Source organism: Camelus dromedarius, chromosome 11, assembly GCF_036321535.1.
Source record: "Camelus dromedarius isolate mCamDro1 chromosome 11, mCamDro1.pat, whole genome shotgun sequence".
Lineage (NCBI taxonomy): Eukaryota > Metazoa > Chordata > Mammalia > Artiodactyla > Camelidae > Camelus > Camelus dromedarius.
The window spans coordinates 72,773,665-72,917,843 of record NC_087446.1 but is presented as its reverse complement, the minus strand read 5'-3'; the positions used below and the strand labels follow the sequence as shown (position 1 = coordinate 72,917,843).

The window sequence follows — 144,179 nt, the reverse complement described above, 5'->3', positions numbered from 1 at the left end:
TCTGAGGCTGGGGCTGCAGGGTTGCAGGAGGAGGGGCTGTCCCTCAGACTCCCCTAGAGGCAGGTCTCATGTGCCAGTCCCTCTGGGGACTGGGGACAGGGAGAAGACCAGATCTAGCCTCTGCCCTAAGGAGCTCAGCCCTGGGTCCTGCTCAGTGCAGGCCCCAGCTGGGTGTGAGGACGATGCTGGCTCCCCACTGAGGAGGACAATGTGATGGGAGGCACATGCCCTTGGGGCATTTGCAATCTCCTGGGCCATCTGGACACAACAGAAAAATGAACACAGTGTATGCAGCCAAAGTGGGACTGATGCTCAATACAGCCTCCAGGTGGTTTCCATTGTAAAAGGAGAGCTACATGCCCTTAGGAAGAAATGGTGCCTAGAAACACGACTGTTATATAAGAAAAAAAGAAGTCTCTTAGCTTTTCTCAGCAGCATATGTTATTAACAGCCTGATCAAGAACAATATGCTTAGATTAGGTAAACCAAAGAACAGATTTTGAGATAACCTACTTTCTTTTCAATTTGGGGCCAACAATGGGGACAGGCTTCAGATTTGACTCATAGTCTTTTGAAATAACTCTGCTCTCCAAAACCATAAACTGCTGACTTCCAGGTATCATCATGAATGAATAACCCCTGATGAAATAATTCAAGACTTAAAGAAACATATCTTAAGGGATAATTACTCAAATGTAAAACCAAGTAAATAATTAATACAAACAACATTTCACCTCTATTTGAGCAAGGCACAATCCTTTATTTAACAAGCCTGAGGTGAATGTCCATGACCAGCGAGGCAGCAGTAACACTCATTATTTTGATCACAGTCACTATCTACACCCCATTTACATATCACATAATTACAACATACGCCCTTTTTTCTTTCCTCATACCATTATTTCTGCTTCTTTTAACAAGACAGTGAGTTTCCCTTCATCATTTTCATTCAACTAATTGACCATGCACCTTTAAAATTAGCCTCTCTAGTCCCTTTCCCAATGTTGATTCTTCAAAATTTCAAGCTATGTTCATAAGCACAATTACACCTGCAGAAATAACACACTGTCCATCAAGTCCTTCCGTGTGTATCTGGTGCCCCACCTGCCCCCAACGCCCCTCATTCTAGACCCAAGTTATATGAATGTGTTCCACAGCAGGCTTTTTAAAACTTTTTTTTTTTAATTTTAAGGCTTACTAATATGATTTATATTTTAATTTCTTTCTCCACTTCAATTTCTTTCTGGTACTGTATCCAGCATCGAATCCTTGTTGGATCTTACCCAGACCCTCATTCATCCATTTATTTTTCATCTCTTTGATGAGATTCTTAGCTCTTGGTGCCTTCCATTTCTTCCAATACTATTACACCTTCCACAACCCATACCTCCAACTCTAATTAGAAATGACTGGCAGAGGGGAGGGTTTAGCTCAGTGGTAGTGAGAGTGCTAACCATGCATGAGGTCCTGGGTTCAATCCCCAGTACCTCCATTAATTTAAAAAAAAATAGGAAAAAAAAAAGATATGATTGGCAGAAAGGACAGCACAGGGGAGGTTGTAATCTCAGAAAGTACTGCCTTACTACTGTCCCTTCTTTACCTAACTCCCAGGTGGGCCTTTTAATTCTCTATTATATAAATATTTTAAACTTCATTTATAATTTGGATTGTGCATGACTGTGTTATGTCCTGCCTTATATACCATCTACCTTGTTTGAATGAACTGTCATTTAGAAAGATCCAAAACCAACTTCATCACAAGGCGTTGAAAGAGGAGTACCAGTAAGGCAGGTGTGAAGACACCACTGATTGCTTTAAGCAGAATAAAAGAAACAATAAAACCATCAAAAGAATCAGGATTTCATTTTACAGCTTTGGTGACACTGAAATGTAGGGAGACACCAACCTGATTTCCATTTTGGTGCAGATTAATTTCTTCTGTTTTGTTAAAACTAAAACAGAGCTAAAAGTCTTAAGAGTTTGTGAAACAATCCTTAATCTGTGCCTAGCTAATGTGACCTATTTGCAAAGACTTCCAAAAATCAGGAGAAATGTTTTTGAAAACCTAAGGATATCTTCTTATAAATATAAGCCATCAAAAAGGCAAAAATTACATTTCATTTAAAAACAGTTTTTACTTGATTTCATTGAAAAATAGAAAGAGAGGTATTTAAAATACAAATGTGTGATTTAATGAAATTATAAAGCAAACTTCTATGTAAGCCCAGAAGGCCTTTGTGGTAATCAAGAAAAATCCTTGCTTTTCTTTGGAGTTTTACTATCTAAGTAAGTATTCATTCCTAAACAGCACAGTGAGTTTTGCTTGTTTCAGAATTTTACAGAAATGAAAGCATACAGGGTATATTCTTTGAGTTTGGCTTCTTTTGCTCAAAAGTGTGCTGTTGGGATTCATCATGTGTTAGAAGTACCTCCTACTGTGCAGCTGAACTTCCCATTTTCTTAGTGGCATTTTTTGATAAACAGACACTCTCAATTTTAAATTTATACAAATGTATCACTGTTTCTTTGTATTTAATGCATCTGTGTCTTTTTAAAGCAGTCATTCCCTGTACAGCCTATTGACTACAGTTAATACTATACTGCATATTAGAAATTTGCTAAGAGAGAAGATTTTTAAAGTTCTCATCACAAGAAAAACAATCATAACCAAGTGTGGTGATGAGTGCTAACTAGCAGTGATCATTTTGTAATATATACAAATATGGAATCACTATGTTGTACACCTGAATAGTTTACTGTTATCTGTCAAGGATACCTCAATAGAAATAAACTAATAAAATAAAATTTACTTCTGGAAAATGGAAGCCATTCCCCATTCCTGACCTTGAGGACATGAAATATGTCATCTTCTCAAAGCTTACTGTTTTTCCTTATGACTCTAGGTCTATAATCCACCTAAAGTTGACTTTTGTACATAGTGCAAAGTATGAGTCCAATTTTATTTTTTCTCCATATGGATGTCCATCATCTCCTGGAAAGCCCCTTTACCATAAGTCAAGTACTCACACATGCATGAACTACTCTGAGCCCTTCATCCCGTTCCCCTGGGCTAGCAGTGAGCCCCTGCCAACACAGTAAGTTAATAAGAAGTCTTGATATTTGAGAGCATCTTTCTACCTTATTCTCCTTTAAGAACATCTTGGCTATTCTGGGCCCTCTGCATCTCCATATACATTTTAGAATTAGCTTGTCAATTTGCACACCAGAATAAAACAAACAAGCAAACAAATCTGCTTGAGATTTTGACTGGAATTATATGGGATTATAAATCAATTTAAGGAAAACTGACATTTTAACAAAATCAAGTCTTCCAATCCATGAATAATGGTGAATTTTTCCATTTATTCGTCTTCTTTAAGGTCTCTGTATAACATTTTATAGTTTTCTTCATAGAAATCTTATATATTTTATATCACTTATTTTTAAGTACTTGATTTTTTAAAATTGAAGTAGTCAGTTATAATGTGTCAATTTTTGGTGTACAGCATGTTTCAGTCATACATATACATATATATATTTGTTTTCATATTCTTTTCCATTATAGGTTATTATAAGACACTTATTATAGTTCCTGTGCTATACAAAATAAATTTGTTTTTACCTATTTCATATATAGTAGTTAATATTTGCAAATCTTGAGTTTATCCCTTACCCCTGGTTACCATAAGATTGTTTACTTAAGTACTTAATTTTTAAAAATGCCTATAGTCTCTCTTTTTAAGAAACTCATTTTCTAATGATGCCTGGTATACAGAAATGCAACTGATTTTTGTATTATTGGTGTAACCAGCAACAGTAAAGACTAGAGCAGAAATAAACAAAAGAGAGAACAGGAAAACAACAGAGAAAGCAATACCAAAAATTGGTTCTCTGAAGAAATCAACCAAATTTCAAAACCTTTAGCTAGACAGAGAGACAAAAAGAGAAACAGAGAGAGAGAGAGAGAGAGAGAACTCAAACCACTAAAACCCAGAGTGAAAGAAGGGGCACTACCAACCTTACAGACATAGAAAGGGGCGTGAGGCAATACTATAAACAACTGTATGCCAACCAGTTAGATGACCTAGGTGAAATGGAAAAATTCCTAGAAAGACACCATTATGGATTAACCTGCATGCCCCCTCAAACTCGTATATTGAAGACCCAACCCCCAGTACCCCAGAACATGACATTATTTGGAAACAGGGTTGCTGTAGATGTCAGCTGAAGCCATAATGGAGTAGGTGGGCCCCTAATCCAAAATCACTGGTGTCCTTACAGAAAGGGGAAATTTGCACGCACACACACACCTTAGGAAGATGAGAGAGGTCAGAGTGATGCGTCTGCAGACTAAGGAACGCCAAAGACCACCGGCAAACCACCAGAAGCCAGGAAGAACACATGGACAGATGCTCCCTCACAGGCCTGGGAAGAAACCAACCTGCCAACACCTTGACTTTGGACTTCCAGCCTCCAGAACTGCGAGAACAGTAAACATCTGTTGTTTCAGCAACCCAGGTTGTGGTACACTATTACGGCAGTCCTAGAGAGCTAATGCAGACACAAACTACCAAAACTGACTTAAGAAGTAGCAGAAAACCCCAGGAACCTGTGAGAAGTGAAGAGGTTGAATTCTTGTTATCTTCTCACTGACTTCTAGTAGAACTGCATTATAGTTTAAAACACTCTAGAAAAGGGGCGGGCAAACTTTTTCTGTGAAAGGTCAAACTAAGATTTTCAGGCTGTGCGGGCCACGTGTGGTCTCTGCCGCACACCCCTGTCCAAGTGTAAACCACCATTTCCCTGCAGCCACGTAAGTGCAGGCCGCGGGCTGAGCCCCGCTCTCCAGCTACACCGTGCAGCATGGAAGCCATCACACAGCACGTGCGGAACACCTTTGTCACCATGGGGACCGCTACTGCACAGCACCGTTCCTGACTACACGATTTCAAACTATGAATTTTTGAGTCTTGTTTCATGGTCTAACAGATAGTCTATGGTTCAATTTTTCATGTAAAATTAAAAAGCTTAAGGGGAAAAGGAGGATAAGAAGGGGCAGGAGAACAACCCAGTGCCAAGGGATGCAGATTCAAGGGCGTTATTTCTGTCCTGTCCTTGTGAGATTAAGGTTCTGCACTTTGCTTTATGGGGAATTAGAGGGAGCTGTGCTGATGTGGATGCTTCAAGCATCTGGTTCTGGGGTAAGCCCCAACTTTGAGCCCTTATAATAATAATAATGACACTTGCTGAGTGATTATTAAGTGCCAGCCACTGTCCTGATTTGTATTCACTGACTAATTGAATCCTCAATAACTATGCAGTGGGCACGGCCACCATCTCCTGTCATAGAGCGCCTCCTGCTGCTCTTTCCAGGAAGCACCTTTCCAGCTCTCCCTGTTTTATCTCCGTCTCCTCGGGGTGGGCATCTGCCTTTTGTCAGTCCTGCACTAATCCCCTATAACCCCTGCCCCATCTTCTGTTTACAAAACTCTTTTCTATTTGGAATTTGTTCCCTATGATCCCCCTTCCAGAGGCCCACGACTCAGGCCAGGGCAGTCTGATTACTCTGTTACCCCAGGTCACATTGACGGGCTTGAGAAGGACCAGAGGACCCAGTGCTTGACTCATCTCCTCATCATTTGATATACAGACCTGGCAGCTGTTCCTAGGAAATCGTGAACCTTAGGGGCAGTGTATACCTGGGGCTACCAGCACCTTCCCTGTCACTGCGAGAGCCCACATGCCCAGAGGAACACAGAAGAAATGAAGAGACAGGAAGGGAAAAGGGACCAAAAAAAAAAAAAAAAAAAAAAAAAAGACTTCCGATAAGACCACTTACACATCTAGATCCAGCCACACTGTACTTGCAGACATCTGGTTATGTGAATCAACACACTCCTTTTTGTTTTGTTGGTTTCAACCAGGTGAGTTTCTCTTTGTTGTTGTTTGCTTGCTTTTTGAGGGGGAGGTATTAATGGGTATTTAGTCACTTTTTTACAGGAAGTGCTGGGACGGAACCAAGGCTCCCATGCGTTCTAAATGCGCTCTGCTGCTCGAGCTGCACACCCCCTCCCGGGGAGCTGAGCTGCTAACATGCGCCGCCCGGGGTCCACGCACGTCTCTCAGACTTACTTTGAAGCCGCTGTTGAGGCTGCTGCCTCTCCCCTTACAGACGCTGGTCACTGTTCAAGGTCACTTAACAAGGCCTCTGTGAGACACTCCCGGTGACTCAGGCCCACCAGCGTCTCCCTTTATTCTGATGCTCCGGGGATACTCTCTGTAACCATGCATTTTAGCACAGTTTACAGAGTTCTCTGTGTTCATTAATCTGAACCCACAACCCAGACAAGCGGAACCATAATTAAACATGCTCCACACCATCCCAATTTCCTCTTTATTAAACTGTTTCCTCTCCCTAACCCACAGCTCCTCAGCACCAACCTTTAAAATTCCATCTATACCCCAGCATCTACCAAACACCCTTCACCTCTAGCCTCCCCCTGGGATGTTCTCTCCCTTCTCAGAATCCCACAGTGGTTCACCTGCCGCTCTAATCACAAGCCTGCTAACTTCCTGCTGAGCCAAATCATTAACCCTCTAAGGGCAGGGTTTGCATCTTACTCATGTGCCACACTCTCTTACACGACTACACAATATTTGAAATACTGAATGTATTTAAAGACAGCAAATACTTATGAAGCCTCAACTATAGGCATGAATTGGGTCAGAGAGTACCGGCCATAAAAGTGCTATCATAAAGCATGGTCCTTTCCCAGAAGTGCAACTGTCTTATGTTCTCTAATAGACCGTATATTCAATAAGGTTTCATTTACATCATACATTTCTTGTGTGGTCACAGTAGCATCTAACTCCAAGTTAGGCATGTAATAAAAATGCACTGATTTGCACAAAGGTGACAATGCTCTTGGCTGACCACATTCATCACAAAACAAAGGGCGATCTTTATTGTAGGATGATGGTAATTCATTCAGATAGAATGAATTGTGCAACTCCTGTAAACAAAGTCTATTTTATGTTTTCTTCTGGGGGAAATTGCACCAGGGGCCTCTACTGGCTGGTACACATCTACCTCCTGGCATCTGTCACAAGTTTTTCTGGGAGCAGGGGGCCCCTCCCTCTCCATATACCCCTCTACCTGGCCACGGGAGGGACTGAGGGCTCAGGGGTCAGAACTGAGACTGACTGAGACTAGGAGCCCTGGAGGTCCAGTCAGATCAGGTTGCTTGACCTCAGGGAAGTGATCATGGGAAACAAGGAGAGGGGAAGTACAGGCATGCCCCAAGGCCTGGCTGGGGAGAAGGGGGCGCTGACACTGCCCTCCCTCCTCACCCCTACCTGTGCTGGAGTGATTTCTGACTCGCTCAGTTGCTTGGGGCCTGGAGGGCAAGGCAGTGGATAAGAGGACAGAAGCTCCACACCTGCCATCTCCACCCCGCAGGCCTGCATCACCCCTTTGCAGAAGGAAACTGAGACCTAGGCCCTGAGCCAGGGCTCACATCTCCCTTGGGCCATGCCTCCCTCTCGGGCCCCAGTCCCCACTCAGCCCCATGGGAGGCAGACATGCACAGGGTGCCAGAACCAAGACCTGCCCACCACAAAGGCCTAGGTGGCAGAAGGGTCCCTGAGAATATTAACAAATATGGATAGTAGGACCCTGGAGGCAGCTGGCCAAGCCCAGGCTGGGCAGGGAAGCCAGGTCCAGCCAACCCCGAGGGCCACCACCACTCAGTCACTCTTGTTTTGGATCCTAGGAGCCACGATCCAGTAGTTGGCTGTGTGTCCTCCCCTCTTGCCCTGCAGGAGGCTGGGGGTGCCTGTGCCAGCAGGGCCTGGCCCCGACACCTCTGGCTTGTAGAGCCCAATCACTGCTCCCAAGATTAAAACCCTCTCAGCTAAAATCCTCAAAGCCTCACATAGCTGGTTCAACGCCTCTCCCCAGTGGCTCTTCTCACCAGGGTCTCCTTTGGGGCCGGGTTCTCTCCGCTGCCCCATGGAGCCTTGAGGAGCCAGCTCCCCACGCAGTCCTCTCTTACCTTTCTCTCCTGGGTGGCTGAAGATTCCTTTGAGTCCAGAGGGGCCTGGGGGTCCCATGTGTGTAAAACTCCCAGGGATGCCCATGAGGCCAGGAGGTCCAGGAGGACCCATGAGCCAGTGGCTGCTGGTCTCATTGAAGGTGTTGGACAGAAATGGGTCCTCATGCTGGGAGATCCAGGCGGATCGTGGTCCAACAGGGGTTGGGGGTCCAGGGGCCTAAGTGGCCCTGGAGGTCCCCTCTAGGGGCACCCACAGCTCTGGCCTGGCCAGGGCTCCTTTGGGGGCCTTGCAGACCTGGCAGGCCCCTCATCCCCATTGGCCCCAGCTGCCAGGTTCTCCCTTTGGGCCAGTGGGCCCAGGAAGTCCCTAGGCACCAACTCAATCATCTCCAGGAACAGTGAGGCTTTCACATTTTCTCTGGAAGCGTCCATCTCCAGGGCTGCCCTGGGCAGCTGGGGAGCCCCAGATCAGGGTGGGGTCCTTGGGAGCAACTGGGGTCAGAGGCATCGCCTGCTTGGTGGCAGTCAGCACTGCCACCTTGGCCTCCAACAGCTTCAGCCGCTCCATCCACTCATCTCTTTGCTGCAGTTGAGACAACCTGAGAAGGCTATGGGCCAAATTGCCATTTGCCGCACAGTGCTGCCCAGCCACCTGGGCTCCACTGGGCCAGAGGAGCTTGCAACTTCCCTGCAGCTCACCCCCAAGTGCCCGGGGCAGCACCTCCACTCGCAGGCCATCACTGTCTTTTATGTCACCTTGTGTGTGGGTCTCATCACAGTTCTGTAGCTATGCCCAGGGCAGCTCAGAGGCCAGGGGCAATTCTGCAGCACTCGCTGAAGATAGGTGCCATTCTGCACATGGCACGAGACAGCGAAGATCACCATGAATGAGCGCCAGTTCCTGCGTTCAGAGAATGGGGTCCCCAACACTCCACATGACGCTGCCCCCAGCGAGCAGGAGCCTGAAGCAGAGCAGCATCCAGCGCCCCCAGCCTGGCATCTCCACCCTCTTCCCCAGGATGCACAGACCCTGGTTCCAGGCCCCCAGTGCAGTGGCAGGAAAGAGGGCAGGAGGCAGGCACAGGGCCCAACAAAATCTGTTTTAAATCAAAATAATTCTCAGCCATCTTTTTAAAATTAGGCACAGTGACTTTCATACACTAAAAATTAAAACTATATATAAAATTTAATCTAAATCGTATTTAACAGGTGTGTATCATTTCCAAAACATTTTGAATATTAACATAGGAAACATGGGACAAACCAAAACTAACCTCAGGTCCTGAATGTAAGGTCAGGAAACTTTCCTTAACAGTCAATGTACCTAAAAGAGGAAGAGAATGGTAAAAGTAAAATCAAATAAAAATCTACTGACCCAGGACAAATAATAATAATCTATTCCTATTTATTTAAGGAACATTTTTATTAAGCCTACAGCTGATATAATCAGAAAAATATGCACTTATAACAGTATTAATAGATTATTGTTAACAGACTTAAGGAACTAAAACCAGGTAAATTGTCAAAAAGAGAGTAGTTTAGCATAAACTGACAGTTGGTACTGACAAAAACTTTTCTAGTATTCAGACTGACAGTGCTGAAAGTCTCTTCCAGTAAGGCAACACTTCAGCTCACTCATTCTGGAAGGCCGTAGGTTCTCAAAACCACATCCATGGGAATTATTCTACTTTCCAATATGAGAGTTTTCAAGAAGACTTACTAGTAGTGACTTACAATGAACGTACAGAAAACCTACCAAAATGGGCCTCTGTGATGACTTATAAAATGCTACAGGAAGGCTGTTTTAATTATAAATAAAAATATAATGAGTAAAAAATAAAAATATAAAACCAAGACCAGAAAAAAGGGGAGAAATCAATTAACCATGGGGACTAATACATAGAGATAGTGGTTTAAGTATTTAATTAATAATTTTTGAGCTTATCAAGAGCAGTAAGACAAAAGAAAAACGTAACGGACTAGCTAATTCTCAAAATCTGGTGAAATGAAATATATCAATTTCTTAAGAGACATTGTTACTAGTTTTTTTAATTCCAAGAGTAAATTAAAGTGTGGGGCCTTAGGAAATTCACACTGAGCCAGGTAATGAATGACCACATCATCAACAATGATGTGACAGTAGAAGAGAAGCAAAGCCACATAAATGCTGCTAGTCTGACCACTGAGGGAAACTAAGCCTAGATCATTAAAATCAACTCCCTAGAGATGATTCTGAGGGTTAAGAGAACATGGCCTGGGAATATGGCTCTGTGAGCTAAGGCGCTCCTCAGAAAGAACATGCACCACCTAAAGCAGTGACAGTAAAGATGGGAACCACCTGCAGCAGACATCAGCTGGGGACGCCGGGCCACCTGGGGGGGGAGCCCTGGGCTCCAAGCTCACACGGCCAGCCATCCCCAGGATGTGCTTCTCATGATCGGTGCCACAAGACCGCAGTCTTCACTGACACTAGGGAGTCAAGCATCGTGTTCCAGCCGAAGTGCAGTGTCCAGGGCATCCTCAAGCAGCCACTGGATGACCAGCTATTGGACAACAGCAAGACATTGGGTGAAGTGTGGCTTCACCAGCCAGACAGCACGGCTGCAGTCCCCAGTGGCCGTGGGGCCAGTCTTCCGGGCAGCTGATGCCCTTGAGGTCCTGAGCACTGAGCCCTTCTCCAGCCCGCCCCAGCTGCCAGGTGTGATGAAGCCACAGGACTCAGGAAGCAGCGCCAATGGACAAGCTGTGCAGTGAGTGGGCTGCCTCGGTGCCCCCTTTCCCCCAGTAAAAGAGATTTGGATGTCTGCCCTGTTGCTGCCTCTTTCTGCGCACCCTCACTGGGATGGGGCCCACTTCAGCCCACTCCTCAGGCCTACCAGGCTGGCCTGCTGGACAAGCCCTCTGGATCAAGCTATCCCTCAGGCCAGCCTTCAGAGTGGTCCCCTCCCAGCAGGCTGGTTCCCAGCTAGAGCCAGTGTGCCAGTTTGGGAGGGTTCTGTGGGGGATCCACAGCCTAGAGCCACCCCAAGTGCCTCCCCCAAGTGGCTCCTCCCCCACAAAACAGTCTGCAGGGCCCCCCTCCAAAATCAGCTGGGGTAGTTAAAATGCTGACTCCTAAGTTTCAGTATCTGGAAACAGTTTTAAATCCGCCATTTTGCTTCTCAGAGGGAAAACAAATCTTAAAGTAATATTTCTCCCTTAAAAAGAAAATGACTTATTCAAAATAAAAACTATCAAATATTTAAGAATAACCTCTATAAGAAATACGTAGGACCATCATGAAAAAAAGCTAAACTTTTTAGTAATTGGAGATTTTTAAAAAATGGAAATATACCAGATCCATGGGTTGGAAGACTAAGTAAATATTTTAAAGATGTTCAATTCGTGCCCTTCTCTTTACTGTGCATAATTCATCATTAAGTATGATGTTGGCTACTACTTTCTGACATTGATTGTGTTAGGGAAGTATTCTATTACTCAATTTCTAAAAATTAACTTAGTAAATGGCATGAATTTTCAAATCATTTACTGAAATGTGTATATAGCTTTTTGCCTTTGATATTCTGATGTGATTATGTAACTTCACAATAAACCTCTGCCTTGATATATTATCCTTTTAAAATGCCACTGGAATTTATTAAGATTCTATTTAGCACTTTCTACTTACTATTAATTTCGCAAGCAAGACTGATTTGTAGCTTTCTTCCTCGTGCGTTTGTGTTTGTGTGTGTCTGCGCGCGCGTACGTACCGTGTTATCTTTGCTGGTCTTTTCAATATAAATTGGAACAGTTTCCACCTTTTTAAGCTCTAGTATGGTTTATACAGAACTGGACTTACTTGCTTCAAGTCATTTTCTAGATGGACACTTTTTATATATGCACATTACTAATACCCATTATTTTTACTGTAATAGTAATTCTTCCATTCTTTTTGTTTTGATTTTTTCCATTTTTAAATTGTTTCCATTTTATAAATGAGGAAAAAAGATGTCAAAAACTTTGTTCAATACTTTCTAGCTTTGTTGGTTAAAAAAACTAAAACTTCTAATTATAGTATCTATACAAAGTATACTTTGTGTAAGATGTATTAATTCCTAAACAAAGCAAGTTAGAATTCATAATGCCTGCTGAATTTTTTTCCAGAAATTTTACAGCTGTAACCACAACCAAATTGAAACAATGGATAATTTCCTTAATTGGAACACTTATAAGACTAACCATCTCAAAAAATAATAGTGTCAATAGTAATTCTAATAAGTATAGCTATATTAAAAATAGAGCATGTGTTTAACACTCCCCTTTTATAGTTATGTTTCTTTTCCCAAGCAGATTTTAGTTCATCACGGTTACAAACGTGAAGTCTTTCTATTTCAAATTCCGTGACTGCTTATTAATCAATAACTACCATTCATTCTATTTTTGGTATCTATTACCCCCAGATCTGCTGGAATGCAGTCAGAGCCACTGCTTCCAATGATATAAACCTCCTTTTCTGCAGCTTTCTCATGATACTATCAATATGTTAGTTCCAGAAACTGAACATTCAAGAAAAAAAATCTGAAGCAGAGCTTTACAGAAACATCTAGACCAATATTAAAATATTTAAGAACAAAGCAATTAAACTTTTAAAATGCTAACCAAAATGGCTCTGCAGCAAAAAAAAAATAAGGGCTTTCAAAGTAGCAAGACTGAAGTTCACACCTTAAATCCATCACCTACTAAACTATAGAATTTATTTACAAATCATTTACATGGACTACTATATTAATATACATTTAAACATACATAAAATGGCAACAAAGTTGAGATTAAAATGAATACAACTCAAAATTCTATCTTCTTTCTGTACCCAATAGATCCCTTTGAGTAGCCTTTACACAGAACCATTTGAAACTCATTTAGAGGTTTCCTTGGCCTTTCTCTTGGTCATTTTACCTCCAAAGATCCCAAATTGGCCAGCAGTCCGCCTGTGCTAGAATCATCTGTGCCACTCATTAAACACCCTGGTTACTTAGTCCCTCCCCAAATTCCCCAGGAACAGGTTTTCTGGGGAAGACACCAGTAACCTGCTTGTTCAGTGAGCCCCACAGATGCCTCTTTGTCCGTTAGAGGAGACTCGCCCCCCTAGACTTGCTCCGTGGAAAATCTCACCTGCTGTCCTGACTCCAGCTGCATCATGCCGATGGCTTCTGGCTTCTCTCTCCAGAGCTGCACAGGGATGCAGGTGCCAAAGCTGTGGCCTCTGTTATAAAAGTCAGGACCCACAGAGCACAGGACACGGGGCAAAACCAATTTCATTTTGGCTTCATTTTCCCTCCAGTATTTTCTCTTCACCCAGATTTCCTTACTTAAAAAAAAATTCCACTATTTTGTATATATTTCCTGTCTTAACTCAAAAATATCCTGCCTTAACTCAGTTTCAGCATGTCCAAAATCAGATTCATCATCTTTCTCTCAAAACCAGTTTTTTCCTCCTCCAGTTTCTGGCATAGGAGACAATAAACAATAATGTTTAAAAGCAATCATTCAGTCATTTCTGTATTTTATGATAGAATGCTTGTTTACATATGCCTGACCAAGTTTACAGATATCATTTGATTCTCACTAAACTGTCACAGATTAGAGAAATGAGTTAAAAAACAAAACCTGCAAAAAAACAAATTATGACCCCCACATGGCAAAGTTAGCCCATCTACCCAGGGAGTATAATTCATATCACAAAGTGAAAACAGCCATGCAATTAGCACTTAGGGGTGAGCAGGTTTTGGGGGCAAAAGCTAGAGATGCCCATGAATCATCCACACAGAACCAGCCAGAAGAAGGTAGCTAGATCCACCAGTCTGGAGTTTAAGGGGCAGGTTCTCACTGGGAATATCTTAATGTGGTATCATTGACATATATTACTTACAGCTAAGGCTTTCAGACCTTTGTGACATAACCCACCCTAAGAAATGCATTTCACATAGCAGCTCGAGGCACGAATATACCTAGCTGAAACAAAGTGTTCATGAACCAGTCACTTACCAGTATTATGTGTAATTCACCTTACTTTCTATTTCAGTTTATCTAATACTTCCTTTTTAATGCCTGGTCTCAACCCACTGAATTGATTTCACAGTTTAAAAAATACTCGCTCGGGGGGGGAGGGTACAGCTCAGTGATACAGCATGTGCTTAGCATGCATGAGGTCCTGGGTTCAATCCCCAGTGCCTCCATTCAGGAAAGAAACATTTAAAACATTTTAAAAAAATACTGGCCCAGTTACAGTTTCTTTGTGTGATGATGAAAAAGTTCTGGAAATAAAGTGGTGACAGTTAACACGGCATTGTGAATGTACTTAATGTCACTGAAGTGTATACTCAAAAATGGTTTAAAAGGTAATTTTATTTTATGTATATTTTACTACAATAATAATAATAATATAAAAAAAAAGTGGTCAGGAAGTATAAACAGAAGAGTTTCTAAGGCTTAAGCTCTGAAGTCTCTGGCATTTGGAGGAGGATAAAAAGATCCAAAAGAGGAGACTGAGGCAAAGCTGGTGGATCAAAAATAGCTAGGAGAGGGCAAGAATTCAGGGCCATGTGAGGCAAGGAGAGAGTGATGGACTGGGCGCAATGCAGGGAGACAGGACTCAGATGAGGACTGAGAACTGATGGTGGGATGTGACAGGGGGACCTGGGCAGAGCAGTTTCATTTGAGGAGGAAGGATAAAGCCCCACAAGACTCCTCTGAGATGGAGGAGGAGGTGGGGAAGGAGAGACAGTAAGTAAAGGGAGCTATTTCCAGGCGTTTGCTAGATGGCAGCAGTGGGAGGAGTGCGGAGAACTAAGGGAGGCTTTACTTATGATGGGAGAGATAACACCATATTTGTATGTTGAGGGAAATAACCCAATTGAGAGGGAGAACATGATGATAACTGTGAACCTGTAAACATGAAGGCTTTGAGTCCCACGCCCAGTAGAAGCAGGGGCAGGGCCCTTCAATGAGAGGTGAGAGGAGTCAGGGTGCAATGCAAGCGCGCGGGTAGGAAGACCTGTGGTGGGAAGAAAAGGTCCCTTCTGACAGCTTCTACTGTCACAGTGAAAAAAAGAAAGAAAATCACCAGATAAGAGTGTGGAAAAAGAAATGGGAAGCTAAAAGTGTGGGGAAAAGAAGTTATAAAACTGCTGCTTCAGAGAGTAGGGGAGAATCACATAGAGAAACAGAGCAGGTCTGCTGGAGGTGCTGAGGCCCTGGGGGAGGCTTGTCCCCACGTATTTAAAGTGGGACCAGTCAGCAAGGAGGTATGCAGGTACGGAGTCAGCAGGGAGCTGGAATAACCAGGGCTGGGGCTTTTCCAGGGTACTGGGAAGGGAAGGACTAGGGAGCTGGCTAAGAAGGTACATAAGACAGTGATTCAAGCAACAAACTACAGAACCACATCCTAAGCTAGTTAAGAATGAGATAAATCTAAGTTAACAACAATTTAAATACATTTTTACTTGCTAAAAATCATAAAGGCCTTTCTGCTTGCATTTTTCAAATTATCAATAACTTTCAGATGCTTAGTTTTCAAATGTTTTGCCACTTGTGGTAGCCTCCTCAGAAAAGTAAACATCACCAACATTCACCCTGTTCCACGGACCAAAAGTGTCCCCCTCACATCTGGTCCAATAGCAGAAGCTATGATTCTCCTCTCAAAACACCTGAACTCAGCCACTTCTCAGCACCTCTAACACTCCTGCCCTGTGCTTGGCTTGCTTTGACCACCCACTCTTGGTCCTCTACCATCTATTTTCTTTCTCAAAAGCCAAAGAATCTCAAAACTGTAGATCAAATCATGCCCTTGCTTTCAACCATTCAATGAGTCTGTCACATTTAGGAGACAGTTCAAACCTCAATCTTGACCTTTCAGACCTAGTGACCTAGCTCCAGATACCTCTCCTTCTAACTTCCCACCCCTCTGCCCAGCTCACCCAACCACACTGGCCTCTGGCACATTCCTTGGCCTTGCCAAGCAAATGCTCACCTCAGGACCTTTGCATCTGCTCTTTCCTGGAAGACCCTTCTCTTCAAACACTCAGGTGGTTTTCTCCCTCACTTTATTCTGGTCCACATGCAAATTTCAATTCCTCACAGAGACCTTCCCTGATCATCCATCTAACAGAGACTGATGCGCCAATCTCTTTACCTCCTTTCCCTGTTTTATTTCTCTCCAAAGCACTTGTCACTACCTACATCTTCAACCTTATTTCTCTGTCTCTCTCACTGACTGAAGGCTCTGTGAGGGATTTTTGGTTTTAGGCACATTATGTTCCTAGACTACTACAGTGTACATATAATAAACATTCAAGAAATATTTTTTGCATAAATGAACAAGTCCTTTTTTAACCTCTGTACATATTTTAACATATATACTGGTACAGTAATACAGAATGTAATTAAAAATAAACAAATTTAGATTAGGGGTACATGCTCAAACTTTTTAATGGGTATACAGTTTTTAAAAATTCTGACATTTATAGCTGTAGCCACTAAATAAACCAGCATGTGTTCCTTGAGTCTGGTGTCATTCTCTGTCTCAGGAGACCTTGGTCATATCCATTTGCTTGTCACAAGAAGTGAGAATTCCCCATATAGGGTTAAGTCCCTGAATCAACTCTTCCATCCCCTGCTCTTACATTTCTCTGGAATATAAAATACCAGATTCTGCTAGAAATGAAGAGGTTGTTCTGATACAAAGAGAGGCTGATTACTTACGGGTCCTACAGAATTGAGGACAACTGTTGCCAGTGTAGCCATTTCATCAAGTGAGGCTGGATTAGTGATACCAGAAATTATTATTCCAATTTCAGATGACAGTGTTGGTCTTCCTAAAATAAGAAATAAATTGTCTTAAGCAAATCCTAATACAGTATTAGATCTCCCAGATCTTCTTTTCATAGTAACCAGTGATGACAAATTTACTAACTATATTGAAATCTAACTCTCCCTCTCAAACAAAAGACAAAAGGGTTTTATATCAGGTAATAGAAAAGGAAAGGACTATGAGGAAAATGGAGTTAAAAGGATTGCTAAAAAACATTACTAACCTTTAAAAGAAAATCTAACATAAGGAACGTGTAAATGGCGGGCCCTCTAATTTAGAGGTCTTGCTGTTATGGAAATGACAGGCCAGCCAAGAAACAAGCACCACTCGGAGGGTTGGAGTACTCAGATGTATTACACTGGCAGGCTCAGAGGGGCTTCTGCTCCTAAGCTCTGAGCACCTCCAAGACGTGCGCATGAGGTTTTATAGGGTTAAGTACAAGCTTGGGGTATTCGGCCAATAGGCATGGAACAGCTTTAGCAACATCATTATCACTAAAGTAGAGGCAATGAGGCAGCAAACCAACATTTCAAGGCCAGATATGTCTCTTTGAAAATCCAGCTGGCTAGCAAAAACATGAACAGGGAATCAGCAAACTGACACTTATTAACTTAGATTTACGAGTTAGCCCAGCAGAACTCAGATCAGTAATCCGACACTTGTTACATTTAGATTTGTGACTTAGCTTGTTAGCCCAGCTGGGCTTTTCCCTTCATGTCGCTATCGGCTAAACAGTGGGACTGCTGGAGAATTCTTACAAGCAAAAAATAAAGCTTCAGGAATGTTATCAGTAAAACTCGGAAGCATTTTCTCCCAGCTCCAAAACACAAGGCAAAGTACAAACAATTCCAAAGAAACCAGCGCTCCACTTTCGCTTCCATCAAATACCAAGAGAACTCCAGCCCCACCAGCTACTAAATGGGATGGAGCTGGGAAAGGAAAACCTAAAGTTCTATTTCCCCAGCGGGGCTCCCCAAGTAAAGGAAAAACCCAAGCTGGGAGATTTCATCTGTTTTACTGTTTGATGTAGGGAGCAAAACAAAGCTGACACTTCTGAAGATCCGCTCCCCTTCTCCCTGCCTCGAGCAGGGCTGGGGAGCTGGAGGGGCGCTGCGGGAGGAGGGACGCCCATTTCCGGTGCCCGGAACCCCTCAGCCCCGAGAAGGGGGCTTCTGGGTGCGAGCGGCGGCAGTGGCGGCGGGGCCGAATCCGGGTCCCCGGAGCCCGCGCCCCTCACCCGGCTTCACAGCAGCCTCTCCGGCACTCTCCGCAGCTTCTCCGGGGAGCGGCCCGAGCGGCCCACGGCAGGTGGGAGGTCCGCTCTGGGACACCTGCTCTGTCATGAACTGGCCGGTGAGGCCAGAGGCGCCGAGCACCGCCAGGCGGAAAGGCCTCTGCTGGGTCGTCAGAGGAAGCCCACAGCGATGCGAGGCCCCGGCGGGCTGCGTCCACGCGCCTGCGCCTCAGGCAGCGACCCGGGGACCCGGCGCAGCAGCCCCTCCGCCTGCGCGCCGCCGCGCCAGAGCCCCTCCCACGGACGACCCCACCCCGCCTGGCGCCGGGTCTGTTCCCCGCGCCTCCTCTCGGGGGCTTCCCGCACTGGTGTCGGCGGTCTTGGCTCCGCGGCTGGTGCGCGTCCGGGGCAGGCAGGACCTGACAGCGGCCCATCCTCGCCCGGTCGTGGTCCAGGCGCAGTTCTGCCGGCCCCAGGCATTGCATCTTCCCACCCGCCTGAAGGCTGGAGCGGGCGGTGGCTGTAGCCAGTTAATGTGGTTGCAAGAGGGGGTTGTGCAACCAAAGAATTCATGAAAACCTTCTGATGGCCGAAGAGCCTACACCCGGAACCCCACCCCTTTTAAAATTTTTATTTGAGCTTTAGAATTACGTTGTCCAAGGAGTGTCTAAGGAGCCTGATGGAGGTGGTGAGTGGACTTGGGTTCTGGGGTTTCCACGGATCGCCTCCGCCCTCTCTCCAGGCCCCTGCCTCCACAGCCTTGGAGGCCCTCTTCATGGCCTGTGACAGTTATTGGTGAAGCTCCGTGGGGAGGTAACTCCCAGAGCTAATTTTGTTTTGCAAATTATATAAAAGAACATTTCATGTTCATACGCTTTATTCTGTTTACAGTGCCTTGTAATAAAGTACAATGAGAAGAAAGATCAGTTTTTAAAGTTGATGACTGAACAAGTACTAAATAGGGGAATATTCAGTCTAACAACAATTTGGTGGAAAAAATTAAGGCCTTCACTTAACAGCATTTTAAATCTGAGTTGATTTTGTGGTGTGGTTGCAAACAAAACTAACATAATCTAGGCTACCTTGGTAAGAATTTACTGGCCGGGTCAAGGAGGTAATGGTTATACAGATTCTGCACAAAGCAGGTCACCTAAGATATTCAACTTACTTGTGAATTTCTGTTTTCATCCGGGTTAAGATACATTACCAAGTGATCAGCTAACCAAGATAAACCAACTAGTAAGAGATAGTCATGACTGGAATTCATATGTTTCTAGCTCTTTCTCATTAATCATTTTTTCATTTAATTATGTTTATTAGTTCTTGTAAGGCATTTAGCTTTGGAATAGAGACGCTTGAACAACTTAGCCAGAAGAAAGCATAAGAAAGACATCAACAAAGACATGAATTTCTACATATGCAAATTAAGAAAACCTAAAATGTATATCAATACAGAGAACTCGAAATCAAAACCTTGGTTTCATAAAGATTACAAGCTCTGGCAAGATTAATAGAGAAAAAAGTGGGTACATTTACACATAATTTTAGAAGTACAAATTTGAATATAAATAAAATTACTCCAGAAAATTAAAAAATAAGAAAAATTATGAAAACTTTACACACAATAAATATATAAATAAGTAAATTTCTAGAATAATGAAAATTAATCAAATTGACTCCAAGGAGAAAAAAATCTAAAAGTCACATGAACTTTAAGAGCAATTGAATCAGTAGTCCAAAAAAAACTTCTCATAGAGATAACATTAGGTCTATTTTGTTTACAGTTGAGTTCAATTGACATTTAAACCTTAAAAAAGTTCCACAATCTTACACCAGAGAACAGAATCATGAGGACTACTCAAGCAATTTTATGTGGCTTGATACGCTTGAAATCAGGGAGCTATGAAAAAAGAAATCTCCATCCAAACTAACTTGTGAAGATAGATGCAAACTTGCCAACCAAAGCACGAACAATCAGAATCCATAATGTAGAAAAATGGTAAAGACTAAACTGGCCACTTTGCTTTTATCACAAAAGTTCAATGTTGGTTTAATATTTAAAGATCAGTTTAAGTAATTGACAATAGTGACTGATTGAAGGAGAGGGGGGGAAAAATATCACAATAAGAGTCAGGGAAAGAGAAAATTAAGTAATGGTTCATGATGCTTTAAAGAATATTAAATTAAGATTGGAAAGGCTCCACTTTATCTATTAAGAGAATCTACACAGAAATGAATAGTGTATATATCTTATTTAGTATAAAATATTGAAAGAATCCTTTAAGATCACAATTTTCACTGTGACCACTTTTATTTAAGATCATACTAGAAGATTTGGACAGATACAGAGATTGAAAAGAAAGGAACAAATCTGTCATTTATAGATGATATGATTATCTGCTTTGTGAACTGAGATGATAAATTATTAATAGGTGAATCTAGAAAGGAACCGTATACAAAATTAATATTAAAAAGCAGTTTGGTTTTTTTTTACATCAGCAAAAATCAGTTAAAACAAAACTTTAAAAATAAGTCCTTTAGTAATAAATAATAAAAGTACCATAGATAGACTCTATATGGAAAAACAAAGGAACCAAATAACCAAAGGAAATCCTAAAAGAAAGATGGAGATGGAGTTTTAATCAAACTTATCTGATGCAAAGACTTTGGACTCATTTTAAAAAAGAAATGATGACTAAGACAAAATGCTATTGGTATGAAAATGGATTTTAAAAGATCAATGGAACTGAAAAAAATAGCCTAGAAATATCCCATGCATGTATGGAAACTTGACTTTGAACAAAATAAATATTGCAGATCAAAGACAATAGGATTGACCATACAATAAGTGCTACTGGTACCACTGATAATCTAAAGAGAAAAAAGCATCCATGTCTGTACCCCGACTTCCTATTATACATCAAAATAAATTCTAGTTGAGACAAAGGCTACAATTTTAAAAATCATACTAAAAAATCTTGAAAGGCATTATCTTGGAATTTTTGCTTCTGACTGTGATTGAATAAACCTTTCTGAAACAACAAGAAAACTTGAGAAAGCAAGCATGAAACAGTAGTCTCACTGAACAACAGATAGTGTCTGACTGTGATCCCTGAGAAAAGAGAAACCAATGAGGTGAGGCTGACAGTAGCCCGGAGTGTTGCCGACAGTAGCCCGGAGTGTTGCCTGAGTGAAGTTTCCGAAGTGATGTGCACTGAGGGAAAACCCAGACAGCACTGTCTGAAAGAGGAGGATTGGAGCAAAGGGAGGCCCAAGAAGCTAGAAACTGTGGACCAGAATATTAGAGAAGAGGAAGCTGGAGAGAGACAGAGACAGAGAGAGAATCAATGCAGATATCTGTGAAGGTGTAAAAGGGAACGTCCAGACTAGCTGAGTACTGAGTTGGATGGAGAACACTACCTTCCTAAGGCTGGTGGAAAACCACCAAAAAGCACGAAAAGAAGCAGTTCCTGGAGCTAACACTGAGCTGGGAACAGCGTGTTTTCCCACCACCTAATGGGGAACAGCTCTGTAACAGAGAGGACTGCGGTGAAGCAACTGGAGGGCCCTGCCCTAGTGGAGGGGCTAGGTTAGCCCCAGACTCCAGCCTGCTATAGATTCAGCTTAGCAGATCTTAAAAGCAAGCCTTAAAAGAAACCAATTTATTCCAAAACTGCAAGTCAAAACAAAACATGATACCCCATAATTAATTACAACAAAACTGGGCACCCAACAGTGTAAAACCCATCACATCTGTCATCGAATAAAAAATGACCCGCCATGTAAGCAAGCAGGGCTGTATGAAGCATAACCAGGAGGAAAATCCTGGTTGATGAGAAAAACAGACCAAGGTACAACAAAATCGAATTATTAAAAACAAAACAAAACAAAACAAAACAAAACAAAACAAACAAACAAACAAAAAAAAAACCAACAGTGGTAGAGGTAAAGAGAAAATCTTAAAAGCAGCCAGAGATAAAAAGACACAACATGTAGAGCAGAACAAAGATATGAAAGATAGAAGATTTTTGTCGGGCATCACACAAGCCCGAATGCAGCACAGAGATATTTTAAAGTACTGGGGGAAAGAAAAGACAACAATAACAAACAAACAAAAAGCATTAGTCTAGACCATTTCCCAGACCAAAACACCTTTTAAAAAATGAAGGCAAAACAGTTTCTCAGAGAAATAAAAGCTGAGATACTTTTTCACCAACACATGTAGACTAGTAGAAATACAGAGTTCTGATAAAAGGAATATGACAGCAGATGGAAAGTTGTCCCTACAAAAAGAGGTTAAGAGTAACAAAAAAGGTAAATAATAATGATTTCTCCATGAACTGACACCTACAACAGGACCTCAGGCTTGCCCCCTCTTCAGCCCTAGGGCTTAACACAATGATTATTGAGTGACCAACAAAACAAAGTTAGAACAGAAATTTGGATACTCTGTATGAACATTTATTTGGAATTGTAGAACAGAAGACTATGCAACCCCCATTCCTGACCTCAGAACTAAAGAAAGCAAAATTGACATCACTTTGAAAGAGTTTCAATCAAATCTTAATGTAAAATTTTGCGTTTTCAGTATATCCTTTTCAGCAACACTTTACCCTCGTGTTCCACGCACAGCTCAGTGGAGAACTACAGGGAAGCAATGGAACTCCGGAACTGAAAAAACAGCATAGTTACTAGCCCGAGTCCTCGTGGGACAAACCCCCAGTGTGCTGGCCTCTGCCACTTGGAGGGGACCAGACCCACCAGCTCTTGTCGCTTAGTTTACTGGGGTAGTACTATGCCATTTCTGAACCTGTTGTGGCCAGAGTGTTCTTTCTGTAGCGGGTTTTTATATCTCACCCAGTGTATATGTTGTGCCATTGTTGTTGGCAGTGGGAAGAGGGCAGGATGGTGGGGAAGGATGGGACACAGACATGGAGAGAAGGAAGGTGGCCGCTGGGAAGCCCAGGAGAAAGGCCTGGGACCTATCCCTCTCTCACCCTCAGAAGAGATTGATCCTGTGGCTTCAATAGCAAACAAACACATTATTTCCTCTTCTCATTTTCACGAGAAGAGTCTGAAAGCTGCTGTTTATGCAAGGGGCGGCCCTGGCCAGTTGTTTTCAGTGTTTTGGTCCTTATGCCTTTCACAGATCTGATTGAAATGCTGGATCTCTTCCTTATTAGTTTTGTAATCTTGGACACGTATGGTAATTTAGTTGAGACTTGTTTTCATTATCTGCAAATTGAGAGTTCCAACACCTCCTTAGAATTGTGCAAAACCCTCAAAACTACCCTTAGCACACAGCACTATTCAGTAAATGTCAGTTGCTTTGTGAATTTCTGTGCTTGTATGCTGCCGTAATTTATATCAGAGGTAATCTTTGTATCAGTGAAAGACATTTGTTAAAGAACACTTTGTCCCCTGCTTGTCATTTCTATCTCATAGAGCATCTAGAGATTATAAAGACTAGGTAGCATTCAAAATAAAAATGGACAATCACAGAAGGTAATTTTAGCAAGTGGATCATGTGACTTAAACAGCAGCTTTGCAGCGATGTGAACATTTTAAATGTTACCGAGCTTCCTGGGAAACCTGCAGAGTGTTTTGCACTTTATCTTGAAGTCATCAAAATAAAGCTAACAAGTATCACTGCAAGTCTTTCCAAGCACAGGACACAAATATCTAACTATTCCTGCTTCACTAAAGACCCAGTATTGACAGGGATTTAAGGTTTCTGCCTGGGGAGAGGGGGAGGGTATAGCTCAGTGGTAGAGTGCGTGCTTAGCATGCACGAGGTTCTGGGTTCTATCCCCAGTACCCCCATTAAAATAAACAAACCAACACAACTAATTACCCTTTCCAAAAAAGAAAAAAACAAACAAAAAATAGTAAATTAAAAAAAATTTCTTCCCATCAATACCTGATGAGAGAAGTACACTTTTTAGGCTTAATAAACAGCATCAATACCCTGCAGCTGTAATGGAACAAGTTAAAACTGAGGTTGTTAAGGTGGACCCCAACGTGATATCAGTGGTATCTTTATAAAAAGGGGGAATTTGGGGACAGACACCTCTACAGGGAGAGCACCCTGGGAGCATGAAGACAGCCATTTACAAGCCAAGAAGAGAGGCCTAGAACAGATCATTTTCTCCCAGGTTTCACAAGGAACCAACCCTGCCAACACTTGACTTTGGACTTGCAGCTTCTAGAACTGTGAGCCAATGAATTTCTGTTTTTTAAGACATTCAGTTTATAGTATTTTGTTATGGCAGCCCTAGCAAACTAATAAAAACCTTATTTTTAAAATACCATAATTTTCATTTTGTTTTAATTTATCGCAAACAAAAGGCTAATCTAATATCTAAAGAAGTTATAGAAACTGATAAAAGACTAACAGTTCAACCAAAAATGAGAAACAGATGTGAAGAGTTCATACAAAAGGAAATACAAATGGTTCCTAAGAGAATGAGACAGTATGAAATCTGACTCACAGGACAACTACACTGAGAAATCACTTTTCATTCAGCTTAGGAAAATAATAAAATAGCAAAATGGGTAGCACACTATTATTGAGGATTTATTATTTATTTATTTATTTATTTATTTATTTATTTATTTATTTATTTACATTTTTTATTGATTTATAATCATTTTACAATGTTGTGTCAAATTCCAGTGTTCACCACAATTTTTCAGTTATTCATGGACATATACACACTCATTGTCACATTTTTTTCTCTGTGAGCTACCACAAGATCTTGTGTATATTTCCCTGTGCTATACAGTATAATCCTCTTTATCTATTCTACAGTTTTGAAATCCTAGTCAACCCCTTTCCACCCCCCACCCCCTTGGCAAACACAAGTTTGTATTCTATGTCTGTCAGTCTGTTTCTGTTTTGTATTTATGCTTTGTTTGTTTGTTTGTTTGTTATTAGATTCCACATATGAGCGATCTCATATGGTATTTTTCTTTCTCTTTCTGGCTTACTTCACTTAGAATGACATTCTCCAGGAGCATCCATGTTGCTGCAAATGGCGTTATGTTGTCGGTTTTTATGGCTGAGTAGTATTCCATTGTAGAAACATACCACCTCTTCTTTATCCAGTCATCCATTGATGGACATTTAGGCTGTCTCCATGTCTTGGCTATTGTAAATAGTGCTGTTATGAACATTGGGGTGCAGGTGTCATCCTGAAGTAGGGTTCCTTCTGGATATATGTCCAGGAGTGGGATTCCTGGGTCATATGGTAAGTCTATTTCTAGTCATTTGAGGAATCTCCATACTGTTTTCCACAGTGGCTGCACCAAACTGCATTCCCACCAGCAGTGTAGGAGGGTTCCCCTTTCTCCACAGCCTCTGCAGCATTTGTCATTTGTGGATTTTTGAATGATGGCCATTCTGACTGGTGTGAGATGATACTTCATCGTAGTTTTGATTTGCATTTCTCTGATAATTAGTGATACTGAGCATTTTCTCACGTGCCTAGAGATCATTTGTATGTCTTCCTTGGAGAATTGCTTGTTTAGGTCTTCTGCCCGTTTTTGGATTGGGTTGTTTGGTTGTTTCTTATTAAGTAGTATGAGCTACTTATATATTCTAGAGAGCAAGCCTTTGTCGGTTTCATTGGCAAAATTTTTTTCCCATTCCGTAGGTTGCCTTTTTGTTTTACTTATGGTTTCCTTTGATGTGCAGAAGCTTGTAAGTTTCATTAGGTCCCATTTGTTTATTCTTGCTTTTATTTCTATTGCTTGAGTAGACTGTTCTAGGGGAACATTTTTGAGATGTATATCAGATAATGTTTTGCCTATATTTTCTTCTAAGAGGTTTATTGTATCTTGTCTTATGTTTAAGTGTTTGATCCATTTTGAGTTTATTTTTGTGTATGGTGTAATGGAGTGTTCTAGCTTCATTGCTTTACATGCTGCTGTCCAGTTTTCCCAACACCATTTGCTGAAGAGACTGTCTTTTTTCCATTGTATATTCTTGCCTCCTTTGTTGAAGATTAGTTGACCAAAATTTTATGGGTTCATTTCTGGGCTCTATTCTGTTCCATTGGTCCATATGTCTGTTTTTGTACCAATACCATGCAGTCTTGATGATTGTAGCTCTATAGTATTGTCAGAAGACTGGGAGAGTTATTCCTCCAGCCTCTCTCTTTCTCTTCAGTAATGCTTTGACAATTCTAGGTCTTTGATGGTTCCATATTAATTTTATTATGATTTGTTCTAGTTCTGTGAAATATGTCCTGGGTAATTTGATAGGGATTGCATTCAATCTGTAGATTGCCTTGGGCAGTGTGACCATTTTAACAATATTGATTTTTCCAATCCAAGAGCATGGGATATTTTTTCACTTTTTAAAGTCTTCTTTAATTTCTTTATTCAATGATTTATAATTTTCTGTGTATAATTTTTTCACCTCCTTGATTAGATTTATTCCTAGGTATTTTATTACTTTGGGTGCTATTTTAAAGGGGAATGTTTCTTTACTTTCTTTTCTTGTTGATTCATCATTAGTGTAAAGAAATGCAACTGATTTTTGAATTTAATCTTGTAACCTGTTACCTTGCTCAATTCTTCAATCAGCTCTAGTAGTTTTTGTGTGGAACTTTTAGGTTTTTCTATATGTAGTATCATGTCATCTGCACATAGTGACACTTTTACCTCTTCTTTTCCAATTTGGATCCCTTTTATTTCTCTCTCTTGCCTGATTGCTGTGGCCAGGACTTCCAAGACTATGTTGAATAGGAGTGGTGATAGTGGGCATCCTTGTCTTGTCCCAGATTTTAGTGGGAAGCCTTTGAGTTTTTCACCATTGAGTACTATGCTGGCTTTATGTCATATATAGCTTTTATTATGTTGAGATATGTTCCCTCTATACCCACTTTGGTGAGAATTTTTATCATAAATGGGTGTTGAATTTTATCAAATGCTTTTTCTGCATCAATTGAGATGATCATGTGGTTTTTGTCCTTTCTCTTGTTGATGTGATGTATTACATTGATTGGTTTGTGTATGTTGAACCACCCTTGTGTCCCTGGGATGAACCCCACTTGGTCATGATGTATAATCTTTTTTATGTGCTGTTGGATTCTATTTGCTGATGTTTTGGTGAGGGTTTTGGCATCTATGTTCATCAGTGATATTGGCCTATAATTCTGTTTTTTGGTAGTGACTTTGCCTGGTTTTGGTATCAGAGTGAATTTGGCTTCATAGAATGAATTTGGGGGTATTCCCTCCTTTTCAATCCTCTGGAAGAGTTTGAGAAGGACTGGTATGAGTTCTTCTTTGTACGTTTGGTAGAATTCTCCAGTGAAGCTGTCTGGTCCTGGACTTTTATTTGTAGGGAGGATTTTTATTGCTAATTTGATTTCATTTTTAGTGATCAGTTTGTTGAAGTGGTCAGTTTTTTCTTGATTCATTCTTGCTGGGCTGTATGTTTACAGAAACTTGTCCATCTCCTCTAGGTTATCCATTTTCATTCCATATAGTTTTTCATAATATTCTGGTATGCTATTCTGTATTTCTTTTTTACTTGTAATTTCTCCATTTTCCTTTCTTATTTTGTTAATTTGTGCTCTTTTTTCTTCTTTGTGAATTTGGCCAGAAGTTTGTTGATTTTATTTACTTTTTCAAAAAACCAGATTTTGGTTTGATTAATTTTTCTATGGTTTTTAAAATCTCTATTTATTTCCTCCCTGATCTTTATAATTTCCTTCCTTCTGCTGCCTTTTGGGGTGTTTTGTTCTTCTTTTTCTAATTCTTTTAGTTGGTGGATTAAGTTGTTTATTTTGAGATTGTTCTTTTTGGGGGAAGGCCTGCATCACTATAAACTTCCCTCTTAGCACTGCCTTTGTTGTGTCTCATAAATTTTGTGTGATTGTGCTTTCATTTTCATTTGCCTCAAGGTAATTTTTAATTTCAACTTTGATTTCCTCATTGACCCATTGGTTTTTTAATAGCATATTGTTTAATTTCCATGCTTTCCTTTTTTCTCCTTTGTGTCTCTGTTGTTGATTTCACTTTCATGGCATTGTGGTCAGTAAAGATGCTTGAGATAATTTCTATCTTCTTAAAATTGTTGAGTTTTGTGCCCAAGTACATGATCAATCCTAGAAAATGTTCCATGTGCACTTGAAAAGAATGTATATCCTATTTTTGGGGGTGTAATGCTCTGAGAATATCCACCAAATCTAAGTTTTCTATTGTATTATTTAGTTTCTCTGTTGCCTTATTTATTTTCTGTCTAGAAGATCTATCTAGTGATGTTAATGTGGTTTTAAAATCTCCAACTATGATTGTATTCCCATCAATATCCCCCTTTATCTCTGTTAGTAATTGTTTTATTTATTTACGTGCTCCTATATTGGGTGCATATATATTAATGTGTGGAATATCCTCATCTTGTATCACTCCTTAATCATTATAAAATGTCCTTCTTTATCTTTCTTTATGGCCTTTGTTTTAAAGTCTATTTTGTCTGAAATCAGTACTGAAACACCTGCTTTTCTGGCTTTTCCATTTGCATGAGATATCCTTTTCCATCCTTTCACTCTCAATCTATATGTGTCCTTCTCCTTAAAGTGGGTCTCTTGTATGCAGCATATTGAAGGTTCTTGCTTTATTATCCAGTCTGCCACTCTGTGTCTTTTGACAGGAGCATTTAGTCCATTCACATTTACAGCAATTAATGATAGATGTGTGTTTATTGCCATTTTGAACTTATCTTTGAGTTGATTTGGTATTTCCTCTTTGTTCCTTTCTTCTTCCTTCTGTGGTTTGGTAATTTTCCTTTGTATTATCATGGATTTTTTTAGTTTTTGTGACTCCCTTGTAAGTTTTTGGCTTGTGGTTACCCTTTTCTGTAAGTCCTTAGCCCATTAGTATATTCGAACTCATCCTACTGAAAACAAAAATTTTTAAAAGAAAGAAAAAAATACTCTATATTTTCTTGCTTCCATCTCCCACTCTTAATGATTTAGATGTCTTCTTTTAAAATTTCGTGTTTATTTTATTTGTAATTCATGAGTTATCACCTTTCCAGTTAGGAGATTCTCATTTCTGTAGCATCCTGATGCTTTTCTATTTAGAGTATACCTTTCAATATTTCTTTTAGCATGGGTTTAGTGTTGCTAAACTCTTTTACTTTTTGCTTGTCTGTGAAATTCTTTTTCTCTCCTTCTATCCTAAAGGATAGCCTTGCTGGATAAAGTATCCTAGGCTGCATCTTTTTTTCATTCAGGACTTTGAATATACCTTGCCACTCCCTTCTGGCCTGTAGTGTTTGTGTAGAGAAATTAGCTGAGAGCGTTATGGGGTTTCCCTTGTAATTCATTCTTTGTTTTTCTCTTGCTGCCTTTAGGATCATTTCTTTATCCTTGACTCTGGCCATCTTGATTATGATGTCTTGGTGTGGGTCTGTTTGGGTTTTTCCTGTTTGGGACTCTCTGAGCTTCCTGTACTTGGATATCTGATTCCTTCTTTAAGTTTGGGAAGATTTCATTCATGATTTCTACCAATACCTTTTCAATCCCCTTTGAACTTTCTTCCCCTTCTGGGACCCGTATTATATGAAGATTAGCACACTTTATATTATCCCATAGGTCCCTTATGTTGTTTTCATTTGTTTTTATTTGTTTATCTCATAGCTGTTCTGAGTGGGTGCTTTCTGTTGTCCTGTCCTCTAGCTCACTTATTCTTTCCTCTACATTTTCTACTCTGCTTTGCACAGCATTTAGATCAGTTCTCACCTCAGCCAATGAGTTTACCAGTTCTACTTGGCTCTTCTTTATAGCTTCCATTTCATTTTTGACATATTTTATATATCTAAACATTATCTCTTTTAGTTCCTTCAGTACTTTGAACACTCCTTTTTTGAAATCTTGATCTAGTAGGGTATTGATGTCTATTTCATTGATCATTCTTTCAGGGGATTTCTCTTGTTCTTTTAATTGGGAATGGTTTCTCTGCTTCTTCATCTTGCTCATACCTCTCTGGCACTGTGGCTTATGGAGTATCAGTTATCTATTGTGGTCCTTAAGGAGTTTATTTATTTATCTATCTAATGCCTATGTAGGTATAAAACATATTTTTGGCCCCTCTGTCTTTTGAAGAGGACGATGTTCTGTCGGAGTTCCGCAGGTGCTCTGGTTGGCTGAGTGGGTCTGTGGATGTGAGTCTTGGTGTATTTGTGGGAGAGGGTGAGCTACGAGCATCCTTCCACTCTGCCATCTTGGCCTCCTCCATGAAAATGACTATTGGCAGCAAGCTTTAGTGCTCTCCATGTGAGCTCTTCATAGGGCTATTTGACATGGGTAGATCCTTTTTAAAATTGTGCTTTAAAAGGGCAGAAAGTAGATCAGAGGTTTCCAGGACTTGGAAAAATATTGCAAGTTTATCCTCTGGAGGTCAGCAGCGTGGAAACGCACCGTTCCCTGGGCAACACCATTTTCCAGAATTGTCGTCTTTTTATTTTTTTGAATAATGGAGGATTTCTTTTGTCATAGAAATCTAGAACTACTCATCAAGAGAGATGCCTGAATGTTTCATCTTAAGGCCACAGTCTAGACATAGAAGCCAATTCTTCTTGTAAAGTAAAATCAAAGTCAACAATACCAGCCCCCTAGTCTGACTGCAGTCTCAGGGCACCTGCCTAAAAGCACCCACACTTATCAGTCTGCTTTGGCTGGTCCTGCAGCACCCACTCACTGAGTGAAGAGCCCCATGTGCCGTCCTGACCCAGAGTCGTAACTTCTTCAGAAAGAGGAGACATACTTGTCTGTCACAGCCAGGACCTCTCTGCCTGAAAGTTGTCTGCTCTCCACCTCCTTGTTCCAGCACAGCTCAAATGATGTGGTCATGACGGCTGACAGACTTCAACAGAACAGGGTCTATCCTCAGCCCCACCTGCAGCAGCTTTGAGATCTGCCCCAATTTCTTTGGGACCCTTAATATTTCATTGCTCATCCCAACCTTCTGCCCCCGAGACCACTGGGTGTGTTTTCAAAGGCCAGCCCTGTGTCTTTTCTCTCTTCTTTGGAGAATTGCCTGTAGGCTCCTGGAGTCACTATGCTCAAGTGCACAGAGAGCCAGAAGATTCCTGGGAATCTACAGTTTACATCCTCACCATTCTCCTGGTGGAGCTCTCCTGTCTTGGGTCAGGACCACCCTGGGATGCAACTTCTGCCCCTATGGAATCAGGGCAATGCTACCCTTGGTGGGGCCTTTGTGATCACACCCTTGAGTGGCTTCCTGCCCTTCTCTGACCTGCTTCTCTCTGTCCTTTACTGATTTCTCCTGGGTGCACTTTGCTAATAAGTCACATGCACCCAAATCCTTGTCCTGAGGTCTGCCTGTTTGGAACCTGACCTAAGACATGGGCATTGATGGGAGATTGGGGCTGCCTCTGTGAAGAGTTCGTGTTACCTAAGACACAGATGTCCAGCCATGGGGTGGGGAGGGGGGAAGTAAAAGACTCAGCTTCTAATCATGGAAACAGTCAGACGATAGAACTTGATGGCTATGGTCACAGGATTTATCAGGCAAACCCATGTTGCTGTCCTGGCTCTGTCACTTACCCTCTACCTGTAGCTTTGGGCAATTTGCTTACCCTCTTTAGATCTGAGTTTTCTCCTCTGAAAAATAGAGATAATGGTCACACATGCTCTGTGGGATGGTTGTGAGCGTGAAGGAAGCACGTGCGTGTGTAGTGCTGGGCACGTGCTGGCACATGGCAAGTACCCAGTGCGTACTGGCCCAGCTTATGGTTTGGTTCAAGCTGTCATTGTTCTTTGGCTTGTGCTCTGTCCCCAACTTGTAACTGTGTGTGCCAATGTCATTGTCTCCCCTGGTGGCCAGTTGTCATTTCTACGTGGGGAGGGTAGAGTCAGGAGGGAGAATTCCTCTTCTTTCTCAGGAACAGAAAAAATATTTAAGCAGTCTTGACTGTAATTTGGCTTTTGATCGATTATCTGTAACATGATTGATGATGCCTGTGTGGCATCGGTTGTTAACCATTTTTAACATTGCCCTTGTCTGGGGAACTCCTGATGAGTCAAACTGAGAAGATAGTTTGCCTTTGATTTGACACAGTCTTTGAGAAAGTAAGAAGAAAAGACTGTAGGGGTTGAAAGTAGGAACTGATAGGCCTCTGGAACCTTCTGTGGACCAGTCATTATCTCATTGAATCCTCCAAGTCATACAAGGTTGGGAATATGACCCTTATTTCCCAGCTGAGGAAGCCAAGAGCTGTAAAATAATTTGTGTAGAATCAAATAACCAAGTAACTGGGAGTGACAGGTGTTACTCAGGTTAGCAAGTGGTGGAGCAGAATTACAGCATAAGGCTTGTTTTTCTAAATTTCCTGCCTTTTTTTTTTTTTCAGCACAAAGGGTTAAATGAAGACACTGAAATTATTCAGTAAAATTCAATGGGAGTGGGGTGAAACTTGGGCATTGAGAATATAATAAAAATCACAGAAGCTCTTTAAGTAATAGTTGGAATGGAAGATCTCACAGTCCCTCGAAGCTCAAAGAATTTGTGCCTATGGAAGACACCTTCTAGGTGCAAATGCAGAACTCTCAGAAGCTTCTTAGGACCTTTCCTCCTGCTGTCACAGCCTCTGGAACCACCAGAATTGGATTCTCCTTACTAAATACAGGAACAGTCACAGCCCTGGGGCACTGACGGGGTGTCTGTTCACAGAGGCAGCAGGTGTCCATTTTGTGGCTGGGTGTTTGGCGATGAGGCAGCATGCTGTGGGGATACTCACTGGGGCTTTGACATAAAACAGACCCAGGCTCAAATTCTGGCCCAGCCAATCAGCAGAGATGGCCCCTTGGGCACTGTCTGTCTCACTCTGTTTTCTCATCAGAGGGACGTATCTGAAGGTATTACATCTAGCACATGCTTCACAGTGCTTTGCTCCTGTCATGGTTCATGATTCCCCACTTTGCTGTTTGGGGAACAAACGTTCTTTGTGGATTTTGTTCAAGGATCACCTTTTGTGGTCCTCCCACAAGCCAAGCTAGCTGATTTTCTCTCTCTCTCTCTCTCTTTATTCTGTCTCAGTAGAAAACTGTGAATATGTTGATTAAGGCACTTGTCACATTGTGTCATAATAATCTGTTTAAAAATCTGTGTCTGTAAGAAATCCTTTGGCTGCAAGTAACAATCAAATTCCAACTGGCTTTTTGGATGAGGAAATTGCTTATGTCAAGGGATGAAAAGCTAGAAGGAACTAGACTCCATCTTGGAGTTTAAGAGGTGCAATCAAGGGATAGAGGGGACAGAGTGGTTTTAAAATATGAATAGAAACTCTTTGGCACGCCGCTCTTCAAAAGGTAGAGTATAAATCCCTGTCCTTGAGTGCAAGTTCCTCTAGATCCTCATGGTCCTCATCTGTCTAATGGGGTAATGCTCACACTCACCTCCTGGGGTTATTATCAGTAGAGTGAGGTCAGGCTGGTAGCATGCCTCGGGGGAGACAGTGTTTCCAGGAATTTTGATGGTCATTCTGCACCCACAGGGACTCAGCTGTTGGTCAAGTAAGTTTGGGAATCTCTGAGTTAAGCTGGTTGGCTGTAGGATTACTCAGAGCCTTGAATAAGCTAATCTTCCTTGCACCCATCTAAGAAAGGCATATTATCAAGTGGCATTTCTTTGGTACATTTGACCCTAGAGTCCTACTTTTGAGGGCATTTTATGGGCCTGTGTCCACTGCCTTAGCTCTGTGTTAGGGAAGCCACCTGTGGCCACCCGTGTCCTGTGGTGGGTCCGTGGCTGGCACCTCTCCTGTTTGAGGTGGAGGGCAGGCCCTGTGCAGTGAGTGGAGCCCCACCTTTCCTCCTGCCCTGTGTGAATTCTGGGCTGAGTAGACTTAGCAGTGGCCTCACCTGTACCTCCCTTGTCTCCCATAGTGCACAGGGGCTCATAGTCTCAAGACTGCCCTGGGCATCTGGTGTCACGCTGTGGAAATGCACCTGGCAGGTGGCCCTGAGGGGCCCGGGTACACATCATACTCTTCTTACCACCTGTGTCTTGCAGCTCCATTTGTTACCAAAACAAAAGCCCCTGGAAATTCAGCTCAAGGATGACATGATCACCTTTAAGTAAAAGGCACCTTTAAAATCCATATGCCAGATGAGGTGCTTCCTGAGTGGACACTGTCATGGAGAACCCATCTTTAGCTTCCTTAGCTCCCAGGGTAGCTGATGGGCATCAGGGCGGAAGAGGGCACTGACACAGATAGGATAGCACACAGCCACTCCCCGCCATTCCTCCCAAGTTTCTGTTTTCCTCCCCCAGAGAAAACAACCATTTCTCCTGGCTTTGAGATTGTGATGCAGCACCCTTTCTGTGGTGGGTTCTGGCCTCCTTTGTCCCTGGCTGTCCCAGTGAGGCTGCATCTGTTTTTAAAAAATTTAATTTAATTTTGAAATATAGTCAGTTTTTTAATGTTGCATTAATTTCTGGTTTACAGCCTAGTGACTCAGTTATACATATACATATATATATATATATATATATATATATTCCTTTTCATATTCTTTTTCATTATGGGTTACTACAAGATATTGAATATAATTTCCTGGGCTAACAACAAGGTTAGCTAATTTATTTTATTTGTGTGTGTTCTTTTTTGCTTTTTTTTTTAGTTTGGGGAGGCAATCAGGTTTATTTATATATATATATACATACATATACACACACACACACACACACACATTTATATACATATATATATATTTAATTGTAGCACTGGAGATGGAACCCAGGACTTCGTGCATGCTAGGCACATTACCACTGAGCTATATCCTCCCCCATATTTTACTTTTTTTAAATTGAAGTATAGTCAGTTTACAATGTTGTGTCAGTTTGTGGTGTAATGTTTCAGTCATTCATATATGTAACATATATTCATTTTCATATTATTTTTCATTATAGGTTACTACAAGATATTGAATGTAGTTCCCTGTGCTCTACAGTAGAAACTTGTTTATCTATTTATATATAGTATCTGCGAATCTCAGACTCCCAGCTTACCCCTTCCTGCCCCCTTTCCCCCTCTAGTAAGCATAGTTTGTTTTCTATGTCCATGAGCCTGTTTCTGTTTTGGGAAGCTCCTTCTTAAGGCAGAAAATGCTATGGGTGAAGGAAGGGAAGCCTGTTGGGCCGAGGATTCAGACTCAGGGTTTATCTGCCCCGGCCCCACAGCTTTGGTACCCATAGTGTGGAGTTAGTTTGGGATTCCCAGGGCTGTTGGGCGATCTTGGGATGAGCAGAGCCTCTGAGTGGCAGTTCTTGATCTATTTTGGGGAGCAGGTGGAATCTTTGATTCCTCTCCCCAGAGAAACACAAGCCAGACTGACACACATATAGTAGGCCTGGCATTTAGGGTAAAATCCCTTAGATTAGGGCACTATGAGTCTGCTCTCTTCTCATTTCCATTTTGGAGTCCCTGTTTGGTGTTGCCTTCCTTCCTTTTAGGGCTGCATTCGTGCCTGTGCCCAAGACAGTGGGGATGAGACACAGGAATGACCAACCAGCTCCTCCATCTGTGATCCCCCATCCTGGTGATGACAGCACAGGTGACAGGGACCAGAGCATGAGCTTCCCTTGCCCAGAGCCTGGGATGGGGCAAGTCAGGCAGGGCTGGAGGGTGGGGGGTGGGGAGGAGAGGAAAGGGATGGGGACGGAAGAGGAGAGAATTTGGGGAGGAGGAAGAGGGAAGAAGGAGAGTATGGAGGGGGTGAGGAAAGAGACCCGAGAGAAAGGGGGAGGGGAGGGGCAGGTGGGAGGCGAGGGGCAGAGGGAGCAAGGGTCCCTGACTAGGGGGCATTCAGCACAGGGTGATATGTGAGTGACGCCCAGTGACTTAAGAGGGAAGACATTGGCCTGAAAGAGAGGGAGACAGAAAGCCGGGCTTTTCAATATGAGCATTCATGTCGCTGTGACAGTGGTCACTTACCACACCCTGAACGGGAGCTCAGGGCCCAGTGCTGCCGCCAAAGGCCTCCGGGTAAAGTTTTACCTGAGTGTGAAAGGGGCGGGGGCCTGGCCGAGCAGCAGCTCCTGGAGCTTCCGGGGCTGCGGGGGTGGCCCCCCCAGGGCTGGATGTTTGGAGCAGAAAGACTTTGGCACCAGAAGAGGGGACACAGGACAGGTTGTTTCCAGATGGGGGACCCCTCCAGGCATCCCTGGCCATTGGAGGAAGGGATTGCTTCATACAGGGGCCTGGAAAGACCTTCTCCAGCCACCCTTTCCCCATTCAGTGTTGTGAGCCTGCCAGGGGGTGAGAGAGAGGGCAAGTTGGGGAGCCTATCTGGGCAAGTGATGTCACTGGTACCAGTTCAAGTTCTTAGAAAAAGATATTGTTTCATACTTACCACGTGTAGGTCATGTATAGATTTTTAATGAGGGTGACCCTCCCTGTTTGCTGTCCGGGAACTCAGAGGTTTCCTGGGATGCCGGACGTCCCACGTTAAATCTGGGACAGTCCTGGGCAAAGCAGGGCAGCTGATCGCCCTAATATTAATTTGTTTGATTTCACAGTAGCTCCTGGAAAGAGGCACTGCATTTACATCCACTTACAAATAAGGAAACAGGCAGGGAGAATGAAGTTCCGGAGGCCGCAAAGCCAGGGAGAGGGAGAGCCTGGGTCAGAAGGCAACTAGTCTGGTGTCTAAGTGTGCGCTCCCAACCCCTCCCCTTTGCCACCTGGAACCTAGAGGCGACACCAGTGTGATTAACATGTTTTCTGAACAGTGAACCAGGATGATGGGGGCCAAGGGGGTCACTGATCTGTAGGTCCCAGTGCTTGAGACAGGCCTGCCCCTCCCTAAAAATCAGATAAGAAGGGAAAGAAATATTCCTATCTAATAAAACTGAAATTAAAACGTTTCCATCACAGAATGTATGCCCAGCACTAATGAAACAATTTAACAGCATTTTAGTCCTGAGCACAGAGTACAGCGCAGCTGCACAACTTTGGTCACGACAAGTAAACAGCAATACTTAACACAAACTGTGTAACAGTCTTTGTGAGTAGATTAAGGTCAACTCCATTTTGTGAAAAATCATCAATATACTGTCACCTCTCTTTTCCATTACATTAAAAGAGCTTTCAAATTTGGGAACCCTCTGTAGACTGATATAAATACCAGACAAAGAGACCACATTTTGACTAACATTCTTGACATGTTTAAATAGGTAAATCGGCTGAACAGTAAACAGCGGGTTGCATTGTATTCCAGATGTATTTTCTGTCACAAAAGCAGATATCTTTACATTCAGCAGTTGGACTCAGATATATTTCCCAGTTAATCCCATTCACAATTTTGCCTAATAAATGCAAGATGACATTTTCCATACAGAACACAGAGTGTTATCTCAGTGTTCAGTTTATGACTATCTTCATCCATGTTTAATTACTGGCAATATCTTCCCCCAGATCTCCTGCATCAGACATTTGACCATCTTGTAAATTTTGAGCCTTCCAAATTCTCACAGTTCGATGACTACAAAATAATAAATTAAAAATGAACATGTGAAAAGATGTGGAAATATAAAGAAATAAGTTCTTAGAATTACTTATCATGGAAACATTTTCTGAAAAGACCTTTAATAGGTGTAAGTAAAAATATACATTATACTATAATTATATCAAAGTTACCCATAATAATGAACTTTAAAATAGCTCCTATTATCAAAGGCTTACAATGTGCCAGCATTGTCACTATGTGTGCCTTACAAAGATGAATGAATTTAATTCTCCTTGCCTACCAAAAGATACAGATAATGCTATTATCCCCTATTTACTGATGAGGAAACTGAGGTCTAGAGAAGTGAAGAAATTTGCCCAAGATCATAAAGTAAGTGATAAAGGCATGATCTGAATCTAGGCAGTCTGGCTCCAGGTTCCTGTCTCCTAAACATCACACTGATATGACAAGGTCAGAGGTCCTTAGGCAAAAGAGCCCAGAGTAAGGTCAGAGTTTAGGGGCCGGGCAGGGACTCCAGGGAGCTAGTGACTCTGTCAACAGTCAGGAAGAATCATGTTCCAGTGAAATCAGCAGAAGCCCACAGGAAAAACGAGGGTATTAAGAAGTGGAATACCACTCTACCTATCATAGAACACAGAGGATGCAAAATTTTTCTGAGAAAACTATTTTTGTTGACCCAACATGTGGGCACTGGGGACCAGTCACTAGGCAGTCACATTTTTCTACCATGTCTCTCATGGCTCTAAAAGGGGAGTGTTGCTTTTCTCTAATTTCCTAATAAATCCAAAGCCAAAAAGAAAGATTTGCCATGGAATTTTATAGTTAAAAAGCTTTTCAAATGTTATGCAGTCCATTTCAAGGATGAAGGACATTTACTGACTTGTCCAGTGTAACACAGTGGAGCACAGAGCAGAGCCTAGAATCCAGGGTTTCCAGTTCTTAATCAATAGTCTTCCCTCCTGTGAGAGTTCTCATCACAGGAATAAAAGGCACACTTTTTCTTTTTTCTTTTTTTTTTTTTTTGTATCTACATCAGATGATGGATGTTAATTCCTAAATTTATTACGGTAATCATTTCATTATACATGTCAGTCAAATCATTATGCTGCACACCTTAAACTTGTGCAATGCTGTATGTCAATTATATCTCAATAAAACTTGGGGACAAATAATAATCTCATCCACCCACACAGCACATGTACATTGAAAATAGTAAGGGGCTGTGCTCATCCATCCACCCATTTATCCATCTCATTTATCCCATTCAACCATCCACTCAGCACATTTTCATTGAGAGCTTGCTGTGCTCTAGGCACTATTTTAGGTGCCTGGGATGAACATAAAATAAACAAATAAATAAATAATAGAATTTTCTGCCTTTATAGATCATACATTCTAGCAAAAGGAGACAGACAACAAACCACAATAAATAATTAGATTATAAAGTTTATTAGAAAGTAATAAATGTTATAGAAAAATAAAAGAGCATGGCAAAGGGGAGCAGGAATAGCAGGTCAGAGGAGAGATCACAATTTTAAATAAAATGGCAAGGTGATTCTTCTTGAGGAAGAAAGAACTTAGAAAAATGTCTGAAGGCAAAGTATTCCAGACAAAGAGATCAGCCAGGGCAAATGCCCTAAGGCTGGAGTGAGCCTGCTCTGTTCAAAGACCAGCAGAGAGGTGATCAGTGTTGTCAGAGAAGGAGCCCAGCAGAGGGTGCTAGAAGGTGACATGAGAGAGAACAGATGCTCAGGGGGCTAGGCCCAGTATTGGCTCGTTGCTACATAAGATGGACAATGACCATGAGCTTTTCAGCCAAGCAGAAACATGATCTGACTTGTGTTTTAAAAAAATTACTCTGGCTTCTGTACTGAGAATATATCACACAAGGGCAAAGACCCTTGTTTAGAAGGCTGTTGTAGTCATCCAGGAGCTGATGGTGACTAGGGTCAGTGAGGCAGCAAAAGACATGGCGAGAAGTGGTTGGATTCTAGATGTAATTTACAGGTACAACACCAACAGAATTTGCTGTTATGGAGTGTGAAAGAAAGGGAGGAATGAAAGTTTCAAGTCTGAGGAACAGAGGAGACAGAGAAGCCATTGACTGAGATGGAGAAGTTTACAGAGCAAGCCTCAGAAAGGCTGGGAGTTCAATTTTCAGCATATGAAATGTAAGATGATCACCACTACTAGTCATGAGAGAAAAACTTGTGCCAGGTTCTCTCTCCTGTTGTAAACAAAGTGAAAACTTGAGAAAATGTAAGGAACATCTGTTTTCAGACACTGGGCAATGGGTAGTTCAGGCTTGTGATCCCTGAGAAAAGGGGAACAGAGAAGGTAAGCTCTGTGACGGACTTGGTTCTGGTCCTGGAATCACCTTCCAGACTACAGCAGGGGGCGGGGGAACCAAGCAGAAAAATCACAGAATGGGAGGTGAAGAGATAGTAAGAAACACCTGGGAAGTATGAAGTCATTGGAATTTGTAAGACCAAGTGGAGAAGAGGAGAGAGCATGCAAAAACAACTGTGGAGCTACAGGGAAAAAATTCCATAAATACACATAGAGGCGAAGCTGCACATGAGTAAAGCCAGGCCCAAAACCAATCACTAGTTAAGTGTAAGTCAGATGACTCCCAGGGCGCACTGAGGGCTGTGAGATGCTCAGGTTCTGACCAGTAGAGCAGAGAGTGTCATCACACGCCTAAGACAGTCAGTAGGGATCCAAGAAGAGCTCAAAACAAGTCTCAGAAAGATGAAGCTGAGCCACAAGCAACTTAACTGCCTGACAGACAAAGCCCAACACTCTTTAAAGGAATATAATATAATCCAGATACTCAAACACAACACTGTCATGTTCAACAGTCAATAAAATATTACTTGACATAAAAAAGGAGGGAAAATGAGACCCATAATCATAAGAAAAATCAATGACAACAGATCCAGGAATCAGATATGACAGAATCACTTCTACAGGGACTGGGAATTACACAGTGCCTCAGTTTTCCCTCCTGTAAGCCAGGGATGATGACAATGCTCCCCTCCTAGTGTTCTCATGAGGACAAAATTTTAGTGCCTGAAAACTCTTAAAACAATGCCTGGCAGATACTAAGCCCTGTACACGTTTGTTAAACAGCAAATATGTAGAACTAATTTGAAAATAGCCCCTCTGATTTTATTGTCTGTTTTCCTGATTTGAAGTTATGTGGTAAATGCATCTGCATCTGATGCACCAGGAGTAAACTGAGGGAAATTTCAGTTCTTTAAAAATAAAACTGGGTCATGGAAGGTACTACAGTACCCTCACACCTCACTGGACAGGCCTCAGGGACGCACAATTCTTTTATAGTCTTATCTGAGTGTCCTATGACTTTGAGGGCTATTAAGTTATTTACAGTAAACTGTCAAGGACACAACAAGTTTCCCAGGGGATAAACAAAAGCGGTGACTCTTAGGAAAGTAATGCATCTTGGAAATTGCATCAGTGAAGCATCAAAAGTAAGCACCCTAGAAAAACACAAAAAAATTGGCTTTGATGTTCTTTAAAGATGAGAGAAAGCAAATCTAAATGAAAAGAGGGATTTGAGGAAAATATCACAGATAATAAGAGACACCACAGAAATAGGACAGAGGCTTCAAAATAAAATCAGGGTTATCATGCACTTAGGATAAAAGAATCTGGAAGGTGCTCAAGTTAAATTAAGTAACATAATTGGTGCACAAATGACATGGGGAGGTTTTCAAGATAGATATTCAGGAGAAATCACATTTTATTTGAAGGAGACAAACACCTCACACTATAGTACATATGCTTTCCTTCCCAAAGTGCTTATACACATATGATGTAGTTTTTATGGTCGCATCTCTACACCTCCTTCAAGCACCTTCTTAAGTGTCACTGTCTCAGGGAGGGCCTCACTGACCACTCTCACTGTGCAATGCCCCCACCCCCACCCTGTACTCTCCTCCTTGCTTTGTTTTTCTCCATCGCGCCCATCACCATCTGACATATTTTACTTATTTATTTTCTTTTCATCTCCTTAGAATAAAACTGGGGTTTGTTCATGTTTTGCTCACTTTGCTGTTCCCAACAGCCTAGGACAGTGCCTGGCACACAGGAGAGTCATCATGAATGAGCAAATAAATTAATCAATCCAGTCATCAGAATAGGGAGGAAGCAAATATTCATACCATGTATTTTAAAAGAGTTGGGAGAGGTAAAAAGAGGTTTTTTCTTTTTTTTTTTAAATAATTTGTTCTAAATATGAAGAATGGCAAGTTTGTTGCCTTTCTGGGAAAAAAAAAAACTTTAGAAATTAGTCACCTATCAATGATTAAAAAAAATTAAAATCACCAGGAGAAGATCTGGCAGGAGACTTCCCAGTGTAAGCAGAGAGCTGATACAGGAGTAACACTATAATCTTGTACCTGGGGAGCCCGAACTCAGTGCCCACAGTGGGCCTCAGAAAACAGAAATAAGACAGCATGAACAGCCATTAGAGTGGCTGCAATAAAAGAAGGATTTCGCATGTTCTGCATTCCCAGATGCTGACAACAGAGCATTCATTAAATCTGAACACGAGCAACCAGTGTAGAGAAATATCACACGGGAAAGCTGACTCAGTAGCAGTAAAAGTGTGGGTGGAATTACCTCCTATGGCTTTGCTGGGGCCATCATAACCTGCTGTCTCTCTGACGGGCACAAAGTTATCCACGTTCCAGAGTTTCAGAATACCCCCTCTGCAGCCACTGAGCAAAACTGGGTGGCACCATTCCCAGGGCACAGATCCAGTCCTTGTGTGTGTTTGGAACTTGCTGAGAGAAAAAAGAAAAATTATCAGCATAAGAGGAGGCTTCCAAAGAAAATTTTCATATGAAAACAAGTTACAAAAGTTTTTACTGACAAAATTCAATATTTGGAACACTGAATTGGCCTGGAAACTATTTTTAAAAAAATTTTGGTATGCAATCACTCTTAGTGATTTAAAGAAATAAGTCTATAATTTGCTCTGCAATTTGCCTCACTAGTTATCATCAGTGTTATCAGCATTAAAGGGCTAGAATATTAAAAATCTATAGAATCTAAAAGACCTGGAAAGTATACAGGATTTTTCAAACATCACTTCCTCTTCAAAGGAGTAATTATCTCACCTTTCTCTAACATGTATTTCATGCAAGTTTGGAAACTTTAACCTGATATGTAGTCTCTAAGGATTATCTCATAAAGTCACTGCCTTAAATTTTGAACAAGAACAAGAGCCTAAAGCTTTCTGTTGAAGGCTGGAGCTAAACTATACATTTCAAAATGAGTAGACAATAATTATAAGCTCAGACATTATGACCATATTTTATGCATAAAAATATTCCTATGCATAATATAGAAGTTACATCCAAGAATGTACATCTATAAAAGAAAAGCTTTTGAACGCAATGTCTGCATCTGTTGCCAGGTTTTTTCTATCAACATACAGTCTACTTGTTTATTTGCTTTTCATCTGGTTGTCAGCAGGAAAGTGACAGCAACAGCAGGACAAACGCGCCCACACGGAGAGAAGGGAAAGCTGGAACCTGAGAACAAGTTCATATGCTAATTCATTTCTTCCTCTGGGAATTAGGGAAAGCCACCAACATTTGATTGTACTGACAAAACACTTCAACCCAACCATCATTCCACAGGAAATGAGAGAACCACCACTCATGGAGGTATGAACATGCTCCTGCAGAGGAGGCACCATTTACACTGCTCTGACTTTAGCTACACTTAGATTTCTTTGGACTGTGCATACCTAAATCAAAAACAAAATAAAATGAGAAACTGTAACTGCTTTACTCTGAGACCGATTTTATTTAGTAAGCAAATGCACAGGGCAGTCCCAGACTTTCCAGTTCTTATCAGGGCCTACTCTCCTCTTATCTAAGAGGTTATCATTCAATGCTAAGTGTTGCCCTTTTCATAATTAATAACCCTGATGGGTGACAATGAAACACTCTTGAAGAGGAAGCCCTGACTGATATCATCCTTAAATGATGAAATTCTACTTAGAGGCTCTTCAAGTTCTTATAGAGGATACTGGTGACTTTGAAGCACCCAGTCTGTCCCATGCATTACCTGTAGAAGGTCTTTTTGAGCCAGACCCCGTTTCTTGATTCCATTGTCTCTGGACCCACTAACTAGGTTATCCCCTTGTATGATTATCACTTCAGTGCCATCATAATGAGGGGGCTCGAAACTGCAGGTGGGACTCACAGTTCCAAGAGCCCCTTCAGTTACATCAAACATCTAAATAAAAGCAGAAAGAAAGCAGTCATCCTATTTAACTTACATATAAGTACCTATATGTGTCCATTCATAGAAATACATGAGATGTATATTAACAAGACATGATTTGTTTTGTTGTGATATTTTACTAAGTTAACCAAAAAGAAACTGGCTATGAATGACTCAGAATGAACCTGAGCCCTATTTTCAGATTAATTTTGCTGACATATTAGGCTTTTAAAGGCAACAATTTTTTTCACATATGAGTGCACAAATGGTATGTTCAATAATAAAAATGCTGGTTATCAATCCAGTTGCTATTCAAATAAGTGACATGATGGTTATTTCAACACTGCTAGTTGGCTCAGCGGTCCTGCTGGTCATCGCAAATACCCCAGAGCTGCTATTCTGAACTTTTCCCTCCCCTCAGTTGCCCTCATCTCTCTCAGCTGTTGACCTTGTGATGTCCTGCAAAGGCTAGTGTGATCAAAAATTAACTTTCTGGACCCTCCTCCCAGTTACAAAAGTTTGCTTTTATCCTCAGACATTCTCTTTCCCATCCCTTCTTTTCAGCTGCTAAAGTGTACTTACTTCTTTCCAAAGTTCACATCTTTGGTCGGACTCTTTTTTGGTCTGATTCATCAACTGCCACCCCTTTTCTGCTCACACTTTCCCTCTCCACTGAGCCCATCTCCCAAGCATTTAAACATGCTCAAGTCTATAGAATACAAATCCCATCCCCTTAACCATTCTCTTTTCAAGTCACTAACTCATTTCTCATCTTTTAATAAAAGTTCCTTTAAAAGGAGCACTTATATGCTTCCTAGATCTCTTTATCACTGTATCCTCTTTTATTCCTGTTGGTTCTTATAGGATTCCCAAGGCTGAGTCATGTCAACTTCTTGCTCCTTTGGCCATATCAACTACTCTAACTTCTTGAACATCTGCTTCTGTTTGACTGGCTCTGAAACACACATGTCTACTTATAACTTATCTTGAGCCTTGGACTTGCCTTTCAAATGGCCTACTGGTCTACACAAGGAAATCCTCAAACTTAACATCTCCAAAATCAAATTATGCATCTCTCTTCATCTGCTACTTGCATAAAACCTGAAGACCATAATATGTTCAGTATAAAAGATGGTGATGATGGGACTTAAGCAGTAGTTGGATGACTGAGCCAAGAAATCTTTAAAATCCCTCCCAACCTATCTTCTGTGACAAGTGATCATATACGTATAAATAATAAGAACAAAATCAGGAACTATGAGTGAGGAAGATCAGGAAGAAAAAGCAAAGGCTAGAAATGAGAAAAAAGAAATATGATTAAGAGAACAGGGTCCTAGGTATATCTGAATACTTTAAATCTATCAATAGGAGAATATAATTCAACAACTGTATTATACACACTTTGATGTAATGATCCTTGCAGCTGGTGATGATTAGATCTTGTCCATTGGAAATCTGATCTACAGTTAAGACATATAACAGGGCCTAGTTGTCCTGTTAACTTTCCTGTGGACTGAAACCTTAGAGAAAAAAAAAGAAAGAAAGAAAAAAATTTTGTTTGGAAATATTTCTTAGCATGCTGAGGCTAAGTCTCAACAAAAATAATCTATATTCTTTGATAAAATTATTCATTCATTTTCTTCTGACTTAACTCCACCTCTATACAAGTCTGTTCAAATTAACAGTCAAAAAATGGCCAAACTACGATGGAAGTGTCAGAAGTCCTAAACAAGTTATTCCAAAGTGACTAATGTCATTCAAGTAGTAAACAAAAGGGCATCAAGAGTCCAAAAACTTGCTACAGGTTAATTTTAACTCCACCCTAAGTCCAGGTAAACTTTAACCTGTTAAATGTCTGCATATGTTATAGACATATGACTGATGTTATCAGGCCCGATGTGAAATTGGATTAAAACAACTATGTCACTGATATAACTAGAAAATAGCAATATGGAGAAAGTAAGATTATTTTTTACACACACATATTTTCACACATACACATGCACGTATATGTACACCTATCTTATATACACATGTATACACACATGTGTGGGCACTACGTGCGTACACATGTGCACCAGGACATAGGTAGTCCATTTCATCAGTTATTTTAAAGATATGAAAATGACCAGGAATGTATCTGACTGGTAGAAAAGCATATGATGTCAAATGTCAGGGGTGACAATGAACTTTTTTTCGTAGTCCTGCTTCAAATCAAGCTACTGGGATACAGAGATATATTTGGCTTCCAGAATATTACCATTTCTTGAACACTCTTTTCTTAGTTACTTTGTTAAGATGAATCTGTATTTAATCATGTTGCTGAAATCAGGCAGGTTTCAAAGGATCTAACTTTTCAGCAGAAAAGAAAGTGTGAAGATTTTCAAAACCTGATCTTTTCTGCCTCTTGTGGTGACTAAGTTTCTTCCTCCATGGTGCTCTGGCTACAAGTTTAACATCTTCAAGAATAAACCAAGTCTTCCTCTCTTTCCTAATTTTCTTAAACAAACACTCATTTTATTTTTCTTCTTTTTATTTTTAAAACAGTACTCAGGGCTGTGTTTCTTCTTTCTCTTTCTCTCTCATTTATTTATATATAAATTAGGTTTATTATACTTTCTCAAACATGCATTAAAATATTACAAGTTATAACTAGCTATTCCTCAAAATTTCTAAAATAAATTTCCCTTTATTTACCACTAACAAATTCCTTCTAGATTGGATTATTATCTGAATTTCCTGAATTGCAGACTGAAGTCAGTATCCTGTAATTGCCTGTTCAGTGGCCTTTATCCTCCATTATGAGATGAGTTCTAAGAAGGTGGACCCCACGTTTGTCTGGCTAAGCCTTTATCCCCAGTACCTACCATGGTGCTGGTACAGTGTCTGTCATAATTGATCTTGAATATATATTTGTTAATGAATAAATAAATATTCTCTTGCTGCCAAAATTGAAAGAACTAAAATAAATACTCTAGTGGATAAAATCTCATACTTCAATATATCATTTTTCTTTTTTTACTCACTCCATCTTCTTACGACTTCATCTTTTATATATATTATTTCATATTCACCAAAATCCTGTGAGGATTTATGTGCAAAGTTGTAAAGTTTATAAACTGAAAAATTTGAGATATAAGATGCATGACTGATGTTACAAAAAATAATTCTTTCAAAGGTACTAATGCAGTTAGGATGAGAGTCTTGGTCTCTTCTTAGTAAACAGTACAACTGGAGACATATATTAAGGAAGGCTGTTTTCCTTCATATATATTTTCCCCAGCAATGGAGATAAAAGAAGGAAAATTGGGAGTTTGCTAATGAGGACAGAAGAGATATTTAGGAGTGTTGTATTCAGCAGAAAAGCCCAAGATTTTATATTAACTTCTGGGGTTATAAAAATTAGACTTCATATGCACTAATGATAAGTGAAAAAATATATTTGCCATATAAAAGAAATATATTTTCCTTTAAAATTCTGCCTTTTAAGATCCCACATTCTGACCGCATTTCCAGAAGCTGCACAGAGGAAGGTGCCAGTTGGGTTTAGTGCAATTTGACTGATCTGGTTTTCCCCAGAAGGAATAGCAACTGTCCGGCTGGTACTTGCAGAACAGGCATCTCCAAGAGGAACTTGACCTGAAGACCTTAACAGAGGTGAAACAGCAAGGTAAGTCACATTTCTGGGTAACAGTTAGGCTTAGAATGCCTTAAATTCCTAGGAAACTGGCTGCAGGCAACCAGATCTGGTCACTGTAAGCAGCTTACCCAGCACAGCACTTCACACACACGTGACTGGCACTTATAAATAAACATTTTGACAGATAAATGAATGAATGAAGAAAACAAGATGACATGGCTTTAAACTCAATTTGCAAGTCTCTTAAACACTGAGAATTATGGGTCCTGAATTAAGGATGACCTCAATATGATTCAGAAAATATTAGATGACAATGATTTAAAAACTCAGCAAGTGATGCAGTGCCACAGAGGTAATTCATTTTCCTGCAGTTTCCAGAAGCCCCCTGAGGGGCAAGCCTACCGATATTCTTTCATATGTAAGATTTGCCCTTTTCAGTTAAACACACTGAGGAATTTTAAAATTATTTTTAGTTTTTGTTTACTTTAACCCAATCATATATGGATTAGTTACTATTGCTTAACCATAACTTACTTCTATTTCCTCTGCTAAATTCTAAATGGCAAGTGTATTTTTAAATTTGGGAACATTTTCTCAGTTAACTTCTAAAATATCAAGTTATAATCAGTCTTTTCAAATTAGATTTTAGTCAGTCAACTGGATGGGTAAATTTCTAACATAAGATAACAGTGTTCTTTTTCTACAAAACTTCCCTCAAGAGACTTGTATTCAATACAGTAAATAATTAGTAGTTCTCAACATGCAAAATAGAATTTAATGTTAGTAAACCCCACTGTACAAATTAGTAAAAACTAACCACTCCTATGCTCCCTACTCTTATTTAAACCAACAGAGTTCACCCTAATTTTAATTATGTAAAACAGTTCATCAACCTTATGGCAAAAAGAATCATCTGCTCTACATTTTAAAGACATACATGATAAGAAACACAGGAAACAAACTCATCGTCCAATTATCCAACACAACCTAAAGTTATAAAATATGGTCTAACCTCAAGGCAGTGATAAGTCCTAAAAAAAACAAAACAAAACAACAAAAAAAGCCCTCTCAGTTATTCAATACATGCTAATTAAATGTTGCAGGTACTTCTTCACCATCTACAATGGTGATTCCAGCCATTTTCCAGGGAGTGGTATTCATTTGAAGCATGTAAATCATTTAACTATACAAGTAATAAATACTATGAAAATTTAATTCCTTAGTTATTTGGTTAGGGAGGAAATATGAAATGTGTACTTAGTCACAGATCAAATATGACTTCTCCCTTCCTGTTTAATATTGAGCTCTTATATATTATTTTCTCAATAGTTTTTTTCACCTTACTTTATCGGCATTCTTACTGTAAACACTTTAACATTCCTTGCAAGTAGACAGGTATAAATAAACAAAAATGCACTCACAGACCTATCTTTTCTCATATTTATAAACAAGGACTATTTGCCCCTTATGCTATTTGCCTTTAAGTTACTTACATTAGCATTTGAATGCACTTTGCTGAGTCTCTGATATCCCACACCTTAATATAAGATGTTGACACTGTGAAGACCAAACTTGTATAATATAGTATTTTACAGATATGACATTGTTGGGATGACCCCCCAGTGACATTATCCCATACTTTACAAGTACGATCTAAAACAAGCAAAAAAGAGGAAATACTGTCAATATGAACTAAATTAGACTCACTTAACAATAACAATTTCTCTTCTATGAGGAAAAAAATGAGATAAGAAAACAGTAATTATTCCATTCACCTGAAACAGGCATCCTAACTCCATCCCTGACACTTTGCAGCAGGTTCAAGGGCAAAGGAGGTGTGAAGGATTGGATGAAAGCTAGGGATGCATCATGAGGTATTAAAAAAATAATTACACAAAATTTTGAAATAGACATACGAAAAGAGTCTTACGCCAAATTGCCCCTGAATCTTAAACAGCCATCCTAAATCAGCTGTTTCAAAATCTGCTCTTAGCTCCTGAACACTCCATACTCATAAATACACACACGTTTCTTTTCCAGGAGTCATTGATGGATTTTATCTTTGACTCAAAAAACATAATCATAAAACTATTCTATTTTGTTTTTCTGACATGCTGAATGTGTAATTATACTGGAGAAATCAATTTAACTTGAATCATTAGAAAATTATATTTTTACAGAGTAAATTTTTTTTAATGGGGGAATTGCTTGCCATTATTCACAACGCATACACTAGACTCTTGTATTTCCCTCATAGACAATGAACAAAAATGTTCACTGATTAAACTAAGTCTTGGAATATCCCTAAATGCTAAAAAACAAAAACAAAAACAAAAAAAACCTAGCTCCCCAAATTCCTATACATGCTTCCTTCTCATCGTCCTAGTCTCATTGCCCATTGTCATGTATATTCTACCTTTCAACTCAATTGGATTTAGTTTCCAAACCACTTCTTTTCTTTTCTTTTCTTTTTTTTAAGGATTAGATTTATTCATTTATTTCTGCTTGGAAGAGGTACCGGGGATTGAACCCAGGACCTCGTGTATGTTGAGCATGTGCTCTACCACTTGAGCTATACAGCCCCCTCCCCCCAAATCCACTTCTGCCTCCACATCTCTGCTTCTGCTCTTCTGTGATCTTGGTTGCCAGTCCTTACCTGTCAATAGCAACAATCCTGTAAGGTTCATCCTAAATACCTCCTTATCAAAGCTTTCCGTATTTTTACAACTTGGCATAATCTCTCCCTTTCCTGAAACCCCAAAACTCTTAGTCTCTAATTTTTCAACTCATTTATAGTTGATTATTTTAGCTGCCTGCCATTTTACCAAAGGGGTTAAGAGCACAGGCTTGGAGACAAATAGACCTAGGTTTCCAATCCTGGCTCTTCCACTTTCTAGCTAAGTTTATCTGGGGAAATTATTTAACTTCTTGAATCTTCAGTCTCTTCATCTGTAAAAATGAGGATGCAATATGTATGTCATTGGGGTTGTTGTGAAAATTAAGTGAGATGTAATTTGCATACTGTCCAGTGCAGCCTCTGACATACAGGAACTTTTCAAGAAACGGGGGCTGCTACCCACCTTACTCTCTCTGCCACACTGTACATTGCAATGGCCTTTTGTAGATTTCTACGCAGCCTGCGTTACTAAGCTCAGGGCGTTGCATACATAAGACGCTCAACTACCGAAGAGATGTATCCCCTCGCCATTCTACTCGCATCACATCAACAGAGGTTTTCCTTTCTTACCTCTCATGCAGTGATCTTATGTTTTATATAATTCAGGGGTTGAACCATATTATCCCTCAGATTTTTATGAGTCTTAAACAGTTTGACATTTTTTTCAAAACCTGTTCAACGTAATCATTTTTAAAAGATCTATTATGTATCTAATGACACAACAACTAGCACCTTTGATCCAGTGAGGAGAAATCATAGCCCCCACACAGAGCCCAGCTGTTGTGCGCCCTTCAGATGTGTGTGTGTGCACACACTGAAGTGGGGGCGTTCTGATTCATTTTGAAGCTGGAAGTGGGTTGATTATGCCCCTGAGCTGGGAGAAAAATAAACAGAGCTTTACTTCAGTAGCTGTATCATGAAACTACTTTTAATTTTTTTCTCTGACTTTAAGAAGTCTTTCCAAGCAATTAGTAATAAAATCCATACTGGTCCCTTGTCTCATTTTTTAGGCAAAGGGACACAGTGTGAAACAGTAAAAGCAGTGATGGCATGCATCAACAAATCAGGTGTCAGCTAGCAAGTGCCTTCTGCAAGGAGCAAAGCCAGTGCTGCATCTGGATTTTCTTATTAGTAATTTAATCTCTTTCAAATTTAATGAAGTAATATTGGGAGCTATTCAAGTATAGTGAATTCTGACAGGTAAGAAAGTATAAATGATGGTTAACTGGAAGATGTGACTCTGTCAGGCTGGAGTATAATTCTACATCAAAAAAGACATTCTGAAGAAAGTATAACACATATCACCTAAAGTACTAAGAAAGCAAATTTGAAACCAATTTGAAGAAATATAAGAATATCTGTATAGACAGAAATTCTAAAGGGAGAATGGCTCAAAAATAGCAAAAACTTTAAAACTCTTAACAGTGTCAAAGAAAAAAAATTAAGAGTAAAATTTTAAGAGAACAGTGAGGCTCTTTAGGGAGCTTTATGATAAATTTAATATTTCTAAGTTTCTGCTTTATGCCATTGGACTATGAACTGTGGAAATAGAAAGTTTATCAAAACACTGTCCTTATCCTACAAGAATTTAAGACAGGATCTGAATTGAAATAACTGTATGAGGAAGACTAAAAATGAGTGTGAATTAAGACATAATAAATATGTAGGTTGACTGTAACTGTGCTTCAGAGCAGGAAGAAAAATTATGCTAAAATATGCCCATCATCTAAGACAGATGGCATACTATGAGGGCAGATGCGGGCATGAAACCAAGCTTTCTGTTTCCATCTTCTTGATGAATGAGAACAGCCTTCATGATGCAAGGTGCGGGGATAATTAAGGAGAAATGTAAGCCCAAGATAAGTTAGAACTGATAATTAAGACTTATTCAATGAGTTCAAGTACTTCTGTTTCTGAAACACTATGTCACAGGGTTTTGAAAATATATACTATTGTGGAGGCAAAACCATTGTTGGTACACTGGATCAATAAAAGGGATAAAACACATAGACCCAATTTTCTAGGAAGGAGAAAAATAGTGGATTTCAGAGATTACAGATGAGTAACTCTTGTTGAGTCTCACAGAGGAAAACATTAAATAAATATAAACACTTAAATGCTCATATAAATGTTCATATAAGATAACATGGGGAAGTTCACTAATCTCATGGGGAAGTTCTTTGTAGAATCAATAGACAGCATGTTAGGAGAATGTCATATTCACAATATATGTTGACTCCAGAAAGGTCCATACAAAAAGCTTTTCAAATGACATCCTTGTAGATGTGGTGAGTAAGAAAAACACTATTGTAGTAAGTAAGGTAGTTTTCCATCAGTGCTGAAGAACCACACCTAAAGGGTCCATGTTCCTGTCAGTCTGGAAAGAGGTCTTCAATATCTAGTCAGTCTTTCCTCAGAAACAAAGACAGACATGGCATGTTTATTAAATTGATATATTAAAGAGATGCACTGCCTAGAAAAAAATCACAAACAAAATTCATTTAGGTACATACCTACCACTAAAATATTCAATGGAAAAAAAATAAGCATAAAATTTAAGTTGAAGATAGAAGAGAATGCTCCAAGTAGGAAAGGGGTTTAACTCAATTTTACAAGCTAAATAAATTTGTTTATTTATATGAGATCAATGGCTTAACAATTTTTGATTCCTCTACCAGCATTTTCAATGACTTGTGCAATACAAGTAAATATCTCAGAAGAAAGCAAGAGAGTTACTATATTCTGCTGAGGCCACATCTGAAATGAGATTGAGCTCTGGATGCCACATTCTAAGAAGAACTCTGAAAAATGGGAGATTTTTCCAAAACCACGGAAGCAGAAAGAAGGATCCTAGACTATATCATATTAGGAGCAGATGAATCTAAAACTATTGAGATGATAAGAGAACTTCCACTAGAGAGAGCATACAAAAGCACAGTTAAATGGCTGAATATTTAAAAGATCTGTCAGATACCCACAAAAAGATGTACTGGATTAATTCTACTAGAGCTCAAGAGGGCTGATGAACGGCCAATGGATAGAAATTTAAAGGAGGTAAATTTAGGCTCAGGATTTTTTAAAATCCTTTATTTTTAGGGTTTAGTTATATTGATTTCAAAAAATGAAGGGAGTTCCTCGTTACTAGAAATAATACCAGGAACTGTTACCACATGGATGTGTAATGACAAAATCCAAAGTATTATTTGCATACATGCATCAGTTTGAGATTTTTGAAACTAATGCTCAGTAACTTGTTGGTAATCTAAGAATTTAACCAGAACTGTAATGGGAGCAAAACCTCCTCAAAAGTCTGAATCTGCCATTTCAAAAGCTTAACTGATGTGGGGTTTAAAAGCTATGAACTGAAGCCATCAAATTATAACTATTGCTTCATATGTTGAAAAGTTATGATCTAATACACAGTCAACTGCTACTGTTACTTCGAAAACAGAATATGTATGTATATATGTATGTATGTACATATGTATGTGTATTTTAAGAAGCTGACTATAAAGAAAAAAAATCCATGATAACAGCCTAAGAGTTGCATGATCTGCATTTAATGACACAAATCACCCTAAGGAAAAAAAAAAGAAAAAACTAAACAGTACCCTCAGTTATATAATACTATGTCTCCAAAAATTTCCTTCATTCAGATCATTCTCTTTATCCTGAGAATCTATTAAATGTTCCCTTCATGACATAACATCCAACACAATTCTGTCATGTCAAAGGTTGTAATATTACAAAAGTAAATACTTGCTTCCAGTGACTTAATATATGGCCCAGCCTAGAGACCAGGATGCCTTTTTTTCATTCTTATTTGTTTTTATTTTTTCAGACCTTTGAAGAAAAAGAATTTCAACACTAAATAAAGAATTTTATTCATTAGATACTGAAAAATACTCTCATATTCTCAGAATATTAGGGTCAATATTTTATAGAGATTACCTTATATCAAAGATAATAGAAAAAATACAGAAATTGGAAACATACATCCTTGGTATTTCTTTTCTATTAAAATTAATCTATTCACATTCTGGAATATATAAATCAACTTTAAAATTGTTTAAGTTAAGGTTAAACACTGCAAACTTACACAACAGATCTGATCTGAAGGAAAATAATGCTTACTTTTGTTCCATTCAAAACCAGCAAAGTCTTGCAATGCTGTGAATGAGATTAATTTCCTCCCCCCTCCCCCACTTGCCTTCTGGAGGATCTACTGATGATCAGGAAAATGGCCATAAGACATGGTGGGGGGGAAGTGCAAAGGGAAAGGAGACAAAATGATTAGTGGAAAGAGGAAATGATAGAAAGAAAAAGAAATTAAGGGTCCAAAAAATCTGTAACATGAAAAAATGCAACATTGTTATTTCTAAAATAGCATTTACTAGTTAAAAATAATAATTATTTTTTAAAACCTCTTTTTCTTTCTATTTCTTTCTATACTTTAGGTACCATAGTATCCTTTTTCCCCTAGCATACCTTTTTTCATCACAAACCCTGCCATAAACTTCTTATTTAAAATCGATAAACCAACATGAAAAACTACCTATACACCTCCCACAATTTGAGGGGGCAATATTCACTGAGGAAATTAATTTTCATAGATCTAAATTTCTTTTAAAGAAAAATTTTAGATTATAGACAGAAAACAAATAGCACAATTTTTTATGTTATTATACAAAAAAGTCTGCCACTACTTTGTCTGAGAGTTATGATCACAAAAATATATTATATATATATATATATTAAAATTTATGGTTAAAAATGTTAGTGCATTGACATTTACCAGTTATGAATGCAACAAAAATGGGACTTGCTTAAAGTTTCTAGGAAGGCATTTTAGAACATCACTGAAAGGTCAGAAGGTAGGAAAGACAGAAAGAACCTGTGTATCTCTGACACAGAAGAGTCACTTTTATCAGATCTACAGGGAAAGAGTCAGAATTATGAGGAGAAAGACTGCAGATGGTAACAGGCGGACACTGAGGCTGAGCTGATGCAATGGTATGAATAATAGAAACACAGCAAACATTTCCTTTAATGGGCCCTGCTTTCCTATTTGCACTGGATATCAGCAAATTCAATATACACCTAAATTAGCTACAATATTTTGTTCTTATGTTTTCTACCAAGATTTGGGGAGGGGGAACTTTCTATTACTGATCCATGGAACCGATCTGTCCTCGCTTTCTAAAATGTAGCCCCTGAAGAGGAACGCCATCAAGTAAATGAAATCCATCACTTCAAGGTGCTATTTAATCTGACTAGTACTAGAAAACTTTTCCCATTTCAATAACCATTAATGAATTTTATTCCTCTTGATAATTACTTTAGAGTCTCATATGAAAATTACACAAATACATGTCTGTGTAGGGAGTGAGTCAGTCAAAATTTAATAACCTTTGATTTAACTCATCTCAAAAACGTGGAGGTCTTCTGCCTAGTCAGTCCCTCAGCAACAGCAGGGAGGTTTTGGTGGGATTTTAAAAATAAGTGAGCCATTCCTGTCAGCCTGACCCTGAATCCTCCAGTACTGACAGTAAGTCTGGTTATTATATTAAATATTTAGCATGTAGAATCATACAATAGGCTTGGGAAGAATGAGGACAGAGTGAGTGCTGGCATGTCATGTCATCAGAAACAATGTGTTTGACCTAACTTCTAGCAGGTGAAATATGCTAGTCTCAAAAAGGAGCCCAAAAGAAAGTGATTCAGAAGGTAGGTGAGGGTTTGGGTTAAGTCAGTTATTCTAAGTTTTAATTTATAGAGATGACAATGCAGTTAAATGATTGGTAGCTGATAAACCATTTCAGTAAAAAACATGGAACTATGATTAGACTGTCAAGATTATCAAAAGACTGACAAACTTTTATGACCGTAAATACAAGGTGGACAAAATTTACTAATTATTCATATCACTAGTGAAAATGGACTTCCTACAGACATTCCTAATGCTGTGCTCTTTTCTCAGTTAAATGAGAGGTATGATTTAACAACATTCAAGAGTCTTTTAATACTTGTTTTTAAATTTAAAAAATCACCTAACTAGATCACCTTAAAGAACATATCATATACTGATTAAACTATATTAAAATTTAATCAAGAATTTTATCCATAAATTAAGTAGATTAAAGATTACTTCAAAATAATCATGTATCTAAGTCTACAGAGCCATTTAGCATGATCAAACATGCCAGACAGATCTTAAACAGTATCCTGTAATTTCAGAAATCGTTGATATATGTAGGAAGATCATAGCATAGAAAACAAGTTGGCATGGGAGGCTGGATATCAAGTACATACGTCCACAACATTATAATTCAAAATCAAAGCAGACAAGTCAGAGTTAATAAATACTTTATGGCAACACCTTTAGTATGAAATTTTTACAAGAGAGATTCTGGCTCAATGTGGGGATACTTTTTCACTTCAACTTTGATGAAAATAGTATTTTCCCTACCCCTCCAACTTTTCTTTCCCCAACAGCCCACCCTGAGTTCTACCCTCTCCACCTCTCCACCTATAAAGGTACTCTTATTTTTCAAGAACACAATGACTCAAGTTTTGTGGTGGATTTGTAGAACAAGCAAATGGTAACATGTTACACATATGTGACACGGTCTTTGTCAGCTGTTATATCCACCAAAGATAAAATAATTTGCCACTTTTCAAGGCAGGATATTGGATTAGAGGCTTCTATGGGCTCAATGAACATGAAGAGTCCCAAGAAATTTCAACTTCAAGTGATCACAAAGATATTTCAATTCTAATTGACTTGCAAAAGGAAAAGGCAAGGCAAGTGCTGAAGTGAAGCAATGCAAATCTACAGCAGGGAATAATGTTCAACAGGAAAATAAATTCATCTAATTTTGTGTATATGGTTCATTTCCCATTGGAAAAACACATAAAATACAGCATGAGTTCACAAGTCAGACTCCACCTCCCACACAGAGAGAGCTAAGTGTTCTCTCTGGATTGTATTGAAATGCTCAGGAATATTATAACCTATAGTTGGGACTCTTTAACATAATGACTTACTTATCCTGCTGAACTGATGTGTTTCCCTGAGAAACAGTGAGACGATTAAAAACATTCAGTTCATTACGGGGCCAGCTTGGTGGGGAAGAAGGAGGTGAAGGCTAGCCTCTGAAGTTCCAGAATCTGAGCTACAAGGAAAAAAAGTTAAATAGGTGGCTATTTATTTGTTAGAAATGTTATAAGAAACATGCTTTAAAAAAAAAAAAAAGCTTCTCAATAGAGAACTCCTTCCTTCCTTCCTTTCTTCCTCTCTTCCTTTTTCATAAGATAAAATGCACTCTGAACAATTTAATTCTTTTCCCCTACTGGATTGTGTTACATTGGCCAAAAGATGGCACTAAAGAAAAAGTTCTGTTGGCTAAAATCTAAACTCAGTATGAATAAATCAAGGCAAATTTAAAATTATACAATTTTACACTTGAGATCAAGATGCTCACTTTACAGATGAGGGAAGAGACCCTGAGAGATTAAGAGGGATTTGCTTATTCAACTGATTAATTCATTTATTTTTTAATTACTTATTTGCTCCATCCCCTATCTCCTAGTTATTCTTTGAGATATTTGATTCATTAGAAACTGATAAATTACATCTTTAAATACAGGAAGCAAGGATGATTAGGACAATTTCCATGACATTCAAGGCAGCTAAACCAGTGGTCAAAGTAGAGAGTGTGCATGATGGTACAGGGGAGGGGATGGTATAAGATCACTCACTTGGGTACAGAAAATACCCAAAAACTTCTTTTCATATTTAATACTGAAGAAATTGGCTTTGCCAATATTTGAACAGAGATTGCCATTGATGATCTCACTTAAGACCATGTCAGAGATCTACCTGCCATCTGCAGCCTGTGAGGTGACCTGAGGGAAATGTGAGTGTGCTGCAGGTAGAAGGATACAGGGGCTCTAACCCATTTGTAACTTTCTGCGTGTTGTGGTGTTGCAATTTACAAATGCCCAGGTAAGTGGACCATCGGATTATATTATATACCGTTAGGCAGACTAACCCTCACAAAACAAACTCTCACAAAACACACACGTAGCTTCTAAAAGAGTTCAACAACAAAAAATTAAGGATAATACCAATTTAAATATGAAAGAACAGCAAGAAAGCACCATAACTCACACATCTTCTAACACTAGATTTTTTTCAACCACTTTAAAGCAGTGAAATCAATGAGTTTTATTCAGATAACAGAAACAGTCAGAATTAATTTCAAATTTTTCTAGAAGACTATTTGAGTTACAGTTTTAATAAACCTCTCCTCAAAGGTATATTAACTTCACAATGAGATACACAGATAATTGAAAAATAAGAGTACATGATCAATTTATTTTACAGGTATGTGTGAGACCAAGAAAATTAGAAGACCACAAGCTGACAGCTGATTCAATTGTCTTAAGTCAAATCAGTCACAATCCCAGAGTCAGCCTAAATATGGAGAATAATTCCACTGCTGTCCTTTAGCATCTCAGTGCTGCTGATGTTTTATACACCCTATCAGATAAAAAAGCATTAGTAACTGACTGCCTTTGTTCCTTGGTCTTTGGGTTTTCTGCTTTCTCACACACCTTTCTTCTTGCTATGGGGGGAGGCTCTGGTGGGTTTTTTTCTGACAGAGATGACTGTCTAGAACTAAGAGAGAAAAAGATTCTGTAATCATCTAATTTTAAATATATACATAGAACGTTGGCAATTGAACCTAAATTTTTAATAGATTACTAAGTAGAACTTGAAAAAGGTTACTTGGGAATAAAAGATAGAACTAGGATAGGAAAATATTACATGAGTTATTTTTAATTAATGGGAGCTTGACAACTGTATATTTAATTTTTAAATTGGCAATCTTATCAAAAACATATAAGCCTATTATCTTTGAACATAAACATCAATGCTCTACTGCCAAATAGCTAACATGAATTTTTAAATTTTAAATGTCTTTAAGTTTGATTAAAACTGCTTTAGGTGAAGAAAAATTGTCTTTACAATTTTTCAAGAACAAAAATATTAGAATATCAGAATATGAGAAACAATGAAATTTAATGAATTATTATTTACAGAGTCACAAAAGAATACTACAGGTGAGCACAAAAAGTGTTTTACTTAACTAGTATTTAAGTATTAGTTAGCTATGTAAGTTTTGGTTAAAAATATTCTTGTTTTATTATAAATTTTAAATGTTGAATAATGGCTATGTAACTAATAATTTAAGACTGATTTTTGTGTATAGTGGTAATGAATTTTAATTGGAAAAAAAATGAAATTTTGCTATCCTTGGCTACTTATACTAATAAGGAAAAAAACACCAAGGAATTAGAAAGCAGGATCCTCAGAACGGGCTTAAAGTGATTCCTACCTGAAAGTGAAAACTAAATGTAACCAAACTTCATGTGCCTGATTTTTCTAATCAAAGGAAATCACATTTTAGAAGTTCTGCATCATTTAAGTCATAGGCCTACTTAGGTGAATGATTTTATTTTATGCAATAAAAGTCATGAATTAATGTGTTATAAGAGTTACCGTACCAGCATGTGACCAGCTCTTAAATTTGTACAGAATCACACAAGCATCTTAATTGATGAAAACTTGAAAATAAATCATGTGAAGAGACAGTATCTAAAAGATATTTTCTACAACCTGTCATGAATTATAACATTTTTAAAAAGAAAAAGGCAAAAAGAAGATATTCTGGATTCCAGATCATAGATTTAGTCTTGAATTTCCAAAAGTCACTATTCATCTGACAGACTAAATGCTGAACACATGGGAGTTCCTAAAATCTGGTCTCAGTTCTGTATCACTACCTTCACCAAAAGCTTTTCTTCTACTGTTATCTTATCAAAAAAGCACTGAAGCCATAAGCCATACTAGTTAGCAATCTTTATCAGCAAATTCAATAGTTAATCACATAGGCCACCTCAAGCACAAGCAAGAAAGTTCTGCCATCTTCAAAATTAATTTTGGAACTAAAGGTAGCAGATGGGCTTACTGAATGGAAGACAATGAAAATACCTTCATAAGATGAAGAAAGTTATGAGAAACAGATATTCAAGTTGGGGGCGGGGAGTTTGTTATATTTTATTATTTGCAGAGTCATCTAGTATGTGCCATTTTTTGGCACTATTTCTCAATGCAGTCATGTGTTCATATAGTAAATCATTTGCTAGATCATATATGAGGGTTAGTTTGAAAAAAGTCATTAAAAATCTTTACCAGTGAATGACTGATGTAGTTGTAATACAACTAACAAACAAAACACACACACTGGCCTGTGTAGGAAAATCTTTCTTCTCAAGATAATTATGAACAATTTCTAAATAAAATCTGTTTTGAGTAGAATGTTTCTTGTTAAGATGATCACAGATGGGAAACGTTCCCTCCTTCAACTCTTTAATAACACAACAACAATTCTTTGTGTATACACTCATCCCAGACATGCAATGTCTTCAAGGCAAAGGATTAGGAAAGTTCAAAATGGATTAAGTTGGTAACTGACATCTGCATTTTTCTTTAACAGTGTCAGCAAAAGTCTACTCACCTGCCCAGGCTCTTAGAATGAGGATGTACCATGACTCAGAGCAAACTGGAGAGGCTCCAAGGTTCTGTTTGCTGTAATGATTTTACAGGTGACACTTTAACCTACATTTGTTTCTAAATAAGTTTTGTCTGTAATTCACATCTCAGCCTTCATAAAAATGATAATCTTTAAGAAAGACCCTAAAACTTAGAAATAGGACACAGCAATTTTAACAAAGAACATCTCATTTAGATTATTCCGAATATTCAAAAAGTTAGGGGACACGACACCTGGCAGAAATTACTTTGAAAACTAGAGATCTTATTTACATAATTAAAAAAAGAAATAAGAAATTAGCAATATATATATATATATATTGAAAAAGAAAAGAAAAGTCAAAAGAAAGGAAGTTAGTGTAGCTGGGCCAGACTTGCATGCTGCCTCTCTTAAAATCGAAGCCAGAAGGGGGAGGGAGCTCTTTTTCCCTAGCACAAGTACTGGTCTCAGTATTCATTCTAACCTCTTGCCCTTCTGCAACAGGTGTAAAAGGGCCATGCAAGAAGGCATCTCCTGCACTAGTGTCTGAAGGTAAAAACATTTAGCATGTCTTTCCCTAGCAAGTGTGTCAAACATAGCACGTATGACAGTGACAAGCCAGAGCTACAGCCAGGGAAGACTTTTGGGGGTCATAATCATAGCCAACATTTGTATATGCTTATTGGATGCCAGAAATTGTTGTAAACAATTTATTATATTAGCATATACTATCATTATCCCAGTTCACAAGTGAGAAAACAGAGGCACACAGAAGCTAAAAGTCCAAAGTCACAGTTAGTAAGTGGTAAAGCCAGATTCTAAACCAGGCAATCTGCCTCCAGCATTACTGCGCTCTCCTGACACTCGTGGCCCGCTCCCTCAATGTCTAATAAAAAGAAAGAAAGAAATTAAACCAACAGATAATTGCAGGGGATTTCAACTCAATTTTGATTTTTCCCGTGCTTAGATGATTTATTTAATGTAAACTTTATTTTAATACCGATTTTTATATTTGTGGCCCCATTTTCATGACCCTGCCCCCTGATGTCTTAACTGGATGTTTAATCTGCCTGTTGGATATCCAACGCCAGCCCATGCTAGCTTTTGGCAGCGTGGTGAGGCAGGTGAAGGTTAATTTTCCCTAGAATCTAAATTCACCATAAGCATTCCCTTCCATACTCCAGGAAAATCAAGGGACTACCTTGTTGTAAATGCTTAGAGTTGGATGTTATCACTAATGTATTAGATAATCAAGGTGTTTGCCACATTATAAACCTTTAGAGTGCAGAAACCCTGTTGTATTCAACTTTACATCACTTGCATTTAACATAGTGCATTACCTATTTAAAATACATAGCCAACTTCGTTTATTCAATGAGTGAAAAATAAATGATTTGAGATCCTTTCAGGCATCTTCGCAGTTCAAAAGGGGTGGCAGAGAGCAAGAGAAAACTTTTGGAAAGAAAAAGCCCTGCAGACGCGCACCCCCCACCACCCCAGGCCCCCTGCAGCCGGCGCACCTCCACTCCAGGGCGCCCGCCCGCCCTCGGTCCATCCCTCCGCTCGCTCCCAGCTGCGGCGCCTCGCACTTGACTTGAGTCCCCGCCGCGCTCGTCTTCGCCGCCGGGGTCCGCCGCCCCGCGCCATGGAGCCGGCCGCGGGCAGCGAGCGCCGCATCCTAAGCGGTCCCCGCGGGCCCGCCTCCACCAGGGGCCACGCGCCCTTGGCAGCCGTCCCCGGCCGGGCCCGAGGGGAATCGGCAGCTGCGGATCAGCGAGGGCGGCCAGTTCAGCGATGGGCTGGAGGATCGAGGCTTGCTAGAAAGCAGCCCTCGACCAAGACCTCACGAAGCCCAGAACCACAGGAAGAAGGCATTGGGGGCCTCCTGGTTCTCATTATTGGCACACAGGCCCTGGTAGGGGCTGCCTTCAGTGCTTTTAGCTGAGCATCCTCTGAAGAAATGCTGCGGTCTATTTTGTGCTTGGAGATGAGAGTGATGGATGCACAGGTTTGGGGGGCACTTCTCAGAACTGGCAAGGCTCACATTTTAAATAGTGTGTCCATTGCAAATAAAGACAATTGCCCTTCACTGCCAAAAAAAAAAAAAAAAAGAAGAAAGAAAGAAAGAAAAGCCCTGCAGGCCAGTCTTATGTCCTGTCAATTCTCTCCGCTGCCAGTGGAATCATTTCCCGGGCCTTCCTAACCACAGTGGTGTTTTCAGGAGATGGCCTTGAGGCCACCCCTTCACATCTCTCCTGGGGATCCTACAAGGGCATGAATAACAAGGCCTTCACAGGGCCCGAGACACAAAGTTACCTTAAGAGATTATCTCCCTGACTTAAGACTGGATCCAAACTACACTAGAATGTTTTCTTTGAGTCTGGGTACCTTCTGCTTAGTCACTTAGAATAATAAAATGCAAAACACATGTTACCAAGCCGGTGGCTCAAGGACCACTCATGAAGCCTGTCAATGTGCTTTGATTGGCAAGGCCATTATTTTAAAGATAAAGAAATTCTCCGTTGAAATTCATATTTAAGGCTTCTCTTGAAAAAAATTGAGAATCTGGTAGCCTTAGGCCCATATTCCATCATGGCAAAAATGAGCAAGGGCAGAGTGGTGGCACTTGTTTTAGATGGGGCATGTCCTCTTCAGGTAACCACACTGATCCCCCTGCTAATTGTCTTACATCCAACCGAAATACTCACCTGCATCACCTGGCTGACCACTGTGGGCCTCGAATCCACCCTGCCCAGTAGCACAGTATTGTTCTTTCAGGTCCTGATTCCACCCATTCATTCAGCAGATATTTACTAAGCACTGCAAAAATCCAAAAACATCTTAAGGTGGTTATAATTCACCTAGCAGCTGCCAACACTCAGCCTGAAATATATCATGTGCGTCTTACACATTTAACAGTATGTATTACTCATATTTTTTAAACTTCACAAGTATCCATTATAGCCTCAGTTTTTAAAACAAAATGATGATTAAGAGTTGGCCTATTCAAACCACTTCTGGAGACAATTAAACAAAATAAATAAGGAACACTTAAGAACATATTAGAAAGCTAAAATTTCAAAAAACTCCTATCAATCTAAACTATTTTGAAGGACTGCTCTCCATAATCATCTCTTATCTGGTGGGAAAAGTGCAAGAATAGAGTAGGTCACAAGCCCCATAAAGGAGAAAACTGTTCAATATAGCTTTTTGTTCTAAGGGGAACACGATAAAGCACTAACCTTCCCACACGTGACACCTTTGGTGAAAACATGCCCACCTGCGAGCCTGTGAAGAGCCGAGCCTGCGCCCTCCGTGTTCAATAGGAATCATGAAGAACAGCATTAAGAGTGTTCACGTGGTATTTTCAAATCTCCTTACTTTGTTTTTAGGTTTCACTTCACCACGAAGCTTCATAAGGTCTGAAGACAGTGAGCTATGTGCAGATAATTAACCATAAGATGAAACGGGAACTTATTATAGAAAACTGTATGTCCTCTCTCAGTATAAATATGGGGGAAAATGTATATGCCTGTGGAAAACACAGAATGACAATATTCAAAATCAAAACAAATGAATTAAAATAATTCATTTTCCTTCCTTAAATATCCCATTATTTTTTAAAGTTTTTGAAGTTTAAGCATTACTCAGCTTCGTTTCGATATTACTGTTTCTGGTGCTCTTCACTTAACTCCAAATTTATTGTCATAAACTCCAAAATTATTTCTCTTATGGTAATTGATGCAACAAGATAAATGTATTAAAATATTACAGTGGTCAGTTAGGTAATGCAAATGAATATTTCAGTTGGATGTAAGCTAATAACAATGGGCACAAACAATGCACACACGTTGCTGCATTTTGTTCCAGGGGGAAGCGTGCGCTCTGTGTGATCTCTCATGGGAGGGAGAGCGCATAAGGAAGCCTGGACATGGATTCCCCCCAACGCTTATCTGCATCTTTTCCCCACATAGTCCTGTTGTGGATCCTTCCTACATTGCTCTCTTGAATCTTTGCCATGAATACAACTATCTGCTGAACCCCGTGAGTCTTCTAGCAAATCTCCAAAAACGGAAATATTCTAGAAGCATTAAAAAAGGAGGAAAAGGAAGGGGAAATAAAAATATTCTTCAAAGACTACAACACAAACCTATTAGGTATGAGGTACTGGCCCGGCTCCCCCTCCAGCCTCATGTCCCATCACCCTACACCACAGCCTTGTTGCTCCCGGGCACCAACCTGCTTGAAGGGGTCACACCTATAATACTGTGGCTAAATGCCCACTCTTTAACTTACTCACTGCGCAGAGCAACTCTTTACTGCACCCCCTTCTACATTGTCTCTTGCCTAATTCTTTTCTTCCTTTATATTTCAGCTCAAATTTTACCCCCTCCAGAAAGCCTTCACCAGTTCCTCCATTCTTGCTGGGTAACCCCATTTTGTACCCCCATAATTCCCTGTACAAATTTCAGTCTCTGCCCTCACTGCAATGTATCACAAGCTGTTCACGGCCTGTCACCCTCAGCAAGGCATCAAGTCTGTGAGTGCAAGATTTTTTGTCTTATCTTCCAATTTCAGCACCCAGTCCAATACTTGAGATAAATTGGAACTAAATAAGTATTTTTCAAAGCAATGCATTTGTGACTATGTAGCTTCCACGGATTTAACGTCCGTGCTTTTCTCCTTCCACACCCTTTCTTTCAGGAACCTAGGGGTTGGATCACGGCCCCAGCCCTCAGGGAAAATTTCTGTCACGAGTCACAGGTCATATTAGCTAAATGCGTTTTCCCTCTCTGTTTCTGACCCTTCTTTAAGCTACAGATGTTGGAAAGCTGTGAAAAGTAACAGCACTCATCAAATAGCAGTTTAATATTTTTCTGCACAAAAGGTCATCAAAGGAGGCACTGCATTTTTCTTCCAAGTTAAAAGGGATAAAGGAGCCATGAGGATGAAGAAGAACAAAGAGAAGGTGGAGGAGGAAGGTGGGAGCAGAACAAGAACAAGGAGGAAGAGGAGCAGAAACGTGCTTGATAAAACTTGGAATGGTAAAAATTCAGGTTATGATCCAGGACCGTGGGCAGTCTAACATGGTTCCTTAATACAGCCACGGTTCTGCTCTCCACCCGTCCTTGTCACAGCTTGAGCGGGTTCAAAGGAGTAGCCTGTCCGTATCTACATTACGGGGCTGATCTCAAGGAAATACTGTTTTGAGATTTTTCTGTCCGTATCTATATTACAGAATTGATCTCAAGGAAATACTATTTTGAGATTAACACACAGTGTAAACATGTAAAGAAAATCAAGTAGCTCATCTATTTTATTTGTGTAACAACTTATTTAACATAAATTTATTTTAAATTGATTCATAGATTATGTTTAATGACCTAGAAAGGTACTTACATTTAATCTTTCAGTTACATTCCTCTCCTTCAAGTATAAGTATTTAGAAAAATCTTGACAGTTGTGTGATTAGAAAAAAAAATTAAGATCAGATTTTGAAATACTTTTAATAAAAACTGCTCCAAAATAATCATTCAGAAAAATCACAAGTAATAAAATTACCCTGATACGCTTGGCCCTCCGTGTATATAAATCATCAGGAGGAGCATAGATATTACTCAGGCTGGGTGTGGTTCACGTGAATATTGCAGTGACAAGAGAAAAAAACTGAAAATCTCAATATTCAATGAAACCTAAAGCTCTTTCCAACCTGAAAATACCATGTTACGATTATAAATATTGTTTCAATCTATTCCTATAAAATCCTTTGGATAGTTTTTTTTTTCAAATTATAATATATGTGCTTAATTTTATAAAACTTAAGAACAGCTAAAAATCTAGCAAATATATGCCAAAAAAATATATGCCAAAGATAAATAACAAAGTTATTTATGAGGGTAAAACAACAGATACGAGTTAACAGATATATTTAAAAATTAAAAAGGAATATATGTTCCCTTTTTTTCCTATAAGAAAAAAAAGAAGGGCTTATGAAACAGGAGCTGAACCTGGAGTTCAAATAATGAAACAGAAAATTAACTAACGTACTTATTTAAATATCTAAGAATTTAAAAATCAAGAAATGTGTAAGAAAGGCAAAAGACTTAGTATGTTTGTGGTCACAGGTACATTTCAAAAAATGGTCATGCAGAAACCAGCTGGCCGCCAATAAAAATGTTTAAAATAAGATGAACCACAATTAGTGTATGTGAACAATTGGTAATTCATGCAGCTGTAGGTAAACAGAAAGCTAAACCCACTTACCTAAAGGTGCACCATCTGGATCTGTGTAAGTAACAGCAAAAGGGAAACAAACAGCAACACTCCAACCAAAACAGACCCAATGTTAAAACCCCCCACGTAAGACAAGATTATGCACCATTTGTAAGGTATGTGAACAGATGCCACAGCAAACGCTTATAAACTTATTTTTAAGGCAATTAGATATGCAGAGTAATGAAACTGGTTAATACTTTAAACAATTTAAATAACCAATTCAGAAACATGGTTGATATTTTTATTCCTAAATCTAGTTGCTTAATACTGTTAAATAAGCCCTTTTAAGTTGCTACTCATTTCTTGCAATGACAATAATTACATCCCCCTAAATTTATGCTTGCAAATTAAAGGAATGATTATTAAAAGCGTAAGTAAATACAGCAGCTGTTCAATCTGGCTACAGGGGACAAGGGAACAGTATAGCAAACTCAAAGAGCAAAATTACCATGCAGTTTATTTAAATAAAAACTTCATCCACATTACCTTGTAAAGCATGGCCAGGTAGCGCATCTAGCTCAGGATGTAATTCTGCTTTCTCTTTCGACATGTAGAATAAGGGCTGGTTTTGTGCAGCACTGGTTATTCCAGTTTGTTAAAGCCGACCTTCAAGTACTTTAATTTGAGCATCCTTCTGGGCAGCCTGAGGACTCAACACCACCACCCCCAAAAAAAATTATCTTAGATCACACAAAACAGAATCTACACACAAAGATCTCTATCAAATAGTGAATGCATATGATGTATGAACTCTGACATCAGATACTTTGATTCATCCCAGCCCCTCCACTTCCAGGCCTGGTGACACTGAGTAAGTTACCTTATCTTCCTGATTCTCAGTTTCCTCATATTCAAATGGTATGAACAATATCACTCCCTTTTATGTTGTCAAGATTAAGTGAGAGAGCTAAACATAAAGGGTCTCGCACTGTCTCAACATGGGAAAAATGGTGAATCAGGAATCATTATCACTTTCAACATTTAGGCAAAAGTTGCTTAAGGTAAGGAGAGAGCAACTGTATTTTGTTTTCCCCTGTCTATTTTGAGCTGTAAAGAATCAGTATTAAATCAAAATTGACTCTAAATTTATTTGCACCCCAAGGGATTTTTGTTTTAATTTTCCTTTGTTAAAGGAAAATAGAAATTATTTTATTCTTTATGTTGTATATCTGTTCTAATACACAAGCACAAATGATGACAAGCTAATGGAATTGATGTAAATAAAAGATTCTTTATCTTCCTCCATATTACAAAGGAAAGGATCATTGGAGAAAGATGAACAAAACTACAATGAATTAATCAGAAAGGAATAGAGACTTTATTCAGAAAGCCAGCAGACTGAGAAGATGGCTGACTGACGTCCTGGAGAACCATAATCCCCAAGTCAGTATTCAAGCTCTTTTTATACTGAAAAGGGGAGGGGGTGTGGTCACTTGTTGCAAATTTCTTGGTGAAGGAATTCTTTGTTCTTGGAATCCTTCTTTCTTGTAGCTGTCCATGTGAGTCAGATCATGGTGCCCCTGTAAATCCAACAAAATTAATTTCTCTTCTTCAACTTGTTATCTTTATGAATGTGGAAGTACTAATATCCTTAAAGGTCAGAGCCTTGAGAACAGGCTCTCCTGTATATTTCAGCCTATTGGCAACATTGTTTTGCAAAAGGTGCAGAGCCGGCAAGTCTACGCCTAGGAAACAGGACACAGGGTTAAAGTCAAAGGAACAGATCTAATACAGAATCAGATTTGTTCTTTTCTATCACAAGGCAGAAGCCACTTAAGGATTTAAATTCCTTTAGGTTAAAAATAAGTAAAATGTTAAAGGAACTTACATGCATAGGTGTGAATGTGCACAGCCTATTTGGAAAAACACACAAAGGGCTGTAAACAGTGACATCTCCAGGGAGGGCTGAGACAACAGGATGAGGGAAATCTTTCCTTGGTGTATTTTTGTGCTCTGAATTTTTTTACCATATGCACATATTTCTTTCTCAGTGAAAAACGTGTAAGGAAGGAAAGGAGTAACCAGCTCAGCATGCCCAGCAGCCATGGAACACTGAGCCATCACTTCTGCTTTAGGCCGGGAGGCATTACTGACTCTGCTGCTCCCAGGGCTGTTTTATGACTTCTTTTATTATTTATATCTTTTATAAAAAAAAAATAATTTGCTATTCCTCATCCCTGCCCACAGCTGGGGGAAAACCAATTGAGTTTTCATGGAATTGTTTTCCAAGGAGTAGAAGTAAGTTACAAACAACCCATCTTAAGGGTACAGCAGGCAGAGTGGGTTTCCAGCGGCCAGACAGCTAGGAAGGGTTAGCAACAGAGGCACCCAGAGCTGAGAGAGGGAGCCTCCAGGCCCCACACAAAGCCGCCCAGAGCGGCTTCCCCGTGCGCTGCTGAGGGTCCTAGAGTGGAAGGTCTATAGGACCCAGATTCAAGTTCAGCAGTAGCTGGAAAGAAACAGAATTAAGATTCTTTATCTAAAATACTTCATAGGTAACTAAATATGTTAGTTTTTTAAAAAGCTGAGACCTTTCTAAGTGTTATGAAGAATGAAAAGTATCTGTATACGACTACAATACAAAATGCAAGATGATGATTCTAGAATCTGCCCGGGGCTGCACGTTGAATCACCTGCTCATGTGGCTGAGGAACGAAGTTTCTGGTTTTCATTATTCATTGGCTCAACAACCATGTGCTGAGACACTGTGAAAAGCACTGGAACTGCAAGTTGAAGATGACACAGTCCACCCTGAAGAATCACAAACCATAAACTGGAAAAACAGGCAACTTCCATACAGAGTCATAAACAGCACGGCAGGTATAAAAGGGGGCACAACTGGAACACTTAGAAGGGACATCCAGCTTTGTGCCAATACTGCCCCTTTTGGTGGCAGTGATATGTAAGCAGATACCTGGAGGACGAGGACAAATTGTGGGAGGGAGAGGGAAGAAGCAAACACAAAGACAAGAGGCAGGGAAGGGCACATGTGGAAATGGAAGCAGTCTAGCTGGGCCAGACGCTGGAGCAAAGCAGCAGAGCAGGGGAGTAAAGAGATACATCTGAATATTTGGCAAGAAACCAATTGTTGTGTTTATTCCAAGGTAAGGAATTTGGAATTTTTCCTGAGGGCAAAAGATTAACCAATGACAGGAAACTTAATTGTCATCCACCAGTGGCAGCTACATGGACTGTGATTGCTTGAGTCTGGGTTTTTGGCCTCAGTCACGACCAGAAACTTGAGAAGCTGATGCCCTCCAGGTTTTCTGATGACAGTATCAATGTGCAGGGTGACAGTCACACAGGGCTAGCAGGAGGAGAGGAAGGATACAGCCAGAAATAAACACAGAACATAGGCTTGAGATTTTTTAAAGCTATGGATCATAATGAATAAATGAGAAGTATATTTTTCATTATGGATGGTTTTGTTTTCACAATTTTCACTAGGTATGGATAAGAAAAAATGTAACAGTGTCTGTTATTCAAACAATGGAAAGAGATGTTATTTACTATTCACAGTTTATTTCGGAAATCAATGTCTAAATGTAATTCATACATTTTGGCAACATACCTTCTTCTAGTTCTCTAGTTATATTTTTTCCAACTCCTGCTGCATCTGAAATAAGTCAAATAATATTTACAATGTTTAAATTAAATAAGAGACAGTATCATGGGAAAGAGAGCTAGCTTATAAAATGTGACTTTTAAATAATACTTTTAGAGACTAGATCAACTTGGGGATTGCTTAAATAGAAAAAAAATCACATGAATAAAATAAAATAAATTCCTACCTTTTTTGGTTTTAGATAATAGAGAACATATATATGTAATGCTATTTAGATTCATCTGATGAAAACTACAATAAATGTTGGCCTATTGAATATATATAATTTCAGATTTTGTTGCTTAAACAATTCAAGTCATATTTTACACTAAATGCATTACCTTGCAATTCTTAGAAAAATTTCCCTTTATAAAAGTTTGGTCAGTTTTTTTACTTTAATGGATTTTTCCTTAAAATGAGCTTTCCATTCTTGCCTTTTATAAAACTAAATTGTTAATGTATGTTCCATGCTAATAATTTTTTTAGCACAGAATCTTAAATACATAAAATGAAGAAAGTGGTTCTGTTGTAATGTTTTGTGAAAATTCTACTGGGAAAAATTAAACAAATGTATTTTGCTTTCTGTATATGAGTAAAACATTTATTTCAGAAAATCTCCTTCAGAGGGGAGGGTATAGCTCAGTGGTAGAGCATGTGCTTAGCATGAAAAAGGCCCTGGGTTCAATCCCAGTACCTCCATTAAATAAAAAAAATAAATATCATCAATGTAACAACACTAAAATGAAATTTTAAAGTTGAAATACAATTAACATGTTAGCAAGTGAAGCTTTACTCTACATAGAGGTCAGAATTCAATTAAGGATTTTAAAACACTGGAAAAAAACCTCAGCATCTAATAATTAATCTCTTAGAATCCGTAAGAAGTACAGGGACTCCAAACTGAGCACTTTAGTGTATCCCAACAGAAATGCGAACTTCTGAGCTAAAGCTGACATTGTAAAAATCTTTTTCTTATGCTTATGAGCATCTTTTCCCAAACATAGATAGTAACAAAAATCTGTCTTATTTCTGTCAAATCTTTCAATTAAATTTACAAACAAAAAGGAATTAGAAATGAGAAGACTGTGAGCATTTAAAATATTTTAGTGTACTTCTTTTCAGAGTTAAATTTGTATTGCAAAATTTGCCTGATCTGGATGTTTGTAAATCCTCCATTCCTCCTGTTTTATTAAGAACAGAATCTCACTCCAACTGTAGGCTGAATGGTTTTGAAGCAGATTAATACATAAAGTACGCTTGCTATAATCTATAGTAGTAATTCAAGGGGAGAGGGTACACCTCAGGGGTAGAGCACCTGCTTCGCATGCACGAAGTCCTGGGTTCAATTCCCAGTACCACCACTAAAAAATTCAAGATGAAAGTATAAAATATTTTACCTTCAAGTGAGGATATTCTTCAGTAGAATCTTAAACACAAAAGGGACACTTAACCAATGATATGTAAACACGAAAGCCAACTGTACAGTGACGCAGAGTTACTGCTGAGCGTAACCCTTCTGCTTGCTTTGGAAATGAACACGTTAGGTTTTGGTGTTTTTATTTTTGAGGGGCAGTTAAGACAGCAACAAGACAGAAACATGAATCCATTACAGATAATGAATAAAAACAGGAATATAGGTTAAGATTTCAAAAGTATGATTATGTTTCAAATGACTTTATAAAATAGAAAAGTGCACATATACCAATGGGAACATGCTGATTGATGAGAAGAAAAGTGAGCTTTAATCAGAATAAGTCATGACTCCAAGAAGACTAATGCAGCAAGCACATCTTTAAAGCAGTTGACACCATCGACCACGAGGATGTATCATGTTCTCAATTCCCCTGTAATTTAGGAAGCCCACAGTTGTGATGATACTTTATTTGAATGTGTAATTCAGTTCTCATGAGAGAAAGGGTTATGAGTTAATCAGCTTGTGTACACAATTGGTGAATAATAGTTCATAAAAATATTTTTTCCCATACCCATGTGGGCTACTGATATGCCTACATTTCTTGGATCCTCTAGCTTAACCAACTTAAATTTTTTCCTTTTTTTTTTTTTTTAAGGTGTGCACTTTATTGAACTGGTCTCAAGTCAGTGTAAAGGTAAGCCCTGGCTGCCTCCATGCCTCAGCCCACTCTCACGGGGACCAAAAGCCTTCATACATCTCAAGTTTAGGGACAAAAAAGGGGGACTGATCATTCAAAATAAAACAAACAAAAACAAGTATCAAGGTAAAGTTTTTTTTTTTTAATTTGCAGAACATCACTTACACAAAAGCAATGCCATCACCCTCCCTTGTGGGCTTCCGCAAGGACTTCCTTAGAGAAGCCGGGTAGTTTGGGGAAGGCAGGGGACTTCCTGTAACAATGCATCTCATGATATTTGGGGTGACTATTTTAAAAAATGTACAAAGTCCTCGGTCACAAGGTAGAACTTTGGAGATGCTTGATCCAACTGCCTGCTGTCACGTTCACTGTTTTTAAATCCTGAGTCAAGTACCAAAAAAAAAATTTTTTTAAAGAAAATAAAAAACAAAACAAAATAAAGCTATGCCACTCTCATCTCCTTTTCCACGCAAGTTAGGTTTTGTCAAGAGAACGGTGGACGGTAACTCAGTCCGCCTAGAAGCACTTGCGGTGGATGATGGAGGGGCCGGGTTCGTCGTAGTCTTGCTTGCTGATCCACATCTGCTGGGAGGTGGGCAGCGAGGCCAGGATGGAGCCGCCCATCCACACGGAGTACTTGCTCTCGGGGGGCGCGATGATCTTGACCTTCACCGTGCTGGGGGCCGGGGCGGTGAGCTCCTCCTGCATCCTGCTGTTCATGCCGGGGTACATGGTGGTCCCGCCGGACAGCACCGTGTTGGCGTAGAGGTCCTTGAGGATGTCCACATCACACTTCATGATGGAGTTGAAAGTAGTCTCATGGATGCCACAGGCTTCCAGGCCCAGGAAGGCGGGCTGGAAGAGAGCCTCGGGGCAGCGGAAGCACTCGCTGCTGATGGTGATGACCTGTCAGGAAGCTCGTAGCTCTTCTCCAGGGAGGAGCTGGAGGCGGTGGTGGCCATCTCCTGCTCCAAGTCCAGGGCGATGTAGCAGAGCTTCTCCTTTATTTCACGCATGATCTCCTGCTTGGCCATGGTGGTGAAGCTGCAGCCACGCTCCATGAGGATCTTCATGAGGAAGTCCGTCAGGTCCCGTCCAGCCAGGTCCAGATGCAAGATGGCATGGTTGAGGGCATACCCTTCATAGGTGGGCACAGTGTGAGTGACCCCACCACCAGAGTCCATCACAATGCCAGTGGTGCGGCCAGAGATGTACAGGGACAGCACGGCCTGGATGGCCACGTACATGGCTGGGGTGTTGAAGTCCTCAAACATGATCTGCGTCCTCTTCTCACGGTTCACCTTGGGGTGCAGGGGGGCCTTGGTCAGCAGTATGGGGTGCTCCTCAGGGGCCACACGCAGCTCATTATAGAAGGCGTGGTGCCAGATCTTCTCCATGTTGTCCCAGTTGGTGACAATTCCATGCTCAATGCGGTACTTGAGGGTCAGGCTGCCTCTCTTGTTCTGGGCCTCATCACCCATGTAGGAGTCCTTCTGGCCCATGCCCACCATGACGCCCTGGTACCAGGGGCGTCCCACGATGGAGGGAAAGATGGCCCGGGGGACATCATCGCCTGCAAAGCCGGCCTTGCACATGCCAGTTTCCATTGTCGACCACAAGTGCAGCAATGTCATTGCCCACAGCGAACTGGTGGTAGTGCAGCCCAGTGGCGACGGCGGAGCAATGAGGGGCCCGTGCTGTCGGGATGGAAGTGGTCTCAGCTGTCATCTCAAAGTTCCTTGATCCATTAGTGCAATACGGTATATAAGACACACCTAAGAAATAATGTATATTAAGTTTTCCACATTGAAATATGATTATCAAAAAAGGAAAAAATAAACTTGATTGCCACAGAATTATTAGATACTAAAAGTCTTTTATATTTCAAAGTCACTGTAGTAGTTACTGAAAACAACAATTTTAGCATTTAGGGAATGAACCCTATTAATTTCTTTTGTTTCCAAAGTTAGTTTGGTTTGGTATCCCATGCTAATGTTTAAAAGGCTTTTTGTGAAACAACCAACTTATCAAAAAATTAGCTATCCTAAAAGAAAAAAAGCCAGTGTTTCCATACTCAAACTAATCTCATTTGAATAACAAATATCAATGCAACATACATCCTTGATGCCTGATAGTTGTGAGCAGTGGCTGTGGTTTACCCCAGTTCCATCCCCTTCCTGCTTCTGGAATTCTCTGCAGTGGCAATGATCTAATCTTGCTTCAGTGCAAACATATGACGCCATCTAAAATGAGTTCTCTCAAGTTTCCTCATCAATTCCCACATCACTTAACTTCCACCTTTCTCCTCCTTCCTTCCTTTCATTGCATCCTTCCCTCTTCAAAGGTATCCCTAGATCTGTGGTCGTAATTCTTCCCCTTTTGGATTCTTTGGATGGATGGCCCCCACCACTTCTTTTTCCTCTCTGCTTGATCACAGTACCTTACATGGGTAATTTCTACTTCAGCTCTTTGCCTCCCTCTGGCTATAAACGTGCTCAGATAGAAAAACAAAGCCATGTTTTCCTGATGCTGTTATGTCTTGAACTCTCCAGGGGCTCTTCTTCCAGATTACTCTAAACACACGTCTACCCTCTTGCTGCTCTGAGCGGGGTCTCAAGACCAGCAACAAGAGTGTCACCTTAGAACTTGTTAGAAATGCAGAATCTCAAGCTTGCTGCTCAGAATGTGCACTGTTCACTGGGTCCCCGGGTGACTAATTACAATTTGAGAAACCCTGGTCTATACTGAGTCTACTCGACTTAATTGATCCTTCTGAAATGTCGCCTCAAGTGCCCACTGTAACTCTTCCCCAACCTGAGACTGCATTAGAAGGTGCACACTTTCTAACGGTCTCTTAATCAGGAAGCAGCTTCCCTGCGCCCCCCGTAACACACCCTGCTCTCTTCCTCTTCCTTATTCTCTTCTCTTGGCCGAGGTGACACCATCCTATAAGGCAGCACCACACTACATGACATGAAGGTCCAGACATTTACAGCTGCCCGCACCTGCCTGTGTTCACCCACAGCAGGGAGAACCCAGATCTGCCTGATCAGGCACCTCAGCCCTCATAGCCCTCCTAACAGTGAGGAGGATGGGGACAGTGGGAACATTCGTGCTTCTCGGACAAGCTGTGGTGCTGGAAGCTCACTTCAGGTGCATCTCACATTTCAGACACTCTTCCTCTTTCCAAAGAGCTGTTCTGCCTTCCCACCCTCCCCCACAGTCCCCTCCCTCCTTTCCCTTCATTCACTTCATGTCCCCTCTGCTGTGCTCATTCTTCATCCCCTCTTTCCCTCATTTCCTGACTGTCCTTTGGTCACAGAGCATCTTGAAGTGAACCCAACAACTCAGCTCCTTAAGCGGCATCTCAGTCTGACCTGCTGTGGGTGCCTGAGTTATGTAACTGACCTCCTTTTCTCACCTTTCCCCTCACTATACCTTCACCAGGTGATTTTCTTTGGCTTTTAGAATATATCAGAATTCATGTCTGAAATCAACATTCTGTCAAATGACTTTTTAATAAAATACAGTTCTTACCTTCTATTTCTTCACTTAATGTATTTTTTCCTGTTTGACCTGCAGCTCCAGATGAATTATCCACACACTTCTGTGGTCGACTCTCAGAGATACTCTGTTAAAATCAATATTAATAATGAGTTGCATAAAGATTTCCAGATCCCTTTGTAAAAAAATCCCTGCATTTTCTAACTTTAAAAAATTTTCCTATTTTGAAAACAATTATACTTAAAATAAGAGAAAAATATCTAGGGAAACCAAACATTTAAATAGAAAACTTCATATATATTCTCTAGATCAAGTCTATCTTTTATCTTCATTTGGCTTTTGATTCAGTAAACTGAACGTGGAAAGCCAGAGCAAGTATTTTCACATGCAAAATACTGACTTATATTCAGATTTCAACAAAGAATTAACTTCAAAACACCTAACTCCACTTTGAATTCCCCCACAAAGAGGAAGACATTTTTAAAGATACATATTTTTGTAGGTAAAGCTGAATTGCTTTGCTGTACATATGAAACTAACATTGTAAACTGACTACACTTCTATAAAAAAGCAAAATTTAAAATACACTTATTTTTAAACAAATATTTTAGTAAGTATACTTGCTATAAATTTAAAATATTTCTAAGGACAGATACGGATTTAGCATTAAAATGAGATCCTTGGCATGAAAACAAACCTCGGAGTGTGTCACACTGAGTCCTGACAGCACTGTAGAAGCTGCTTCATTTCAGTAAACAACGGCTCAGCACAATCTATTATTTGATAAAACTTTTATAGTTAGGAAAACTAGTTGAATAAATTAGCAAAGTAGTAAGAAAAACACTGATGTTTTAATAACAGCAAAAACCTTTAAATGTAGTTATGTGACTCGTCAAAAAAGCACAGGGACTGTCATAAGGGAAGGATGAGGACATTTATTTCCCAACCCTCTGCACGTGCCCAGCCCTCACTGTGCACATTTTCTTTTCTACACACAAAAAATAATAAAAATGGTTATAAGGACAGCTACCCACTTGCTCCTTCCTCGTCACTCTAAGGTGCTGGGGAACAACGATAACCAGAAGTGACCCCCTGTTATCTGTCAAATGTCACTCCTCTGGGCCATCATGTGACTGGCTCCTTCCCGTCCTTCCCTTGGCAGCTGTGGTCACACTCCTATCTGTGCCGACTATGTAAATTCCACTCTTGCCCCGCCCCCATCCTAGCTACAAGCACTCACTTTTGTAAAAAACTGACGTTCTCCGTTTTCTTTACCTGAAGGACTTACTGTGACTGACAGAGGATTCCTGTTTACTGGTTCTTCTGTTCCTACCCCTACAGCCTAACCCCTCAACCGGTACATTCAGTGTCTAACTGCCCGGCACGCAGTGGGTGTTCAGGAGCAGGAATTTCTTTAAGGTGAAAACATCTAAAATCTCAAGATGGCCTCAAGTACCAAAACACTCTGTACCTATCAGAGATCTCCACTAAGTCCACTGAAACGTGACACACCCCAAATGAGAAATCCACGTGCCCACTCTGACTTTCCCATTCTTAACTCCACTGCTGTTTATTGTCCTCAGGTGTCAAAAAAGCGTCCTCAACACTTAGCCATGCATTGCCAGTGATCACTCTGTCTTACACTCGATAGCACCAGTTACAGACGACATGTTTTCACATTTGTTACCACGTTTGTTCATTGCACATACCTCGCAGGTGTCAGTACCAATTTACCAACAAACTTGCTGACATTCAAACAGCTCCAACAAGTTTTTCCAAGTCCCCACAGCTAGCGCATGCCGACATATCTGTTGACTTCAAACACAGTGCTGGGCCACTAGGCAGCAGCCGCCCAGATCCAAGAGCTCAGGGCCTCCTTACCTCTCCCCACAGCTGTCAGCTTCGAACACGTCATCACTGTTACTTACGTCGCTTCAACTACGGTCATGATCAAAACACAACACGCAGGCCACACTAACTATCCAAAAGGGGCTCACCTCATTAAAACATCACTAACCCAAACTGTTGGTATACTAACCCCACATATTTATCACTCTTCACCATGCTTCTGATTCTCGTGAAATAATCCCTGAAGATCTATGACAAGGAAACTATAATAATTCCATTTCACAGGGATTTGCTTTCAAGGTCAATGTGGCAAAAACATAAAACAAAACGCAACAACACAAAAACACTCTTCTTTTTAATCTAACCTACTTTTCTCTGCACCTGCCTGAGAGTCTGACCAATCCATTTATACAAAAGAAACACACAATTGGTCACAGGCTGAAAAAGAATACATCTTTACTTTTTAGAGAAAACAACTCAAGAAGCCGACTCAATTCCATAGGACTTCTCAACATTGCTTTCTGGGCTACATACACTGGTTTCATTAGGTGAGCCTGGAAAGTTCAGAGTGTCATAGGCACTGGTATGACATCAAGCACACAATGAAGCTCTTAATTGTGGATGAAAAAACTAAGAGAAAGTTTGATGGGCAAATGCAAAGGTGAGTAACTAATCTCAGGGCATCCCCTAATTTATGTATTAACATAACTCAAAGATTCTACTTGAAAATAGTAATAATAATAATGATACAATAGTACCTCCAGATGAGAAAGGGATTCTGTATCTCCCTCTACTCCTAAATTGAAAGCTGATACGCCATCTATAAAATGATGTTAAAGATACATGAATGAGAATATTAACCAATGTAAATTTTGAATACACATATGCATCTATTGCAAATTATGGATATCTCTATAAACTAAACTAGCGCAAAAGAATTTCAAAAACTTGTACCATTTTTTGTAGGAAAAGCTAAGGTATACTTGAGATATTTATAAAGACATGTGGTACGAGTAAAACACTTAAAAACTAACACATATAATATTTAAATCTAGACAACTCAGAGTATTCAATGAACTATATTTTTTAATGAAGGTAATGGGGAATGAACCCAGGAACCTCTGCATGCTAAGTAAGCATCCTATCTACCACTGATCTATACCCTTCCCACAGAGGAAACTAGCTTCTGAGCAGAGAGAAAACAAGGTAATACATGTTCACTAACTTACCGACATGTTAGTTTGCTGTGCTCCATCAACAGAGGTCAACGCATTAGGAAGTGTTACTTCCTCTGGAGCAATTTCAACAGTCTCAGGAACATCTTCTGGTGTTTCAATTTCTGGCTCAGTCGCCCCTTCCTATGAAAACAAAGTAAAACCAGAACCAAACTTCAGAAACCATCATATTCATACATGGTCATTCAATCAGTCAGGAACACAACAGTTGCGTACTGTATCTATCAGGTCACTAGCACTATCCTGCGAGAAGCTGGCAATACAAATCAAAGACACATGCGGCTCTCTACTCGGCCAGAGGCACAGATCCATGAAAGTGAATCACCACAGAAAAGTCTGAACAGCTCTACAAGTGAAGTGAATGGACAATGTCAGGGCACAAAGGACAGGAGAGCCTGTTGCATGTCCATGGCTCAGGGAATGCTGGGAAAATGACTGTGTCTCAAAAGACAGCCGCAGTGCAGAGGAGGGGGACGTGAAGGGGGTTTGAGGAAAGGCAGCCTGAGCAAAAGGATGAGGTGTGAAACAACATCATAAGGTATAAGGAAAACTAGAACACTGTTGCTTGGAAGGGAATGCAAAGCCCCAATATCCTAGGTTCAGCAAGGGATATCACTAGATTAATTTCACATGAGGACTGCTAAACACGAAGAAAAGGAAACAACCTCACTTTCACAGTAAACTCTATATTCAATGTCCTGTAATAAACCATACCAGAAAAGAACTCAAAAACAAAAATTTAGATACAGACACTGGTTTCATCAGGTGAGTCAGGAAAATTATCAGAAGTACATGATGCAGGCATCTGACATTAAGCACAGACTTCACTGAAGTATAGATTAAAAACTGTCAAAAATTTTCATCGTCAATTGCTAACGTCAAAATGCAAAGTGAAAACAACCATCTGTTTATCTTTAAGCATTCCGTGATGCTTATATTTTAAACTAAGAAAAATATTAACCTAGGAATACAGTACCTCCTTATCAGTAGATTCTTTATCTTTGCCTTCTCCAAATTGGCAGATTGACATTCCATCTGTAAAATGTAGTTACATATATGTTAGTAAGAATATTACCACTGTAAATTTTATATACCCATGTTCATCTATGTACATTCATGGATATTTCAATATAAAAATTGGCAGAAAGAACTTTAGAGAATTAAAGTATTTTCCAAAAGAAAAGCTTAGTTATGGTTTGGATATTTTTGAAGACGTATAAAAAAAACACGTAAAATTATTTAATATCATATTTGGAGCTGCACAATTTATATTTTTGATATTTGAAGTTTTTTTTAAATGGCGGTACTGGAGATTCATCCCAGCAACTCCTGATTGCTAAGCATGCATTTCATCTACTAATGAGCTGTGCCCTTCCCTGCTGCACGCTACCTTCTAAGCATAGAAAAAACTAAAACTGAAAAACTCCTTCCCTGTTCACTATTGTAGTTAAGATGTTAATTTGCTGAAGCAGAACAAAACTTTTGAGCCTTCTTTCTCCATCTTGCACTATTTCTCACATCCGAACAAGGGGGAGACAGGTCTACTATCACTTGAGGGAGCGACCACAGACCACTGGTTCAGGTGTTTTCCTAACTAATGATCAACTGCGGAAGGCCAGGGCTCCACTCACTGGAGAAAATGATACGGGTGTGCTTCTCTCTCAAAACTCAGAATGCGGTGCATGTTGAAGGCACATGTGCAAACCTGACACTTCTGCCTTCTGTCAGAGGACTCTTTTTTACTCTACAAGAGACACCTCCTTCCCATGTCAGGTTGGGGAAGTCACAGTCCAAATGTGTGTGCAAACAGACTAGAGGAACATGACAATGTCCTCAGTCAGGTTTCCCCATGCTTTATGAAGCCCTGGAGAGCGATCTCCCCTTCTTCTTCAGTGACTCAAGAAAGAACAGAGGAATACGCTTTGGTCTCACCAAGTGGAGCAGTTGGTGGTGCTGGGCGAGGCTGCACAGGGCACAAGGGTGGCTCAGGTGGAGGTGGCCCAGGGAAAGGATGGGGCCCTCTTGCATCAAAAGTAACCTGCAGAACAGAATGGAGAGCAGTGTTGGATGACAGACAAAAGCACCAACACCAACAAAAGCTGGAACCCAACGCAGCAGCCGTCAGCACCAGGCACCCTCCCCTCCCCCGGGTGCCCAGACAGCAGCAGAGTGTCACACACTTCACCCTCCCATCGGGGGCCTGCCTGCACAGGTTGCCACGGGGATAAGACACGGTCACCGCACGTCACCGCCGGTGTCTGTAAGTGGAGGAAGCAAAGCGGCCTGCCCTAGAGGATGCACAGACAGGTGCCAGCACACTGACAAAGTAGCGTCTTCCCAACAGGCAGCCACTCCGGGCAGGACGGCCCTCCCCGCCACCTTCCCTGGCGCCACAGAAGCTGGCTCTGCGTGACCAGGAACACGGAGAAGGGATGGACGTGAAGAGCCCATTCTCCACATGTGGAAGCAGAGCCACACCTGGCGCCCACCCGGCCCTCTCTGCCCCCACCTCGCAAAGGGCCCTTGTCCTCCCCGCAGGGGCTGCCCCTGGGCACACAGAGCCCTGGGGAGCTGGGCACCCTGGAGGCCTGCGGGGGAGCCTGCAAAGTGCTTCTGAGGGGACAAGGCTGTCCTCAGAAGGCAGTCAATCATCCTGATTCTCAGGTAGCTCTGGATTTTAAGTTCATTACAAAACACACAGTACGTGTGTCCTATGGAAAAGCAAAGCGGGAAGTCTCAACCCCACAACTGACACAGAAGGGATTTCAGCTCATGCGCAAAATCCCATGATGTGTGATGAGATAGAGGAGCAGCTCTGACAGCTTCCAGGGCAGGACCGGCCCAGCTCAGGATGGGGAGCACAATGTAAGGACTGTGGTGTCAATCGGAATCCCGCTGCAGGGAAATAGGCCTCTTCGCTGCGGGCCCTATCCCTTTCCGGCATCTATCTCCTACTACAAATGCAACATCTCTGAGAGTCAGGCTTTCCTACCCAGAGGACAACTGGAGGGAGCGTGGAAGACACATTTACCTCCCCAGGAAAGACAATGATGGGCTGTGACACTTACTACACCCAAGAGGACTCAAAGCTGCCCCTAGCACATGGGATAAAGCTGGAGGGAGGGCTTTGCTCAGTTTTCAGTTACGAGGATTTGAATGAACATTCTCAACAGGCGAATCACCTGGTCTGAGACAAGAAAAGAGCAAAATAATGATGACAGGAATCTGTCTCAGTGACCGAGGGGCAATCCCGGGTGACAGAGGTCAGGAAGGAGTCAGCCGTGCCAAGAGAAGGAAGTTTGGAGTGAGGGGTCCCCCTCCTCCTGTTATTTCAAGAAACACACAAAGCCTGCGGTCCTCAGCCCCTAAGCACTCACTCCCTGATGGCTTCTGCAGGCACCACCAAAGGTGACGGGCTGAGGGGAGAAGCCCTCTGGCTCCTGGGCAAGGGTTTGAATTTGGAAAGGAATGACACGCTAGACCTGTCACAGAACACACAATCTGGAGATGAGGCCAGCAAGGGCAGCTGGGAAAAAAAAAATCAAAGTTGCCAGAAAGAGTTCCAACAGAGAATGATCACCCCATTTACCTGGGCCTCTGTGGCCGCCTCAGGAGGGCAGGAGTTGCCGTTCTGCACCGGAGCTGCACTAGGTCCTGAATCTGATAAAAAAAAACAAAAAAACAAAGAAAGGATGGAAGATTACGCTTTGCTGCAGACTTTGCTGAAGAAAACAAAGCTTCCAAGACCCCCTTCACCATATTACACTCTTCCCCCCACCAGAACCAGGGGGAGACAGGTCTCCTGACCCTTGAGGAAGAGACCAGAGCCCTGGTTCAGGTGTTTCCATAACTAATCGCCCAGGATGGGAGCGCAGGGCTCAGATGCCCGGACATCAGCACTAACACAGGGAACTCACCTCACACTTGAGGGGAAATCGCAGTTTCTACACAGGCTAAATATTGAAATAGGAAGAGTCTTTCATTGGAAGAGTATCAACAACCCCTGACCATGAGCTCCACCTCTCCCTCCTCAGCCCGCTGGGAAGCTGTTACAATCCTTCTGGCAGCACATGTCTTGTGTAAGTAACCAGGTGTCATGTAAATCTTTACGACAGAAGTGGCCTGAGAAAGACTAGTATTCTAATAAGTGGCAAAAGAACAGTGAATTTTATGGAAACCCTACTGGCAGATTTTAGAGTTACACTTTTAACTCTAGACGTGATACTCCACGTAGTAATGCCACTTGCTAACTGGCTACTCTAGGTCACTGTGCAACTTTTTTTATAAGAACAAAGGGACCTGCAAAATTAGTGATGAAATGCCTGCTGTCTTAAAGCAGATCTTGGATAGAATAGTTAGTTATCCACCAAGACAAGTGAAGAGAAAATTTTTTCTCACCAGGACACACTGCCTTCATTCTAAAACCCTGTGCATGTTATTTTTCTCAATGACAAGGAGAATTCAGCCTTCAATATTGTGTCCAGGATGGAAGAGGGTGCTGATGCTCATGTCTTCCAGGGCACAGAAACCAGCCACGCCAGCCACCCAAGGGCCTGGGGGGCAGTTCACAGTCCCTGGAGGGGCATGAGCTCCAGAGGCACAGAGGACAGAGCCCAGCTAGGTGGTGGCAAGTGAAGAAAACAGCATCTTGTCAACCAGCTGAGACACTGTTCCCTGTGGTGAGTGTGTGGTGTGGTGTCCAGGAAAGCCAACAATTACCCACGGGGACAAGAAGCCCATTCGGTGGCTTCTGCAGCAGAAATGAAGCTGCCACACTTCACAGTGCGCTCCTTACCTCTCAGGGGAGGAGACAGCCTGTGTGGTCCTCCTGGGGTGGGCTCCTGCCTCATGTATTCCTCTGCCTGCCTCTCTCTGAATGTTATGTCCAGTCTTAATGATGGAGAAAGAATGGCTTCAATAAGTATTACATCATCAGTTCCTCTACTAGATACAAAACAGCCAATCCTTAAGAATCTCAAAACACCCTTCAAAATGTGTCAAAATTCTGTACCTTTGTTTCAGGTGGGCATTCTCCCTTCTCAACTCAGCATTTTCCCTCTCCAGCTCCTGAGCCCTGAGCTGTGGGAGAAAAACACATCCACGTTCAGTTGTGGCCGACTGTGCACAAAAGGAAGGAAACAAATTCTTACCCAGTTGTCTTGGGTTCAGTTGTGGCCAACTGTGCACAAAAGGGAGGAAGTTAACAAATTCTTACCCAGTTGTCTTGGGCCTTCTTCTCAGCAAGAGCAACCTTAAAAAGTCAACACATCAAGAAACACCCCATGGTGAGGGGTTCTCAGGGCCACGATAACCGTCTGCTTCAGGTGCTGAGGACTCAGTGTGTCAGGAGGAAGGCAGATTACCTGGTGTCTCCAAGTGATCTCTGCTTCCCGCATTTGCCCGTGACATTCTTCAAGTCTTCTCCTACGAGTTACAAATTGTTCCATCAGAGAAGACACAACGCTGGGTATGCTGTTAAATACCCTGCCCCATCCCACGTTATCCGCACTGCACACTCACACACAGCATCTCACCGCATACGGCGCACTGCACACGGCTGCAGCAGCACAGCGGGTGCCAAGCTGTCGCCGCAGCCACTCCTCCCGTCACTGTTGTTGAACGCCTGCCGGGTCCTGCGCGGACACAATTCCCTGTCCCGTTCTCAGCATTTCCCTCAAGTGTCCTGTGCTGAGCGTCTTTCATCATAAAGCTTGATTCTTCCTTTCCTTACACCTGACTCTATTTCTCAGCCTTACAACACGTCGGTCTCCACAGTGGCACGGGCATATTTATTGGTCCGACTGACGCTACACCAAACTGCTGTTCTCAGGTTGAGAAGAGTTTATAGCACCTTCAGAAACATCTCTGTGAACCATCCTTCCACACAGTCTGGCCAGCACTGGGGACCAGGAAATTCTTAGCAACTTAATATTTTGTGAAGTTAAACCTTTAACTTAACACGTGTAAACATAACATTTTTTCTCCTGTGTGAAGCATGTATACAAATGTCTTCTGAACATTTGTTTTGGTCTGTGTGTGATATTGTGTCTAAATATTTTAGAAAAGTTTTTAAAAAATCCAACAGCTGTTTTCGGAGCTGCGGGTGTTGAGGAGCTGAACTCACTTGTACTGCCGTGTTTCCTCTTCAGCCAGTTTCACCTTCTCCTCTGAGGCCAACAGCTGCTTCTTTTCCACCCGCTCACATCCTTTCATGTCCATCTTCCTGAGAGGGGAAAGAAACTCTGTGAAATTCTGCCAGTATCCCTCCCAGAAATTGGAGGGGAAGAATTCCATGTTCCTTTCGCCCTTCCCCATAAATGCTCAGGCTGATAAATACACAGGAAAGAATTAAAGGTCCCCCACTAATAAATATGAGAAAACTACACTCAGGCCTCTGGCAAGAGTTTGGTATCAGGGCTTTCCTTCAGCGTCCCCACCCCTACTCATTTGTGCATAATGTAAACACACAGGAAAAGCCCACGGGAGGTGTGCTCTGTGCCCCCCCAGGCTCAGGCTCCTGTGACGAGGACAGCGCGGGCTCACTGTGTTTCAACGTGAGAATAAGGGCCTGACCAAGTCATCACAACCGAACACACAGGATGGAGCAGGAGCCCATGACTTACCTGATTTCTCCCACTGAGAGCCCTGACTTCAGTCAAAGCCTGGGGCAAAACCTGGTTCTTTAGCAAATATAAGAAAATGTTTTCTTTTGAAAGCAGGTTAATAGGTGTGAATTCCATGACCTCTTCCTGAGAATGACAGGAAAATCTGGGCAAATTATGAAATCCATGATAGAACGTACCAAATTGCTAAAAAGCCAGGAAGGAACATGAGGCCAAGATGGAGAAGGAAGCCCCGAACTGGGTCCACCTTCCCCGGGGGTCAGAGGAAATGACTGAGATGCAGAGCAGCCCGGCAGCCGGTGCCCCCCATGAATGGGGACCACAGTCAAGGCAGCTGGAGCTCACAGCCCGTCAGAAAAGGTGATCCCTAGAGAGACCCACAGGCCTTAGCTGGGATCCACGAGCGCTACATGCCAGGAACAAAAGTGGACAGGAGACACACGGGCCTCAGGAGGGCTGGCTGCACTGACTGATCTCAGCTGCTAACTGGGTTAACAGGATGCAGCCCTGCTGGTGCCCTGATCACCTGCCAGCTGTAACGCCCACCTTCTCTGCAGCAAGTTAACCTCACACGAGGCCTCAAATTTTCCTATTTTCTACCCAATGCCTAGAGTTTAATAAAAATGACAGACACATGGCAGGTCATGACACTTTGATGTGGTTGAAACCTAAGGACAATAAAAATGGATCTGGGGGATCCGGATAATGAAGTGACTAAATCTGGTCCAAGAACCCACTAAAACCTCAAACTAAATACAAACAAGACTCTGGTAACCAGTTAGGATGAACAGAAGCAGCAGATTACAGAAATCAAGGTCGAAAAATAAATGCAAATCTGTACTGATTGAATATGGTAAAGAAAATATGGTGGTAAGTATTCTGAAACATATTAAAATATCTACTTAATTTCACACATTCATTCACACGACATTATGTGTCATAATTAACACGGGAGCGTCTTACTCTTCCACGTGCCTGTTCGTCTGTCCACAAGTATCTCTAGGGAAGCGTGTGCTTTGCCGCAGCCTTTGGAAGTTGGCTCCCTCGCCCACTTGCACAGATCCAGACGCAGCATGGTGGTCTTGTGCTTTCTTTTTATGTTCTGGAAACATAAAACAATTGTCTTTGTGTGTGCACTGTGCACTCAAGAGCTTGGTTGTGGTGGGGAGTGAAGAAAGGAGAGAATCCTGAAGGCAGGAACCCATTTGTTACCTTCCCAGTGCAAACTCATTTTTACTACAGGTGTGTCTCACTTTATTGCCCTTCACGGTAACGCATTTTTTTTTTTTTAACAAATTGAAGATTTGTAGGAACAATGAGTCCAGCAATTTTATCAATGACCTTTTTTTCTGACAGTATTTGCTCATTTCTTACCTCTGTGTCACATTTTGGTAATTCTTGAAATATTTCATTCTTTATCACTTTAATTAAGGCAACCATGACATTCTTTTAAGGCAAACCCTAATCTAGCATAAGTCCCTAATTCTCAGCAATTCCACAAACCCTGAGAGAGGTGAAGAGGTTTCAGAAGAAAAGAGTGAAGCCAGCAGGGGTTGGCCCATGAAGTTTAAGGCAAGATTTCATCTCCACTGCATACCTGTGAAAGGTAAGGCGGGAAGAGCAGACCCAGAAGCTGCTGCAAGTTCTCCAGGAGATGAAGCTAAGGCAGCTAATGAAGGTGGCTGCACTAAACAGATTTTCAATGCAGAAAATTACAAAGGGAGGCCATCCGGCAATTTCATAGCTGGAGAGAAGTCAGCACCTGGCATCAAGGCTTCAATGGACAGGCTGATTTTCTTGCTAGGGGCTAACGCAGCTGGTGACTGTAAGTTGAAGTCAGTGTTCATTTAACATTCTGAAAATCCTATGTCCCACGAGAATCATGGGAAATCTACTCTGTGCTCTATAAATGGAACAAAGCCTGGATGGCAGCACATCTGTTTACAACATGAATATTTTAGCCCACTGTTGAGACTCACTGCTAAGAAAAAAAAACCAAAGCAAACAAAAAACCATTTCTTTCAAAGTATTACTGCTCATGGACAATGCACCAGTCACCCAGGAGCTCTGATAGAGATGCATGAGATGAATGCTGTTTCCATGCTTAACACAACATCCATTCTGCAGCCCATGGACCAGGAGTAATTACGACTTTTAAGTCTCATTATTTAAGAAATACATTTTGGGAGGTTTGACTGCCACAGATAGTGATACCACTGATGGGTCTGGGCAAATGAATGGAAAACTTTCTGGAAAGGATTCACCATTTTAGAGGCCATTAAGAACATTCATGATTCTTGGGAAGAAGTCAAAATATCAACATGAACCAGGGTTTAGAAGGAATTGATTCCAATCTTGATGTGTGACTTAGAGGGGCTCAAGAGTTCAGTGCAGGAAGGAACTGCAGATGTGCTGAAAATAGCAAGAGAGAAGTGGAGCCTGAAGATGTGACTGAATGGCTGCAACCTCATGATAAAGGTGCAAGAATGAGGAGCTTCTTCTTACGGATGAGCAAAGAAATTGTTTTCTTCAGATGGAATCTACTGGTGAAGATGCTGTGAAGAAGGCTGAAATCACAAAGGACTTAGAAGAATGCATGAACTTAGCTGATAAATTACCACAGAGTTTGAGAGGACTGACTCCAATTTGGAAAGAAGTTCTCCTGTGTGTAAAATGTATCAAACAGCATTGCCTGCTACAGAGGACTTGTTCCTGAAAGGAAGAGTTTACACTGTGACAAACTTCACTGTGGTCTTATGTTAAGAAGTTGCAAAAGCCACACCAATCTTCAGCAACCGCCACAATGATCAGTCAGCAGCCACCAACATCAATTCAAGACCATCCACCAACGAAAAGACAACACCTCACTGAAGGCTCTGATGATGGCTAGTAGTTTTTAGTAATAAAATATATTTTCATTAAGTTATGAACATTGGGGTTTTTAGACACAGTGGTATTGCTCGCTTAATAGGCTACAGTGTAGTGTAAACATAACTGGTACATGCATTGGAAAACCAAAAATATCATTTGATTCTATTATATTTATTTACTTTATTCTAGGGGTCTAGAACTGAAGCCACAACATCTCCCAGGAAGCCTGCATATGAGGTTTTCTTCCCAATAAGCAACATACCTTCCAGGCTGCAGTCCTCAGTCATCATGGCGCTCTGCATCGGACCCTCGATCTGGGCTTCAAAATGCCTGGCTGCAAGACAGACGTGAGAAAAGACTTTCAGGAAGTACTGATCCACAGCAATGTGAACGTACTTAACACAAGAGGATCGTACACTTGGAAACGGCTAAGATGGGTCATCTTCTTTACGTGCGTTACAGCACAATTAAACATTGACAAAGTGATGATCAGTCCTCTGAGGTAAGCATCTCTAGGGTGAGGAACGTCTCTTACTCTCCTCTCGCTGCTGAGCTGGACATCCTCCTGCACACGCACTTCTTCAGGTTCCACTGTGGCTTCGTGGACATGAGCTTTATTAAGAGCAATTTCAACCTAAAATGAAACATTTCCATTGATGACTAAATTCCCAACAAAAATAATCTGAACAGGTATCAACATTTAATCTTCTAAGATATGAAATTTTTTTCCTTGTGAAAGCTAATGTGTACAGTGGAAATCCTGCTGCTTATGGAGGCATTTTCCTCTGAAACTCCTGAAGTGCTCACTGAAACAGCATCTTTCAAGTTCTCTGGAGATGTTCCTTTTTCCAATATCTTCACACAGGACAAAACAAAGCATGTACTAAGATTTCAATGAAAACTCAGGGTGATATACTTAAAAAGTGTAACTTACTTTTTTCAAAACCAAGTTATTTTGTTAAGTGCAAAACAAACCATAGAAAATAAATATATCAGCTCTGGTACACGTCCAAAGACTTCGGTGAGCATTCTCTCTAGAAGACATTAAGGCAGTGAAATGATTCTGAACATACACATTTTAAAGAGAAAAGAAAGTAAAGAAACAATCCCCTTTAAAATAGCACCCAAAGTAATAAAATATCTGGGAATAAATCTAACCAAGGAGGTGAAAAAATTATACACAGAAAACTATAAACCATTGATGAAGGAAATTAAAGAAGACTTTAAAAAATGGGAAGATATTCCATGCTCTTGGATTGGAAGAATTAATATTGTTAAAATGGTCACACTGCCCAAAGCAATCTACAGATTTAATGCAATCCCTATCAAATTACCCAGGACATATTTCACAGAACTAGAACAAATCATAAAATTTATATGGAACCATCAAAGACCTAGAATTGCCAAAGCATTACTGAAGAGAAAGAAAGAGGCTGGAGGAATAACTCTCCCAGACTTCAGACAATACTATAGAGCTACAGTCATCAAGACAGCATGGTATTGGTACCAAAACAGACATATGGACCAATGGAACAGAATAGAGAGCCCAGAAATGAACCCACACACTTTTGGTCAACTCATCTTTGACAAAGGAGGCAAGAATATACAATGGAATAAAGACAGTCTCTTCAGCAAATGATGTTGGGAAAACTGGACAGCAGCATGGAAAACAATGAAGCTAGAACACTCCCTTACACCATATACAAAAACCAACTCAAAATGGATCAAAGACTTAAACATAAGACAAGATACAATAAATTTCCTAGAGGAAAACATAGGTAAAACATTATCTGACATACACTTCAAAAATTTTCTCCTAGAAGAAATAAAAGCAAGAATAAACAAATGGGACCTAATGAAACTTGCAAGCTTCTGCACAGCAAAGGAAACCAGAAGTAAAACAGGAAGAAAACCTACGGAATGGGAGAAAAGTTTTGCCAATGAAACCGACAAAGGCTTCATCTCCAGAATATATAAGCAGCTCATATGACTGAATAAGAAAAAAATAAACAACCCAATCCAAAAATGGGCAGAAGATCTAAACAAGCAATTCTCCAAGGAAGACATACAAATGATCAAAAGGCACATGAAAAAATGCTCAATATCACTAATTATCAGAGAAATGCAAATCAAAACTACAATGAGGTATCACCTCACACCAGTCAGAATGGCCATCATTCAAAAATCCACAAGTGACAAATGCTGGAGAGGCTGTGGAGAAAAAGGAACCCTCCTACACTGCTGGTGGGAATGCAGTTTGATGCAGCCACTATGGAAAATAGTGTGGAGATTCCTCAAAAGACTAGGAATAGACTTATCATATGACCCAGGAATCCCACTCCTGGGCTTGTATCCAGAAGGAAATCTACTTCAGGATGACACCTGCACCCCAATGTTCATAGCAGCACTATTTACAATAGCCAAAAAATGGAAATAGGCTAAATGTCCATCAACAGGTGACTGGATAAAGAAGAGATGGTATATTTATACAATGGAATACTACTCAGCCATAAAACCCGACAACATAATGCCATTTGCAGCAACGTGGATGCTCCTGGAGAATGTCATTCTAAGTGAAGTAAGCCAGAAAGAGAAAGAAAAATACCTTATGAGGTCGCTTATATGTGGAATCTAAAAAACAAAAACAAAAACAAACAAAAACAAAGCGTAAATACAGGACAGAAACAGACACATAGACAGAGAATACAGACTTGTGGTTGCCAGGGGGGTGGAGGGTGGGAAGGGATAGACTGGGATTTCAAAATTGTAGAATAGATAAACAAGATTACACTGTACAGCACAGGGAAATATACACAAAATGTTATGATAACTCACAGAGAAAAAATGTGACAATGAGTGTGTGTATGTCCATGAATGACTGAAGAATTGTGCTGAACACTGGAATTTGACACAACATTTAAAGTGATTATAAATCAATAAAAATGTTAAAAAAAAAAAAAAGAGAAAAGAATACAAGTGTCATACGTCCCCTTACACAAGCTTGAAAGCATCTGGGACTTTCCCTGAATTTCGGTTTGGGGTCAAAGACAGCGTCTGCTCCATTTACAGCAGACAGGGCCGCTTCCTTCACGTACTAGCACTGGGCATCCTAGCAGCTCGTTCTGACACCCTGCATCTTGTGTTTCCTTATTCAGCTGGTCCTCTTCCATTGCCAGCCTGTCAAGCTCTTCCAGCAAGTCTTGGTTTGTTCTGATGGGCAGTTGCTTCTCTTTAACCCAACTGGAATCATGTCCCTTCTCAGCCAGTATCCACAGCCACCCCTAAGTTTCCTGTGATAGCAGCTGACCCAGGCTGGGCCCAGGACAAATGTCAAGCCCATGAAGAAATGTAGAACAAAGAGAGACCTTCAGGCACAAATATTTCCTCGCCTCCACAAACTTCCTCCTCACTGGACAATGGAAGACATGACTGGACGACAAAAGGAAAGCAAGGGTGGGAAACTGCTCATGCCAAAGGTCTCACAAATGAGTGTTCCTAGTGGAATATAAAGTTTTCCCAAATTCACATGGAAAGTTCTGTTTAACATAAACAAGGCAAGGGGCTGCACAGCTCGGCTAGTAACTTCCTTCACCTCTCAGGTGTTTCCTGGCATTTTCTATGTATCTTGGAAAGCGGTGTGAGTGGAGAGAAATCTCCCTAGGTTGTGGAAATAAGACGTATTTCCTAGTCTCTGAAGTTAAAAAGTCACAGAGGCTTTAGTCCGTGAAATTCTGGGTCATTGTTCACAGGGAGGTTCCGCTCCCAGGCTCCCACACTCTGCTGTGGCCAAAAGCAGGAGGAGCGGGAGCGCACAGCTCGCCCAGGGCACAAAGAGCCTCAGAAGCCCAGCTGTGGTCAACGTAGCAGCCAAACTCTCACTGAGCGTGGACGCTTGGCATCCTGACCCCTCGCTGCCTGCAGCTAAGCTCGAGCAATCAGAATGATGTCATTGAAGTATTCATTATCCCTCTCAATGGTTTTCAAGTTCTCCTTCAACAAAACATACTGAATCGGTAACAATTACCCATTACTTTCATTTCCGTTTTCAGAATGTAATCTGGGAAAAGAAGAGGTTTCTGCCTTAAACTTCAGTGCTTCATCAAAGAGCATCTTATTTTGCCTAATGGCCTCCTCTAAGCATTTCTTTGCGTCATTCATCTGTCTATACAAATATGTAATAAAGGAAACAGAATTTACAAATATTCATTACACTGCTAGCCAAACGTATCTTGTGTGTGACCCCTTCCACTAATACAGAAAGTGGTGCCTTACATCTACGACATTTGTTTTTTTATTGCAGTGTAGTCAGTCACTATGTGTCAGTCTCTGGCATACAGCATCATGTTTCAGTCACACGTGTATTTACCTATGTCTGTTTTCACATTCTTTCTCACTATAACTTACTGTAAGATATCAACTAGAGTCCTCTGTGCTGTACAGAAGAGATTTGTTTTTTCTCTAGGACCCTTGCTGTGCATCTAGGCCCCTTACAGAGCACATGGAACAGGACAGTAGGATGACAGAAAAGAGCACCAGCAGCAGGACAGACAGCGACCATTGTCAGGAAGTGGACATGCTTCCTGACTCAGACACGAGTCATCATGTGAGGAATTACAGCTCAGTAAGATCCAGGCAGGACTCCACTGTAATACCATGTAAAGACACATTTTCCTGACCCTTAAAACATACTTCTTCATTCAAAACTTTAAATGATTACCAGAGACTGAGGCCTGCCCCCAACCTTGGCAATCTATTGGAATATCATCAGTGTCAACACTCCAGTGGCTACAATGTGGCTGTAGAAGAATGCATCTATGGAGGGTAAACAGGAAATCATGGGTGTTCCCTTTTCACATGTTGCTCAGGGTACACTGAGTGTCCCTGTCCCGTCACCCAACACACAGGCAGGGGCAGGTGGGCAGAGAGATGGGCTCACCAAATACTTAGTATTTCTTGCTTGCTATTGAAGAGAAGGGTTTATAAATTGTCATTTTCTCAATGAGAACATATTGTGGTTTTGTTCATTGGATTCTTACTATAAAGATAGTATTTTGCAACAAATTTCCATTTCAAAACTAATTTCTGTCCAAGTTAGTAATCTAAAAGGAAAAAAGAAAAGGGTTGGACTCCTGGATTCTGGCCCAGGCATGAAAATAAAATGTCCAGTGACTATAAAATTTCCTGTTATGTGTGACTAAAAGGACACTATCAGGTACTTTAGTAATACAGCGAGGATGGTCCTCCAGATGAACATGAGAAAACCAAAAACTCCCCAGAAGGCAGTAATAAGAGTAAGCTTCCACAGAAGTTCATAAACATCAGACCGAGGATGGAAAAGGAGAACCTGAGTACGGAGGACCTGAAAAGATATTGGAGACAATGAGGAACCTCAAAGACGCTTGCAGTACATCTGTCACAGGGAATCATCTTTAAAAACCCTAAACTACACCCTCAAACAGCTCCTCAGAGAGGCGAGAAGGGATACTTGAGTTCAAAAGGGGCAGGAGGATGCTCTTGGGAGTGTGCGCATGTTTACTGCCTTCATTTGGTGATAGTTTCATTGCTGCTCACGTATGTCAAATATCTGACACACAAAATGTTAGAGATTTGACTTTGCTGGCAGATATATTGCAAATATTTTTAAAATAGTTAACAAAACTTAACTTACAAAGGCAAAGCCAACTTGAAATAAAAAAATAAGCTAATACAAACCTACAGGGCATGGGAAGCCTACATCTTCTATTGTATGTTCATTAAGTACCTGGACAGACTCCTATGAAATATCCTCAAAAATACACCCAAAATGTATGGGGTAAGAGCAATGAAGATATGTGTTCAAATACAGAGAGATGTACAGAGATGTATTTGTACATTTATAGATTAGACATGAATGAGAAAGCCAATCAGCTCTTACAATAATGACAAAATTACTATTCTGGCAAAAATTAATGATTTATTTTAGCCCAACTTTCTAAAAACCGTGGAGGTTTTCTTTCAATGTTCACTTTGTTTCTGAACCAGAGCATGTAATGTCAGACTTCTGAAATAAATAAGCATTTGTACAATTGAATAATCTTGTATAATATTTTCAAAACTATGAAAATGAAGTTACATAAAAAGAGAATTCAAAATAATCAGTACAAATCATTCACATGCATATTTCACAGTATTGCACCTACGTCCATTAACAGCCACCACAAAAATTAATTTGTATTTCTGGAATGTACAGTTACCAAAACAGAAGGCAAACACATAGTTTTGTAAAAGCTAGATTTCTAAGTATTATAGGAGGAAATAAACACACAATGTAATTTGTACTAATCTAGACACCAAGCTTCCATTTTGTGCAAATAAAACCTCTCTAGAAAGCAACCTCTGAAATCGGTAACATTGTCATTGCCAGCTGCTCTCACAGCTGAGATCAGTAAAATGTCTGCTGGTGGGAAACATGCACTGTCTTTGCGTAGCCGCTGTCTGAGAGAGCAGTGGGTCTCAGCACAAAGGACAGACATGCAGATCAAAGGCACAGAGAGACAAACAGCATCTAGTCGCTAACTGGTAAAACCCCCTCAGTAGTGGGCATGCTTGTCACACATGGCACTGAGCGCTGGCGTCAGTAGCTGCCTCCTACCTAGACTCTACCCACCAGGGCCGGTGGACTCAGGTTCGGACAGTCAGCGGCCATGAGCAACGGTGGAGGAGGACAAGTTTATCCAAATGCTCAAAGATGTGGTAGGAAAGAGAGCTTTACTAACCTATGAGAACTCATCCTCATTCCCTTTGAGGGAAAAAATTCTAACAAAGATCACCTATAAACACCCTCAGTGGGCTCAGAAGACACAGAACAGACTCTTCCTTGAGTGGAGGGTCCACGTGGCATGATTCTGCCTCAGCGCCGAGGTTGTTCCCGACATGAGTTCTTTCCAGGTCTCTAACAATCCGGTGCACGCCCATCACAACAAACCCGCTTACATCCATGGGCTGTGTTCTCAGTCTTTCTTTTTCTTGGATGTGGAGGTATTTCTTCCTGAGAGTGAAAATTTCACAGTATGTACCGGAATTTTCTTTATATTTGGACAATTCTAAGGACAGGCAGGACCCTTTCAGCTTTGGGGAAATCAACACTCTGCACATGGACACTTCACTAAAGAAAGTACAACAACTTGTCCACCTCCTGGTCATGTCGTTCCTAGGCATTTCCCCATTATAAACATCCCAGCAGGCTGCAGCCACTCACTTTCGCATCGGCTGGGCTGTCAGGGCTCCCGTCAACTTAGTTAGACACAAAGACCCTGGGGGCAGCCTCCAAGATGAGAAGGAAAGGGATAACTCAGAATTTACTAGAAGTCTAATAGAAATAAAAGCAAAAATAAACAAATGATACCTAATTAAACTTGGAAGCCTTTGCACAGCAAAGGAAACCATAAGCAAAACAAAAAGAGAACCGACAAAGTAGGATAAAATATTTGCAAAAGATGAGATTGACATGGGCTTAACTGCCAGAATATATAAACAGCTAATAAACCTGAATAAGATAAAACAAACAACTCAATCCAAAAATGGGCAGAAGATCTAAACAAGCAATTCTCCAATGAAGACATACAAATGATCAATAGGCAAGTGAAAAGATGCTCAATATAACTAATTATCAAGAGAAATGCAAATCCAAACTACAATGAGGAATCACCTCACACCAGTCAGAATGGCCATCATTCAAAAGTCCACAAACAATAAATGCTGGAGAGGCTGAGGAAAACAGGGAACCCTCCTACACTGCTGGTGGTAATGTAGTTAGGTGCAGCCATTATGGAAAACAGTATGGAGATTCCTCAAAAGACTAAAAATAGATTTACTATATGATCCAGCAATCCCACTCCTGGGTATGTATCCAGAAGGAACCTTAATTCAAAAAGATACATCCATCACAATGTTCATAGCAGCACTATTTACAATAGCCAAGACATGGACACTAAATGTCCATTGATAGATGATGGGATAAAGAAGCTGTGGTATATTTATACAATGGAATACTACTCAGCCATAAAAAATAATACAATGATGTCATTTGCAGAAACATGGATGGACCTGGAAAATGTCACTCTAAGTGAAGTAGTCAGAAAGCAAAAGAAAAATACCATATGATATCACTCATATGTGGAATCTTAAAAAAAAAAAAGACAATATTATTTACAAAATGAAAACAGATTCAGAGACATAGAAAACAAACTTATGGTTACCAGGGTGGAAGGGAGTTGGGAGGGAATAATTGGGAGTTTGAGATTTGCAGACACTAATCTATATAAAGTAGATGAACAACTAGTTTATACTGTACAACATAGGTAACTATATTCAATATGTTGTAGTAATTTATGGTAAAATTAAGTATATGAAAATGAATACATTTATGTTCCTATATGACTGAAGCATTTTGTTGTACACCAGAAACTGACACACTGTAAACTGACGATACTTTAATAAAAATATTTTTAAAAATTATAAGGCTATTGAATATTTTTGTTATATTTAAATTTCTAAAAAGAATACACTTCAAAGAAAAAAAAGTTACTAGAATTTAACAAACCAGAAACCACAGAGAACAGATGACACTTCACTGTTTAACAGACCAGCACCAACCCAATGCTGAGACCCCACTGCTCCCAGATATCACCACCAGGAAGGGCGCATGCACAGGAGAGTGCACTGCATGGGGACTGGACCCAAACGTGCACAGCTTGAAGCAGGATCCTGACAAGCTTTCCAGGAGCCAGTCTCACTATGACTTCTAGTAAATAAGAGTTTCTCACTTTTTAAAAAACAGCTTTATTGAGATATAATTCACACATTCCCCCATTTTAGTTAGGTATACAACTCAATGGCTTTTAGTACATTTACACTTCCTTCTTTGATGCAATAAAGTAACTATTTCAGATTTCATCTTGTCAACCTGCCGTGTTTGGTCTAAGAGGTCCTGACAGGACCCAGATCTTGCTGAGGATGCTGGTGGCCAGAGCCGCTGCAGGCTGGTCAAGAAACCTGCCCTGAGGGCCTCGGTCTCCACCAATGATGAGTTACCATCAAGGACCCCGTGAGAAAGCAGTGAGTTAAGCACAGTGTGAAGGAGCCCAAGAAAAAGGAGGACACCTGATGCCCAATGTTTACTCACATTTGTGTTTCCGTATCCAATATACCCCAGCACGTGGGGCCAGAACAGCAGCCTCATGACCTCCATGTCCTGGTCCTCTCAGGGCCCTGAGTCCCCAGGCAAGAGGTGGGGAGGTGGGGAGGGACAGGGACAGGGTGGGGTGGGGAGGGGTTGGAGATGGGATTGGGGAGGGAGTGTGACAGGAAGAGGGGTTGGGCACTTGGGAGGAGAAGGGGGTCACAGGAAGGATGAGGGTTAATCAAGCTCCTGAGGGGAGGAAGGAGGGTTCAGTCAGGTCAGAAGGTCAGCAGTTCAGGAAAACAAACGGCAGGTCAAGCGGACTCTTAAGAGCGGCTGGAGGGGATGAGCCACCTCCCTCCAAGCCTTCTCCTGTCTGAAAGCTGCCTTGGCAACGCCAGTGCTTTATGCCCTCTCTTGACCAATCACCTGCCTTTGCCCCGGCACCTCACAGTGGGCATTCCGGGTGACCTCACTTTTAGAATGTGTCCCACCTACCTGATCCCCCACCACCAACTGCCATCCAACCCTGGGTCCTCTCTGCAAACTTTTCTGACCTTATGCTTTCTGGTCCTGCCCAACCCAGGTCCCCTGTCCGCTACTGCTGGGTGCTCCCTCCTCCTTCTCCAAATTCCCAGGGTCTCCCTTGGGCAGTGGCTGAAAAACTTGGGTAAAAATGACAGAACCAAGAGGAATCACCTGCACAAGCAGAGCGGGAGGTCTTCACTCCCCCTCACTCAGCACTTCATACAAAAGGCAGAGAGAATGTCCACAAGACAGAGAAGACCTTAAGAGCAAACCATCTTAATCACATCACCACACCCATATGGCCTTTATTATTGGTAGTACACCTGTAGACGACACATTACTTTAAAATACGTGATACATACATAAAAATAAGCCGTATTAGTTTTGCCAAATATATATATAACTATACAGTATAACTATATACTGTCATGCCTTCTACTCTGCACTTCAGTGATTCAAGTACGCACAGGTCAAAGGAGGCGGAAACCTACCCCGGGGGGGGTGCAGAAACAAAGTTGTGCTTTGGGGCAGTACTGGCTGCGAGGGGGCCTGAGAAACCCTTCTGGGGCGGTGGGAAGACTTGGTGTGTAGATGCGGGGGCTGGTGTTCACTCAGTCGGGGAATACTGAGCACGTGGGGCCTGCCAGTCTCAAGGGTCAGAGAGACCCTCATATCTGTCCCCGTGATGTGGCCAACTGCTGACAGCGAGGAAGGGGTGAGGTGCCTGGAGTGGCCGTGGGAGTCCAGTGAGAGGGCCCCGCACTCATCCAGGCTTTGGGCCCCTGCCCTGCCCTCCCAGCTGCCCTCAGGAGCCCCAGTTCCAGGCAGCAGCTCCCTCCTAAGTCTCAGGAGCTCCCCAACCTGCCAGCAGTTTTCTTAGTGAGAAACGGGCAGGGGGCAGTCAGTGGTCTGGGACGCTCTGCCACTCACAAAGAGTTGGGTGAAAATACCTGGCTCCTTAGATGCCCCTCAATCCAATCCCCCAGGAGCCCCTTAAGCCCGCAGGGCCCTCCCTCCTTCCAGCTGGGGCAGGTGGCCAGCCCTGCAGCAGCTCTGTTGTCCAGGCTGGGCCACCAACAGGTCAAAGGTCACCAACAGGTCAAGGGGAGACTGTGCTGCCCAGGAACCGGGGATACAGTAGTGCAGCAGTAAGTACCAGCAGGAGCAGCCTCTGTAACCGGGCTCCTCCGCTGTGAGCAGGGCCGGGGCCACAACTTGCCGGTGAGGGTGGGGGGGCTCGGAGAGTTGGGGCCCTGTGGCCCTGGACAGGGCTGGATCAGAGCCCAGGGCCTGGAGATCTGGGGGGAGAGACAGAGAGACAGGCAGGGAGAGAGACAGTGTGTGAGTGAATTGGAGAGAGAGGTGGGGGTCAAGTCCTAGAGAGTGACAGACGGTGAGCAGGCACTGGGTAGGGAGAAGCAGAGACAAGAGGAGGCAGGAAGGAAAGAGGGAGCCAGCCCAGGGTGCATGGTGGGGGATGAAGGGCCAGGGTGGCCTGACTCTGGGAAGGGGCCCAGAGTGGAGGCGGCAGAAAAGGCAGGAACCCTGGCCTCACAGGCCCTCCTGCTCTGAGGCTCTGACCTCCCTGGAGCTGAGGTCCCCAGGGGTCACCATACTTGCAAACACTGGTACCTCCCACTTTTCTTGGGACTGCTGGTTGCAGCCTGTGTCTGTCCCTGTTGGGGCTGACTTCCAGGAGCATGGGCTGTCCTTGGGGAGCGAAATCTGGAGCCTGCCCTGTGGGGAGTTGATACCGACTCCTCACAGACCCAGTGGGGTTGTGTTTCCAACCACACCGTGGGCCTTCCTGGTCCCACAGCCGGGCTTCTGGCACTGTGCTGGCCCCAGGGTCCCCCAGCCTGGAGGGACTGAGTCCCATCCAGGGTGAGTAGGCTTCAGGGATCCTGGGTCTCCTCCTACTGTCAATCAGAATTCCCTCCAACCCTCAGGAGTTGGGGCCCCCTATAAATTACCAATTAACATCATGTCAAAGGTATTGAGGTCTCACACTAAGCAATAAAATGTACCAACGGACCAAATTCAAAGTGCAGTGTTCCAACTACACAACACTGTCAATAACCCATTTTATGGACGAGAAGACAGAGGGGATGTGAATCACCTATGGGTCTCAGGGGTGGTTAGTGCTGTAACTCTGCCTTGAACCAAGGTCTACCTTGGAAAGGGATCCACCTGGAGCCCGTCCTGTGACCTGCTCCCTGAGGTTCTGAGGGAGACCATTGGCTTTGTCTTGGTAAACTCCTTCCAATGACATTAAGTCACGCAGCAGTCAGGACAAACAGAGTGAGGATGTGTTCATGAGCGCTCCTGACTCCTAACGGCAAGTCAACTTTGTCTCAGGAAATGGGTCCTCTATTATCATTAAGTCGAGCATCAAAGTAAATAAGCATAAAAATATAAAATCCATCATATATATGAATACTTTTAATTTAAAATATAAATAACTTTACGAACTATAAATGGGTGCACTGCTTTGATACATGACAAACAGGACATCACATATATTCATTTGAAAGTAGTGCTGTGATGGATGGGAATGTGGTGACAAGAACAGGGTTATTATTAGCAGGGAAGGAGGTCCTACAGCTCTCAGTACAGAGCGGGTAGGTTTACAATGTTTCACCCCACGACCAAACTCTCACCAGACACACACACACACCCACACACACAGGCAAATGCACATAGATCCTAAAATTACAATCTACCTCCTGATCAGAAAAATGATAAAAATACATGCACACACCACCTAACACCACCACACTGACCACACATACAGGTCCCCTAATACCTTCTTAATACTTCAGTTCTGTGAGCCTCTGAAGTTCCCCTCACTTGCGCTCACCATCATCTAACAGAAAGAAATCATAAACAATATTTCAAGTCTGATTCATCACAGTTCCTCTAGGAACTTATTTTCTATTATTGCAAGTGTCAGAATATAAAATTCACAATTTCAGATGGAGTTTTGGCTCAGTAGTTTTCATGGCTAAAAGCTCCCACTGACCACACAAAATTATTGGCTCTACTTTTCTCATTCTGTGCTTTCTATGCCAGCTAAAATTTCCCTTTACATCTAATCAGTTTGGATTTCAATCAGCGGCCTGATACAGCGTTTTGTAGATGAAGTGTGATTGTCCTATAGGTCGCTATCTATTGGTGATCATTTTATTCTTTAGACTTAAACAATACAACTGACTTCCAACCTATGGCTTTTTGTAGACTCACAGCTTGTCCTGATCACACTCTATCTCCTCTAGTAAGTGTCTGTTGAGAAAAATCAAGCCCACACACATGTGGATTTGACTCTACAGTGTCAGTACACCCACCCTTCTCCATTTATTTACTCTCAGTGGTCACTACTTTTCTGTTATTTGACCTAGAAATTGGCCTCCTCCTACCCCTACCCTGAACATCTCAAAAGAATAACCTAAAAAACTAAAGTTTTCATCCCACAAACTGTAATCTCATTACTAGTTGCCATAAGGGTGGCCTATGAATGAATTTAAAAGGATTAGAATGAATGTATGATAATTAGTTTAAACAAAAACATTTTGACTCATAAAATTATAATTAACTTCATAATTATCAAATGGCATTAGTCTACACTACTATCATTTTTGCATTTACAGCATCCTATATAGATACTAACATACGATCACATTTAATATCCCCGTTACTATGCTTAGATGGCGTAATATCACCGTTATTCATTACAGCAACTGTCACCATGCTCAGCACCCATTCTACATTAGCTGGCGTATTACTAGTGCTCCCCGCCTTCATTTTTCACAAGCCTTCGTCTCTATTTGTCAGTGCCTCCTCTCCCATCAGCAACTTGTCTTCTTCCCCCAGCACACGTAGCCAGTAATTTCATCTATCCCAGAAATCATTAACCCCCAAAACCACATCATCACAATGCTAATCTTACTACAAGTAACCTTAGATTTCACACTTCACAATTGGTCACATTCTATAGTTTAATCAAAACAACAGTCAAAACCGTAATCATTGTTTACCCACTGGGAAAATCAAACAAGATGATTAAGTTCAGGACTTTATTTCTTACTGTAAGTACTCCTTGGATCACTTCCACTTGCCATTGCACTAAGTTTGATCCAGAATCTTTTTGGGGGGAGGGGTTATCTATCTATCTATCTATCTATCTATCTATCTATCTATCTATCTATCTATCTATCTATATTTATGGTGGAGGTACCGGGGATTGAACCCAGGACCTCGTGCATGCTAAGAACATATTCAACAACTTGAGCTATACCTTCCCCTCTAATTTTGATTCAGAATCTTATAGGTTCGTTACATTCTCTAATCATTCAATACTAAACTCAGGCAGCATCCATTTCTTAATCTGGTTTCCCCATGACTGACATGTGTAAGCGTTTATGGTAAATATGCCCCCTTTAGGACCAGCTCCTTTGATTCCCAAGAGCATAACTGGAGTTTGCTTTCCTGGACCCAGAGCACCTGCAGTCATGCTGCTCACACTAGGCAGCTGAGGCACATCACACATTATAATATTCAAGCCCTTGGAAAATGAGACGGCATATCCTGGCCTTATACCATCTTTGTGAGGAATAATCATGACGAGCCCCATCTGTCTGTGCCAGACAGACCTACAGCCGCTCCCCGCAGGGCCCCCCACCAATCACACACACTAGGAGCTGTGGGCATCCGTGTGCAGACAGCATGAGGTCACAGTGGTGCTCCAGCCCTGACAATCACCTGCGCCTTAAGTCACAGTTTGAACCACGCATCAGGCACCCCAGGCACAGGGTTCAGCACTGGGACGAGGAGCCCCCTCAGCTGGGATGAAAACCAGCGGGCTTGCTGGAGGGCTGTGAGAAGCTGAGCCCCTGTTCTTGAAGAGCCTGGGCAGAGACCCACTGACTCCCCATCATGGCAGGGACACAGCAGGCTGAACGCTGCCTGGGCTCCGGCCGGCTGGCAGGGGTGGCTCAGGCGGGCCCCCTGGACTCCCCCAGGCTCCTGGCCCCACCCTCCTTGTTCGGTGCTGCTCCCCACTCAGGCGGAGGCTTCCACTGCCAGTGAGCGTGTGCATTGTGGGAGAAAGTGGCGCTGGCCTGGGTGTGGCCCTGCCTCTGAAAAGACGGCCGGCAGTCACGGCCAGCTAGTGTGTCCCTGCACACCCTCTGCAGGGGACAGCACTAGCACCAGTGCAGGGCCTGCCATCCCCAGAACTCACTTTCCTGTGCACACCTGACAGGCGGGGGGGCAGCTCAGGGTTGCAGCCCCAATATCTCCGGCCCTGACCCACCCTCTAGCCAAGCTGCTCACGCCGGAGAAAAGGTTATACATAACCTTTATACAGATCCTTCTGTACTAAAGTACAGAAGGGCCACTGCAAGCCGTCAGGCCTCAGCCACATCCTAAAACAAAGCAGAGACTGCCATCACACCCAGGAGACCTCAACTCCCACAGAGATCGTGCTTCAGCCCCATGGGACCCCGTGCCACCTGATAGGGCTGGAACAGTCACTGAGCAGAGGAGAAGCCCCTGCTTGAACCTGGAACTGGCTCCAGTCCCCCTGACTCCAGCCCTGTGGCCCCCATTGCAGGGGCTGCCAGCATGTCCCGGGGAAGAGCGCAGCCCAGGATCACTTCAGGTCCAGCTCTTCCCAACCAGCCCGCTGGGCACAGCAGACTGCACAGGAACACGCTCACACAAGGACACATCTTTAACTCTGACAGGTAACTGTTTCACCTAATTTCACAGAGATACAGAAAGTTAAAATGAGAAGACAGGAACATGTTTTATGTGAAAGAATAAGAAAATCACCATAATGAATAGAAATAAGTAATTTACCTGACAAAGAGGTCAAAACAATAGTAGTAAGAATGATAGCTGAACTGGGAAAAAGAACAGAAGAACACAGGGAGAAGTTTTAAAAAGAACTAGAAAATATAAAAAAAGAACCAGCCAGAGCAGAAGTATAGGTAATACAGAAGATTAGGCAACACAGATGACCCATTAGCAACCCGGAAGATAGAATAATGAGAAGCACCCAATCAGAAAAGCAAGAAGAAAAAGCATGCTACACAAGGTTAAGGAACTTCTGAGGCAGACCAAGCAGAGTAACACTCAAATTATAAGGGTCCCTGAAGGAAGAGAGAGAAAGGGTGAGAAAATCTTTGATAAAATTGTGGCTGAAAACTCCCCTAATCTGAGGAAGGAAGCGGATATCCAGGCACAGGAATCAGAGAGTCCCAAAAGGGATCAGCTCAAACAGACTCACACCAAGACATATCATTATTCAAAAAGTGAAATTTAAAGACAATGACAGAATTCTAAAGGCAGTAAGAGGGAAATGTCACATCAAAGGAAATCCTTCATAAGCCTATCAGCTCTTCTTACTGCATGTATTTTTAAAATTTGCATGTATCTGCTGTTCATTGTCTAAGAAGGTTTAGAGCCTTAGCTTTTTTAACTTACATAGTTATTAAAGGAATAAAGTCAACCACAAAATAAGAATTAATTCAAAAAGATATATACACCCCGCTATTAACAGCGACACTATTTACAATTGCTAAGATGTGAAAGCATCCCAAGTACACATCAACAGATGACTGGATAAAGAAGATGCCCCACATACAGGTAATGGAGCACAACTCACCCATAAGAGAGAAGGAGATTTTGCGATTTTGGCTTTTCATTCACTTTTTTCACTTCAAAAACCAGAATTTTATAACTGGCATAAACATTTCCATTGCATCAAAAACAACAAAACACCTAGAAATAAACTTAGAAAGAAATAACCAAGGAGGTTACAGATACTCTGAAAACTGTAAAACACACTGATGAAGGAAACTGAAGATGATACAAAGAAATGGAAAGATATCTTGTGCTCTTGGACTGGAAGCATCAACATTATCAAAATGGCCATCTACCCAAAGCAAACAACTGTCAAAACACTCACGGCATTTTTCACAGAACTAGAACAAACGATTCCAAAATTTATATGAAACCATAAAAGACCCTGGACAACCACAGCAATCTTGTATATGTCTTTTTTTCCCCCTCTCTTTCTTCTTTTTGTTCTCTTTTCTTATGATTTGATGACTAGAGAAATTCCTTTAACATTTGTTGTAAAGCTGGCTTGGTGGTGCTGAATCCTTTTAGCTTTTGTTTATCTGTGAAGCTTTTGATTTCTCCATCAAATCTGAACAAGAGCCTTGCTGGATAGAATAGTCTTAGTTGTAAATTTTTCTCTTTCATCAGTTTAAATGTGTCGTGCCACTCTATTCTGGCCTGTAGACTTTCTGCTGAGAAATCAGCTGACATAACCTTATGGGAGCTCCCTTGTATGTCATTTTGTTGCTTTTCTCTTGCTGATTTTAACATTTTCTCTTTATCCTTGATTTTGTCAATTTGATGACTATGTGCCTTCACATGTTCCTCTCTGTGCCGATCCTGTGTGGTACTCTGTGCTTCCTGGACTTGGGTAATTGTTTCCTCTCCCAAGTTGGGTAAGTTTTTGGTTATTATCTCTCCCAAAATTCTCTTACATCCTTTCTCTCTCTCTCCTCTTTCTGAGACCCCTATAATGTGAATATTAGTGCATTTCATGCTGTCCCAGAGTTCTCTTAAACTATCCTCATTCCTCTTCATTTTTCTTCTGTTCTGCAGTAGTGATTTCCACTAATCTGTCTTCTAGCTCACTGACCTGTTCTGCTTCATTTTGTCTATTAGTTTCTTCTAGTGTGTTAGATCATTAAAATCATGTCAGTGATTTTATCCTTCAACTCTGGGTATTCTTTATATTTTCCAACTTTTTTGCTAAAAATTTGCTCTGTGCATCTGTACTCCTCTTGAGTTCTCTGAGCGTCTTCACCATCAATACTTTAACTTCTTTCTCAGATAAATTGTCTATCTCTTCACTTATTTCTTCTGGGATTTTACCTTGTACCTTGGCCTAGGAGATACTCCTCTGTTGCCTCATTCTGTATGTCTTTCTATTTATATTTTTAGGTAGGATAGTTATGTTTCTCAACCTTGGAGAAGTGGCCCTCTGTGGGAGACATCTTATGTGTCCCAGCAATGCACTTCTGTCGTGTCACCCAAGAGCCAGGGTCCAGCCAGTCCCACTGTAGACTCTGGCCTGTGTTTGTGGGCTCCTGCCACAGGCTTTGGGATTGTTTTCTTCCTTCTGATATCTGCTCCCTGGTGGATGAGGCTAGACTAGAGGCTTGTGCAGGTTTCTTGGCAGGAGAAGTCAGTGTCTGCCCACTGCTGGCTGTAGATTGTTCCTGGACCTCTGGTGGGTAGGGCCTTGTCTAGATGTATTTTTAGGTCAGCAAGTCCACTGACAGGTGGGGCTGTGTTCCCACCCAGTATGTTTGGCCTGAGGCTTCCCAGCCCTTAAGCCTACAGGTTGTCGGGTGGGGCTGGGTTTTGGTGCTAATGATCCAATCAAGATGTCAGCCTCCAGGAAAGCTCACACAGATGAACACTCCTGGAATATCAGGCACCAGCTTTTATATCCCCTGGGTGAGCCACAGCCTTCCCCTATGTCCCCAGGAGACATTCCAAAACCACCAGGCAGGCCTGGCCCTGGTTCCTATGAAATCACTAGTTCTGCCCTTGAACCTGGCACACGTGAGATTCTGCATACACTTCCCAAGAGTATGAAGTCTCTGTTTCCCCCAGTCCCATGGGGCTCCTAGAGCTAAGCACCCCTGGCCTTCAAAACCAGATGTCCTGGGGCCTCCTCCTCCTCCCAATGCTGGAATCCCAGGCTGGGGAGCCTGACATGGGGCTTAGAACTCCTGTGGGAGGGTCTTTGTGATTCACTCTCCAGCCTGTGGATAGCCCACCCAGGCGGGTATAAGGCTTGATTATACTATGAGCATGCCCTTCCTACCATCCTGCTGTGGTCCCCTCTTTATGTTTCCAGTTGAAGATCTTTCTTGCTAGGTTCATTTTTTTGATGCTTGTTTAGCAGTCAGCTGTGGTTTCACTGTAATCGCGAGGACAGGAGAGCTCATGGAGGCCTATCAGCTGTTTTTCAGCAAAGTTTCACTGCAGGCCAGAAGGAACAGCCATGATATATTTAAAGTAATTAACGGGAAAAACCTAGAACTTAGGCTACCTAGTCAGCTAAGTTATTAATCACAATTGACACACAGTTCAAGAGTTTCTCAGATAAGCAAAACCTGAGTTCATCAATCCTAAACTGACCTTATAGGAAGTATTGAAAGAAAGGTTTTCTTTACCTGAAAAAGACCAAAAAATAAGAACTTGTATGAAGGGGGAAAATCCCACTTTTAGGGCAAAAATGAAGCAATGGCTGTGAATCAACCACTTAAATAAGCCACTTCAAAGACTAAAGGACAAAAATTGTAACAACAACTATAATTACAGCAAACACTTATACAAGGCATATGAAGATATAAAAAATAAAAGCAAAAGCAAAAAAAGGGAGAGGAGTAAAACAGTAAATCTTTTAGAACTTATATGTCCTTAAATAACAATTACTTTAAGGAAATTAGATACTGTAACAGAGCGAAATATATGAACCTCATGGTAACCACAAATCAAATACCTACGTTAGATATGCAAAGGCAAGTGAGAGAAACACAGATATAACAATAAAGAAAATCAACCAACCATAAGAGAAGAGCATGAAGGAAGGACAGAGAAGAACTACAAAACCATTTGGCAATGTAGAAGGATAAAACATTAACATACAGAAATCAGTTGCATTTCTTTACACTAACAATGAAATGATAGGAAAAGAAAGCAAATAAATAAATAAATAAATAAAAAATCCCTTTTAAAATCACATTCAAAACAATAAAATACTTAGGAATAAATCTGGCCACGCAGGTGAAAGACATACATGGAGAACTACAAAACATTGATTAAAAAAATTAAAGAGAACTTAAAGAAATGGAAAGATATCACATACTCTTGGATTGGAAGAATTAATATTGTTAAAATGGCCATACTGCCCAAGGCAATCTACAGAGTTAATGCAATCCCTATCAAGTTACCCGGGACATTTTTCACAGAACTAAAACAAATAATCCTAAAATTTATATAGAATCATAAAAGATACAGAATTGCCAAAGCATTACTGAAGAAAAAGAATAAAGCTGGAGGAATGACCTTCCCAAACTTCAGACAATATTACAGAGCTACAGTCATCAAAACAATGTGGTACTGTCATAAAAACAGATACATGGATCAATGGAACAGAATAAGGATCCCAGAAATAAACACACAGACCTACAATTAATCTTTGGCAAAGGAGGCAAGATACATAATGGAGAAAAGAAAACCTCTTCAGCAAGTGGTGTTGGGAAAACTGGACAACAGCATATAAATGACTGAAGTTAGTGCACTCCCTCACACCATACATAAAAAATAAACTCACAATGGCTTAAAGATCAAAATGTAAGACATGACACCATAAAGCTCCTAGAAGTGAACACAGGCAAAGCATTCTGACATAAATTGTAGCAATGTGTTCTTAGGTCAGTCTCCCAAGGCAAGAAATAAAAGCACAAATAAACAGATGGGATCTAATCAAACTTGTAAGTTTTTGCACAGCAAAGCAAACCATAAAGAAAATGAAAAGACAAAATATGAAATCGAAGAAAATATTCACGTGACCAAAAAGGGCTTAATTTCCAAAATATACAAATAGCACATAAAGCTCAGTAACAATGACAGCAAAACAAATGACACAAATCCCAAAACAGTGTGAAGACCTAGTCATTTCTCCAAAGAAAACTACAAATGGCCAACAGGCACATGAAAAGATGCTCAATGTTGCTAATTACTGGAGAAATTCACAACAAAACTACAATGAGGTATCACCTCACACCAGTCAGAATGGCCATCATTGAAATGTCTACAAATAACAAATGTGGAGACTTTGGGCAATGGGAACATTCTGGCACTGTTGGTGGGACTGCAAATTGGTAAACCACTATGGAAAATTCTATGGAATTTCCTTAAAAAACTAAAAGTAGGCTGCCACGTGATCCAACAATACCATTGTTGGGCTTATCCAGAGAAAACACTAAATTAAAAAGATACATGCATCCCAATGTTCAAACAGCACTATTTACAAGAGCCAAGACATGAAAACAACCTAAATGTCCCTTGTCAGATAAATGGATAAAGAAAAAGTATTTTATATATACATACTAGAATACTACTCAGCCATAAAAAATAATGAAATGATACTATTTGCAGCAAAATGCATGGATCTAGAAATTGTACTAAGTTGGTTACAGAAAGACAAATACCGTATGATATCATTTTTATGTGGAATTTAAAACATGCCACAAGTGAACTTATTTACAAAACAGAAACAGACTCACAGACTTAAAAGACAACCTTAAGATTACCAAGTGGAAAGCAGGAAGGGGGATAAATTAGATGTTTTAGACGAGCAGATAGAAACTCCAATAGATATAAACTACTACATATAAAATAAAAATAAAAACAAGGTCCTCCTGTATAACACAGGGAAACTTTTTCAATATCCTGTAATAAACCATAATGAAAAAGAATAAGAAAAGGAATATATATGCATATCTATCTATCTATCTATCTATCTATCTATCTATCTATCTATCTATCTAAAGGACTATGCTGTACATATTCAAACAAAATATTATTATCTGAATTAAGCCATTATATAAACATAACAGAATAACAGTAGACTATATTGAAAATGCAGTACTGGTCAAGATTCAAAAATAACTGTTCAACACCCACTTATGATAAAAATTCTCACCAAAGTGGGTATAGAGGGAACATATCTCAACATAATAAAAGCTATATATGACAAACCTACAGCCAGCATAGTACTCAATGGTGAGAAACTCAAAACATTCCCACTAAAATCTGGGACAAGACAAGGATGCCCACTATCACCACTCCTATTCAACATAGTCTTGGAAGTCCTGGCCACAGCAATCAGGCAAGAGAGAAATAAAAGGGATCCAAATTGGAAAAGAAGAAGTAAAAATCTCACTATATGCAGATATGATACCACATATAGAAAATCCTAAAAATTCCACACAAAATCTACTAGAACTAATCACAGAATTCAGCAAGGTAGCAGGTTACAAGACTAATGTTCAAAAAGCAGTTGCATTTCTTTACAGTAATGATGAATCAACAGGTAAAGAAACAATCCCTTTTAAAATAGCACCCAAACTAATAAAATACCTAGGAATAAATCTAACCACGGAGGTGAAAGGCTTATACACAGAAAACTCTAAAACATTGATTAAGTAAATTAAAGAACCCTTAAAAAAATGGAAAGATATCCCATGCTCCTGGATTGTAATAATCAATACTGCTAAAATGGTCATACTTCCCAAGGTAATCTACAGATTTAATGCAATCTCTTTCAAATTACCCAGGACATATTTCACAGAAATCGAACACATCATAATAAAAAATTTATATGGAATCACAAAACACCCAGAATTGCCAAAGCATTACTGAAGGAAAAAAGTCTGGAGGATTAACTCTCCCAGACTTCAGAAAATACTACAGCGCTACAGTCATCAAAACAGCATTGGTAGAAAACAGACATATGGACCAATGGAACAGAATAGAGAGCCCAGAAATGAACCCACAAACGTTTGATCAACTAATCTTCAACAAAGGAGGCAAGAATATACAAAAGAATACAGTTTCTTCAGCAAATGGTGTTGGGAAAACTGGACAGCAGCATGTAAATCAATGAAGCTAGAACACTCCCTTACACCATACACAAAAATAAACTCAAAATGGATCAAAGACTTAAACATAAGACAAGATACAATAAACCTAGAAGAGAACATAGGAAAAACATTATCTCAAAAATATTCTCCTAGGGCAGTCTACCCAAGCAATAGAAATAAAAGCAAGAATAAACAAATGGGACGTAATTAAACTTACAAGCTTTTGCACAGCAAAGGAAACCATAAGCAAAAGAAAACAACAACCTACATCTGGGAGAAAATTTTTGCTAAAGATGAAACTAACAAAGGCTTGATCTCCAGAATATACAAGCAGCTCACATGACTTAATAAGAAAAAAAAAAAACAAACAACCCAACCCAAAAATGGGCAGAAGACCTAAACAAGCAATTCTCCAAGAAGTAAGTACAAATGATCAATAGGCACATGAAAAAATGCTCAATATCACTAATTATCAGAGAAATGCAAATTAAAACTACAATGAGGTATCATCTCACATGTGTCAGAATGGCCATCATTCAAAAGTCTCCAAATGAAAAATGCTTTAGAGGCTGTGGAGAAAAGGGAACCCTCCTACACTGCTGGTGGGAGTGCAGCGACTCTGGAAAACAGTATGGAGATTCCTCAAAAGACTAGGAACAGACTTATCATATGACCCAGTAATCCCCACTCCTGGGTATATATCCACAAGGAATCCTACTTCAACAAGACACCTGCACCCCAATATTCATAGCAGCACTATTTGCAATAGCCAAGATATGGAAACAGCCTAAATGTTCACTGATAGATGATAAAGAAGATGTGGTATATTTATACAATGGAATACTATTTAGCCATTAAAAAGACAACGTAACACCATTTGCAGCAACATGGATGTCCCTGAAGAATGTCATTCTAAGTGAAGTAAGCCAGAAAGAGAAAGAAAAATACCATATGAGATTGCTCATATATGCGGTCTTAAAAAAAGAAAAGAAAAAGACAAATGAACATCAACACAAAACAGAAACAGAATCATAGTCATAGAATACAAGCTTGTGGTTGCTGGGGGGAGGGGGGTGGGAAGGGACAGACTGGGAGTTCGAAATTTTAGATACTGACAGGTATATATAGAATAGATAAACAAGATTACACCGTACAGCACAAGGAAATGTATACAAGATCTTGTGGTAGCTCTTGGTGAAAAAGATTGTGACAATGAATACATGTATGTGCATGTATCACTGAAAAATTGTACTGTACACTGGAAACTGACACGTTTTAAACTGACTATAACTCAATAACATAAAAATTTTTAAAAAGTAGGTAAACAATAAAAATAATTAAATAAATATGCAAAACATTTTGAGATCCCCAAAATAACTTCAGTCACTTTCTTGTTCATACGGTTCAGAGCGTAGGAGATGGAATGAGAGCCAGACCATCATGAATTGATATGTTCAATACTCTATTTGTTAGGCAGGTGACTTAATCCATATAAATCTCATTTTCCACATATTAAAATTGAGAATACTATTATTAATCACATTGTAGTCCTACTATGAAATTAAAATATGGTAATATAACTAAACTACAGTGGCTTACTAAATAGTTAAAAATGTAGTCATCATTATATTGTTACTAATACCTTTACAGTAATTATGTAGCAATTTAAATGTTCAATAAGTATATGACTTCATTAAACATGTATTTTTAATATTTAAAAAATTACTGTGAATTATCCCCTTAACAGAAAAGTACAATGATAAAATAATGATTAAGTAGGATAAGTGTAAAAAGATATTTAATAAGACTCACTGACTAGTCATGAAAATAACTCTTAGCAAAACTGTGAAAGAAAGCAACTTCCATGACAAAGTGAAAATAACCAAAACAGTATAGTGCTGGCTTGGAAACAGACACGTATATCAATGGAACAGAATAAAGCTCATAAATAAACCTGTGCATATATCAACAATTTATGGCAAGGGAGCCAAAAATATATAATGGGGAAAGAGCAGTTTCTTTACTAATCAGTGTTGGGAAATCTGTATAAGTATATGCAGACAAATGAAAATGGGCACCTATCTTATTACCAAACAAAGTCAACTCAAAATGAATGAAGAAACCATAAAACTACTGTAAGAAAATGTAGGCAGTAAGCTCCCTGACATCAATCTTGCTGATGAGATTTTGGATTTGACACCAAAAGCAAAGGAAACAAAAATAAAGATAAGCAAGTGGGATTATATCAAACTAAAAAGCTTCTGCACAGCAAAGGAAATTAACAAAAACATGAAAAGGTACCTAACTGAATGGGAGAAAAGGACTGCAAATAATATAACTGAAAAGGGGCTGATATACAAAATATATAAAAAAGCTCCTACAACTCAATAATAACAACATTAAAAAAACCCAATCTGATTACACATGAAAAGGACCAGTATCACTAGTCATCAGGGAAACAGAAATCAGTACCACAAGGTATCACCTTTCATGTGTTAGGAAGACTGTTATCAAAAAGGTAAGACATAACAAGTGTTGGCAAGACATGGAGAACAGGGAAACCTGTGACTGTTGGGAACGTAAATTAGTGGAGCCACAAATTTAAACAACATGGAATTTTCCCAAAATACTAAAAGTAGGGCTACTATATGATCCAGCAATTCCACCCTTATTTTTCTGAAAGAAATGAAAACACTAATTTGAGAGGAGATCTGCACGCTCATTTTCACTGCAGCATTAATTCAATAATCAAGATACGGAAACAACTTAAGCATCCATCAGTGGGTGAATGGACAGAGAAAATCTGGTATGTGTGTATATATCCAACAAAATACCGTTAAGTCATTAAAAAGAATGAAATCTTGCTATCTGCATCAACATGGATTGACCCTAAGGGCATTCATTATGCTAAATGAGATAAATCAGACAGAGATAAACATGCATGGCTTCATTTATAGGTTGGAGCTAAATAAGACAAAATCAAAAAAAGCTCATAGATACAGAGAACAGACTAGTGGTTGCCAGGCGTGGGGAGGAGAAGAGGGGAAACATTGGTGAATGGGGCCAGTACATACAAAGTTACATTTACAAAATAAATAACATGAGGTCATGACACATACAGTTTGGTGACTATAAGTAATAATACCACATAAAATATTTGGTATTACTAAGGGAATAGAATCTTATCACAAGAAAAAAATGTAAATATATACAATGATGGAAGTTAACTAAATTTTCTGTGGTTATCACTTCACAATATATGTAACTATCAAATCATGTTGTATACCAGAACCTAATATAAAGTTATATGCCTATTATATCTCAATAAAAACAAACACAAAACAAATAAAAATGCTATACAATTTGTAAAAGGATATACTTGGGATAATGTGAACATTTAGCAACATTAGTAATAATTAATAATAATAATAATAATAATAATAATAATAATAATAATAATAATAATATAATATAATATAATATAATAATAATATAATAATGGTAACCGTGGGCACTTCCTTTGGTGATCATTGTGCTGGCTTAACTCACATTATCTCACTTACAAGACCATCAATCATAAAAAGATCTGTATCAAACAATTTTACAAAGAATGAAGTTGTGGCTTGGAAAAGTTAAGCAATTTTCCCAAGACAGCCAGTGGCAGAGCCAGAACTCAGCCCTATCTTTCAAGCAGCTAGAACCTGGAACCAGAACAAAAGTGCACAGACTGATTTTCATCCTACTAGACTACGTCTTGCCACCTAATCACTTCTGATTCCGGACACTTCAAGTCTCTAAACTTCAGTGTTCATTTATATACAAAACAGGATACGAAAACCTGCACTGCCTATCCTGCAAAGTTGTACTGAGAAAGAACAGTGTTAACGTTGCTTTGAAAACTATAATAAGATGGATAGATACAAGGAGGACAGGCAGTCGCCACAGCGTGGTGGTACCACCAGCCACAGCAGCCTGGTAAGAGCATCAGCACAGGTGAGTTATCATCTCTGCACATTGTTCTTAGGGATCTTCCTGCTAAGTAAAAATATCTAAATGAAACTGAAAAGAGTACAGCACATCCAGAATCAGCTCATTAAAAGTGTTGAGGGTTTGATGTGTGTGTCTGTTTTGTTTTGCTACACAGAAGAGGGCTGCTATTATTAACTCTGAGCAACTGTCTAATTGTGGTTCTGTAGTAAAAATATATTTTGGGTCCTATTCTTGCAATTTCTGGAGTGGGTGAGGAAGGTGGGGGTGGCAGGGACGGGCTTACTCTATGGCACAGTAACGTATGTCCACACTAACACCCTTTTCTGATGAGTCAGTGCAGCACTGTAGGATGAGCAATGTGGGAATAAAGAGAAGGCATCCTGCACCAGGCATTAAGTTTCATAGAGCCCAGGTGCCCAAGTACAGGAATCACACACTCAGCAGTCTAAGAAAATGCAAACAGCACAGCAGAGGAACATAAAAAGGCAGCAAGTTCTTGTCTTTTGTTCAAAAACAAAAAGACAGTTCAATTCTGCTTTACAGAAATCTGCAACCATTCAGGCAGGTCCTGCAGGCAGTTGCGATTATCCAGGTCACTTCAGCTGTAGTTACTCCTCCTCCTGTGGAAGAACTCTAATAAAGATTTCCATCTTTATTTCTTTACCAATAGAAATTCCACTCAAAGTATTGTCCATATTCTTTGGAAGGAAAGAGACTGAAAACTGGCTTTTTACTAGACGGAAATGCAAAGTGAGGTGCAGACAAAGGAAACAGAAAACTGAATCTAACATGAGTGAGCATGATGAGTCCAACAATATTTAGAATCCAGACAGGAAGAAACACATTCGGAGCAACATGAACTGGGGAAAAAAAAAAAAAAAAAAAGGAAAGAAGGGAGCTTTCTGAATCTGATTATCTAAGTGAACTGATGATGGAATAGAAAAGAATAAATGTGACTCCATACTAGACCTGTTCCTTTGATTTTAACCCTGTGCCCTGTTTCCTAGGCTCAGACTTGCCGGCTCTGCACCTTTTGTAAAACAATGTTGCCAATAGTCTGAAATATACAGGAGAGCCTGTTCCCAAGGCTCTGACCTTTAAGGATATTTACACTTTTCCATTCATGTGAAGATAACAAGTTGCAATAAAAAACAACATTTGTTTTGTTGGAGGCTTACAGGGACACCATGATCTCACCCACCTGGACAGCTGCAAGAACACAGGATTCCAAGAACAAAGAATTCCTACATCAAGAAGTTTGCAGCAACCAAGCACTCCCCCTCCTTTGTAGTAAAAAAGGAGCCTGAATTCTGACTTGGAGAAGATGGTTCTCCAGGACATCAGTCTGCCATCTCCTGGGTCAGCCAACTTTCTGAATAAAGTCACTATTCTTTGCCCTTATACCTCATCTCCTGATTTACTGGCCTGTCATGCAGTGAGCAGAATGAGTTTGGATTCAGTAACAATAACCAACAATACAATTAATGAGCAAATACTGGAAGAGTTTTCTCTGTAATGAACCAGATGCCAGCTTTCACCTCTTCTATTCAATACTGTACTGAAGACACTGTCAGGATAATAATGCAATAACAACAACAAAATAGGAAGCATAAAGATCAAACTTTAAGTGAGAGAATTGCCACTGTGTGTGCATGGCATTATTATATGCATGGAAAACCCATCATAATCCAGAGACATTCACAATTAGGAAGTGAATTAGGGCATGGTTACTGCGTTGAGGATCAGTGTATAAAATCAACTGGATTATTCTGCACGAGCAAGAAAGAAATGAAATAAAATTAACCTGCAAACACCAGACCGGCAAACAAGTATCAACAGGAAAAAGAATCAATACAGGATTAACTTATACAACATTAAAAAAAAAAAAGCTTCAGGCCTTGTGAGGCCTGGCCTGCCCAAACCACAGGGGCCGTGAGGTCTCCCCAGCCAGTCTGGGTCCAGCCCGGGCTGCGGGGCACTGTGCATAGGCCGGCAGGGGCCCAACATCGGCCTCCCTTTGCAGCTGGCGCTCTCACCACACTGGCCCTGGTCAGATGTCCAGTGCCTCTTTGCCAAGGTGCTCTGGGTGATAGAAATTTTAAAAACAATCAATGTAAGAAAAACACAAAAAACCAACAGGAAAGTGAGCAGGCAGTATGAAGGAAAATAAGCCCAGGAGGCTGACAGACTTTCTAAAAGGTAACTCCCCTGATGCAGGTCCAGGTGAGAGGATCCCAGCGGAGCCCAGGACAGGAAGCCAGGAGGCAGGACCACCAGGGAGGTGACAGCGCCCCCTGCTGTGGGAGGGTCCGGGTCCAGGACTTCCAGTGGGGACCCCAGGTCTTCTGCCTCAGTCTCGGCCCCCACTGCATCACCAAGCACAGCCCCACATCACCACCCCCAAGCTGGGGAGGATTCTGATTGGCCAGGCCAGAGAAAGTCATATAAAATGTGGCTGTCACACAAGAGTCAAACTGGACACTGTCAGTCTGTCACACAAGAGACAGGACTCAACTGTCATCACAGCACTTCTAAAGAAGAAAGCTTAATTTCAGCGTCCAACCAGGCAAGAAGTTGCAAAATGCTCAAATGAACGAGTATCAGACTCACATATTCATCAACTGAGTCACCAGCGGTGGGAGAAAAAATGACCCTGTGCTGCTGAGCTGGCCCATCAGCGTGATCCCAGTGCGCGGACAGGCTGATGGTTGTCTCTCCAAAGACTCAGATTCCTCGGTCTGCTGCATGGTCCTAAATAAAGCAACACAATAGAGTTAGTGGCCTGTCTGTGAGCAGGTGGGCATGGGGTTGGAGGGAGGGTTATAAAAGAACTGTACGCAGGTCAGAGTAACTGCACCCAGGGATGTCACCACTCTGGGGTATTTCCACCCCTGTGATAAAATCCGCATCTCCTACCTTTCTCACGTAGACCCCTAGACAGCAGAAAGTGCTCCATTCAGAGCTACAGTTACGTGCTGAGCTTTTTGGGACAGAGACTGGGTTGGAGCCTAAATGTACAGACTGGGAGAGAAAAGGATTTTAACTATGCTGACCACTTCCCGCTGAATGAAACACAGAGGCTGAGCCCTCACGTTTCAAAAGTGCTCAGTTGGTGAGAAGACCCAACGCAGGGCAGGAGAAGGGAAGAAACCTCTCCTTAACCCAGGCCCCAGATGAGAAAACAGCCCAATGACACTCACTCAGCCCAGAGGGCCCTCAGACTGAATGTGAACGTGGGAACCGGGGCAGAAGTGGGCGCCAGGCCTCCCCTCACCTGCGCAAGGTGGCGGAGGCTCTCAGCACCCCCCTCACCACCCACCTGCCCAGCCTTCCTCACTGAGTCACAAGGGAACTGGACGGGAAGGATTTCAGCCTCATGTGTTTGGCCCCGCCTGGGGCTGGGATTCCCCCTCCATCCAAGTAGAGCGCAGTGATGTTCACGGAATAGGGTGCGTCTGGAACCAGCTGCTCGAAGTGCGCTGTGGGGGTGTTTCCTGGCACCACAACCTGGAGGGGAGGACATGCCAAATTCTGTCTGGTAACAACCCAAATGCTTACTCACACTTTTATTAGCAGAATAATGTTTATAGTAAAGGACTGAGCCCAGACTCAGCAGAAGGCAACCTCTGTGCTACTTTGTGACATCTGCCCGGGCCACAGCATTACATGCACTTTTCCCTCAGAAATCCCCTCTCCACTAAATGTGAGTTCACACTTGGCCCTTGGCATCCTCAACAACCTCCCATTTATGTTCCTGGGGAAGGTTCTCAAATACAACATCCAGGGCTTATGATAGTGACCCCAAAGCACCCCGAGTGTTAGAGACACTTCTCAGGGAGAGGTTTTTCTATTAAAATAAGAGCTACTCCATGCGATGGACAAGGCCAGTGCTCTCTGAACACGTCCTGCAGCACACAAGGGTGTAAATCAACACTCGGACAGGCTCCTCGTGTGCTTATGTTTGTTTACGGTCACTGCTTCTTTTTGTAAAGTCTAATAAATTTACTTTCCCTCAGGTTTTCTGACACTCTCCCTACTCAAATTAGTAATTTCTGCTCTTTATATTATTAACTTACTTAGAAAATAGAATAGTACTAAGACAGATTGGGCAGTCTATTAAGAGCCAATGAAGGCAAACTTTCAGGTAGGTTCCTAACAAAGACGTGTGTGTTACAATGAAAGCCCATATTGACAAGGTCTATCAATGACTTGCATTTACTACTGGGGTTTTTTAACTCATATAGCTAATTTACATTTTCCCCAAATTCATTTTTGCTTACTAACCCTGCAGTTCATACCCTTACAATTTAATTCATGAAAAGCAATCACTTAAGCATTGTACGCGGGCATGTTTGTGGCCTGCATTCTCACAGGCTGCTGAGCACAACACAAACATGGAACTAAATTCATCAGGAAATGAGTGTGCACGTGACACAGGGCCACAACACCTTACCTACTGTCCTGCGCCAGCAACTACAGCAGGAGGCGCCATAAAATCTACAAAATTCTTCTGCCAGCTCTAACATGACAACAGTACTTACAGGTTCCGGGGGCCTTTTGCCAGCCAGGGGAGCACACACAGCGCGGTGCTGAGGCCCTGGCCAGGGGCGGGGCCCAGCCAACAGCCTGGCTGTTTGGGGTCAGACTGTACACTTGGGCATCTCTGGCCACTCTTCTCACCACTGAGGAAAGAAAAGCCAACATGTATTTCTTACGTCTATTTATACATGTCAAGATTTTGTAATCACTTCTCCTGAACTTTCGCTCTGTAGCAGGATAAAATACCGTCCTCCTTAAACTTTGAATTACCTGCATAAAAAAGCAGATGAAAACTCTCCAAATCCATATTTAGCCAAACTTTGCCAACTAGGGTCTTGGTCTCTACGGATGCTAACTTGTTGCCAATAAAAAACAAAGGAGTAAAATTAGTAGTACTTGGTTGGCCACAAAAGGACAAGGGTCAAGGGCAAGAAATTGGAAAAGAAGCTTCAGTTTTCCAGCACAGGTCATGGAGAGAGAGACAAGAGGATTCTACCACCTCTGCCTCTAAATGAGAACTGACAACACCGAGGACGCCCAACTAACTGGCAGCTAGGTTACCTGGCTTCGATCATTCGTTTCTTCTCATTCAACAGACAGACACTGAATGTCTTCTGTGATTCAAAGAAAAGGCAACATAGGGAGAAATCAAAGATACACTCAGTTCTCAATTAACTGCCCCAATAGGGACTTAGGAAAACATGCAAATTAAATCCATATATTATCCCCAAACCCCACTTTAGCAATAACATCATTTTTCTAGACCACTAATCTTTTGCCAAAAGAATTCATCCACACTTGTTTTCTTTTAGCCACAGCACATATATTTTTAAGCCAAAAAAAAAAAAAATTAGATGTATGCACCAAAGCCTTTAAACAATACTACAAAGAATTGCAAAACCACTATAAACTGGTTTCTCGAGGTGTTAATAGCAAATGAAAGCAGAGATTTTCAATGCAAAAAAAACAGTTCATCAGCAGAGAAATGTGCTATCGAGTAACATGGCCAAGATTTCAACAACTGACACTGAAATCCAGTAACAAAACGCTGCTTCAAATTTATCAAGCACAAAGCAAAACTCATGAACTTTTGTCAGTGACAGAGAATACTGATAACTATGTACACATTTACAAATCCTGAAGTTACCATTTCAGAATGCCATCTTTATTTCATACACTAAAATATTAACGATTGGTGGGGGTTGGGAGGTAAACTATGTGTAATTGTTACATTTTTATTCCATCATTATGAATTACCCAAATTTTCTTTATACTTTAAACTTAATGCTATACTAAAAAGCAAAATGCATCATGAAAACGCTAAATTTGTCTGTCTTCTTACTTCCATGTCCTTCCAGTATCTGGTGTATGCACTCCATCACCCTCAGGATAGAGGGGAACCACTGTAATGGTGTCTGGGGCATCCGGCTGCTGATTCCTTAGAACGACATCATTGGTGTTCCCAGGGATTGGCACCTAAAGATTTTAATAAAATGTAAAGTACTTGATTTGAAAACCTTGTACAAGAAATAATACTTTGAACAACCGAATACTCAAAATACTAACTCAAGACCAAGTCACGAAGGAGGTTCCGGAGTATTGGGACCTAAGGATATGCCCCCATATGAACTGTTTTAAGAGGTGATGATCACCTCTCTGCACACGCCCAACTCCTATTTGAAAAGCCCCTGGAATGATTTGATCCCCCAGCCCCAGTCCCCCAAAAGCCCCCATCACCCAGGCTCTGAGGCCCCAACCGACCACCCTCCATCAAGTTCTACTGAAGGAACATGAACTTCTTCAGGGCTACAGTAAACTGGTTAACTCTTGATCTCTACTTTGCAATCTACAGTTGAAACTAACACACACTTTTCCTTACAGAAATAGTGACCAGTTCCTTCATACCACCTGCTGCGGGTGCATAGAAGAGCTTATACTGACCAGGATTTTGCTCTGTGTGCTCCCAGCGAACGTGCAAAGTGCTGGTGGAAGGGTCATACACTGAGGTTCCTCACTGTATTCAAAGGTTCTGAAATGCACAGAAAGCACATCATGCGTGACCCTAACAAACCAGCACACACAAAGACCAGGTTTACTCAGGGGTCCTGGGAACCCTAGAACACAGGATCCCTTTAGTAGGTGCCCCGCAAATATCTGTTGAAGTAGTGAATAAAGGAAAAAATGTCTGTGATCATCGGGTACATGTCTCATCCCTCCACATGGTATTGTAGCCTCAGAGTACACAATTTTTTTTTGTCTGTGTTATCCTAGAAGGTAATAAACAACTTTCTCCAAGACCAGAGGCAGATAACTCCAGAAAGGATATTAAAAACAATTTAGATCTTGCGGGGAGGGTATAGCTCAAGGGTAGAGTGCATGCTTAGTGTGCACGAGGTCCTGGGTTCAACCCCCAGTACCTCCATTAAAAAATAAATAAAACCTAATTACCCCCACCTCCAACAGAGACCAAAAAAAAAAAAAAAAAAAAAAGAAAGAAAGAAAAGAAAAGAAAAGAAAAGAAAAGAAAGAAAAAAGAAGAGCATTATTAACATGCATTTTAAAAGTCTAGCAAAACTCTGTGTCACTCCAGTGTTCCAAGTGGAAGATGTGATTCCATCCCCATGATGGTTACTATAAAAGCCACAGGAGTCCAGGTTCACTTATTGGTCTCACCTCTTCCTGTCATCCAACCTCCTTCTGCATCAGGATACAGGGAGGACAGGGTGATGGTGTAAGGAGTGTCAGGCTTCAGCTTCTGCAGGACCACACTGTTCTGCTGTCCACCTATCCTGGTCTGGAGTAAAACAGGGATAAGTGTCAGCTTTGCTCTCTCCAGCTCACTCATCCATTAGGAAAAGCTCTTTCTCTGTTTGAGACCTTTCCCAAGATCTGGAAACACCCCACCGTGAAAGTTTAAAATATATCCTAGGGTATCATTTTAAATGTAAACTAGGCCCCTTAAATCATAAAAAGGGTTTTAAGCCTTAAACTAGTGGTCTAAAAGAGATATTTCAACTGTCAAGTGGCCAGCACTGCAAAGTTCCATCCAAAACACGTCTCACAGATCTCTTCTCCAAAAAGGTGTAAGTCCTAAGTGAGCTGCAAAGGACCTTGAAAAGACAGCAAAGATCTGCATAATAGTAGAGGCCATTCAGTATTATTCTCACCTTTTTACAGATGGTTTTTCTTGCTTTAGAAGCACATCAAAAAAATTCAGGAAAAGATCCAAAGCTTTTTGGTTTCCCCTTCCAAAACTTCTCCACGGCCAGCGTTACCCATGCAGAATCCGTGACAGGGCCCCCTGCCAGGCCACACTCAGGGAGGGCCTCCCAGTCCTTTCCCTGATTTCAGACCGCTGGTATGAAGAATTTTCAATATCTTCCAATTATGGAGTTTGAAGGTTTTTTTTTTTTTTTAATTCACTGCTTATGGCCATCTAGCTATCCTGTTGAAAGAAAATTCAGATGCTTCGTTAACAGTCTACTGAATTCAGATGTTTATGCCATACAAATTTAAATCACATGAAAATGGCAGGCTGCCCACAGCGGGTGCACATGTGGAGGGCTGGATGCACTAGCACAGTCCAGGTGTTTCCCACTGAGCACCTTCCACTCAAACAGTCTGAGTTTCAGAGAAAACCTCAGTGGATCACTGGGCTCATGCTCATGATGAGCAAGTTGAGCTACAGCAGTGAATTTGGACAACTTTAGTAAATTTGGGAGTTTGAGATTTGCAAGTGTTAAAAACACATTAAAAAACAAATTCTTCCATATAGCACAGGAGACTATATTCAATCTTTTAGTAACCTTTAATGGAAAAGAATATGAAAATGAACATATGTATATATATGCATGACTGGGACATTATGCTGTACACCAGAAATTGACACACTGTAACTGACCATACCTCAATTAAAAAAAACACTAGAAAAATTCAGTGTGTGAGGTTATGAGAGCAAAGCATCGATATGATATTTTTGTTACTTGACGATCTGAGAGCATCAACTTAGTAGAACCAGCCTCATAAGGAAGCAGAAGGGTGTGTGTCTACTTCTCCCATCCAACTCTCCAAAATCATTCCAGCACCAGGGAGTCACCAATTTGATTATTTCTTGGACTAGCAGTGAAATGCAAATATGCCAAAGAATAACATATTTTAAGGGATTATCAGCTAACATGCTACACGGGATAAGTTTATGAGCCACCTTCTAATTATGATAAACAGGTGAGAGACAGTAAGAGACTCAGAGCAGCAGTTGGAGTTTCAGTATCACCAACAGAAATGCTAAGCTTTGCCTAAATCTGGCCTGACACAGACAAAAGTTCTGTTTCTGTCATTAAAATATCAATCCATCATGTGTGTCTTTTATATACAAGATAGTTGATGACCACTGGTTATTTAGTTTATTATTGATAACCTATAGGACAGATTCTCAATCCAAGTGTATCATACTAAGTTTAGTTCTTTGGAAACCACAACACGGCAACTCACAAGTCACACTGGGGACAGGAGGGTCTCTGATTCAGCTAAACCCACTTACTGTGCAGTACAGAGACCTGTAACCACTTCCAGCAGCCACCTCTGCTAACACCTCGAACATGGTAACAGGTATGACCCATTTGCTGGAGCTCAGCAAGTCGGATGAGTAAAAGTGAAAAACTCACCTCTCTCTCAGGCTAACTGAGGAAATACGACAGCCTCCAAAACATAAACAAAATGCTAGCCCTCATCAAAAGAGGTATTTGGAATAAATCAGAAAGCATCACCCTGTCTGGGTAAAAATTATGGTGCTTCCTGACCGCAGGGTAACGGACGCAGTTCTAGCTACATGTTTCATTAAAAGCAAAGCTGGAGAAGGTTCACAGACAGACAACTAAAGCAAGCAAGGTAAAATGGACAAGGGCTCTGTTAAATAAGGCAGGCTGGGAAGATAAAGACGACGAGCTTCCAAAAGTGGGACAAACATGACAAGGAGAAGATCTGGGAGCCAAGGAAACGAGTTACCCATTCTGACAACAAAACATTGACCTCCGGGTTTGGCTATTCTGGCTTCCCGGGAAAACACTAAATACCCTGCAAAGCACACCCTCAACCTAGAACAGAGGGAACTATAAAGGAGGGACAGTGGCTCAGAGGTAGCGCCCAAGAATGGCATGTGCATGCCCACAGCAAGCTGAGTGGTCTCCGGGGACAACCCTGCACTTCAGTACCAACGACCCTGGTCTCACCTGCCAGCCTAAGTGGCATCTGTCTTAACAGAACCAGACACGCTCTAGGATGATGACCTGACATCATCCCTTCCCTCAGGCTGCACTGCAGTGTTCAAGGCCAGGTACGGGTTATCCCCTGGGGCCACAGAACAGACTGGGTAGGTCTGCCTGGCCCAGTGCCACCCCATCCACGAGTCCTGCACATCTCAGGGTGGAAGAGAGCAGCCCGTGGATGCTTGACCTGGCAGAGCAAGGACAAGACAGAGTGCGGAGAGGCTCCCAAAGGACCTGCCACAGGGCTCCTACCTTCCCTCATGACAGAGGCTGGTCCAGGTCCTTCCGGTAGCTCCTGTGGATTCTGTGGTGCTAGCGTTAGCCAGAGTTTCTGGAAGCTGTGAGCAGAGAATCCTGATGGACAGACAAGTGAATCCATCGGACAATGACCCTGCGATTGAAGGAGCAAAGGGGGACTCTCAACACTGGGTTCAGTGGGTCCTCAGAAGGTGCTTCTCTGTCCTATTTATTTTATAATATCTTTGAAATCTTTACCAGAAAGATGCATAAAGTTTACTTTAAGACATTAAATTACATGTGTTACATGCCCTAGGCAGTTTATAAATCCAGAACAGCTGCGTACTAGACATTGTTAGTAAATAACCAAAGAGCCACCCCCTCCTGATTTCTAAGAGAAGTGGGTTTGGCCCCCAGGGCTGGGCCTCCTCCACGTGGCCTCAGGGCAAAGTTGCCTTAAGATTAATCTAAACCCCAATGATGGTCCCATCCTTCCTGCTACACCTGGTCCGGCATGACAGAGCAGGAGGGAAGCACTTCTGAGGAACTTCCAGGTGAGATCTCTTCACTCCAAAGATGAAACCAGGAAGGCTTCACAGAACAGCCCACCACAACCTCCTTCTGCATCTTCCCTGCCTCCCTTGAGGCCTTGAGGCCAGCGTGCACAGGACAGAGGCCAAGGGAGCTGGAGCAGAAGAGCCCACATGCACCCCAGCTTGCCCCCCTCTGGGCTGGATCAGGGTGACAGTGGCAAAACCACAAGGCAGGAAGAGCCTGGTTGCAGAATGACCATTCTGGGGACCAAGAAAGCCTCCCCTGAACTGACCTGAGCTGAGGACAACCTGTGCTCTGTTTCTGCACACATGCTCCAGAGGGTCTTTGATATGGCAGCTCGGGGACCTCAGCAAGGGACAAGTCCCCCTGCTCCGCCAGCTGTCACACCTGAGAGTGACAGCCTTGAATGGTGATGGCCCTCTGCAATGCGGGGGGTCAAGCCACCACTGAGAGAGCCGCAGAGCAGGAAGGCGAGGAGAACCCGGGTTCTCACACATTCTACCCCAGCCTCATCAGGAGCTAACAGTCCTGCTGAGGCCACTTTGTCTGGGACTTTCTTTGACCTGAGGCCAAATAGAGAAAAAGGAAAAAGAAACCAAAACCACCTCCAGGCTCCGCGTCCCCAGATAAGGAGTGTCAGTATTTGATTTTGTCCCCTCGCTCAGCAAGCACTGCATGCGGCACCCCGCCCGGACCCAGACACACCGCACAGCCGCGATGGGCCCTGGGGGCCGTGGCTACAATCCAGCTGGGCCAGAGCCCACGCAGGACTGACCCTCCTCCTGGGTTGGCCCCTTATCCAAGGGGCTGGCCTCGTGGGGCTCGTGCTGCAAACAAGCCAGTGCACATACCATGCTCCGCAGGGCACGTGGCACCAAGAGCTCAGTAAAAGCCAGTTACACCAGCAGACGTGGGGACCACACACCCACATGTGAGTGTGTAAAGCCTGTGATTCACTAGCCGGCAACCAGGAGGTAGGGAGTTAGGGGAGTGATGGAGCCCACTCACTGAGGAAGTGCCGCGTGGGAAGTGACCCTCGATAACCCAGGAGCACACACTGGCAAGACCGGTGCAAAGGCCTTGTTGACAGTTCAGGGAACAGCCCAGAGAGAGCCCCCGGGGGCTCTGGGTAGTGCAGACTGTGGTAAAAGAGACCCCACTGCCCCAGCAAGGTGCAGATGCCACTGGGAGAACAGCCCCTCCCTCCCTGGCCCCGGGGGTCCTTCCTGACTGCCCTCTGCTCAGCAGCTTCAGGGAAAGGGGACCACACTGTGTATCCTGTTTTACAGCCTGCTTCCTCCACTTAAAATAATAGGAACACGTTTCTGTAGCATTATAAATACTGAAATTTCGTCTTTGTAATGGATGTGTATTTTTTTACAAACTGCTGTATCATAATGAATGTATCCACTCTCCACTTACTGCTAGTTTCCAATATTTTACTATGAAACTGTGAAGGAAAAGCCCAGCTGGGCTAAAAAGCTAAGTCACAATTCTAAGTGTGATAAGTGTCGGCTTACTGATCTAAGTTCTGCCAGGCTAACTCATAAATCTGAAGTTTAGTGTCAGTTTACTGGGCTAACAAGCTAACTCATAAATCCAAGCTCAACAAGTGTCAGTAACGTGATCTGTTCTGAATTGATAAGCTCCAGTGTACTGATTCCTTGCTTTTTGTTGTTTGAGCCTTATTGGCTAATAGCCCCATACTTGTAATTAACCCTATAAAACCTCATGCGCATGTCTTGGAGGGGCTCAGAGCTTTGGAGCAGAAGGCCCTCTGAGCCCGCCAGCATAATAAATCTGAGTACTCCAACCCTCCGAGTGGTGCTTGTTTCTTGGCTGGCCTGTTGTTTCCATAACAAAACAAAGCTGGAGTGAATATCTGTTTATCTAATTTCCTGTAAATTCACGATTATTTCCTTAGGCTGTATTCCCAGAAGTGAAATTGCTGGGACTAGTTATATGCAAAAGATTTTTTTTTAAACTAAGTGCCTGCCTTGACTGTTAATACAATATCACTAGAGAAACAAGCAAGTGGATGAATTGAAGACTCAGGTGCTGTCTGGTTGCTTTAAAGGGCTGCAGAACCCCTGCTGCCCTGGGTACCAGTTTCCTTTCCAGACCAGCTACCCCACCCCACTCTCAGAGGCCTTGCAGTTATGGCCCCGCATCCTTCAGATTTACTTCCTAAACTTCCCTCAAAGTTAGGTACCATTCTTGGCTCCAAAGAAATGCCATGTTTCTCACAGTGGCACTTACTCTTGAGAGAGGGGTGGGGTCCTGACTTCCTGAGCCCACTAGGAGCCCACCTCCAAGCAGAGAGTGGGCCCACCACAGCCAGATCCTAAAAGTGGGCCAGGCTGGCTCTCCAGACAAGTCACCGTGCAGCTGTCCTGGAAGGCCGGACAGCCCAGGCCACAGAAGTTGTCCTAATCGGACTGGTGAGCTCAACTCCTTGGAGACCCTCCAAGAAAGAGCCTTCAAGAACACACACAATCCACCCGAGCATGGGAAATTGTCAGCACCAAATCTGGAGACGTGTTCCCTGAGAGTCACCCAACTGAAGCCCCTCGTGGGAAGTGTGGGAACATCAAGAAATGGGCGCCCCGCTGACAGGGGGCTGAGAGTGAGGGACCCCTCGAGAGGCTGCCTATCACAGGTGAGTCCAGCGCACAGACCACGCAGAAAAAAGAAGAGCTGGCTTTGCACGTGGACTCCCAGTGCCTTTCCAAGAAGAGCAACACCAACTCAAACCTGTTGTTTATAGCTGGTGTTAAGCCCTGGAAGGGACTCGTGCAGTAAACGTAACAGCCCTTCTAACAGCAGGTGCAGGAATTAAAGGGGAGTCTGCAGCCCTGCACCCCCACCATCCACCCAGAGACTCACAGCTTAGCTCCCAGAAACCAGAGCGTTTGTCGTGAATAAACATGAAATCACCCAGAATAGGCTTTGTGACCAAAGACAACAGCACCTACTTGAAAAGTTGGCGATCAGCTGGGAAGATGGTTATTGAGTAAAAACGATTTACACACAAACTTGTTGTTGACCAGAATGATTCTTAACTACAGAGACTGCTCTGCTTGCTAACTTCGTATTAGGTGGCCCCTAATTCTTTTACAACTGACACGTGACAATGCTTGAAATGTGACTTCCATCTGGCCAAAATGATGACTCAGTTACTTTTATTGTGTCCAGTGAATGACCATGGCATATCCATTCCAAGGGTCAATAAGAAACACGTTTGATTAATTTCTCATTAAAAATCTATGATCAACCTGTATATCATTCAACTCCTTGAGTAACTAAGAAACCATGAAATTTTTCCTCAAATATAAAAAGATTACAGCATTTCTTCAACTTCATCATGAAGGCACATGATGAGAGATACACTGTTAAAACCACAGATGACAAATCCTCTAATAGTCTTTAAAATATTAGAATTTAGTTTCAGAATTGGTTGGATTCTGGATGCTCAGAATCCAATGTGACTCAAATTTGGCAAAGTACTTTTTTCCTTTTAACATTTAATGTGAAATTTCCACCAACACCAACTTCAAAAATGAAGTAGACAAAAATAAGAGAACCAACAGATTGCCACAGGAAGACATTTACATCTCTGGGGAGAAATCATGCAAAGTAATCTGAACTGCATAAAAATAAGCTTTGTTATTAACTCACTTACAACTCAGGAAACCTAAAGCTGACAGAAACACTGCTACATAAACCCGTGTTTGTTTCTGTCTCCAGCAGCACTACTTAGGACAACTACACTAAGTGCAAAGCTCTTTGGAAGGAAAGGGAGAAAATGATGAAAAGCATTGAAAGCTGACTTAGACGTCATACCTCAGAAAGTATCTTTGTTGTGAGAAACCTCCAATTATGTCATCACTTTGTATGATTTGATAAAGAATACACTGTGCTCTTGAAGCAAACCCTGATCACTGGGGTAATTCATTCAACACTTACGGACTTCTCAACCAAGAGCAGAGGAAATTAGTGAGGGGAGGCCACAAGGGGGCAGTAGGGGCTCACAGACACAAAGAAGCCTCCCTTGACAGGTGCTCAGGGAGAATAAAGGCAGGCCCCCACTTGTGGAACTCCTGACCTGGGACAGACTTGAGGTGGTGGGAGAGAGGGGCAGTGTGCTCCAGGATGGGAGTGTTTCATGCTGTTCCTGTTCAGTGGGTCCACAGCCCTCCCAGCCCAGATGTACCTGGGCAAAGTACTCCCCACAGCCTGCTGGTCATGTTGCCAGATGTGGGGCGAAAAATATTCTAAGTCATCCCCTTCCAAGCCATGAGAAAGCCACACAGTCTACAATTACTATCAGAGCCACCTCGGTGAGTCACCCAGCTGCCTGCACCTTTAGACTACTGGAAATTCCTGATTAGTGACTTTTTTTTTTAAACACCAGAGTAACAACTTGACCTGCCCCAAATGACCACTTTTCCATCATTTCACCATTTTTTGCTTTGGTTACCTATTCTTTTCTGCAGAGAACATAAAGGCAATAAAATGAAAATGGCGCCTTAATGTACATTAACCTCAAATCCGAATACTGTTCCTTCCAAGGTTTGGGAAAGGCAAAAGGGTTCTGTGGAGTTAGCTTTGAGGGAGTGAAACACTCCTTTTGGATGAGGCTCTTGGGCTCCTTCAGGCCATGCTGACATGCCAGGGGATTTTCTAATAACTCATGCAAATAATTCACATCTGCAGATAAGAGTATTCTTGAAGTCACAGATTACCAGGCCTGCGAGTTCCAATCAGACGCACTGTCCACCAGGATGAACGATTACTGTGAGCAAAGCCCCAAGACTCCCCTGGCTGAGGCCCCTCAGGAAAGCCTTTGTCTGAAGTCCTCCTCTGATGACAGAAACAGCAGGTGCGCTTTATATTTCTGGCTCCAAAACCACCCACAGCCCGCACTGGCAGCATTAATTACAGGAAAGAATCCCTGTAATTATGATGATCACTTTATTTTTGCTCCATAGGAGCCAGCAGCGCAGGAAAGTCCAGAATCCAGACACCTGCCAAGTAGCCATTCATGCGGGAAGCAACACGCAGGTGGCCAGAACACTTTCCAGAGGAGAGAGAGGAGAGCGCCGAGGTAGCTGCTCTTTAGTTTCCAACACAGGTCGCCCTCCAGCGCTGGTTCTTGCCGCTCTCCCCCTGCAAACCCACCGGGCCCCGGGGCTCTGTGCCCTGCAGCCCCTATCCACCCCCGACTCTTTCTGGATCGCATGCACTCCACTCCACGTCTCTCCATGTAGCACGTGCGACGGGGTGGGGGTGCCGGGAACCGGGCACCCACCTGGCCCAGCAGGGGGCCACCATGCCTGCCGCCCCCATCCTTCACTAGGAAGACTGTAATAATTACAACTTCCCATTATCCTTAGCCAACCAGCCCAGAAGGGCAACAACAGCTGCTGCTGGCGGAGGCTCCTTACAGAATCCTGAGCCTCGCTCAGTAACCGCCCCTAAAAAGCCTCCGTGCTCCCCTTCCACTTGGAGAGCCCGTGGCCACACTCCCAGGGCGATCTGTCAGCCGCCTGGTCGCCGCGGACATCGCACCCGGCATAAGTGACCCCTCCAGCCTCCCCGCCGCGCCCCGAGCCCCTTTCACTCAGCCCAGGCTCCTGGAGACTTCCATCCATTCCCAGGAGTGATCGGCCTACCAGTCCCCACTGGGCGGCGAGAGAGTGTGCAGTTTTCTGCAGCCCCCATCCCCTCGCGGTGCCGAGCCTGAGCAGGGCGCGCAGCCCCTCGGCGGCCGGCACCCCTTCCCGGGTTTCCTCGGGTCCCCCAGCTGGTGGGGCCAAGCGGAGAAAGTCACCTCTCCTCGAAGCCCCGCTCGGTGCTCGCTCCGGCACCCCTGGAAGGCTCGGGTGCCAGGGCCCCACGCAAGGCTGCCCCAGGTCCACCCCCTCTGCCGCCCTTGTGGCGCCCCAGCTGTTCATTTCACCACGCAGCCCTCGCCCCACCCAAACCCCAATGGGTCCCGCGTCCCCCACAGGGTCCCGCACGGCTTTGGGCCGGGGGGCTCTCACCTCCCTCAGTGTAGACATCCTCGGGTTCTCCAGTTCAGCAGATGCCCGGGGACATGGCCTGGGGGCACTTCAGCCAGCCAGCCCAGGAATCCTCCCCGCTGCCGCTGTTCTGACCCACTGGAGCTCCTTGCACCGGCTGGCTTTACGGCTGGCGCCTGTGCACTAGGTGCCCGGGGAGGCACCGCGCACGGCACAGAGGGGAAGGCCAGCGCGAGACGTCTGCAGAGGGGCGGGGCTCGCGCCTGGGGGCGCGCCAGGCTTCAGATCCGTTACCCTGGCACGCGCATTCACGGGCATACGCAGTATACTCTCACACATAAATTCCAGCAATATATTTTTGAACCAGCTCCTTGAGTAATTGAAATAAAAGCAAAAATAAATAAATGGGATCTAATTAAACTTAAAAGCTTTTGCACAGCTAAGGACACCATCAACAAAATGAAAAGACAACCTACAGAATGGGAGAAAACACTTGCAAGTGGTGCGACCAAAAAGGGACTCATTTCCAAAATATACAAACAGATCATAACTCTTAATATCAGAAAAACAAGCAACCCAGTCTAAAAGTGGACACAAGGCCTAAGCAAGCAAGTCTCCAATGAAGACATACAAATGGCCAATAGGTACATGAATTACCTCAACATCACTAATTGCCAGAGAAATACGGATAAAAACTACAGCGAGATATCACCTCACACTAGCCCGAATAGCCATCTTTATAATGTCTACAAATGATAGATGCTGTGTAGAAAAAGGTGGGTGTGTAGACTGGTGAAGCCACTGTAGAGGACAATATAAATGTTCCATGTGATACAGCAATACCACTCATGGACATATACCCAGAGAAAAATAAAATTCAAAAACACACATGCACCCCAATATTCACAGCAGCACTATTTACAATAGCCAAGATGTGGAAACAACCCAAATGTCCATCAACAGATGACTGGATAAAGAAGTTGTGAGATACACACACATATATACACATATACATATAAATACACACATACATACACACACGATGGACTACTACTCAGCCAAAAAAAGAATAAAATAATGCCATTTGAAGAAACATGGATGGACCTGGAGATCATCATTCTAACTGAAATGGGCCAGAAACAGAAAGAAAAATGCCATACATCACCTATGTGTGAAATCTAAAAAACAAAAGGGGGGGACACAAATGAACTACTTATTATTTATAACATTAATGATTGATTTCTTGAATATGTGTAAGCATATTTGATTGTCCTTTATGATCAGATTACTGCATTCTATTGATTCTTATTTTGTAGTTGGCTTTATTCCTTTGATAACTATGTCAGTTTAAGAAGTTAAAGCTCTAATCTGTTCTTAGAGACAATGATCAGTACATAAACACAAACTAACAAAATATGTGCAGTATATTGTATTTATGTATTTACATGCAATATATTGTCACAATTCTACCTAATAAAACTGAAAAAAAAAGATCTTCTTTGGTTTTTTGGTTTATTTGGGGGGAGGAGGTAATTAGGTTAATCTATTTACCTTAATGGAGGAACTAGGGATTGAACCCAGGACCTCATGCATGCTGATAAGCACACGCTCTACCACTGAGCATAGAACTTAATTCCTGAGAACAGTGAAACAAGGGAGGCACGCCCGATGATGACTGCCTGAACTTAGTGCCAGGAGGCAGTTTCAAAGCCACAAAACAGAGAAGGGGAAACTCAGAGGACAACAGACACACTGAGTTGAGGGGTAGAGATCAACATTCAGGGAGGCCAAGACAGCTAGATTTGGCAGGACAGCACCCCTGGGAGGAGGGGGCAGCACAGAGGTCCCCTAGAGTCAGTTTGAATTCTGACCCGTGCAAGAGGAGACTATCTAAATTTGGGGAAAGCAACAAGTTTATACTATATAGCAGAGAACTATATTCAGTATCTTGTAGTAACTTACAGTGAAAAAGAATATGAAAACAAATATATGCATGTTCCTATATGACTGAAGCACTGTGCTGTACACCAGAAATTGGCACAACACTGTAAACTGACTATACTTCAATAAAAATATATTTTAAAAAATAAATTTGGGGAGACAAGCACCAGAGAACAGTTGGTTTAAGAAGCCCAGAGCTCACACAGGGCTAGGACTAGTTCATGGCTCCACCAGCAAGAGTGGAAATGATTTCTAATACACATGGCATCAGATAAAACCCTCAAAAGAGCATCACCTTAATAATGGAGCTAAATCATCTCTAAACTAGCAGCTGTCCTGGACCCACCCTAACAAAGCCTAAAAACTAGCTACAAAATGATACAGCTAAGTCCCAGTAACATAATTGCTTGTCAGAAAGTCCAGCACTATTTGAAGAAGTACAACAAAATCTAGCACCCAACAGTGTATGTCTGATATCTAAGCAAAAGTCACCAGGCAGGCAAAGGAAGAAATTATGACTCATAACCAGCAGGAAAAAACCAATCAACAGAAAGAGACTCAGACAAGAGATAAGGGAATTAGCAGACAAGAGCATTAAACAATATTATACTGGAAAAGCTTCTTGGGGAAAAGTTTGGCAATTCCTTAAAAGGTTAAACATAGGGTTATCATATGATCCAGCAATTCCACTCCTAGTTACATACCCAAGAGAAATGAAAATTTATGTCCACACAAAAGCCTGTACACAAGTGTTCATAGCAGCGAAAAAGGAGAAACAATTTAAATGTCCATCAACTGACGAATGAGTAAAATGTAGTATATCCATACAGGGGAATATTATTCAGCAATAAAAAGGAATGAAGTACTGGACATGGTACAATGTGGATGAACCTTGAAAACATTATGCTAATTGGGGAAAAAAAGCAGTCACAAAAGAGCACATATTGTGAAGGAAAAGCCCAGATGGGCTAATGAGCTAAGTCACAAATCTAAGTGTGATAAGTGTCGGTTTACTGATCTAAGTTCTGCCGGGCTAACTCGTAAATCTGAAGTTTAGTGTCAGTTTACTGGGCTAACAAGCTAACTCGTAAATCCAAGCTCAACAAGTGTCAGTAACGTGATCTGTTCTGAATTGATAAGCTTCAGTGTACTGGTTCCTTGCTTTTTGTTGTTTGAACCTTATTGGCTAATAGCCCCATACTTGTAATTAACCCTATAAAACCTCATGCGCACGTCTTGGAGGTGCTCAGAGCTTTGGAGCAGAAGCCCCTCTGAGCCCGCCGGCGTAATAAATCTGAGTACTCCAACCCTCCGAGTGGTGCTTGTTTCTTGGCTGGCCTGTCATTTCCGTAACAATATGCTTCCATTTATATGAGGTGTCCTGAGTAATCAAATCTATAGAGACAGAAAGAAGATGAGTGGTTTGCTTGGACTGGAGAGGAGGATGGAATTGGAAGTGACTGCTAATGGGGACAGAGTTTCTCTGAGGGGTGATGAAAATAATCTAAAATCTAGATTGTGGGTATGGTTACACAACTCTGTTACTAAAAGACATTGATTTATACACTTTAAGTGGGTAAATTATATACCTGTATGATTAGGGCCATGTGAAATGTTTTATTACTCTGGGGAGATCCCCAGGTTGTGTAGGCGCTCCTGGTGGGGAACTCCCAGACAATATACCTGCCTGCGCTCTGGGCTCCCTGGGGGGCACCTCCAGGGCTGCTGGGAATGAGGACATGGTGGGGAGGGCTGGGAGGAGGGACCTCTGGGCCTTGGCCTCTTGGTGGGCTAGAGCAAGCCTCCCAAATTACAGATGGGAAGGCCCAGCCCTCCAGCACCTTCCTGATCTGGAAGTCAAGTGGATCTAAGAGTGTCTGGAGAAGCTGGTGGTGAGACAGCATGGAAGAGGGCAGGGCACAGCCACTCAAGGAATGACAGCAATTTAACACCATAGTGGTGGAAGATTCATCTCCTAGTTGGCCTTGAGGATTAAGAGGTTTGACTTCTAATAGACCTTGAGCTTCATTATAAGCTCATTGTAACAGCGTGATAAATAACATGCCTGCAGGCGCCATGACGGCCCCAAGGCTAACCGCAAAAGGCCATAGAATGGGCGGGGGCACAATCCCTGGGAATCCCAGCCCCTTCCCCAGGGCAGTTGGATTGATCCCACCTGTAGGCGTGTGAAGCTACTGAGACCATAAAAAGTGACACCACGCCTCGTGGCCCTTGGCGCTCTCCCTCCCCTTTGGAGACGCCCGCACTCTGTCTATGGAGTGTGTGCCTACTTTTACTTTAACCTGAGCGCCCAATTCCCACACCTCTTTCCTTGCCTTTCTCTTGCCTTACACTCTATGCAGTGTGTATCTCTCTAAATAATTCTACCTTTATTCAATGGTGGCTCGCACTTGAATTCCTTCCTGTACGAAGCTGAAGACCCACATTTGTTGGGACTCAACCAAGACCTGGGACACAGCCTTCTTCATGCCCCACATCCGTTTTCTTTTTCCTGCATCAGTGGTGCCTGGGGAGCTGCAGTGGAGGCGGGACCTGGGCAGGGAGGGCAGGTAATTTCCCCCAGAAGTCCATCCTGGGTGAGAGCTGAGGTCACAGGGAAGGGACAGCTGGGCTTAATGGAGGTCCTGGAGATAGAACCCTGGACCTAGTGCATGCTAAGCACGTGCCCTACCACTGAGGCATACCCTCCCTCCTCACCCCATCTAAGTGTAGATCATGAGTCTCCTCTGAACCTTTTATCTTGTCTCACCACTACTCCCCTTAATTCACTTAATCTGGAAGCATCTGTTGTGTGTCTGGTTCACCACCTCCTCAGGAACAGTTCCAGGTGTCGATGTAAATAAGTGTGCAGCCTAAAAGTTGAGAGTTATGTTTTCTTTGGCGGGAGGACTCAAAGCTTCCCAGATCCCTTTGAAGGACTGCTCTAAAGAGGTAGGGAGGAGCTAGAATATACAGCTTTACAACACCTAGTTGGAACAATAAAAGATTGCTTGTTATCTAAAGAAAACCAGGCATCTCAAGTTAAAGAATTTAGCGCTTTTGTATGTATGGGAGGGAGCAAACATTTGGGCTCACTGAATTCATTCCTTTGACACGCTCCTAGCTATCTAGGGCCAGTCTCCTGTCCTTTCTTATTCTGAGTCCCCCAGAGGGCACGATTGTGAGTTGCTGCAGAGGCCGGGCTGCAGGCTTGTCTTCACTGGGGGATGGCAGCAGCCACTGATGACTTGATGGCTTCAGCATTCTTTGTTTATTGATATGGTTTGCAGTATTTTTCGTTCACAACAGTCATAAATGTATTCCCTCTTGGATATAACAAAATCATGCAATAAACAAATAATACTTATTAAATCTAAAAGTATACTTGTCATGACTCCTGTTATAGCAGTTCCATGAAGGGCTGAGATGACAGCCCCTGCAGGCTTTGTCCCCACTGAGACCCAGTTCTTGGGAGGCTACACGGCAACCAGGCTCACCCATTTCTTGGTTTACTTAACAGCCTTTTTCATCAACCTCCCATTTAAAGATTTAAAACGTTAAATCAGTATCAAAGGCTATTTCATCTTTGAAGAAAGCAGGCTATGCTTAGAAAGAAGTTATAAAATCACAGAATAGTTTGCACCAGAGTTGTGAGACAGGAAGGGAGCAGGGCACAGCCATTCAAGGAAGGCCACATCAATTAACATCAAAATGGTGAAACACTCAACCCCCAGTAGGCCTTGAGGCTCAAGATGATAGAGATTTAACTTCTAGCAGATCTTGAGCTTCATTACACACCCATTGTAATATATTAACATTGTGAATAACACACCCACAGGCACTATGGCAGTCCGGAGGCTGGCCACAAAAGGTCAAAGGGTGGGAAATGGCCAAATTTCTGGGAATCCCAGCCCCTTCCCTTTAGACTGGTCCTTCCACTTATTAGCATATGAAGCCACCAAGCCCATAAAAACCAGCAACATGGCGCCTCACGGCCACCTCTCTCTCTCCCTCTTCGGAGGCGGCCCGCACTCTCTCTCTGTGGAGTGTGTACCTACTTTTAATCTTAGCACCCAACCCCTACACCTCATGGCCTTTCTCTTGCCTTTCAATGTATCTCTCTGAATAAATCTACCTGCACTCAACTGTGGCTCACTCTTGAATTCTTTCCTGAGTGAAACCAAGGACCCACACTTGGCAGGGCACCTCCCAGGGGCTCAGCCAAGACCTGGGACAGAGCCCTTCTCATGCCCCACATCTGTTTTCCTATGTCAACATTTTATCATCTTCAAATGATGATAAGCTATAAAGTAAAAAATAGGTGTTCTTTTACTCTGAAAAAACGTTTTACTGTTTCATTGGCAAAACGTTGTATTTGCTCTTAAATGGGCATTTCTCTGCAGGTCCAGAGAACTGCGATTTAAGTGTATTTAAAGCAAATATCCTAACCTAAGTTAATAGCGGACCTTTGCTAGGCTTATCGCAGACTCTCAGGGCGTCCCTCTGAGGAAAGGGCGGTTGGGGAGGAGAGGGGTTTAAACTTATTTTTTTTGGCGTCTTCATACCTGTGGGTGGTCCCGCCTGGGAGGCCTGTGTTTAAGAACTGTCCTGGGAACTCACAGCCTAATTTTAACATGTGAAAGGAGGGAAGAAAGAAAACGCTACTTGTAGTGCGCAGGGGTTCCCCATCTGTTTCAGGGCTCACATTGATCTGCTCGCACCCCAGGTAGTCTGTTTTTAATCCTTAAATTAACAAACAGGGTTGACCTGAGCAACCACACTTAGCAGGGAACTAATTTTATTGCCTCCCCAAGGCGATCTGGTTCGGCCCTCCTCGGACAAATCAAACCGAGAGGGCCACGCAGAGCTGACGCCCAGGAGACCCCACAGGAGCGCCCCTGGGGCAGCGGCGATGCTGCAGGACCGGCGGCACCTGCATGCTGGGCAGCTCTGCGTGTCCCCGCCCACTTCACCGGTCGCTACTGCGAGCAGGACCAGAGGCTCAGGTAGGTGCGGGCTTGAGCGGACTGGAGCGGGGCAGCGGGCCCACCAGCAGAGGGCTGGGGGCGGGATGAAGGGGCGTGCAAAGGGCGGGGCTTGGTTGTGAGAGGCGGGGTCGGGATGCACGTGGGGCGGGGCCGGAGCGGCTCGAGGGCCTCTCTAAGGCCTCCCCAGCGAATGCGGCGCCCTGGTGCGGGGAACCTGGACCTTCCGCTGCTGCCGCCTCTGCACGCCGGTCTTTGCGGACCTGCACTGCCTCCCCCGCCAGACACCCGGCCGCTGCCGTAAGCGGACCCGCGTCCTGTGCTCACAGTCCACACACGCATGCATTTGCTCCTTTATAATACGGATCCATAGAAATCTGCCTGTGCCAGGAGACACAGGACTGAGCAATCTGGGTCCACTCATCCTTGGGAAAGTCACATTCGCTGTCAATCACATAGTTTGTTTTTTGTTTTAATCAATATTTCCATTTAAAAATTTATTCTTAAGTTTCCCATATCTCGATTACTGGGTTTTAACTTGACGTCCAAACTGTGTCCTTAAGTGTCCTTTACGGAGAGCAGAATTTGGGGCACACAGAAGCTAGTAAGCAGAGCCGCGCCTGGCAGACAGATTCCCCAAACTAATTCCCTCTGTCGGATTTCTCTGCACATTAAAACCGTGTTCTCAACTGTGACATGCAAACGGCGTGCTGCGGAAGGACGAGAAAAGTCCTGCGTGGCCAGGCGCTGCCCTTGAAGGCCACCGCGTCTGTGCCCCCTGGGAAGGGAGGTCCCTTGTACCCATGGCTCAGGCCTGCCACGTAAATAGATAAAAGCCAGCGAGGTGTGGAGAACATGTGGGGTGAACACTCAATTTGTGAAGAGTCTCAGCAGTTTCCAACTCAATGCAAATGTCTCCCTTGTAAAACTGAGTAAGGAACACGGATTTCCTAGGTCAAAACACAGCCGCTGTGCTGAGACGGGGTCTGGGGCAGGGCCAGGGACACAGGTGGAGACACAGCGCTTGCACCCTCGTCCTTGCTCCGGCCCCTATTCAGTAAGCGCTGGCCGGGGCAGCGGGGAGGGGCACAGCTGACTGCAGTACAGCCCTTCAGCACCCCCTATTAGTCCTATGCCTTGGGGAGCCCCTCCGCTGGCTCTCCTGTTCCTCCCTGCACAGCAGTCAGCGCTGGGCAAATCCCACAACCTAAGACACGCTTAATGGTAACACAAGCCTCCAGTCCCACTTCGCATCCCCTCGTGCACCGTCCCGACCGCCTTGGAAGGCGGCTCTTGTGCGGTGGAGCCCTTCAAGCCGCCTTCCTGCTCCCACCCTCTCGGGGGTATGCCCTGGGTGGGGCCATGAATGGAGGACACAGTTCATGAATGCTCAGCTTTAAAGCCACCTTCCCACCCCTCCCTCCCTCTTCTGCCACCTTGGGGAGAACTAGCAGTCTAGGGACGCCCTTAATGCGGGTGCAGCCATATAGCCCCACTTCAGACCCCCTTGTCCGCTGCCCAGACTGCAGGAGAGGGGCGGCCCTTGTAGGGTGGAGCCCTGCAGCGCCGCTTCCCACTCCCCCTTCTCAGCCAGCTCTGCCTGGTGCCAGCAGTGCCCGTAGGGGAGAGTGTGATTATAGTGCAGTGTGCTCTTCCTCCCGCCCTCTCCTACTGGGCTCTCCATTTGCTGGTCCTGCTCACTGGCTGCTCCTTCCATGCCCCAGAGAAAGGAGGACACAAATTACAGAGTAGGCATCAGAATTGCAGGTGGTAGCTGTGTAGCCCTGCAGGTGAAGTCATTTCCCACTGGTCACTGGGGCTTCCAGCATCGAAATGGGGAAGGAGCTAGCTGGGATAGTTTCCATTCTCCTAAGCAATGCCAGCTTGGTTCAGAAGCATCAGAGCAAGGGCTGGGTCCCAGGACATCTGCTCACAATTTTACATCCTTGGAAACATCCAAGACTGGGACTGCTGTCTTCCAAGGACAGTGACAGTGACAGTGACTCTGAAAATATGGCTTCTGCTTATCAAAGTTGAATAAAATCGTGCAGGCATCTTTCAAAGTAATTTGTCATTTGCAGAAAGGGCAGTGACGCTTTGTATTCTTTGACCCATTGATCCTGCTTCAGGATGGGTGGTGACAGTGGCTGTGCTGACAGTGGTCATGGTGATGTGAGGACGGCAGTGATCGTGATGATACCTGTGTGTTAACTCTCAGCATATTTCAGACACTTTACACACTTAATCCCATTCATTTCTCATAGCAAGCCTATGAAATATGTGTTATACCTTCTATATTCGAGGAAACTGAGGCTTAGAGTGGTTAACTCCTCCAGCTAGTCAACAGGATTTGACTTTTTTTCCTTAAGAGGTAATCACCAGAGATTAGTTATTAATTTAGAAATAGTATGATATTTTATAATTTAACATTTAAATTATTTAAAGATATCGTAGATTAACATATTGTAGCATATTGATATAAACATTGACATAATGATAATTTACATATAATTAATGTTAATCTGTGAATAAAACTGATGCCATTCACAGAGTACATAAGCACATCCCTGAACTATGTCAAACCCTTGTTTTTTAAATTGAGATATAATTGTCGTATAACATATTGGTTTTAGGTACACAACACAATGATTTGTACATATTGAGTGGAATTTTTTGTTTGATTGGGGGGGAGTAATTAGGTTTATTTATTTATTTTATTTATTTTAATGGAGATTGAACCCAGGACCTCGTGCATGCTAAGCATGCACTCTACCACTGAGCTGTACCCTCCCCACCGATTTGTATATATTGAGAAATGATCACTACAGCGAGTCTAGTTAACATTCATCACCACATGTAGTGATAGCTTTTTTTTTTCCCTGTGGTGAGAACTTTTAAGATCTAATCTCTTAGAAACCTTCAAATGTGCAGTACAGTATCAACTATAGTCACCCTGCTGTACACTACATCTCCAGGACTTATTTATTTTATGAATGGAAGTTCGTACTTTTTGACCCCCTCCATCCATCTCACTCCCTGCCCCACCTTTGGCAACCACCAGTCTGTTCTCTGTATCTATGAGTTTGGTTACTTTCTTTTTTTCTTTTTTTAGATTCCATGAAAAAGTGAGATCAAATGGTATTTGCTTTTTTGTGTGACTTATTTTGCTTAGCAGAATGCCTTTGGGGTCCACCTATGTTGTTGCAAATGGCAAGATTTTCTTTTTTATAATGGCTGAACAATATTTTATTATATACATCTCACATTTTCTTTATCAATAGTATAAATTGCATGTATATCTCACACTTATTTAATCTATTCACCCATCAGTGGACACAGGTGCTTCTATGTCTTGGCTACTGTAATGATGTGAAATGAACATGGGGGTGCATGTATCTTTCCAAGTTAGTGTGTTCATTGATTTCAGATAAATACCCAAAAATGGAATTGCTGGATCATATGGTAGCTATATTTTTAATATTTTGAGGAACCTCCATACTGGTTTCCATAGTGGCTGCATGAATGTACATTCCCACCAAAAGTGCACAAGGGCTCAGGGTCTGATTCTTAATCCCTTTACCATTTTCTACTCTTCCTATAGTGATTGGTATAAAATGAATAACTTCTTTGGTGTTTTTTAACACTAAAGTTTTATTATGAATATAATCAGAACTTTTATTGGCAAAATCACATTTTTTATTGCATTTGTCTCTGAGCCGCTGAGTAGATTTGCCCTAAATATGTCTTTTTTTAATTGAATGAAAGAATCTTTAAATTCTATAGTGCTTTACATTTCTCAAAAGTTTCACACACATGATTTCATATAATACCATAATAACCTTTTTATTTGCCCCTACCTCTTATTACCCCTCCTCCTCCCCATTCCCCACTGATAACCACTATTTTTTTCTCTGTATCTGTGAGTCTGCTTCTTTTTTGTTTTATTCTCTAGTTTGTTGTATTTTTTTAGATTCCACATATAAGTGATATCATACAGCATTTGTTTTTGTCTGGCTCATTTCTCTTAGCATAATACACTCTAAGTCCATCCATGTTGCTGCAAATGGCAAAATGTCATTCTTTTTTATGGCTGAGTGGTATTCCATTGTGTGTGTGTCTGTGCCACATCTTCGCTATCCATTCTTCTGTCAATGTGCAGTTAGGTTGCTTCCACACTGTGGCAATTGTAAATAATGCTGCTGTGCACACAGCGGGTGCATGTTTCTTTTTGAATTAGAGTTTTTGGTTTTATTTTGGATATATAACTAGCAGTGGGATGGATGGGTAATATTGTAGTTCTATTTTTAGTTTTTTGAGATACCTCCATGCTGTTTTCTACAGTTGCTTCACCAGTTTACATTCCCACCAACAGTGTATGAGGGGACCCATTCCTCCACATTCTTGTCAACATGTGCTATTTGTGTTCTTTTTGATGATAGCCACTCTGACAGGTGTGAGGTGTCATCTCAGATTGTTTGTTTTTTTTTGATGTTCAGTTGTATAAGCTGTTTATATATGTTGGATGTTAACCCCTTGTCTGTCATATCATTTGCATATATTTTCTCCCATTCAGTAGGTTGTCTTTTTGTTTTGTCAATGGTTTCGTTTGCCATCCAAAAGTTTTTAAGTTTAATTAGGTCCCATTTGCTTTTTTGGCTTTTATGTCCTCTGCTTTAAGAGACAGGTCTGAAAAAATATTGCTGTGATTTATGTCAAAGGGCATTCTGCCTATGTTTTCCTCTAGGAATTTTATAATATCCGGTCTTACATTTAGGTCTTTAATTCACTTTGAGTTTCTTTTTTGACTTGGTGTTAGAGAATGTTCTAATTTCAGTCTTTTACATGTAGCTGCCCAGTTTTCCCAGCACCACTTATTGAAGAGACCGTCTTTTCTCCATTGTGTATTCTTGTCTCCTTTGTCATAGATTAATTGACTGTAAGTGCATAGATTTATTTCTGAGCTCTTAAAGAAAGTATTTTTGATAGTGTTATTTAGAATATTGAAAATCTGTCCATGTTCTAAATCCAGCAGCAGAATAATATGTGAGGAAATCTTTTAAATCCTTTAATGGAATATTATGATGATTTTGAAGAATATATGGAAAGTAGAATGGAGAACTGTATTTATAATATAATTCTAATGATGTGAAAAGACACACGGATGGGGGATCACAAAAAGATAACAATGTACTACAAAATCCTGGTCCTCTGGCTCCTCCAGGGACCCAAAAGCCAAAGGATCTCCAAGGGCCCTCCTTTCTCTGACTCTCCACGGGTCCAAGAATGACAGGCTTTCTTAATCCCAATGTAACATCT

At 41.7% G+C, this 144,179-nt stretch overlaps 1 protein-coding gene, 3 long non-coding RNA genes and 4 pseudogenes across 10 annotated transcripts in view; 1 reads left to right on the top strand and 7 right to left on the bottom strand.

Annotated features, from left to right (window-relative positions):
• Window positions 1-16,817, bottom strand: part of LOC135322448 (uncharacterized) — a 90,555-nt gene extending 73,738 nt beyond the window's left edge. For all 6 annotated transcript variants that reach the window (XR_010383025.1, XR_010383023.1, XR_010383022.1 and 3 more), the window contains exons 1-2: window positions 16,794-16,817; window positions 9,329-9,378 (exon numbers count right to left, since the gene is read on the bottom strand). This is a non-coding gene — a long non-coding RNA (uncharacterized LOC135322448). The remainder of the gene's footprint in view (window positions 1-9,328; window positions 9,379-16,793) is intronic.
• Window positions 7,747-9,266, bottom strand: LOC135322493 (EMI domain-containing protein 1-like; annotated as a pseudogene).
• On the top strand, window positions 10,382-10,808 carry LOC135322500 (elongin-B-like; annotated as a pseudogene).
• Window positions 16,818-37,223: 20,406 nt separating the features above from the next.
• Window positions 37,224-60,840, bottom strand: LOC135318475 (kinesin-like protein KIF21A; annotated as a pseudogene).
• Window positions 60,841-73,004: 12,164 nt separating this feature from the next.
• LOC135322446 (actin, cytoplasmic 1-like) lies at window positions 73,005-80,437 on the bottom strand (annotated as a pseudogene).
• Window positions 75,728-85,848, bottom strand: LOC135322458 (transport and Golgi organization protein 1 homolog). Its single transcript, XM_064491248.1, has 10 exons — window positions 85,526-85,848; window positions 84,765-84,825; window positions 84,617-84,652; window positions 84,413-84,480; window positions 84,197-84,291; window positions 82,991-83,061; window positions 81,334-81,439; window positions 80,378-80,436; window positions 79,396-79,524; window positions 75,728-75,760 (listed from the first exon to the last, which is right to left on the bottom strand). The coding sequence occupies exons 1-10, from the start codon at window positions 85,714-85,716 to the stop codon at window positions 75,728-75,730; spliced, it is 849 nt and encodes a 282-aa protein (XP_064347318.1). The 5' UTR covers window positions 85,717-85,848.
• A 1,156-nt stretch (window positions 85,849-87,004) lies between these two features.
• Window positions 87,005-118,766, bottom strand: LOC135322492 (uncharacterized). 2 transcript variants are annotated; one of them, XR_010383066.1, is made up of 5 exons: window positions 118,636-118,766; window positions 117,927-118,067; window positions 89,431-89,529; window positions 89,158-89,229; window positions 87,005-87,126 (listed from the first exon to the last, which is right to left on the bottom strand). It is a non-coding gene; the product is annotated as an uncharacterized LOC135322492 (long non-coding RNA). The 2 variants fall into 2 exon arrangements; XR_010383067.1 differs by lacking the exons at window positions 117,927-118,067; window positions 118,636-118,766 and adding an exon at window positions 98,059-98,071.
• A 2,403-nt stretch (window positions 118,767-121,169) lies between these two features.
• On the bottom strand, window positions 121,170-123,204 carry LOC135322491 (uncharacterized). The gene is made up of 4 exons (XR_010383065.1): window positions 123,023-123,204; window positions 122,529-122,649; window positions 121,797-121,884; window positions 121,170-121,331 (listed from the first exon to the last, which is right to left on the bottom strand). It is a non-coding gene; the product is annotated as an uncharacterized LOC135322491 (long non-coding RNA).
• Between the last annotated feature and the right edge of the window lie 20,975 nt (window positions 123,205-144,179).

Coding starts and splice junctions, on each gene's coding strand:
- LOC135322458 (XM_064491248.1), bottom strand. CDS start 85,716: ATGGGGAAGGGCGAAAGGAACATGGAATTCTTCCCCTCCAATTTCTGG. Junction 84,826..85,525: donor GAGGAAACACGGCAGTACAA/GTGAGTTCAGCT, acceptor TGTAACTCGTAG/GAGAAGACTTGAAGAATGTC. Junction 84,481..84,616: donor AGAAGGCCCAAGACAACTGG/GTAAGAATTTGT, acceptor TTTCTCCCACAG/CTCAGGGCTCAGGAGCTGGA.